At 49.6% G+C, this 143,302-nt stretch overlaps 1 protein-coding gene and 1 long non-coding RNA gene across 3 annotated transcripts; one reads left to right on the plus strand and one right to left on the minus strand.

Annotated features, from left to right (window-relative positions):
- Positions 1 to 5,855: 5,855 nt before the first annotated feature.
- On the minus strand, positions 5,856 to 9,984 carry GSC (goosecoid homeobox). Its single transcript, XM_014843187.3, has 3 exons — positions 9,467 to 9,984; positions 8,773 to 9,032; positions 5,856 to 8,454 (listed from the first exon to the last, which is right to left on the minus strand). The coding sequence occupies exons 1-3, from the start codon at positions 9,819 to 9,821 to the stop codon at positions 8,299 to 8,301; spliced, it is 771 nt and encodes a 256-aa protein (XP_014698673.1). The 5' UTR covers positions 9,822 to 9,984; the 3' UTR covers positions 5,856 to 8,298.
- A 220-nt stretch (positions 9,985 to 10,204) lies between these two features.
- Positions 10,205 to 65,413, plus strand: LOC139045726 (uncharacterized). Of its 2 annotated transcripts, none has more exons than XR_011504756.1 (4): positions 10,205 to 10,927; positions 44,301 to 44,380; positions 52,619 to 53,443; positions 55,807 to 65,413. It is a non-coding gene; the product is annotated as an uncharacterized lncRNA (long non-coding RNA). The 2 variants fall into 2 exon arrangements; XR_011504755.1 differs by having other exon boundaries at positions 10,818 to 11,314.
- Positions 65,414 to 143,302: the final 77,889 nt, after the last annotated feature.

Genomic DNA, 143,302 nt, shown 5'->3' on the forward strand with positions numbered 1-143,302 from the left:
TGGAGTGACAGCCAGGCAGCCTTCTCTCTGGTCTGACTAGGTGGTCTCCACAACTCAGCTCTGCCTGGCCCAAATCTTTTTTTTTTTTTTGCAGATAGTCTTTTTTTTCTTTTTTTTTTTGCCAGCCAAATTCTAATGGCCCTGCAACTCCCACCTCCTCCAGGAAGCCTGCTGGGGTTGCAGCTGTCTTCCCTCTTGGTCTCCTAGTCAATGCTACATAATTTAGCACTTGTTGACATTCTGTTTTCTATTGCGCTAAAATTGCTCCTTGTACATGCAGATGACATCGCCAAGAAAGGAGCTCCCGGGCATCAGGCGCCATATTGGGCTCTTCCATATCCAGCCCTATACCCACCCTCCACCCTCATCACAGGGGCCTTACACTGTGCTGAGACCACAGAGAAAGGAAACCAAGCATTCAGCAAACAGGAGTAAATCCTTGCCCCATCCCTTATTAGCAACAGCCTCCACTTGTGGTTTAAACTCTAAACTTCAGAGAGAGCAGGGGTCAGCAAAGTTTCTCTGAAAGACGGGACAGGAAATATTTTGAGTTTTGCGGGCCCTGCAGTCACCTCTGCAACTATTCAACTCTGCCTTCACAGGGGGGAAAGCAATCACAGTCAATACACAAATGAACGGCACGGCTGTGTTCCAATAAAACTTTATTGACAAAACAGGCAGTGGGCCAGACTGGCCCATGGGCTATAGTCCGCCCACCTCTGCTTTAGAGGATTATTTGAGACGGCATTTAAGCCCCTCTCCACACAGACCTCAGACCACACCGTGAAACATCCCAAATGCTGCCCCAGCCCCTAGCACCCTCATCTCTTCAGCAGACTTGGTTTCCTTCTCAGCACTCGCCAACGTCTGAAATTATAACCCGTCTCCTGGTGACTGTCTCCCCCACCAGAATGGAAAACTCCAGGAGGGCAGAGGCTGCATCTCCAGCACCTAGGACGGTACCTGGCCCAGACTGGGCACCCTTTAACATCTGTGGACTGAATAGAGGCCATTATTATTATTGTCGTTGTTGTTGAGGTCTTCAATAAATATGTTGTTTGATTATGTACTTATGACTATGGTTAATGTGTTGGTCCATTTACCGTGATTGATCATTTGCGTTTGCAAAGCCCCAGGTAACTGACATGTGATGCAGGATCATAATCCTCCCTTTTTGGGAAATGAGGGGGCTGAAGCTCAAAGGAGACACTGCCTGCTGGTGACCAGGCAGCGATTCGAACCCAGATCACCTGGCTGGTCCTGAAGGGAGGTGATCCGGCAGTGTGGAAAGAGCGCGGGACGTGGAGTTTACCCTTCAACCTCACTTGAATGGACACATCATTTCACTTTCTGAAACATGACGACGATAATGCCAACTTCACAGGGGCACGGATGAGATTAGATAAAATACAGACGATACAGCCCTCAGGGCAGTGCGGGGCACAGGGCTAAGGCTGTTGAGCTGGCTGTTATTATGTAACAAGACGACAGTAACTACATCCACCCTGCCCCACAAGGCTTAGAGGGGATTAGATAAGGACATGCCCAGGAAAATGATTATGAAACTGTCAATCCCCAAACTAATGTAAGACACATTTTTTTTTTTACAACACCCTCTGGGCATTGCAGAAATTATTTCCCCTCTTTTAAAAACAAAACAAAACTACACATGAACATCTTCCATAACGACAAAAATAAACCACAAAGACCTTTGATCTCTTCAGAGTCTTTTAATTGCAGTCAAGAAAAGGGTTAAGTTTTCATCCGCTCACATTTGTATCAGAGTCCAGTTACCAAACAGGACAAAATCGAAACAAAACCAAGAGGGTCTCATCAAACTGAGGACATGGGGACGGGGTCTCCGTTTCAGTCCATGCACGTCCGCTGTCTCCTCTGGCAGCGAAAACAGACACGAAAGAAAAACAGTGAGCCTAAAAAACCAGAGGAAGTGTTACCACGCTCCTGGCGTCCTGCGCCCATGGAGGGGGGACAATCTCTTGGAAGGTTCCGGGTGTGGCAGGAATCGTGCATGCTAGGGTTACATTGCGGGGAGCGGGACATGACATCAACACACACACACACACACACACACACAACTTTCCTTCCTGCCCACTTCAGTAGAAAGTGATTCGCTTGGTTTCAGATTTAAATATTTATTCCTCAAATACAAAACAACGTTGAACACGCGCATCCCCTAATGTCCCAGCCATCTGGCTGTGCTCGGATCATCTTCAGATGAAACAACCAGCTGGGATCCCGACTTCACAGAGTTCTGAGTCTTCCTCGCCTCGGAGGGTGACTTTCCAAATGCTCTGGGCCTCCCTGTCTCTTGGAAAAGGGCAGTTTTATTTTTCTGGTCCCATAGTTAGCACTTTGAGGATTTTCAAAGCAGGATTAGCCATACTCCATCTGGAAAGTTTCTCCTGGCTTTGCCTGGTGATATCGATAATTCGTTTGGGACACGATTAAAGTCCCCATGAGGCTGGCTGGTCATACACCACCCAGTGTGATTCAGACCACGCTGGTCCCTAGGCTGTCCCAGTAGTGAGCTGCTGCCTGGCTGTGCAGGGGGCCCCCAAGCCCGCAAACTCACTTCTCAGGAGGAACGCCCGCGCCAGCACGCCAATTCTCCGTGCGACCCTGCGGCCGCGGGGAACCGCTGCCCCTGTGCAGCCTGTTTGGGACACTGCACCTGTGGCCACACCATCTTTCTCACCACAGGCTGCTGAACAACATAGGTCTTTTCTCCGAAAAATTCTTATTTTTAAGATATTTCTGTCCTACCCCACCCTCCCCCCTAAAAATTTTAAACAAGTTACCATGTGTTAGTTCTGAGTACTGCGAGCGTGGGGAAAGAATGTTCATGCTGGAGAAACTCAGCCTTCCTCAGTTCAACAAGGAGAATTTGTCTCTTTAACCTGCGGTGGCCTTTTCTGGGGTCGGCCTTGCTGATAATGCAACAGGGTTGAAGCATTTCCTGGGCTGAGCGTTATACAACTAGTAAATCAGTGAGGAAACGAGATGGACGCTTTTAAACTCTGTCCATCACAGCTAAAATTACCTCACTAATTATAGCTTCTATAAATCAGCCCAGGTTAAGGGAGGGGGTGCCCGCGCTCCGTGAAATGCAATTCACTCCGCTCAACCCTGCTGCTTGATTTGGTCAACAGACTCCGGAGGACCTCCGAATTAAGAAAACAGAAGGTATAAATGGAACGAGCTCCTAGGGAGAGGAGGAGGGGCTGCGAGAGGAATTTTTAAGATCTCCCTCCTCTGATGCTTCCCAGGGCTGGACACTTGAGAACAAATGAGGTCTGCTGGAATCCAGAAATTATAGACTCACTTTAAAATGCCGCAACATGCCATAATTCATCCTGTTTGTTCCACGGGTCATTTGGACTGCAAAGACAACGGCTTTGTATATTTCCCGGATTTAAAACCAAGCCATGACCAGCAGAGGTCTTCCGTGTTGTCACGCGGCTCCAAGGATAGGCCTCGGGGATGTCCCAGGGCCCCCTAACACTTGTGAGAGGCCCCCATCAGCCAAAAGACTCAGCCAAATCCATTTCTTCCAGAACTTTCAAGGAGGCCTGCACTGGCTGTGACATTTTGTTTTCGTTTTACTTTTGAAAAACTTCAAGGTCATTTCACAAAACTTGGAAATCGAATCCAAATCCACTCCACATCCCCTCCTTCTTTGCTCTATATCTCCTCGGTTTAGCTTGGGGAGAATGCAACCTATTGTACCTTATCAGATGCTTCCTTGTCTTAAATCCACGGCAATCGCATTTAATTTTGTTAGAGTTTGTGTCCTGTGGTCATGCATAGACTCCTAAACCAACAACAATTAAAAACAAGGTACATTCCTTAATTCCAAATTCCACTCTACTTACACAAGGCATGATCAAGCTGGATCTGAGGGTGTCTTTCAAAGAACAATAATAAATATGTCAAGCCCTCCCTAATCCTCACCCAAGCCCACTTCGCAGGTAAGAAGGAACGGGACACACACAGACAACAAGGAACCTCTCCCAGCTCTCGGGGAGAGCACAGCCCCCCATCTGGATGGAGGCTTGGACCGGTGTGGCTTCAACGCCAGCCACCCAGCTGTCCACTCATCACGTCAGGCTGCCCTGCCCTCCCCTGGCTGGAACCCCATCTTCACGAAAGTGGAAGCTCACATTTACACTCCTCCTTTCACTTAAGGAGGTGACTGATGGGATGTGCAATGAAAAGGAGAGTGAATTTTGGGGACCTGAGAAATGGACCTCAGGCTCTTGGGTGGGGGTCTTGGTGCCTGAGCTATTTAACCTGACTCACTCTTAAAATCTCATGCACTTCAGAAAAAGGGCTCCCTGTCGCCTCTACTTCCCAGCCCCCAGTTGCCCTCCACACGCCAAGAAACAGAGAGGAGGAATCGGCCAGCTTCGACCTCACACACGCCCATTAAAACGACATCCTTCACACCAGGCTTACAACCTTAGCTCAAAGTTCAAGTCAGTAAAAGCCAACTTGATTAAAGAACTGTCATGGAGAGAGACTCTGTGAGTCTGGAAAGCAACTCTTTTCAAGCCTTTCCGCCTCACCATGCAGGGCTGACTGCTGAGACGGTGGGAAGGCCCCTCCACAGAGCACTCAAGAGGCCAGGAATCCCCATCTCTTCCCACACACGCCCAGCTTCTGTGAGCTCCTTCCAGCCAGGGCTCTCCTTGGCCCGGGGGACTTGGGGCACCCAGAAGCCATTACCCCATCCCGTGTCACTACCCCAGGAGGTGTGCAGGGAGAATCTGCTGAGGTCTGGGGGTTCAGGGTCTGCTCTGCCACTTACTATGTGTCTTGGGCAAAGCGTTTCTCTGATCTTCCATTTCCCATCTGCAAAATGGGCTGCGATTCCCACCTCCTTAGGGCCCGAGGCGTGTGTGTATGGAAGGGCTTTGCAGTGGAAAGTGCCAGACTGACAAAAGGGGTTATAATTGTCATTGATGCTCTTTGCCAGAGTCTGCCTGGCACTTAGCAGATTAATTCCTGTGTCCCTTGGGGTGGCTGCACTCACTCCTGTAGTCATTCGTTGTTGGGGAACTTTCATCCACAGCTTGTACCACCACCAAAAAGAACGGCCTGGGTTCTGTGAGGCAGCCTGATTTACGGAGATCACAAGAGCCTGACCCCTTGCAGGTGAGTTCTCATTTGGACCCTTTGTGTTAACTTTGTGCCTCAGTTTGCTCAACTGTGAAATGGGGAGAACACCATTAGTTGGGGGCGAGGTGTGGTCCAGACTGGAAACCACTTAGGCAGTCCCCTGGCTAATGCCTTGCCTGCTTGAACACGCACACTCGCCACTTTCCACCACCCTGATCCCAATTCCCACCACCCGCGATGACAAGGCCCAAAGATGACTCTTAAAGCCCCTCTGCCTTCTGCTCCGTGACGCCACTCGGCCTTCCCCGGCTCCAACAGCCAGGCTAAGACAGAGATGTGAGCCCCACGGCTGACTGGGGCCTGTGGGAGGCGGGTGGACCATAATTACACAGAACATCCTGACATTTCCCTCTTCACTCCAGACGTTTATTTCCTGTGAGCTGGGCGAGTACTGAAGCACTTCGCAGGGCCTCCCGCGTGGAGACGTGGAGAGTGGAAGGGAAGCAGCTTGCTCCTGCCACCTTGGGCCTGCCCAGGGCCAAGCTGGGAGCAGCTCTCTGGCTCTCGCCCCACCCCGTGCACACCCACTCATCGTGGCTTTCCACCAGGTGCTCATTTCTGAAAACCCTCCCCCCGCCCCTCAATCCCTCTCTCCCTGTCAGTTCCCGGTGACCCTTCTCCAGACTACACAAATGCTTTTTTTTTTTTTTTTTTTTAATGCAGGATCCTTTTTATAGGAAGTCTGAGAGTAGATCATGGACAAAGAGACACGCAGAAGTTTATAAAAAGAGTTCTGGAGATGTCAGATCTCTCAGGGTAGAATGCTGCTGCCTGCTTCTGTCCTGTGTTAGAATGTTCTAGAGTAATGGAGTACTGGAGGAGGAGTGGGAGTCAGGGCTCATCCTGGACTCCCCTACAGGCTCACCCTTTCCAATGGGACAGAGGGCAGCATCCAAAAACAGTGCTGAAGGGATAGGGGTGCAGGGCAGGCACCTGGAAGTCTGACGTCTAAGGGAGGGAGAAAATAACAGCCATTGCAAGATTCTCTTGAAATTAATGCAGCGGCTCCTTTGAGTACTTCTCAGCAGAACTGGTATTAGTGGCAACATTCCCAATTACGGTCTACGACTCACTTGGGCAAAGATGATGCCCCCTATTTCTTATGAACTGAATGTTTTAAAATGCTTAACCTTTCTGAATCTTCATTTCCTCATCCGCAAAACGGTGAAAACATTCCCCATCTCAGAGTTCCTGAAAGGTAAAACTGAGATGATGTACATAAATCTGGAAGTGCTGAGACTGACACAATATAAATCATAACGTTTTAAAAAAATAAGTAGCTGTGTTGAAGGATTCCCCTACACAGGTACCATTCTACACGAGTTTGCGCCTTTCATATTCCCAACGGCCCTGGGATGCAGATGCTCTTCCTGTGCCCATTTTACAGGCAGAAAAGGCAAGGAGCAGAGGGGTTAGTAACCTGCCCAAGGTCACAAATGACGGAGGCTGGATATGGGCCATCTTGCCCCTTGAGGCCAACCTGGCCTCCAAACGGCTGCCTCCTTCTTCCCCTTAGAGATGCTCCTCATGAAAAAGGCAGGATTGGGTGTCGCTCCAGATGTCCTAAATGTCATTTCACCTGCTCCAGGAGTCGCTTTGACCTTTTAAAAGTACAAGCAGTGGAAAAATACAACTTCTTGTAAAAAGCTATTATTTGGGGCACTATGTCCCACAGCAAGATTGCACAGCCTTCCCCGGCAGGGACCTTCCACCAAATACCAGAGGCAGCCCAGGGCACGAGCGAGGTCACCTGGGCCCCAGCAGCAGAAACTCTGAGCCCTAGCTTCCTTGTCTATGAAATGGATTTAATGCAAAATCAAAAGATGAACGCATTAAATAAAAGCCATTCCTACTGGCCCTTGGCCTCCAGCCCGTACCCCCTCCCCCACCATGGTCCGTGCAACCGTACAGAATGCAAGGTCTGGTCCCAAGAGCTCATCCCACACACGGGAGCTTCTCCAGGGCTTTGCAAGCTCCCGGGGTGCTCCTCTTCTGGCCCCAGCCAGTGAAGCAGGGAGACAGTCGCTGGAGAAAGAGGGAGGGTCAGCACTCCCACCTGGCCGTGATGCTGTCACCCCGCCTGCTCTTAGACCCCGCTGGCAAACAGAACGTCAGAACGCAGGGCTAGGCCCTGGCCACCCCAGACACCCAGGAGGAAGGACAACCCGCCCCAGCGCCGCTGGGTCCCTGGGCGGCCCAGGGGTGCGCAGCTGGGAGCCGACTGGCGGGAGAGGTGCCGAGCATGGTTGTGGGGCAGAAAGGCCCTGGAGAAGAGGGGTTACGGGAGTGACCATGACAGAGGCAGGAAAGCGTCCGGAGAGAGGGCGCCGCTTCCACCCTTGGATCCGCAGCCTTAAGTCTGGGGATTTCGCGGGAGCAGGGCCTGAGGATCGGCCTGAGCGGGCCCAGGAGAGAACCCCAGGTTCCCTCAACTCCGGTGGACCCTGCTTTCCCGCCACAGCTTCGGGTCAGTGGCGAGGAAGAAAAGAGTCCCGGTTATCCCGAAGGGAACAGGAACCCCCAGCTGCCGGCTGCCCCCTCTCACTGGTAATGCTGCCTTCCCAACGCCGGCAATGCCACTCTCCACCCCTTCCCGGAGACGAGAGACTAAGTTTACTTTAAAACTAGGACACCCATCTGTCCTGTGCCTGATTTATACCCAGAGTTTCTTCCTTTTTCTTTTCTTCCCCCCGCCCCCTCCTTTGGACAGGTCAGAGCTGCTCAACTTTTCTTCTGAAGCTACAGACTAAATAGATGTCTTTCCAGGCCTCAGATGGTACTGGTGGTGGGGTACGAAATACAGAATGTGGCCCGTCTACATCGCCATCATTTTATTGTATTGTCACCGTTAACTTAACTATAAATACTACGGTGGGGAGCGAGGCGCCCGCGCGCGGCCTCGGACTGCGGGGCTGCGGAGCCCCGGTGCGGCACGGCGACCCCAGGCGCGCACCCTCCCGGCTCTGTACACTATTTACAGATCTTCCTTCCTTCCTTTCTCGACCCCCTCCCGCAAGGCAGCGCGTGTGCAAGAAAGTAGCATCGTCTGTCTGTGCAAGTCCTTCGAGTTAGGCAAGCGCCACGGCCGGCCCGCAGCCGTCAGCTGTCCGAGTCCACATCGCTTTTACCTTCCTCTTCCCTCTTCTCGGGCGAGGCTTTCGACGATGTCTTGTTCCACTTCTCGGCGTTTTCCGACTCCTCCGACGAGGACCGCTTCTGCCGCCTCCATTTGGCGCGGCGGTTTTTAAACCAGACCTGTGGCGCAACGGAGGCCAGAACAACAGTTAAGATCCACGGCGCGGTCCCCCAAAGCCCGGGCACCCCCCGGACGCGGGGCGGCGGCAGGGCGACCTGCGCGTGGAATTGGACCCGGGGCACCCCGCGCGCGCCAACAAAAGGAGGGGAGACTCGCTCCCGCTTTCGCATTTTCATTCAACTTCCTGGGCCTAAAGCCCTCCAGCATCCTCCAGGCCGCCATTGGGATGTTTTTAAAGCACGGGGGGACCCAAGGAAAGCTAAGCAAACCCCGCCAGGGGCCCTCTGTCGCTGGGAAGGGCCGCCAGGCGCGCCTACCTCCACTTTCTCCTCGCGGAGGTGCACCTTCCGGGCCAGCTGCTCGCGCGTACCCACGTCTGGGTACTTGGTCTCCTGGAAGAGGTTCTCGAGCGCTTCCAGCTGCTCGTCGGTGAAGATGGTACGGTGCCGCCGCTTCCGCCGGCAGTGCAGCTGGTTGAGCAGCTGCAGCTCCGTCCGCGACAGCGTGCCCACGTTCATGTAGGGCAGCATCTGGTGTGGCACCGGGGACACCAGCACCGAGCCTGGGCCCTCGTAGCCTGCGACGGAGTGGGGCGCACGGTCAGCCGCCTCCCTTGCCACTGCGCACACGCCCGCCCGCCTGCGACCTACTCCAGACTTTCACATCGTCTGCCAAGGGGGTGCCGCGAATTGGGGTGCGCGGAAAACGAAGATGCAGGGAAGTGGGGGAATCATGCCAGAGCGTCCACCCGCACATTCCCAAAAGCCACTGAGGGAATTCTAAAAGCCGTGTCTCCCCATGCAGGCACTGAGTTACAGTTTCCGCTAACTCGCTTAAAGTTTGCAGCAAGGGTGGAAATCTCTGCGCCCGATGGGCAAGCGGGGGAGCCAGGTTTGCAAGAGAGGAAAAGTTTGTGCAAAGTGAAAAACAGGAGGCCCCCCCCGACCCCCCCTCCACGCCCAGGTGCTGAAGACCGCAGCGGGGGACGAGGCCCGCGCGAGCGGGACCTACCTGAGGGCGTCGGGACGCAGGAGCACTGCTGGGCGCCCAGCGGCGGCACGGCTCCGCAGCAGGCCGGGCCCACGGGCGCCGCCTGCACGTGCAGCTGCCCGTAGAAGTAGTTGTTGTAGCCGAGGCGGGAGCCGCCGACCGCGGCCGGGAGGCCTGCGCTGCCGGGGGCCACGGGGCCCGGGTAGAAGGCGCCATAGTCCGAGGAGGCGCCGCCGCCGGCGCCGTAGAGCGAGTCCCCGTGCAGGGCCGGGAAGACGACGGGAGCCGCGGCGCTGGGCGCCACCGGCAGCACCGAGTCCTTGCAGCGCGGCCGGGCGGCCAGGATGTTGTCGATGCTGAACATGCTGGCGGGCATCCCCGAGCCCCGCGCCGGGACCGAGGGGCGGCGGGGACGCGCCGAGGAAAAAGCTTCAAAGTGGGGGTGGAGGGGGGGATCCCCTCTCCTTCTGCCGCGGACCAAACCGAAAGAGAGCGCCGGCGAGCGCGCAGCCCCGCGCCCCTCCCCGCCCCCAGCGTCCGCTCTCCCTCCTCCCGCCCTCCCCTCGCCGCCGCGTTCGCTGAACTCAACCCGCGGGTAGGACGGAGTTTAGACCAGCTGAACCTCTTGTTGGTTTTATACTGAGTCGACGTCATCGTGGATTTAGTTCCTGGTAATATGCAGATGACAAACAGACCAGATTGGGCCCTTTCTGTGCCTTTGAGGGGGGGTGGGGGGCTTCAGGGAAGGGGGAGGGGAAGAGGTGCCGAAGGGAGGGGGTTACGGGGCCTGAAGAGAGATTGTGGATTGCGAATTAATGAAATTAACCTAATCTCTTCCATTCCGCCGCCCCGCCGCGGGCCGGCCGAGCTGGGCGGGCGTCCTAATTGCCCCGGTTAATCTCATTAATTCCATTGTGCGGCCGCAGTTAACAGCTCGCTCCGCCCGGCCTCTCCGCCCCGACCCATTTTTCTCAGATTGGGTCCTATTATTGGGTGCGATTTCCTCTGCCTGAAGCTCAAATTCATTGTGGCCGATTTTACTCTGGGGCTACTTTTTTTTTTCTTTCGGAATTTGTTTTGTTTTAGAAAATGTAAGGGGCTGCGTCCAGCAAGACGGAAAATTTCGCTCTTCCTCGCGGCCCCCGCGCGCTCACCGCCTAATTGCGCCTCTATTTTTTTTATCTTTAGGTTTTCTCCCGAATGGAACTGGTTAACCCCCCAAAACCCTTTTGTTTTTGCAAAGGCCAAAATCTGTAAACGCAAAAACGACGAAAGAGGTGCATCGTGGTTCCTAAATATATATATATATATATATATATATATATTTTTTTTTTTTTTTTTGCAGTCACTTTGGGTCTGAAAAGTACCGTAGCAGTCCCCGGCCCTTACACAGCGGAGACCAAAGTCAGCCGCTGTTTAAAATTCGCAACCTAGAGTAGCACTCGGAAGCGGGGCTCCCAGCTGCTCCCTGCGTGGGTGTTGGTAGGTTTTATGTTTTTTCTTTCTTTTCTTTGAGTATTGTTTTTGGAAACGGGGTGTCTTCTCCCTCAAACTGTTTTTGTTTTCAATCCAAAATCCAAAAATGGAGCTTTGGGGATTCCCTACCCCCTTCTCCAACAATTGAGTCGCCTTTTCACCTTCTGACTTGCTGGCGCCCTGACTGGGACAGGCCCCTTGGCTGTCCTTCACCCGGCAGGCCCAGGCTGGGCTCCCCGGGCCCCAGCGGCCCGGGCGAAGCCCGGCCCTGCTCGCGGCAGGCGGCCGCCGTGATTTGCGAGATCCTCGGCGCGGCACGACCGGCCCGCCGGAGCCGCGGGAGGCGCATCCAGCCCACGACGGCGCGCGGGCGGTCGAGCGCCCTGCGAGAAGGTAGGCGAAGGTGCTCGCGGAACGAAAGCAGCCGCCGAGACCTGCGGGCCCCGCGCAAGCCCGCATCTTGCAGAGCTGTCCTTTCTGGGCCCTTCGCTCAGGCAACTCTGGCCACTCCAGTAAGACGCTGGGGCAGTGCTGGGCCCAGGCGAGACCGCCCGCCTAGGGCAGAGGTGGGGGGCACTTCGGATTTCCCGAAGGAGGGCCGCCTTTAACTCACGCCCATTTTTCGCTATTTCTCTCTGGCTAATTAACAGGGTTCCCCGCAGGGGTGTCTGAAGTCCCCGCAATAAGGCTGCGTCTGTGGGCCGCCTCCTCGCGGGCGCCGTGGCAGAGGGGTAAAGGGCCCTTGCCAATCGCAGGTCCCGGGTCGGAGGAGCCGTGGCGCGGCGGTTTGGTCCTGCCCTGGCGCAGAACTCCGGCGGCGCGCAGGAGTGGCGGGGAGAAACTGGGCGGCGGCGCTTCTCCGCCTAGGCCTCCCGGCGCCGACCTCCGCGCCCTCACGCCCACCCGCTCGTGGCCTGGGAGACTTGCTTCTCTGAGTGCTGAGCAGACTAAGAAGTGGCTGTAGGGGGAGAGTCGGACGGGACGGAGATGGGTCTCAATTTGGGGAGGCGATGGATTTTTTTTTTTTTTTTTTTACAATATACACCTCTCCCAGAGAAAGGAGTGTGACCCTCCCCTTCAGAGAGGTCAGGTCTGGAGAAAGAAGTGTAGCGCCTTCTCTCTCCTACTAACTAGGGACAGAGGCTTTTTTTTTTTTTTTTTTTTGGTTCTCAGAGACTTAAAAAGCACCAGGTTCAGGCACACACATTCCCCGCCAGCCTTTCCCGGGTTTAATTCTACAAGGGCACTTCATGGAAGACAACTACAGGCTGCAACTTCTGCAGCGACTCCGGCCGCGTTTGTGATCCCGGCTGGGCGCGCGCGGCGCTGCGCGCGTTGCGTGGATCTTTTCAGACCTTTGCTGAGCCGGTCGAAGGCAGAAGCGCCGCAGGAAACCGGGGCGGATTCCTAGCCCGTTTCTGCAAAGGTGCCCTGACCAGGATGGCGCACCGACTTCAGCCGCAGCTCTGGAGTGCCTCCGAGTTTTTAAAAGTATAAGGCAACCTCCCCCCCCTACACGCCGTCTTACTTCGTCCACTCGGTACATTGTTCTTTTTAATAAGCAGATTTAGCAAATCCCTAGACCTCGCCCCTTGCCTTCCTTCAGTCCCCCCACCATGCCATTCCACTCCTGAAAGGAAGAGCACTTGACAGCGAGTCTGAGCGTCAGAGATCTAGACCGAATGTTGCCACCTTGCAATTCATCCCTCCTGTCTAGGCCTCAGGTTTTTTAGTTGTTTTAACCAACACCAACATTCATTGAGTCCCTGACAACCCTAATATTTAATGAGGCTGGGTAATTGTCGCCCGTTCGCTTAGGAGACCTGGGGGGGGGGTGCATTTTTTAGTCCTTTTCATTGGGACAAAGGAGTGTGCGGTCCCCACCCCCACCCGAAGGCAGGGTCTCTGTATCAGCCGGGACCAAGATAAGGGAAAGCCAGTCCGAAAGCTCTGTCCGCCTGGCGGAGGCTGTCTTTCCGGGAAGAGGTCACACGGACCCCGAGGCCACTGTATCCAGTTATTCAGCTAGCTCTCCTGGACTCACCGCCGCGGGGCCTCCGCCTCCAGGTTGCCCCTCCATCTGCGGGCGCTCCACTGTGTCCTCGGAGAGGCAGGAGCTGGGGAAGGCAGTCAGGGGCGCTGCGCCTCCTCCGCGGGCGGAAACCCACTAGTGTCCGCAAAGCGCTAAACAAACAATCAGCGGCCTCGCCTTGCCTGGTGCAATTGGAATAACAAATAGGACGCACGCAAATTGCCCGCCTTGTGTTGCTAAGCGATTGTTTGTCGGCCCCGCACGCACCGCTCAGCATGGGAGGACCAGGAGCGTCCACAGGCTGCCCGCCAGCGCTTAGGTCGGAAATGCAGTAAACACGCCACTGATTTTCCCTATTATCACCCAAACACGATTTCACACAAAGCAATCACCACGCAGAAGTCTATGAAATGTGTCTGTTGAGGAGTCAGTCGCCCCGGTAATAGCCCTCATTTTTAAGATGTTAAAGATTAGATCCGCGGATTCTGCATGCATAAGGTATATTTGCGGTTCCGCATCTACCAAGACGCTTTTGCGCCGCAGTCGCCGCTCAATTGATTCGCAGAGTGTAGATTAACTTGCTTCTCTGATTTAAAACACTGCCCAAGTTTGGAGTGTGCGTCTGGGTATCTCCTCCCAACCCAAGATATTTTCAGCATGGAGAAAACTGTGGCCCCACTATCCTTACACACACAGGCACACACACATACACACCCCTGGCTGTAAAAAAAAAAAAAAAAAATGCATATGCGGCCCCAACTTCTTACGGTTCGGGTTGGTTTCAGGAACTTTCTTTCCTTAATTCTTTCAGCCTCTTGCCCGGGCACAGAGCAGAGTTCATAATCGGATGCTTTAAAGTAGGATTTTTCGTGGCATGTGCAAAAAGCAGGCGTGTCCGTTTCAAAGGTACGGAGCTCCCCTCTCAGGGAGAATTAGCCCGGTCAGAGGAATTAGGAGCCGCGCGCAGCCCGGGCTGCAGCCAGTGCGCAGCGTCCAGACCCCGCACAGTCTTCAAAGCGCAAAGCGGGTTTATTGTTTGTATTTGGGCTTTAGGAAAAAAAATCCAGCGTCTCAAAACCCGCTCCACGGCCCTGATGCTCCCTTGAGGACACCTCTGGTGGCCGTAGGTGATTTTCCGTGTGAGGTTGGGTCGATGGAGTTGAGTTTAAGGAGCCACTGCCACCCCACTAAGGGGCAGCGGGCACCAGAGCGGGTCTCCCGCGTTCAGCGGGACGTAGGGATGCTTCCTAGCTGAGTTTTGCCCGCAGTTTTGCAACATTCCAAATAAACCCACCGAGCCCCCTGAGGACAAAATAATCAAGGTGTTAGGAAAACTCAACACAGCACTGGATGGGGGGGAGAAGAAGAGGGTGTCGGAGAATGACGTGTTCCTAAGGCATCCGAAAAAAACAGCTCCGGTTTTCCAGGGTTGCAGAAACCCGCTTTCAGCCAAACTATTTACCGAAGTTTGTTTCAAAGTGACTGCACCGTTGCTCTTGCAAATCACAGCATGCAAATGATGATAATTTGTTTTCGGTGGAACTTTCTCTTGAAATGATTAGCAAAGTCAGTCATTTGAAAATTAGAGCGAATGTTCAGACAGTTTGTGAAGCCCCTCGCTAACCGATATCAGCTTCTAAAGTTTTCATTCATGTAAACCTCATTAATGAAGATCTTTTATTTAAACGTCAAGGGGATTTGAAATTTAGAGTAAATTATGAAGCTTGTATGTCTAGCCAAGTCATGGGTCAAATGCATTTGTGAAAAACTGCTAAAAGAGCATATGGTTTTGAATTTTTCTACAATGACTAGTGTTTAAATAAATTGCTTGTACTGCTTAACTTCATGTGTAATTTTGACAGAAATTGGCCTATAGCCTTTTGATATGTAAACATTTCAGCCTTTTATGCGGTATAAAAAAGACACTTGCTTTTTAGGATCAACTCAGACAGTCACCCTGTAATTCAGAAAGCTGGCACCTACCATTACATTCTTGCTAGATTTCAACTTTCAAGTGGCAGCCTCAGGGAGAAAAAAGGGGAAAGAAAGAAAGAAAGAAAGAGGATATTTCAAAAGCAATGTCCATTTGGGATTAAAAGCTGTAAATGAGGTGAGAGCGTACCACTTACTATCTGAAAGAAATGGATAAACCATAGTTATTAAAGAACATTTTCTGTCATTTTTCTTTAAGCCAGCCCGTCTGAGGGGACACTTAAGCAGGGCTGGGACTGACTGGCATGTCATTAAATGCTTGTCTTAGGGCAGAGCTAATCAGTCCAACACACAAATAGGTGTTAAAAATCTGGGTATCACTTCAGGATGTTACCATCGAAATGGCTCCGTGTCACAGAACCCATTAAGATGCAAAAATCACTGTCTCCAAAGAGACTCAACCTGGGCACAGAATCACTGGACACAAATGGCATATCTGAGCCATGCACGGGGCTCTTTCTGGGTGGGTGGCTGTTGCTGGAAGATGCAAAGTTGGTGCGGGGCACAGTTCAGAGACTGCTCCGGGCTGCCAGAGTTTCTGAAACACATGTAAATCTGCATAAACCCATTTGTTGTTAATATATCCGTCTCCCATAAATAAGTGTTGGAATGTGGATTGGAAGGCCGGTCACCCAGGGGAGGATAGAGTGGCCCCTAGGGGTTGCCCAGAGTGCTAGACAGGGCTGCATTTTGACTTCGTGTGCGCTGTGCACTGTGGCAGGGCGAGCCCCCTGTCTCCCCTCCGTTCTCCCGGTCCTGCCCATATTTATGTTACATGTCAGCTTTGTCATATACAGTCTTTCCCAGAGACATTGCCCCTTCCGTGAGGTTCTGGAGGAATCGAGGGGGAGAGAGAACATTCAGGAAGCATCCTAGACCTGTTTCTTTGTTGAGTTGAACCTTCGGATCCTCTTTTTAAAGACCATGCTGAGGTGCAATGTAATTAAGAAAAGAGACTCTCGGAGAAAGACAAGAGGAGGTGTCTTATTTACATTCTTATGCATTCCAGCACATCATATTGTGGTCAGCAAACCGGAAAAGAAAGGATATATTCACGACAGAAAGAAGGCACCAGCATTTTTTTGTTTTTTCTAAGCGTTCTGCATTCCTATCTAACCTTTCTGTCCATTTTGAAATGAGTAAGGGTAACTTTTTTTTCGTTAGCTGTAGGTTTAAAGCTCTTGGAAAAACAATTGATTTGCTAATAAAATAGTTCTGTAGCTTTCAGCTGCTTAACTTTTGAGAAACTTACCCCAAAAATGTGTTTGTGATCAAAATTAGCAAAGCAAGATATGTGTTTTGGGTAAAAGAGGGACACAAGACTGAAAAGATCATTTGAGAGGTTGAGGATTTTGGTTTTTTGAAGGAAAGAATATTATAAAACACAACTGAAAATTATAGGGAAAAATAGTCAGCCTGGGTAGCCGTGTTACATGTCTAACACTTTGGGTCTAGAAAGGTTGGTATTGGTGGAGGTATGTGGAACATGGAACATGGAACTTCGTTAGTGTACTCATCTTTTTAAAGAGGACTTGATAAAAGGTCATTTGATGGAGTCATCTTGAGATCCAGATGTGAAATTTATACAGGTAGCATTGTTGATACTTTCTAAACATGGGAGTGAGGAAACGAACAACATATCCACAGATGTGTCGTCCTTCAAACTGGTCACCTAAGGAGACTCCGACTTGCTCCAACATCACTGTCAGTGGTGGTTTTAAATAGTTTCCCGAAGTCTTAGAAGGGTACTTCCTGGGCCCGTTCATTCCTGTCTGCCTTTTAAAGAAGCAGCCAGACTCTCTTGCCCACTGCTTCTGGGCTGCCATCAAGCCTTCTGAAGCCTAAAGAGTCAGGCAGAGTGATGGGAAATAGGAAAAAAAAATGCCACTTTAAAGGTCACAGGTTGTGTCATCCGCTCACTTCCCCCATCCACAGGATCTGAGGCTGTGACTCAGCTACAGCCTGGCCGTGCCATGGGCTGAGGAAGCTGAGCCCTCCCCAGCCCGTCGGGATCATTCAGTCCAGTTCTCTGCTTGTCCCCAATGAGAAAGAGGAGAATTCCCAGAATTCCTCAACTTTTAATTTGTTTGATTTGTGTTGGGGCTTTCTTGGCCTTTTCTTAGCCAGGAGATCAGGAATTTTGGAATATACCACCCTCTAAGCACGCACACACACACCCCCGCACCCCTCTTCTCCCAACCCCTCACTGCTCCATTTTGCTCACTTGATCATTTCTGGGCCGATCAATCCCAAGACTAGCTCCCTGCTCACCTCCTTTCTGGAGTTGTGTTGATTTTCTTGTTTGGGGTATCTCCCCACAGCCAGGGACGAAAATGGAATGATGCTTGATCCGCAAGGTGGATTTGGTTTCACTTAGCAGCGAAATTCTTTCTGCAGACCAGAAGGTCTTGGGTTTAAAATCACAAGAGTCCATCTCCCATGTCATTAGGTTGTTTGTAATTTATGTATTATGGGGAAAAGTAGTCTGTTCATAGTAATGATAGCTTGGGGAATTCAGTCTATGAGCCAAACGCAGGACAGTTGAACTGAAAAGAACCCCTCTTGTCTACATGATACCTCGCAGGGTTTTTTTAACTGGTCCCAAAAGAACATTTTATCCCCCTGTCATAAGGTTTGTGGATATAGCCATTTTCAGCTCAGCCTGGTAGGTCAACCCAGTATCTACAATGAAATGGTGACGTCAAAAGGCGTTCATGCCCAACTAGTGACAATACTCTCTCTGAAACTCTAGAATTCTGGAATTATTTGGATCTTACAGTCTCTCCAGTTGACTTTGAGACGGGAACATAAGTTTTTGATAATGCTATCCACATTCTGATTTAAGCCGTGGCCGTTCTTTTTTTTCCCAAAACCCTCAGAAAGTAGCTTTCCAAGTTAAACTAGACTGGGGTGATCAAGTGAATGTCTGACTTGAAATAATTTTTGAAATAACTTGTTCACCGTTCAAGTCCTTCAATAAAGGAGCAGCAGCAGAACGAGTTGCTTTTCAAAGCTCTGCTTGGCAGAGGAATTCTGGCACTTCCGACGAAAGATGGATATTGAATATGTGTGGCGAATGCACACCACTCCATATTTCAAGGAAATTCTTTATTGAATATTTCTCGCTCACAAAGCTGGAGTTACTGTGAAATCTCGCTCCTCGGATCTCTGTCGGGGCTGACCCGGTCTCCCAACCTGGTAACAAATTGCCTTTTTATGGGTTCGTGTTCTAAATGAGAGCACACATCTGTAGCCTTGGGCATAAAGCAATAGAAACTAGTATTGAGGGCCAGCTATGACCATGACTAAATTAGTGCAAATTCCTAGTCCAGTTGTTCTAGAAAATGGAGCAACTGAACCTGGCCTAAAATCCTGAAGGTCTGACCCAAAAGGGAGAGAGGAGAGGACCATCTGTGTGCTCAGTGGATGGTGACTGTACTCTTGGGAGGTGGGTTGTATTACTGTCTCCTGTTACAGATAAGACACCAAGACCAGATAGGGGTCCTTAGCTGCCCAAGGTCTCCCAGCTGAGGCCTGGATTTGAACTCACCTCTGTTCGGTCCAAAAGCCGCCCTCTTGCTCTCATGCTATGCCAGCTTTTGTAAGACGAGTGAAATGCCCCGCTCCTCAGCCTGGCAAGCAAGACCTTTTGTTCCCTGACACCAAGGTCCATCTCCTGCCTCCCCCACCATCATCGTCCATCAGGGCTCTAGCCATCTGAATGGCTCTGCGCTGTGTGCTGTCTCTGTTCTCTCCTCCTACATGGCTTTCCCCTGCCGGCTCTGTTTGTCCACACTGGCTCCCCTGTCCGGCTGTGTGGACGTGGCCTCTGCCACTCTGATGAGCTGGAGGTAATTGTTGGGGCCTTCCTGTGCTGCAGAACAAGTCTTGGAGTCAGAGGTGTCTGACCTGGGACCCCACGGGCCCTGATTCAGCTCCACAGCTCCTACCAGCTGGCCCCAGGCCTTGGCACAATGAGTGTGCTATGTGACTCTTTGTTTAAGGAAAGGATGTCTTTTCACCCTTGCCCCTGCCCCCACCTCCTTGCTTCTCGATCTCCCCAAATTCCAGGCCAAAGACCATTAGCAGGAGAGTGTTAATTAACCACAGTGGGTGCTCTCCTGAGATAGATAAAAGAGGAGGGGAGGGGGAAAGTCGTCCATCTGTCAGCCCAGGCAGAAGTTGGCTGGGGTCATCATACAGCTAGTGTGCGCATAGGAGCTGGTCAGCCTGCAGGGGACACCTGGGTCTCTCCAGCCACACCTGTGTACACAGGCAGCCCGACTGTCACCTTTGAACCTGAGGACTGACACATCCAGGTGGAGTGTCCCGTAGTTGTCGGGGTGGGTCCTGAATGAGGGAAAGCTGAAGACTCCCCAGAACTTCATGGGTTCTGTCCCCCTTGGAGCCTCCCTTTCCCCATCCGTGAAATGGGGGAGCAATCAGGAAAAGAACTCTAAGTTCCCTCTTAGCTCAGACACCTGCCACTATTCAGCATTCGTTTGAGTTCTGGCTGTGTTCAGGGAAGGCACATCTCTGATTCCGGGTGGTGCAGCCTGAGGGGCGGAAAGGGTGTGGACCGAGCTCAAGGCTATATGGGTGTGTATGAGCAGACTGCCTGGACACGAGTGGCTTGCATGATGCTTTCCTCCTGGCCTAGGATAGTTGAAAAAGACTGCCTCTTAGAGACCTACACGGTGACATATGTTGTTGGTGGGCTCTCCTCCCCATTTGGGGGACCTATTTTAAGATCATAGTTACCACTCCCTGCCCCTCCGCATCGACAAAGCAAGTCAAAAGATATTGGTTGGCCCAGCCAAAGGAGCGATTCCAGCAGTGGAACTCCAGCCACTGCAGTTCATCTAGTGAGAGAATAACGTTGAGGGCCGCCAAAGCTCAGCCGTCAGTGTCTGATTCCAGAGCTCCTAACCCCCACAGCGGCAGCCTGGGACAGTCATCTGGGCTGCTTCCCCTGTGGGTGGTATGGTGGCTTAAAGTCCACACTTTGTTGTTAGGCTGACTTCAATTCTGGTGCTTACAAGCTGTGTGAGCTAGCACAAGCCCTGTAACCTCTCTGAGTCTTAGTCTTCGACTCCGCAAAATGGGGATGGTGTGACCCCCTTCTCAGAGCCTGTAAGGGTGCACGCACAGTAAGCGCTCATCAAACAGCTGCAGGAATTTTTGCAGGTGTAAAGTCCTTAGCACATTAAGGGATTTTTACCATTAAGGCCCCTAGCTCTCCCACACAAACAGTTTAAGGAAGTTATTCATCAAGGAACAGAGAAGCCCAAATGTCTGGAGCAGTTTAGAAGGGGGCCTGGGCTTTGCTAGCTGCATAACAAAAGGCTCTAATCCTATCCCCGGGGAATTTCCAAGGAAAATGGTGCTTTGATTAGGAATTGCGATTCTCCACTCCATCATTTGATTCTCAGATTATAAAGCACTGTGGGGCCACAGGGCAGGAACCATAACTCAGCTTTCCTGATGAGGAAACCGAGGGCCAGAGAAGTCCAATGACTTGCTCCAGGTCTCAGACCTGGAAGTCATGGCACCATCACTCCTCGCTGGGCCTCCTGGTCGCCCTGGGGCGTCTGTCCACCGGACACCAGCTAGACTAGCGCAGCCTGGCTTTTTGCTCCTTCCAGCAATGAGCCACTCCAACTTGGTTTTGGTGAAAATCAAGGGGGCTCCCAGCTGTGTTGAGTCTGAGAAGCTGAGGGACCACTTGCTGGGAGGGTGGGGTCCTCCGGAAAAGCTGTGCACACGCCCCCAGGTGGAGGTCGTCCTCGCCCTTAGCCTATCTCTGCCTCCCAGAGAGGCTGATGTGGAAGGGACCAGTCTTTAGGTCAAAGTTGAATCGTAACCCTACACTCCATCCCTCCTCCTCCCCACCACAGATTTAACCACTCTGCCCCAAGCGTATATTATTCACAGATTAACCTACTACGGGTTAAGATGTAAGGTCCCCTAAGTAAATCTACCCTAGAAATCTCCTCCACTGTTACTGTACACGAGGTCTGTGGAAGGATGTTCATGGCATTGAAAGAACCTAAATGTTCACCAGTAGGGAATTCATGAAGCGAACCAGGGCACGCGTAATGGCTAACCAGGCAGTCATTGAAGAGAATGAGGCCATCTTGAATGGACTGATATGGAAAGATCTCCAAGATGTGTCATTGAGTGACAAAGGAAAGCTGTAGAACTCTGGCACTGTGTGCGTGTTCACGTATTCATGACACAGCACTAATTTCTATGGCTTCATAAATAGAAATAAGTTAGTATTCGGCAGGCAGAGCAACGCCTGGAACACGGTAAGCACTGTATCACATTTGAGAGAGAAACATAAATGGGGGAAAGAAAGATCTGGAGGGTCCACTATGGAATTAACAGTAGTGGTCACCTCTTCGTAGGAGGGGCCGGGATTGGGCTGATCATTAAAGGGACTGGAGCCTTATGGCTTACATTTTACTTTTGCACAAAGACATGACATTCATGTTTTATTTGTGAAATTGAAATTAAATACATCACCAAACCCAGCATCTCCAAAATAAGAACCGCCTCTGCTCCCCTGCACAGGCAGCCTGCGAGGGAAACAGCACCAAGTTCACGCTAATAATTCAGGACAAGAGACCCACCTGCCCCCACCCCATCCCCATTTCCTCAACTGACACCTCATCCCAGGCAAACAGGATCCTTGGAAATGAGTCCCCTTGCTAATGACTTACTCCCTTGGGTTCCTGGGCAGCAGCTGGGAGTGTGGGAAGGGTTCTGAGTGGACAAATTAGGGGTTTAAAATCTTAAAACTGGATTCTCATCCCAAAACTTGCCCCTTGTATGTGTAAGTCACTTCTTCTCGTCTCTGCCATGGGGACCCAAATCTTTACCCCTAATTCTTGAGAAATAGGCAGGGTGTGTGTGAGCATAATTATAATTATAATCATCTTTGTCCCTTGGTATCCTAGGTGGTCAGTGGCCATTTGTGAAACTTAGCTGAAAATAGTTAATAAGGAATTAAAATCATAACAAAGGAATTGCTATTATAAAGCCTGAAATTAACATTCTGATCTTTCAAATTCATAGTCACAGTGCACTCATTCAAGAGATGTTTGTCATTGACCTTCTGTGTGCTGGGAAAATGATGAACATGGGAAAGTCCCTGGCTTCATGGAGCTTACACTCAAAAGAGATTTCCAGCAATAAAAAGCGACCGCTAAGGAGGAAATAAAACAGGTGATCTCAGCTGCTTGGTGCAGTGAACAGGGACAGGCAATTATTGTCAAAGTGTTGCAATGGACAGCACAAATGTCCGAGTTACTGGGAGTCATGTAGACCCATCACTCAAATGTAGAAATCGTTTGATTTTTACGTATACATGTTCCTGTATCCTGCTCAAGCTTTTTCTAACAAGCCTGCTCCATCTTCAGATCTTCGTCTGACATTCTTGGGGAATGTAACTGTGATGCCATGACATTTTGGACCAACCATCATACTCAGACACACCTGAGCTCAAATCCCGTTTTCACCAACTCCCAGTTGGGTAATTGGGGAGACACAGCAAGTGGCCGGGGTCTCTGAGCCTCAGGGTTCATCTGTATAAGATTGCTTCTTAGGACTGCTCTCAGGGTGGCGGTGCACAGATGAGAGGCGCCGGTCACCAGCACACAGAAGGTGTTCAGCCCACAGAAGCATTCTGTCCTAGACAGGAGGGGCAGCAAGACACCTGTACCCCACAGAGGCTGGTCAGTAAGTGGTGGCCTGGGGAGGCCCCCTGGGTGTTCAGATTTAGCATTTTCCAAGGCCCTAAACACTTCTAAGACTCAAGTCATTGTATGTATACTCAATTAGGCTCAGAAAATTAACCTAGGTCCTCTTCAAGGGGAAAGATAAAGAGAATCCTGATAGTATTCCCTTATCTTTAATATAGTCCGAGCCCTTTTAACTTGCATTATTATCCTCATTTGCACATGAGGAAATGAGATCCTGGGAGATTAAGTGATCGCACAGCTTGTAAGAAAGTAGAAAAAGCATAATGCAAACCCGTACCTGCCCAAAGTCTGTATTCTTTTCACTCATTGCATAGCTAAACCAGGAGATGCAGTGGAGTGGAAATTGCCAGAAAGGGTTTGTGAGTCAGCAAGACTCTTGTCTGGGTTAGCTTGCTTGGCAAGTTTTTAAACCTCTCTGACCCTCGGTTTTTGCATCTATAAAATGGGGTTAATTGTAGTCCTGTCCACGTAAGTTATTGTGAAGACTAAAGGAGTGAAGTGGGAATGGCTGTAGCAGGCGTGTTGTCCCAGAGAGGATGCTGTGGAAACACATGGGCTAATTCACAGAAGTCGGACTCTGTCCTTAGAGGAAGTTGCTTGTGTTTCCTTTTATGTGTGCAGGAGAGTGATATGTGATAAAAATTGCTTTAGGGCTGCATAAGCCTAAAGAGCCCGTCACGGGCAAACGACGGTGCTGAGCGGCGCGTGTGCGCCCATGTGAGACTTGAGCGCTCCCCAGGTGCTAAGGCAGTCAATTAAGTGAGATGGTGAGCGGGTGAAGCTAGGATTTGAACCAGGAGCCTGACTCTTGAACAGACGTGGGTAGCTGCCCGGCTGCCTTCTAGAACATTCTGCTTCCCAGGTTGCTGCTGAGCCTAGTTGAGGAGAGAGATGTGGCAGGGCTTTGCAAATTGCCCCAGGCGATGCAACCTTGAGACTCGCTGTCCCCGCCCTTCCCCTCTACAGTATTTGGGACAATGGGACTGTTTAGGAGAAGGCTGACTGCAGGTGTGCATGTGGCCAAATCCCATTAGCTTCCCACCCTCCGGAAGAGGAAGAGAGCTGTGGGGGCACCTGGGCCTGGAGGGCTGGTGGGGCAGGCCCACTGTGCAGAGCTGGGAACCAGGCCCAGCAAGGCTGCTTCCAGCAATGGAAGAATGTGCTGGAAACTCACGCAACGCCTTGGGACATGGGCAGCCCTCTGTGGAGCAGCAGGCTCTGCTCCCTGAGATGTTGCTGACCACCGGCCTCCGGGGCTGGGAAATGATGGCTGGGTTCCCCCTGGCCTCCCCTGCACCTGTCTGAGGAGGGTCCTGCTGGAGGGTCCCCTCTTCCTGTGTTGGGTAACTTCGCTCTCTGATCCTGGCTCCAACATACTTTGCATAAGTAACAAGCACCCTGGAGCACCCTGCATAGTGTAAGTGGCATGCTCTGTTGGCCAAAGGAAGCACCTTCTGGGGTAAACCAGTTGTGTCCCCACCAGGGTCTGAGCAGGGTGTGACCCTAGGGCATACCCAGAGCCTGGGTAGCGGTTTGTGTTTCTTTCTCTCTTGTGGGCTCAGGTTCCCTAGAGAGCCGAAAACTGCAGACTTCGGAGGAGTTAGACTGCTTTGGGTTCAGATACCAGTTCTGCCGCTTTAAGCTGTAGGATTGTGGATGAATCCCTTGAAATCCATTTCAGACTCACTGTGCTCATCTTTGAAGTGGGAATAGAAACATTTCCGTGGGAGCTGGAGCTGAGTTATGACTGACGTCGGTGTTGGCATTACAGGTTCGACTCAGTGTCAGGCTTAGGGCTGGAGTGAGGTCAGAGTTAAGGGGCAGAGTTAGGGGCCACCATGGGGAGCTGATGAGTCTTAGAATTAGTTTGGCTTGATCTTAACGACTGGGCATCTCCCAGAATTGCTGTAGAGTTATAAATCACTCAGAATAAGTGCTTGGCATTTACAGTATTTCATCAATTCTGAGATGCACGTTTTTTGTTATCCCCATTTTAACCCCTCTGATGTTGGGTTTGACTTACACCTGATGGTGAGCCGTAATGAAATTGGCAGCACGTCTTCCTTTCTCTGTGTACATAAGATAACATGCATCTTACGTTGGCTGGCACCTTTGGTTGGAAGGAATACACTCCGTGGTTGCTTTTCTTGAGCCACCTGCCCTCTGCTGGCACGCCGTGTGCACCGTCAGTCTGCTGGGATGAGCCGCCGCGCCCGCCCCCTTCCGCTGTGCCTGGGGGCCCCCATCACAACTACAGTGTGTGTCACATGTCTCTGCTCTCTGAATCAGTATTTTTCTATCCTGCTCCTATGACATCTCCAGAGAAGGAACCGGTCTTCCCCATACCTCCGTCTCTACGCCGCCCCGCTCCCCAGCCCAGAGCCAGGGGGTCTGATCAGAACCGTGATGTCAGGAAAGCTGCTGTTTGTTGGGCGCTTACAATGAGCGAGGCCTTTGCCAGAGGCTTGGTCTTTATATTCTCATTTAATCCTCATAATAGTCCTCAGAGGGAGGTATTATTATTATTACCCCAGTTTATAGTGAGGAAACTGAGGCACAGAGAGCTTAAGGGGCCTATTCAAGGTCACATTTTTATAATATCCTTGGAGTGTCTTTAAAGACAATAAAAAAAAAACTTTATCAAGATATAATTCACATCCCATAACGTTTACCCTTTTGAAGTGTGCACTCCATGGATTTTTAGTGTATTCACAGGGTTGCCTAACCATCAGCGCTATGTAATTTCAGAACATTTTCATCTTCCCATAAAGAAACCCCATACCCGTCAGTGATCACGCCCATTCTCTCCTGCCGCCTGCCCCTTGCAAACACGAATCCACTTTCTATGTCTGTGGATTTGCCTATCTGGACATTTCGTATATATGCAATCGTATGATATGTGGCCTTTTCTGTCTGCCTTCTTTCATTTAGCATAATGCTTTCAAGTTCCGTCCATGTTGTAGCGTGTCAATTCTTCTTTCTTTTTTAAGGCTGAGTAATATTCCATTGTGTGGGTGTGCCGCATTTGGGTGGTTTCCATCTTTTGCCTATTTTGACTAATAATGCCATGAATATTTTTGTACAGATCTTGGTGTGGAGCTATGTTTTCATTTCTCTTGGGTGTTTATCTAGGGGTGGAATTGCTGGGTGATATGGTAACTCTAGATTTAACCATTTAAGGAAGTGCCAGACTGTTTCCAAATTAGCTGCACCATTTTACATTCTCACCAGCGGTATATGAGGGTTCCAATTTCTTGTTATTGTCTGTCTGTTAATTATAGCTATCCTGGTGGTGTGAAGTGGTATCTTATTGTAGTTTTGATTTGTATTTTCCCAATGACTAATAAGCATTAGTCATTAAATAGCATTAGTCATTAAAAGTGAGCATCTTTTTATGTGTTTATTGGCCATTTGTATATCTTCCTTAGAAAGATATCTGTTCAGGGGCCAGGCCAGTGGCTCAGCAGTTAATGTCGCACGTTCCACTTCTCGGCCGCCCAGGGTTCACTGGTTCAGATCCCAGGTGTGAACATGGCACCACTTGGCAAAAGCCATGCTGTGGTAGGCGTCCCACGTATAAAGTAGAGGAAGATGGGCACGGATGTTAGCTCAGGGCCAGTCTTCCTCAGCAAAAAGAGGAGGATTGGCAGTAGTTAGCTCAGGGCTAATCTTCCTCAAAAAAAAAAGAAAGAAAGAAAGAGAAAGAAATATCTGTTCGAATCTTTTGCCCAGTTTTTAATTGGGTTGTTTGTATTTTTATTTACTTACTGTTTTTGGTGAGGAAGATTGGCCCTAAGCTAACATCCATTGCCAGTCCTCCTCTTTTTGCTTGAGGCAGATTGTTGCTGAGCTAACATCTGTGCCAATCTTCCTTTGTTTTGTATGTGGGATGCTGCCACAGCATGGCTTGATGAACGATGTGCAGGTCTGCGCCCAGGATCCGACCCTGTGAACCCTGGGCCACCGAAGCAGAGCATGCAAACTTAACCACAACAGCCGGCCCGCTAGATTTTTATTTTTGAGTTGTAAGAATTCTTTGTATATTCTGGATACTGTCCCTTATCAGATATATAATTTGCAAATATTGTCTGTCATGCCGTGGGTTCTTTTTACTTTCTTGATAGTGTCAAAAATTATTGCCAAAGTGGCTGTACCATTTTGCATTCCCCTCAACAATGTATATTTATATATTTTTTCCTTACCTTTATTTACCAGTTTTCAAATGACTAAGTTGGTTCTCTAGTATACTCCAAAAGTGACCCAATGAGTTCTTTTTCTTTTTCTGAGTATCACGAGTTCACGGATTTAAATTTATTTTGTGTGTTTCAGTACACCAAAATTAATTTTCTACTGATGCTCACATTTTCCCATCTTTGATGAATGGGAGCCTTTCCAAATTTGCTCCTGAGTTCTGAGCTGACACGGCCCCAGTAGTCTTTCACAGCTGCCTTGCTTTCTTGTATCACAAGATGCTTCAAATTCATCCTATCCATTTCCTGCCCAAGACCTAGAATCAACCATTCCTGGTTTCTTTAGTGAGAAACGATATTTAGGGACCATAATCTGGATCCTGAGGATGCTCATTTATACTGGTTAGATACAGTTTCTAGGCCTTTTCAGTGGGTCTAGAGTTAGCCCAGTTAAAAAATACAAATTTCTTTAAAAGATAAAATATATCATGAGTTTGTACTGATAGTTCTAATCCTAATTCAGGCTATATTTAACCTTTTAAAACTTAGATTTCTATCTTCTTTTTCCTATCCCAAAAATCCTGGATCCCCATGACAAGTGGGGGAGATCAGATGAACTGATAAGTGAAGTGCTGACAAAAATAGCTGACATTTCTTGAGTGGTTATTATATGCCAGGCCCCATTCAATCCTCACAACCAACTTAGGATCAAGTCATTATCAAGCATGGGGAACCCAAGGCACAGAGAGGCTGAGGAAACTGCCTAAAGTCACACAGCTAGTTAAATGCAAAGCCAGGACTCAGACTCAGGCAGCTTGGCTCCAAGGCAAGCCCCTCCATAGTTCCCTCTTCTGCCGCCTCCCCTTGCTTGGGGGCAGTGGTCAGTGGAAGGTGACCAGGGCCTTCGGAGGGGAGCAGTTGTAGAGCTGAGAAATTGAGCGGAAGTAGAGATCATTTCCCCAGGGGCCTGGGGAGACCAGGAAGGCTTCTGTGATGTCCCGGGTTCAGGAGCTGCCATGGCAGTGACTGGCGAGGTCTGTTGTGCCTGGCGCACAGTGGACCACATTAAATCTTAGAAGGGTCAGTGAGTAAATAAACCCTGTCCTCTAGGGGTCTGCACCTGGCCATTTGGGGTAACTGACCCGTGTTGTCTTGTTCTGCCCACAGCAGCTGTCCTTGAGTGTGAAAGGGAGTAAAAATGCCCACCACACCCGGTGGAGTGAAGCCCTGGGAGGGGATCCCTGTGAAGGAGTCCTGCCACCAGCAGAGGGCTGGACCAGGTGATGTCCGCCTATCGCTGGGGCCACCTCGATGGACTGCAAGGCACCCCCACCGCAGGAGCTCCAAGGAGACATCCAGTGTCACTCCTGTTATTGAGAAATGGGGAAACTGAGGCTAGGGCGAAAGAGGCTTTCCTAAGCTTATGCAGCTACTAAATGGTAGAAGCAGGCCGTGACCCAGGGCTCTGACCCCTGCCTGGTCTAACCCCTTTCCCTTATGCTTTGCAGCCTGGGATCGTGTAGTCAGTCCACCAAGGATGGGTGTGTTAGTTTCCTAGCCTTACACAACAGAAGAATGTCGCCTCACAGCTCTGGGGGCCAGAAGTCCCAGATCAGGGTTCCCTCTGATCCAGCAGGACTGGTTCCCTCTGAGGGCCGTGAGGGAGGATCTCTGTTCCAGGACCCTCTCCTAGCTTCTGGCAGCCTCATGTGTCCCTTGGCTTGTCATGATGTTCCCCCTGCATCTTCACCTCATCTTCCCCCTGTGTGTGTGTCTGTGTCCAAACTTCCCCCTTTTATAAGGACACAGTCCTACTGGATTAAGGCCCACCCTAATGATGTCATCTTAGCTTGATTTCCTCCGTAAAGACCTTATCTTAAAATAAGGTCACGTTCTGAGGTGCTGGAGGATGGGGTAGCGTTTCAACATATGGATCTGCGGGGGATGCAGCAACCGTGATATTGGGGGTGGAGGAACCTTCCTCTACCCAGAAGTCAGGCTCCAGCAGGCACGTCCAGGCTGCTGAGTTCCCTGTAAAGCCACTCCTTTCCGGAGTGTGTGTGTGTCTGTGTGTGAGTGTCCGTGTCCTCTATGCTGTGTCTGCCTTGTCTCCCCCATCTGACCATGAGCTGCTCTGGTGGCAAGGACCACAGTTTGGTTATCTTTGTCCCCTCCTCCCAAACCATGCTTTGCAGATTCAAAGTTCTCAATACAATGTAGTAACATTTTCCAGATCTTCGTCTTAAGCAAACTCAATCCTTCACCTGTGTTTCTGCCTCTCTCTTTTATATCTTTAAAAAGAATTTGCAACCATTGTAATAAAAATTCATTCAGGGATGGGGCCGGCCCCGTGGCTGAATGGTTAAGTCCATGCGCTCCGCTGCGGCTGCCCAGGGTTTCGCTGGTTCAGATCCTGGGCTCGGACATGGCACCGCTCATCAGGCCTCATTGAGGCAGCACCCCACATGCCACAACTAGAAGGACGAGCAACTAAGATATACAACTATGTACCGGGGGGATTTGGGGAGATAAAGCAGGAAAAAAAAAATAAAGATTGGCAACAGTTGTTAGCTCAGGTGCCAATCTTTAAAAAAAAAAGAGCTAGTCATTAAAAAAAAATTGATTCAGGGCAAGAATCATCCGTGGATTTTACAATCTTTGGGTGAAAATTGTTGAGAAACATGATATTTATACAGACTCAAAACCTCACGCTATAGATTACTTATCAATTACAAAAGGGGATCACCAATTTCTTAATAATTAAAAGGAGAAATTCTGGCAGACACCACCTCATTCAGTGATCAGTTACCCTCACCAGGATGGGTCTGACTGACACCACGAGCCCCTCTGCGGGATGCGGTGGGAGGGACCCAGTATCATTTCTGTAGGATGTCTTTCTTAAGAACAAGTTCATTCTCTCACATAATAGTTACAAATGCTATATGTGACCCTGGTTTGCATCCTGGACCAGGGGAAAGTTGCTATAAAGCACGTTATCGGAGAAATTTGAATATGGAATGCATATTAGATAATAGTATTGTAAAAATATTAACTTTCCTGAATTTCATGGTTGTAACTATTATGTGAGAGAATGAACTTGTTCTTAAGAAATACATCCTCCTGAAATATTCAGGAGTAAAAAGTCATAATAGCTCAACTTACTCACAAATGGTTAATCACAATTATCACAATAGGCGAGAAAAGTATGTAGACATCCTTTTTGCTCTGTACTGTTGTCTGTTGTTGGGTGTATCACACACAGTTGTGTACATATTGCCATACACAACGCCAGGCGCACACTACTTCACACCAAGGTAAGGGGTTTTCAGGGGTATTTCACCTAGAACGATTTTTGCTTCCTGTTCTGACTTTAGAACCTCTCCTCACATAGGAGGCATCTCCAGGGTAAGTGTTGCCAACAACCTTCAGCCAAAAAGTGAGGCAACAGCCCTGGGGTTTGGGGCGTTTTGAGGCTGAATCATACCAGTGGGTGGAAGACAGAACCCGGAACAAGGTACCGAGCCTCGGGCTAACAGTCCTGTGTGTACCTTATTCAGGATGTTAATTAATGATGAAGGCATCTGCCCGAGAATCAGTAGAATATAGCTGCTAAGAGCTTAGATAGTGCTGTCCAATAGAAAGATAATGTTATAGTGTGAGTCACAATACAATTTTCATTTTTCAATTAGCAGCATTAAAAAAGTAAAAAGAAACAATGACATTAACTCTTTTCTCTCTCTCTCTCTTTTTTTTTTTTTGGTGAGGATGATTAGCCCTGAGCTAACATCTATTCCCAATATTCCTCTTTTTGCTTCAGGAAGATTATCCCTGAGCTAACATCTGTGACCATCTTCCTCTATTTTGTATGTGGGATGCCTCCACAGCATGGCTTGATGAATGATGTGTAGGTCCCCACCCAGGATCCCAACCTGTGAACCCCAGGCTGCTGAAGTAGAGCACATGAACTTAACCACTATGCCACCAGGCTGGCCCAGAGACTAACTTTGATAATATACTTTATTTACCCAATATATCTAAAATATTTTCATGTCAACATCTATTCAATATAAAAATCATTAGTGAGATATTTTTCATTCTCTTTTTCATACTACATCTTTGAAATCTGGGATGTGTTTTATCCTTGCAGCACATCTTAATTCGGACCAGCCACATTTTAAGTCCTCCGTAGTCACCTGTGGCTGGTGGCCACCACTTAGAAGAGCAGAGGATTAGACCATGAAAGAAGACAGTGGTGGGTTCACATCCCAGCCTCGCCACCTATTAGCTTTGCCAACTTTGGGCACGTCGTTTAATCACTTGAAGTCTTAAAGTTTCCTAAAGTGTAAAATAGGATCTGACTAGGGAACCTCTCTCTTAGGGTTGTTTTGAAGATTTAGGTAAGGATCTGTGTGAAGTGCTTTATGGAGTGTGCTCATTCATTCATTCATTCAACCATTAATTCGTCCATTCGCCCCATTCATTCCAGGTGGGGCAGCCGGCAGGCAGCAAGCACTCCAGGCATCGTTCTGTTTATACTAAGCAAGTGAAGATTAGGACCAAAGCTGACAATGCCGCACCGTTGATAAGTGTGTGTTAAAGATGCCAGGAAGGAGCAGCATTCTCGGAGATTGCCTGAAAATTGCGATGACTCCTAGCTCGAAGCTGGACCATTCTGAGCGCCTTAATGAGCCTAGGGACTTAATTATTTGACAGTCCTTCACCCTACAAGCATTTGCTGCACTGAGTAGTTCTGCCTAGAACTGTGGGAGGAAATAGCAGGTAGAAGAGATGACAAGACGAGGGTAGGGGAGCTTGAAGGTGGGCCAGGCAAGGAGCTTGGAGATGTGGGAGGCGGGGAAAGGCTCTGGGGATGGGTAAGACTTGGGAGAGAGGCAGGGAAATGGCATGAGGCCCTTGGTGAGGAGATGGGAGACAATACACACGAGGACCAAAGGACCAGGAAGGACGGAGGAAGCAGCTCCCTTCTTGGGTGAGTGGACATTTGAGTGCTGTCTTGCACAAGTAAGAGTAAAGGAGAGGTGGACGGCTTTTCTGGGAGAAAAAAAACCTACTCATGTGAAGGTCAAATATCGGAAAAGAGCCTGGGGAGTTTGGGGATTGGGCAAGGCTGAAAGGGTGGGTTGGGGGAAGGTAGGAGTGGTCAGAGCTGGAGGCTGGTTGGACTCTGAAGGGCCCAGTAAAGGTATTAAGGGAGTTTGGACTTTTATCAGATGGCATTAGAAAGGAGTTAAATGGTTCTGCCCTGCGGGAGCAAGAAGGAGGCCCTTCGCCAGAAGTGGGCCGCTGTCAGGGGGAGATAGCCGATGGATAAGGATCAAAGAGGAAGATGAACCAGAATTGCCCTGGGACTCAGCTGGGAGTGTAAGAACCAGAACCAGGCTCTGTCTTCTTGGAAACCAGATTCCTGGAAACCACCCCTGTGGGATGGACCAGTGGAGAAGGGGCTTGGCCCTCCATCTAAATTTAAGAGATAACAGAAGACCAAACTATTTGACATTGGGGTTAGGGAGGAGGGCTGCTTGGGTGGGTCCTCAAGGAGAGAATTAGCAAATTTCCTGAAGCAATCTAGATCATTCCATTCTTGTGCCTAGGCCTTCGCACTTGCTGTTCCTGTCTGTGACCTAGAAGGTAAGCTCAGTCTCCATGTTTGCACAGCTGCCCTTGCTCAGCAAGCAGGTCTTATGCAAACACCACCTGTGAAAGGCCTTTCCTGACCACACTTTGTAGCACTGTCACCTTCTCATCTCCTCTTTCCTCACAACTCCAACTTGTTATCCTGTTTCATCTTGATTTTAGGTAGCACCTCCCACCATCTAAAATCACGTCATTTGCTGGTAGTTGTCTATTTCCTCCCCTGGAATGTAATGTATTCCTTAAGGGTAGGGCTTAGTCTTGTTCCCTGTTCTCTCTCCACCATTTGGGACTGAATTTGACATCTAGTAGACGTCCAAAATATAGTTGTTGTCTGAGTGAATACATGGATGGATGGATGGATGGATGAATTTGACATCTAGTAGATGTCCAAAATATAGTTGTTGTCTGAGTGAATACATGGATGGATGGATGGATGGATGGGTGGATGAATGGATGGATGGGTGGATGGATGGATGGATGGCTGGATGAATAGGCAAATTTAGTGACTGTTTCAATGTGATTGAAACTAGGGGCCATGGAGAGGCTTCCCATAATCTGAACTGAAGATGGAAATATTCTTTGGTGTAGTCCTACTTCAGAAATATTTCAGAGCTGAATTTGATCTTAGTGACTGACTGTGCAATTTGCAAGTGGAAGTGAAAAAGATAAGGAGACGGAATCCTAAAACAGAGGCTATAAAGGGGCCACATGGGAGCCATATCCAGTCTACACAGATGGTTGCTTTGAACTGCCCCGTGTTTAATCATTTTTTTTGAAATTAGTTGCCAACATTTAAAAAATCTCTATAAAGATTTCAAATAACAGATTTAGATATCTATTTTCCCATAACCCAAAGATCTGGCAACGTCAGGCCTGCATTTTTACGGGCAAAAATTGGCTGGAGCTGACTCCTGTTTGCTCTCATTAGATCTGGCCTTTGCTATCCCATCGCTCTAAGCCCACCTGGCCCACTTCCTAACTTCCCGTCACAGGCCCTGCCCCGTCAGCCTTTGAATTTGCTTTTCTTGCTCTAGTGCTCTAAATAATCCTTCAAAACAGTGGTTCCCAACTCTTTGAAGTATGAGGACTCCTTTATAAAATAACTTTTTCCCTTTAATCATGAAACTAATACATGCTCACAGAGGCACTCAAGAAACACGGGAAAGCAAGAGAAGATAATAAAGATCACCCACACACCCGACATGTAGAGCGAAGCAATGTTCACATTAGTGGATGTGGGACTCCTAAAATTTTTCATGGTCCTCACACCTTAGGAGGTTTGTATATAGTAAATATTGATTGACCAAAATAGCGTGTGATACAAAATCACCATGATTTCAGAAACCCTGAGGAAGGAACGTGTACTTCCTTCAACACATTGTTTACCCACAACCGTTTGGAAAATAGTCCTACTTGTCCATGGGCCTGTGTCACATGCTCACCTGGTGGGCACCTGTTGGTACACACGTGGGGGCTCAGACATGTGCCTTAGCTCTGTGGACCCATAACTTCCACTTTAAGGAAATATGGTAAAGACTGCAAAATGTGCCAGTTTGGCACTATGGCACTCTAGATCCTCTGAGGGGCTCTTGATCACAGTTAGATCCTGGCTAAATTATAGCAAAGATACGTTTTAATGCATTGATGGGCTTCATGGAAGTAAGGGAACTCAAGGACCGTGATGAATAAACAAGCAAGTAAGTAAATAAATAAACAAAGATCAGAGAGCTGAAACCAAAGCAAGGAGTAGTAAATAGCAGGCAGTAAATTGAGCAACAACTATAAGACAGGTTGCCCTGAGGTCAGAGATCTCGAGCAGCATCACCAACAAGAAACCAAATTTCAGGCTGTTAGAAAGGCTGGGGAGGGCCCAGCCTGGTGGCGCAGTGGTTAAGTGCGCAGGTTGCACTTTAGCGGCCCAGGGTTGGCCAGTTCGGATCCCAGGTGCAGACATGGCACGGCTTGGCAAGCCATGCTGTGGTAGGCGTCCCACATATAAAGTAGAGGAAGATGGGCATGGATGTTAGCTCAGGGCCAGTCTTCCTCAGCAAAAAGAGGAGGATTGGCAGTAGTTAGCTCAGGGCTAATCTTCCTCAGAAAAGAAAAAGAAAGGTGGGGGAGCTAAACCTGAGACATCTGTATTGAGCCCTGGATTCTCTCAAAACAGGCAAGAAAAGAAAAAAGTAAGCAAAGAAACAGTACAAAGTGATGTAAACAAAGTCCCATTATTTCAATAATCACAATACATTTAACTGCACTAAAGTCCCAGATTTTTTTTTTAAACAAGAGATTTCAACTAAACTTTCAGCCTCATTTCAATCTTACACAAAAAATGCCTAACTCATTCAATGATGGTGCTATAACCCTGATATCAAAACCAGTCAGGGGCAGTATGAGAAAGGAATGTTATAGGTCAATCTCATTCATTACCGTGAATGCCAAAGTCCATTTGTAATAGCAAAAAAATAAAGGGTATGAGGCACCTACAGATTATTTTCTAATGTGGAAGGCTTTTATAGAGAAAAGTATATAATGTTAGAATTACTAAAGAGGTCATAAATAAATGGAGAAATAGTTTTAGTTCATGGCTACGAAGACTTACTATGTTGAGAGTCTGCAATATCCCCAAATTGAGCCGTAGGCTTAATACAATGCCACTCAAAATCCCAACTGGATTTTTTAAGGAACTGAACAAGCTGATTTTACAATTTATATGCAAGAACAAAGGTCCAAGAATGGCCAAGACATTCCTGAAGAAGCATGAAGCGGGGCGGTTTGCCCAGAAGATGTTGAGATTTATTAGAGAGCTTGAGGATTAACGGCAGTGTGTTATTGGCACTGAGAAACTGACCAGTGGAGCAGAATAAGAAGCTCAGAAACAAACCCAGCACAGTTGGTAACCTGATACATGACTGCAGCAGCGTTTCAGGCCACCAAAGAGAGAAAGAGCTAGTCTACAGACGATGCTCGCGCCACCAGTATCCTTAGGGGAAAAAAACCAAAATTGGGTCCTTCCCTGACTCTGTTGCTTACAAACACTAAATCCAGGTGAATTAAATATGTAAATAAGAAGGCACAGTCGAAAACCTTTTAGAAGAAAGTACAAGAGAATATACTTATGCCCTCCAAGTAAGGAAGTATTTTCTAAGCAACCCTCGAAAAAGACAGTCAGAAAAGATGGGTAAATGTGACTTTATTAAAATCAAGATCCCTTGCTCAGATTCACCTTCAACAAACAAACCGGAAACTGGGAGAAGACAATAGCAATACTTTAACAAAGGAGTGCCATCCAGGACGCAGAGACAATGCCTGTAATCCAATGAGAAAAAAGCAAACAACTTATAGAAACAATTTTGGTATTGCAAAGGGACCCTCCCATCTCCCAAGATATAAGCAGAGCGTGGCGTTGCTTCTCTTGCTTTTCCGTGGTCTCTGAGTTTTGGGCTAGGAGAAAGCGAAAAATGTTTTACACGAGTCCTCTGACTTGAGGAAATGGGTCACTCCTGCTTTTTGAGGAGTCCTTTGTAGCGGGGACAGCAAACTCGAATTCCCAGGAGGCTGCCAGTAACGTGACCGTGACCGAAGAGGACCATCAGTTGAGGAGAGAGTGTTGCTGAGTGGATTAGTGAGAAAAGCAAACTGTTTGGTAAACAGGAAAATAAAACTTCTCCTTTTATTACTGCCTTCTAGAATGATTAGATTAATGGGATTACCATATGGACAAGGATTTTGGAAACGAAGGGCGATGTTATCAATGGTGGGGTGGGGTCCCTTCCCCGGGGACGAGTTCTCGGCTTCTGTGACTTGGTCCTAATGTGAGCTAGACACCCTGGAGAAGCAGTGGTCATGGAGCCGTGAAGTGAGTGCTGGGGTGGAAGCATTGACCAGCTCGCAGCAGTCCAGCCTGCAAGCTGGGGTGGCGGGACCCAAGGGCATCAATGCCTGGGACCAGCAGGGTGACCTCGGGCAGTTGGGAACATTAAGCTTCAGCTTCCTCTTGTGTAAAAGTGAGGTGACAACACCATCCTCCCAGGCTGTGATGAGATGTGACCTGTGTCACTTGGGTAGCACACAGGAGGAGCTCCGCCGAGTTCCGAGTTCTGAGGGCTCCTTCTGTCTTGGGAGACCCAACAACACACCTCCTGCTGAGCTTTCAATTCCTTCCCCACCCCCCACTCTTTGCTTCTCCTCTGCTCCCCAGTTTTCCCCTTTCCACTTTCCATCAACATTTAAGCAGCAGTTTCCCCGTCTATGTTGATTTCCAGACCCCAAATGGGGGTGCGAGTGAACGTATGCCAGTGCACAGAGCCATTGCAGCTAGGAGAGAAAGAAGGGGCCGCTGTGGAATTACGGGCTACGGTCGTGATAAAAATGAAGATTAATAAAATAAATGATCACAGCGATGAAACTTGCTGCCATTTGTAATGAAACTGTGCCCAGGGGCTGGCTAAATACACTGCAGACTTTCTCCCATTTAATCCTCATTCTGTCCCTAGGACCCAGGCACTGTTGTCAAGCCCATTTTGCAGATGTGAAAACTGAGGCTAGAGAGAGGTTGCATATCTTGCCAAGGTCGTAAGGCTTGCAGGAGTGGAAATCGTTTCTTTCCTGTAGACCCTTTGGTCAGCGTAGCACAGTAGTTGTGCTCAGTGGTTGTGTGTGATTTGGTGGAGTGGTTGGGAGGCTGTCCCTCGGCTGACATTCCCAGCTCAAGCCTTACCCCCAACCAGCTTTGGAACCTCAGGCAAGTGACAGCTCTGAGACTCAGCTGTGCTTGCATGTATGATGAGGCTAACACCGGCTTCAGAGCATTTTTGCAAGAATTCTATCAGATAAAAAAACCTAAACTGCTTTGCACAGTGCCTGGCACGTGATTTGTGAGGATTAAATGAGTTAATACACATAAAGTCCTTGGAGCTGAGCCCGGCACAGAGTAACCGCTGTCTATGTGCTTGGTATTATTATTGTTGTTGTTGATGCTAGGACCATCCAGATTACAGACAAGCCCTCATCAAGGCCGCACAGTGTTGTTGGGGATCATATGAATCAATCTTGATCTGGGTCAGAGCTTCGGTGACACCCAGACCCCGTCCAGCCCATGGATGGGGGGGAAAAGAATCAGATTTTACACAAAAATCTGAATATGCCAGTTTCTCTTGAAAAGTTACGTCTGGCAGTCCTGGGCCGATATTCCTATAGGTGACAATTAGTCATCTCTTTCTAGCTGGCATATGTGGTCCTTCTTGCCAGCCTCAGTGGGGGACTGTCACTTGCCTGGTCCCTAGGGCGTTGGAATTTGTAAACCCTGGAGGAAGTGCCCCAGGAACAAGAAGGTGTGACTTGTATGGTCTGAGAAAGGTACGGAGGGCTTCAAGGAGAAGGTGACATTTCTACAGTTTTTTAAAAAAATTATAAGACATAGCATCTGTACTGAAGAGCATAAAATGAGTTACCTAGTTTAAAGAACAATAAGAAAACGCACACCGATTTACCTCCGACTCAGGCTGGGAAATTGAACATCACCCGTGACTCGGAGAGCTGGTACTCAGCATGGTGCCCCCACCAGCAGCATCAGCCTCACCTGGGGCCTTGCTGGAAATGCGGCATCTCCAGCCCGTCCCTCCCAGACCGATGGAACAAGGTGACTTGTGTGCACCTCAGAGCTGGAGAAGGCCTGCTTTTGAGTCCCACGTGCAAGTCTCAGTTGTGCCCACCTCCATCCCCCACACCAGAAGATTCTCTAACCAGCCTGTAGTCAGCTTTACCACCTGTGTCCGTACCTCCCCAAAATATTGTTTAGTTTTGAAAAACAGCATGAATCTGGCTGTGTACAGGAGGGCGGTGTGTTCGCTGCGGGCTGAGAGCTGACCCTGGTCTCTGGACAAGCTCAATACAGCTTCCCCGCGGGTCCCCTGGAAGGGAAGTTGGGATGAGGGCCCCTGTGGGGCATGTGGAGAGGCCGCCATGTGAACCAGGTAGGGGGTCAGCAAGCCTCTGACCTGTATCTTCTGCTCACAAACTCAGAAGTAGGTCAAAGCAGACTCTTCCAGGGGGTGGTGGGGGGGGGGGTTAGAATGAGTCTCTGCTGGATCTGGACCCTGCCGGGGAGGGCAGGAACTCTGTCTGCTCTTGGCCAAGAGCAAGCATAAGGTCAGCCAGGCTGGCCACACCAGGACCGAGAGGGCCGGGTCCCGGGATGACACCCTCAACAGCCTACTCTGGAGGCCCCAGGATGGAGCTCATGTGTCAGGTCAAAGGGACAGCCAGCCAGATTAGCACAGTGTGACTCGAACTTTCATGGTTTTCTCCTCTTTCCTCTCATCCTTGTGGAAACATCTTCTTTATAAATCCCTCTACTGTAATTGGTGGGATCTTTTAGGCGAGTGAAATTAGAAGTGTGTTCAGCTTGCCCTCTCAACCCAGAGCTCCTTGGCCAGGCCTTTGGACAATACAGAAGGTTCAGAAGGGCACTGGGCAACAGCGTTCCTGTAGGACCGGAGCTGTGCAAGGAGAGAAGGATGGCGTGTTGGTCACCTGGGGTGGCCGTAACAAAGAACCACAGCCAGTGGCTTAAAACAACAGAAATGCGTTCCCTCCCGGTTCTGGAGGCCGGAAGTCTGAAAGCAAGGTCTCAGCAGGCCCTGCTCTCTCGAAAGGCTCCAGGAGAGGATCCTGCTCTGTCTCTTCCTGGCTTCTGGCGGTGCTGGCAATCCTTGGGGTTTCTTTTTTTTTTTTTTAAAGATTTTCTTTTTCCTTTTTCTCCTCAAAGCCTCCCAGTACATAGTTGTATATTTTTAGTTGTGGGTCCTTCTAGTTGTGGCATATGGGATGCCACCCCAGCATGACCTGATGAGCGGTGCCGTGTCTGCGCCTAGGATCCGAACCAGTGAAACCCTGGGCTGCCGAAGCGGAGCGCATGAACTTAACCATTGGGCCACGGGGCCGGCCCCTCCTTGGGGTTTCTTGCCTTGTAGCTGCGTCACTCCAATCTCTGCCTCCATCGTCACATGGCTTTCTTCCTTGCCTCTCTGTGTGTCCTCTCCTCCTCTTATAGGGACACCAATCATTGGAGTTAGGGCCCACCCTACTCTAATATGACCTCATCTTCACTAATCACATCTGCAAAGATCCTATTTCTAAATAAGGTCACATTCTGACTAGACGCAAATTCTGCTGGGACACTATTTTTTCTTTTGCTGAGGAAGATCAGCCCTGACTAACATCTATGCCAGTCTTTCTCTATTTCGTGTGTGGGTGATTGGCACAGCATGGCTGCCACCGAGTGGTGTAGGTCCGCGCCCAGGAACTGGGCCTGGGCCACTACAGCAGACTGTGCCAAAATTAACCACTAGGCTATGGGGCCTGCCCCTGGGGGTACGCTATTAAGCTATAGACAATGTGCCTGGAACTCAGGGGTGACACAGAGAGGGTGGCAGAAGATGCTGGAAAGCAGGTGGAGAGCTGTGATCCCATGCCACACTATTTGGACTTTACTCTCCGCCTGTGGAGGGTTTGAAGCATGACAGCGATGCTGCCACCACTCCAACACGCCTTTATATCTCTACACTTCTCTTTGCCTGTGATGAACATCCCATCCTTCCAGGTTCACGTCAGTCCCTCTACAGAACCATGTGCGACCAGCCCTGAGGAGTTCATTGCCCGGTCCCTGCTCGGCCCCCAGGCCCTGAGCTTCCCAGTGCTCACCCAGCTCATGGCTCGTCATGACCTGTGGATACATCCATCTCTCTCTTGTACAGGACCTCTTTGGGGTTAGGACCATCCGTCCTTCATTTCTCCTGGCAAGGAGTGCACAGAGTGGATGGGGACAAGCGGTGGGCAGCCTGAGAAATCAATCTCAGAGCCAATGGGTGGAGCCGTCAGGGTTGTATTCCAAAGACGTGTTTTCTTTCCTGCCCTCATAAGAGTGCAATTTTTCTGGATCAGAGGTTCTTTACGATCCCTCTTAGAAGTTAAACTTCCTCCTAAATATGCCCCTAGCCCTCAGCAGCCGAAAGAAGGGCTGGCCATCTTCAGGACCCGCACGCTCCTGTGAATGAGGCCCCCACATCCCCACCGGCCTGGCCCTCCCGCCAGCAGCCCACATCCCCGCCGCCTGCTGCCTCCGTCTTTGATGACAGGCCCCGAGTTTCCAAGACAAGCCACCGTCATAAAATCAACTGTCCGCAGCCATTTAGGTCCAGGCATGGTTAATGCCAAAACTGGCCTCCAAATTGACAGTTAATGAGGGAAAATGACGAGGGGGCGTGTTAACAGACGCAGGCTCGAGGTAATAAACAGGCCATTAAAGCCGGGTAGTAAACAGCTTGCCAAGGACCATTTATGAATTTATTTTTTGGAAGGGGGAAAAAATTAACCAACAAGGCTTGTCTCCTATGGTGATTGGGTTCAGTTGGCAGTAGGAAGGAGTGAGACTTTCCTGGGAAGGCAGAGCTGGAGCCGGTGTTGAGAGGCCGTCCTAGGAGGTGCCGTCAGGTTGGGATGTGCAGGTGTGTGGGCGCGGCCCAGGGACCTGGGCAGTGGGCTAGCTGCCGACTCCCATGGACAGGACTTGGGTTCCAACTGCTCCGTGTACCGTTGGAGGCTGCATGTGGTGTCAGGAATCCTGGCACTGATCCTGCCTGGCTGTGCCCTCCATCTGATGCTGGGACCTGGAAGAAGTGACCTGATTTCCCAGGCCTCAGTTCCCTTCTGTAAAGATGAGGATGGACTCCATTATCTGTTCAAGGCCTTGTACTGAGTTAAAGGGTGGCCTGTCCCCCCGTGGCCCCCCCAAATTCATGTCCTTCCTGGAACCTGAGTGCAGCTTTATTTGGAAATAGGGTTGTTGCAGGTGTAAAAAGTTAAGAGGAGGTCATGCTGGAGTAGGAGGGACCCTAATCCAATAGGAGTGGTGTCCTTACAAGAAGAGGAAACACAGACACACAGGGGAGAAGGCCACACGACGATGGAGGCAGAGGCTGGAGTGATGCGGCTACAAGCCAAGGGTTGCTGGTAACACCCGAAGGATCCTCTTCCGGAGCCCTCAGGAGAGCAGGGCCTGGCCGACACCTTGACTTCAGACTCCCAGCCCCGAGAGCTGGAGAGAACATGTTCCTGTTGTTTTCAGCCCCCCAGATTGTGGTACTTTGTTAAGGAAGCTACTACAGGTCCCAGCTCTAAAACCCTCTACGCAGGGTGCTTGCACCTAAAGTCCTCCCAATTAAAGCGAATTTCTGGAGCATAGGCATAAAGCATTTGCACAGACCTGTGGTTCTGAACCACGGTGATTTTGCCCTCAGGGGACATTTGCAACATCTGGGGACATTTTTGGTTGTCACGACTGGGGGCAGGATGCAGTGTGCTTCTGGTGTCTAGAAGGTAGAGGTCAGGGATGCTGCTAAACATCCTATAACGCGTAGGACAGCCCCCGCGGGAAAGAATTACCCACGCCGAAATGCTAACAGAGGCCTGGCTGAGAGCCCCAGGCGTATGTGAATACTGGCTCTAGCCCTGTTAAAAGATAAACCGAGGCACGTTAAAATTTTCAAGAGTTTATTTGCACATACGTCGATTTGAATCGGGCAGCGCCAAACCGAAGGTGTTAAGGAGCTCTCCCCCGACAGGAGCTGGGGTGAGGTTTGTACGGAGGAGACGCTGAAGCAACGCAATTATTGGATTGGCAGTAGCTTGAGTGGCTGCCTTGTCTGGAAAAGGCTCGTTGGCGGTTGTGGTTAGTTGTTCTTCAGCTTCATTTTCTTGGGTTTGCATGCACCGACCCTGGCTTAGGTTTTGGCTGGCTTACAGAGACTACCAAGGGGTTAGAGCCACCCCAGCCTAATGGCTCCTTGTTTAAAACCTTTAATGCCCCAATCTGGCTCCAGGTTTTATCAGAGCCAACCCAGGAGGGCTGCCTGTGCCCAGTGTAGGCAACCAGAGGTACCAGAGCTACAGTTATTCCACTTAGCAATGTTCAATGATCTAATCTTTCTAGACTGAACCTTCCAGTTAATACATGCCCCCCCCCCACACACACACGCATCTTATTAGGATCAGCAAATAGGTTTGCCAAATTTGCGTAGATGTCCCCACAGGTCGACAGGTGGGGGTGGCAGTTAGTGTGGGCAGCAATCAGCCTGAGGACCAACACCTTAGACTTCCCTCAGTATGAAGATCCCCAGATTTAAGAGCTCAAAGACCCTTGCAGGGGTGCGTGCCTCTCCTCCTGGCGCTGCAAGGTGAGGCTGGCTGGAGGCTCTGGGTCCCTTGCCAGGACCCCCGTACCCAAAGGCACCTGATTGACCTTTGCTGAGACCCCCTAATGGTACCCCAAAAGAGCATGTGGGATAGGGGAGGGTGTGCATTAACTGGAAGGGTTTGTTCAGGTGTAGATAATTTTATATGGTGGAGCAGAATGATTCTGGAATGAATATAACTAAGCTGAGAGCATTGCTGCTGGTCGGTTTCCACAGTGTTACATCAAACAAGTGGCGTGGACATCATCACGCGGTTCATTCTAGTCTTTGACTCTGACACAGCTTTGCCAGTGGGATGGGGTGTCACCCACTGTTGCATGCCTGACCCAGTGCTGGCCCGGCACGGGAGTCCGCTTTGAGGAGGGGGCACAGAGGTGCCAGCTGGTGCCTCCCCTTTGGTGCATCTTCCTCCCCCTTCCGCTCCTCCTTCCTCACTCCTCGCACCCCCACATTTCAGGGAGCAGCAAGCAGACAGCTCAGCTCTGGGCTCCGGGTTCAGAGTGCTCCTTGGTTCAGCAGCTGCCCCCCGGCTTCTTCAACTTCCGGAAGCTGCTGAAGCCGCAGTCGCTGATTTGTAAAATGTGGATCATCATAATAGCACAAACCTCTCAGGGTCTCCTAAGGATAAATGAGATGATCTAGCGAAATAAATCACTTAGCACAATGCCTGGCACGAAGGGCAGGCATGGGAGCCCCAAAGGCTGACTTTCCACCAGTATCCTTGGCACAGCCAGATTTTTTTTTCTCCAAAAGCACGGGCTTTGAGAGGCAAGACAGCTGCCAGCCGGGTGGCTCCTGGTGAATGACTTGATCCCGCTGAGCCTCAGTTTGCACAGCTGTAAAATGGGAATACTTATCTTCAAAAACTGTTGGCAAAATTATATTAGATGAAAACTTCAGCGAGGTGCCTGCGGCTTCACACTCATTCCTTTCCTCTCTCCACATTCTGGTCAGGAGTTGTCTTTCCTCCTCTGAGGAAATCCAGGGTCTGGCGAGGAGAAAAGTCAGGCTGCCCAGGTGCCTGGTCACTGGCACCTGTAGGCCAGCAGGTCTATCTCCGGAAACACATCTGGGCCTAGAATTTGGAATGTCACCTAGAGGGAATGGCACCCAGCTTCGGAATGTTACAAAAGGAAGGCTGAGACCTTGATAGGACAGTGGCCCGCTACCCTAAGGCCACCCAACAGGGCAGAGCAGAAGCCCCAATTCACACCTCTTGTGCTTACACTTTGTTGCCAACTTCATTCAGTAAGTGCTTAGGATCCCTTAAGAGCCAGCGCCGCATGAGGGCCCTCCGGAGAGCAGGCCTCCACTCTGCCCTCCCAACGCTGGTGGGTGGAAGGCTGGTCCCCAGAAGGGTATGTCCAGATCTTTTGGACAGATCTTTGGTGAAAGAGTCTCGGTAAATGTAATTACATTAAGAATCTCGAGACGAGATTATCCTGGATTGTCCAGGTGGGCCCTAAATCTGATGACAAATGTCCTTTTCAGAGACAGAAGAGGAGAGAGAAGGCCATGTGAAGATGGAGGCAGAGACTGGAGACAAGGACCCTCGTCATCCTATTTTACAGGTAAGAAAACTGAGGCTCAGAGAGGCCAGGAGGAAGTGGAACTGGGATGTGACATAAGTTGGCTCTTGGCTTGTGCTCTTGACCTCAGTGCTGGGCTGTCAAACCCTGGGAGCCATTCAGCACGTTCTCTTTGGTCCTCTCATCAAGCCAAGCTTTTGTAGAGACCGTGCCCAGCTCGGCAGACCTGGGGAAGCCACGGCAGCTGAGGGATAAAAACAGTACTAGCAAGGAACGTTGACTGGGCATCTGCTCGGTGCCAGGGCTCGTGCAAAGCGAGTCCACGAAGTACCTCATTTCATCCTCATCACAGCTCTCTAAAGCAACGACTATTATTAGTATCCTATAAATTGGGGCTTTCAATGCAGCTGTGTCTGGCTAGAGTTCACTGTCTCAGGTGTCCTGTTCTGCTGCAAGAACCTCTGAGAGGGACACAGGCCGTGGGCTGCAGCTTCTGCACACGGCTCGAGTGGGATTGTCCAGCTGCGATGCTCTTCTTACGTCGTCATTCTCATCTCTCGGCGCACTGAGTAATGATCGGTTTTCACTTGCTTGTTTTTCCTCGCTGGAATGGAGCCTCCCTGAGGTCCGGGACCAGAGCCGGGTGTCGAGCGTTATGTCTCCGTACCTGGTGAGGACGAGCTCAGTACCATTAGGGTAACAGTCACATGGCTCTGTCTCCCCGATAGACTCTGAACCCTGTGCCATCAGGATTTGTCCCTGGCCCCCACGTGTAGCACAGAGAGACTGAGCGCCTGCACAGCTGATGCCCTTAAAGCAGCGGTTGGAAGGTAAATGTGGAGGAGACAGAAACCCAGGGCGGAAGTCCTCCTAAACCAAATACCCCCACTCCCAGGCCTGATGTATGTGAATGAAAATGGCATTTAATTGGGTAAAACCAGAGCTGTCATCACCTAATCAGAGAGCCTGCAAATAGATTTTCAGCACCTTCCGCTTCTGCTCCGGAACAGTGGTGCAGCCGCCCTGGGAGACGGGGCCTGGTGGAGACATCAGCAGGTGTCCGTCTGTCTGGGGAGCAGCTGGAGAGTTGGTTATTCCATCAGGGGCGTCCACAGCAGTGGAGAAAGCTCGGGGTGCTGAGGAAGCCTTCATTTCCGGGAAAGCCGACAACCCCATTTGTTTCTTTTGCCTAAATAATGGTCATCGTTGTTCCTTGGGGTCCGGCACTTTAGAGTTTGCAAAGCGCTTTCGTGTTCGCAAGTCTTCCCTGCGTGTCCGGGAGGCGTCAGGCAGGATTGTCACCCCAGTGGTGTGGATAAGGGAACCCAGGCTCACGCAAGGCAGCCTGGTGGTGACCTGCCACACATCTTCCCATCCCTTGAGGCCATCTTTAGAGTCGTTTTCCACTTGCAGGCGCTGCCTTCCTACTAGTGGGTGGGCTGTCAGAACTGGCCCTCCAGGGGTTTGGGAATTCTAATGAAGTCATCCTCAGGACCCCTTCCCAGTCACCCTGATCTTTCCTCCTCGTGCCCAGCCCTCTGGGACTCCTGAGGGTCTGCATTGCTTGTCAGGCCCTCCGCCTGGTAGAATGCCAGGCCCCTGGCCTGCTCCTCTTCCCCACTTGTCCCTGTGAGGCTCAGCTCACGAGTCACCCTGTCCAGGAAGCTCCCCTGACCCTATAGGCCAGGTGGGGCAACCTTCCTCTGCACTCCTTTCACAACCAGATTCCAGAACCTTCTCCCCGAGGCTGGAGGAGGAGGTGAACTACACTTTGAGAGAGATTGAGGGCTGCGCAGACAGGGATGGCACACACGGGGCTTCACTGAAGACTGCAGAGTGAAGGGATGGAGGAGGGAGGTGTGGGCGGGGGGAGCCTCCAAAGGGTGTTGGGGCACCCCAGGGCTAGCAATGGAGGGGAGCTGTTACGACTGCCAGGTCTCAGGGGACGGGGTGGGGGAGCAGCTCCAAGCGAGGGCTGCCCGCAGGAGCCGTGGCCTTGACCGGCTGCTGCCCAGCAGGGAGGGTGCATGAGCGGGAAACACCGCCCTCCACCGCTTCTGCCTCCTGGCCTCTCAGCCCTGCCTCTGGGCAGCCAAACCCACAGGGCGGGCACTGAGCCTGGGTGAGGTGCTCCACACAGGTCAGCCTCAGGGGTACCGAGAAGGATGGAGAAGGAGGGCTGGGGGCTTGGAGGCAAGTGGAGAAAGTCCAGCACTCGGGCTTCCAGTAGAGCAGAGGCCCACCCTGACCCCTCACACAAGTCACCCCCAGGGTGCCTCTGAGTTTCACAATTCAGATCCTCTGGCCCCTTCCCCACCACAGATGTTCTGAGTTAGGCCTGTGGTGTGTCTCCAGAATCTGCTTTTTGAAACTCAGTGCTCGGGGTGATTTTTAAGAGCGATGTCAGCACAGTTCCGGCATTCTTTGGGGCCGCCATTTTCTCCGGTTCCTGGGAGGTCTGAAACTGGTCCCTTCCCAGTTTCACCACGTGGCCTTGGGCTAGTCCCTTCCACATTCCAGGTGTCAGTTCCCCATCAGTAAACAGAAGGGTCGGGGGGCCTCCTGACCTGAGTGGACCGTGTGCAGTTGCTGGTCCAGCAGCCAGCCCGTTAACTCTTACCTGAACCCCGGGGGCGGTTGAGGGAGGATGGGTGTTGCTGTGGAGGTGACGGTCCAGGCCCTCAGCTCCTGAGAAACCTCAGCTCTTTGAAGCTGACAGAGGCCAAGAGAGATCAAGTAACCTGCCCGAAGGTGCCTGGCTGCCCTCTGTGTTGGTTGGTCTGTGAACTGTACCATCCTCCTGATGGAGGTCACTGATGTTGGGAACGCAAGACGAATGGCAGCGAAGCTGGAGGAAGGGATGAGTTTATATGGATTCATGATGCATCCACACCCCGCCCACCAGGACTCCGTGGCAAAGGGGGCAGGCAGGATAATGAGCCACAGCCTGTAATCCCTGGGGAGACTTGCCTGGCTCCTCTTGCTTTGGTTGGGGGGGCACCCAGGTATAACCTCCAGGAGGAAGGAGACTGTGTTCCCAAGAGGCCTCCAGGCCCCACGGCCCTTAGCAAGCCTCAAGAGCAGCAGGAGAGGAACGCTCCCTCTTCCACTGGAGCCCTGGGCCCCGGGATGTGAGCGCAGGGCTGGCCTCCTCTGTCCGCCATACACTGTCACTGGGTCTCATTTATCTTTTATCCTGAGAGCCCGACACAAGCCTGGAACCCAGTAGGGGATCAGGCTGTATTTGGCAAATAGACAAACACAAGGTCTGCTTGGACCTCACTTGTGTATTGCCAGCCCCTGAGAACAGCTACGTGTTATTTCCCTGACCTGAATCCAGCCCGCAACAGAGTCCACCCACCTGCCCAACCAGCCAATGGAAACCCAGCCACCATTTTGTAGCCAATTCTCAGGCATCCTCTAGTAGCTGAGAAGGGCAACAGCTGAGTTAAAAGACCTCCCCCACCCTCCAAACCAGGTCCAGGAGAAGGGATCCGCTGTCCTCAGGGTTTATTGTTCCTCCTGCTGTTACTATTACAACTATTAATAGTTATCACTTACGAAGGCTCAGAGAGGTTAGGGGACTTGCCCACGCTCACTCAGCTAATGAGAAGCCTCATTCTTTGTGGCGTCTCCAGCATCAGACACTGTTGACCACCACCCCCACCCTCCACTGACCAGCCCTGTTGTCCCTTGGTTCCTCTGTCATCTTTTTCTGAGAAGCCACCATCTCTCTCTGTCTTCAACTTTTCATAATATTCCTCCTCAGTCCTCTTTTCTGGCTCTGGGTTATCTTCCACCTCCAGCTGTGGGCCCTCTGAGGCAGGCTGCGAACCCTCCCATGGGCACCTCGCCATCTTGATGACCTGAGCCACCATTGCCTTCAGCCTGGTTAGCTGGTTGTTGGCCAAGCCCTGAACTCATAGCTGCTTCCCGGGCAACATCCTTGGAGGGATCCGTCATCCTTGGAAACTGTATCTGAAAGCTCCCTCGCTATCTTCCCACTGAAGTCTGTCCTCTTCTTCACCTTCCAGAAAGTGCTATTAGCTAAAAGCTTCCCTCCCTTTACTCACAGCAATGGGGATGGGGGACAGGCAGAGCCAGAACCAGAACCCAGGTTGGTCTGAGTCCAGAGCTCAAGGACTTAAGCTCTTAATCAATCCATGAGAGTGACAGATGCATCATTACGAGAGTGTTGGTTGTTTTTTTAAACAACAAATATATATATATTTGGAAGACTTTCCATCACTTGGCCACACATCACTTGGCTTCCCATACAATCAAGCCACAGGGTCTCTGTTGATTTTCTCAGAGGCCACTACAAAGAGAAGCCTCATGTTTGAAGCACAACATTGAGTCCACAGCACTTGCACCCTGGTATTAGGCTGAGTCACGCCAGGTTTTATGTTTCCAAAGCACTGAGAAGCTCTTGGTTGGCGTTTCCCACCCCCGGGACCCAGTCAGAGCCTCCAGCCTCCTAAGCTTGGGATTCTCCCTGCCTTGCGTTTATATATTCCCCAAATATTTGCTTAGCACCTCGATGCCGTTCTGGGCTCTGGGGGTAGAGCAGGGAACAAGACAGAGGAGGTCGTTGCCCTCGTGGGGCTGCCATACAAGTAGAGGAAACAAGACTGTAAGGAAAGCTCATTTCACAATGTGATAGCATTTGAAAAGAATATGGTGTATCTGATATAATGATGTGGGTGGGAGGCAACGTTAGCTGGAATGGGTGGGGAAGGCTTCCTTAAGGAGGTGACATTCAAAGGGTGAAAAGGACCAACCCACATGAAGAGATGGAGAAGAACAGGTGCAAAGGCCTTGAGGAGGCCAGTGTGGCTGGAGCAGAGTGAATGAGGGGAGTGGGGTGAGGAGGTGAGGTCAGAGGGGCAGGCAGAAGCCAGGTTGCTCTGGGCCTTGAAGGCCAAGTAAAGTAGTTTGAATTTCGGTCTAGGTGGGGGCCATCTTCTTACCGAGTATCCCATGAATGCAAGGCTCTGACCACTCTTTACTTGAGCCATTTCTCAAGGTTGTGTTTGCAGTGAGCAAGTTTGAGAGATGAAGTAATGTCCCCTCCGTAAGGAAGAGCAGATTTACTTCCTGCTTGCTATAAAATGGCAAGTCCCCCAAGCTCAGAGTCCCTCTCCTATAATGCAGACCCCCTGCGTGTACAGGCAGTCATCTAGGCCCACCCATGTCAGCCCTTGGGAACTGGGGCTAAGGAACCTTTGGTGAGCCTGCTGACACTCTGCCCACTGCTTTGCTGTGAGTGACAGTCTTTTGTCTCTGACCCAGGAGTCTCATGTCTTCTGCCAGCATCCATGAAACTGGCGTACTAATTTGTTAGCTTCCGAGTGGGGTGAAATCTCGGCCTGTTCACAGATCTTGACAGGACGCCTTTTGGCAGGTGGGCAGACACAGCACACATGGAAGGGCAGCAGGAAAACCAGTCAGGAGGCTCCTGCATTGGTCCAGATGAAAGGTGGTGGGGTGTCAGCCTCAGAGGCTGACTGTGGAAATGGAATAAAGTGGGCTGACTTGGGATTTATTTTGGAGGCAGAGTTGTTAGGTCTTGCTGAAGGATGTAGGGGATGATGGAAGGAGAGCAATTAAGGGTGACCTCGGGTGTGTGGCCTGAGCAGCTGTGTGGATGGCAGGGACTCCATGAGGAGGGAAGACTGCTGGAGGAGCATTTGATGAGCTGTAGCTTGGCCGTGTTAAGTCTGAGATCCCTGTGAGACAGCCACTGAGGGTCGAAGGGTCCAGAGCCTGGGGCGAGGCCTGGGCTAGAGGTGTGGACTTGGGAGTTATCAGCAGGCCCGTGATATGGAAAGCTGCAGAGGATGGGATGCGGGCCCCTCCCGGGCAGGAGCTGGATCCTGTCTGCATGCCCCCTGGAACTCCCCAAGCTACCCCAAGGGCGACCGATGGCTGGGCCGGAAGGGGCCCCTCTGGCTCCGTCCTCCTGAACTCCCAGCAGCTATCCAGGTTCTAAAGTCTACTCTCTCTGGACCTGCCCTGAGGGGTGTCACTTAGTGAACAAGAGAGAGGCTCCAGAGCCAAACAGCCAGCCTTCAGAATCCTTGAAATCCCGACTTCACCTGCTCTCCGTGTGCTGCTGGGTGAATGACTCGGCTTCATTAAGCCCCATTTCCTAACTCTGTAGGACAAAGATAGCAGTACCCACTTCTTGGGTCATCCTGTGGATTAAATGAGATACTTCACACGAAGCGTGTAGCACAGTATCCGACACATTGTAAGCGCTCAGTAACATTGGCTGCTGTTTTATCCAATCCTGCATTTCATTCCTCGAATGCTGGTTGTGCACGTACTCCGGGCCAGGCGCTGTTCTAGGCTGTGGACACAGCAGTGAACAAACAGGAGAGTGGAGCGTACGTTCCAGTGGAGGGGGAGACTCTGGGGAAATAGTCAAATGGAGAACAGCAGAGCAGGGCGCCGTGGGGCTCGTGCTGTGTCACCCAGATGCCCCTTCTTCAGCATGACCACCTGCATTCCCCCACCCGCTGGGGGCATCAGCTGCCAACAGCTCTCAGCAGAGCCTGTCTCTACCAATTGCCCTCACCTGAGAGAGCCACCTCATGCGAGGTCATGATCACTTCCCGGGGGAATCTGCATCCAATGACTGGTTGATGTGGGGGTAAAAAGGCCTTGGCTCAATTTGGGACAATTCTGAAGGATTATCCCAGCTCCAGAGCTCTTTGTGGGAAGGTATGAGGCCTTTGTTGTGTGGTGGAGTCCAAAAGTGTTGGATGAATGAATGGATGGATGGATGAATAGATGAATGGATGGGTGGATGAACAGGTGGTTGGATGGATGGTTCGGTGTATGAGTGGATGGATGGATGGATGGATGAGTGAGTGGGTCGGTGGGTGGGTGGATGGATGGATGGATGGATGGATGGATGGATGGATGGATGGGTGGGTGGATGGATGGATGGATGGGTGGGTGGGTGGATGGATGGATGGATAGGTGGGTGGGTGGATGGATGGATGGATAGGTGGGTGGGTGGATGGATGGATGGATGGATGGATGATGGATGGATGGATGATGGATGGATGGGTAGATGGATGGATGGATGGATGGATGAAGGAATGCCTTGGGCTTGCTATATTTAACCTGTTCATCTGAAGTCTACTCTCTTTGGTCCTCCCTGTTGACATCAGCCTAACCTGCTCTCTGCCCTTTAGTACATGGTACTGTTTTGTTCACAGGCATATTCTGTCCCTGGCCAGCCTTTTCCCCACTAGCTGCTTGAGGAGTAGCATGATAGTGTGGAGCCCGCACTAACCCTGGAATCAGAAAGACCTGGGTCCAAGCTCGACTCAGCCATTCTGCCTCAGAGCATCTGCTGTGCATCTTAAATTTTAAAAATTTAAGTGCTCACATAATGTAAGACAGATAGTCCATTCCTATTGAATGTCATTTTCCTCCTCTCCTTCCCTCCATCATGATTTTTTCTGTCAGTCCACGTTCTGTGCTTCTTCCATCCTGAGCTTCCATTCTTAGGGCAGCAGTCACTAAAAATAAAAACTATTTAAAAATATTATTTCTTTGCATCCTGCCTCTTTCTGAAGACATTGTGGGTAAGCGTATGTTAAAATTTAGTTTCAGTAAGGATAATCACAGGTGAAATCAGGAATTAGAAAAATAGAGGACTCAGAGGCACTAACCATAAGGCATAAGCGGTTGCTGGCACTGAGCTACCTGGCAGATAAAGTGAAAAGGGAAATGTGATCAGTTGCATACCTCTTCTTATCAGAAAAGAGCCTTCTACCTGTAACAGAAGAGATTAAATCCCATACCTTTCTGAATTTCTTAAATTTGGAAGAATTTTGGAATGCTGTGCCTGCCTGTTTCTAAATAGAATTTCTACATAAAACCTAGACTGAGGCAGGGGGAGGGGAAGGTTGGAAAGAAGGGAAGTAGATGCTGTGAAAAAATTATTATTATTACACATAGCAATGGGCTTAAACTAACAGCTCTGATCCGCTGTGCCTCTTGTGGAGAAATGAGACTCATATGCACACTGGTTGGAAAAATGCTTCCACCTAATTGCTTGTGGACGAAGCACTTTATTTATAGACAGCCCGAAGGAAATTTGGCTCCCCCACTCTACAATACGGTGGGGAACGGAGCCAGGTGGCTGCCGGCTCCAGGACACTCTGTGTTCCCTAAGGCGGGAATGTGGAACCACTTTCCATGTAAACACACTGGGTTCTTCTCTTTTTCTTTCTCATACTTTTTTTTTTTTTTTAATTTTAGCGCTCTTTGAAGAAGAACCCGTTTCACCATGAACATGAGGGGTTGGTCACCCCCTGTGTGGTTCAGCGGTGGGATCTGGGGGTGAGGGACTCTGCCAGACCCCACTGCTCTTCCTCATGCTCCGATTAACTCCAAGGAGATAAGAAGGATGGAGTCCACTCAGCTCCCAGATTCTAGAAACACCGCAGAAGGCAATGTGACTTTCTCACAAATTCTCTGGCATAAAGGGGATGAGAATTGGGGCATTGTAGAGAATGTAATTCCTGCCCCATCCACGGGACCTTCACAGCACCAAGGTCCCCTGGGAGATAACCTTTGCTCCACTGCACTCCAAGGTGGTCCGGGGAAGCCAGAGAGAACTGCTGGATGGGGGCCCGGGCCAGCTGGGCTCCAGGATGCAGTAGGATTTGGGATCTGGGCCACAACTGGGGTTTCCACACATGGTGCTTCGGCCCAAGGAGAGAGGCCAGGGCAGAGAAGGCCTAAGGGTGCTAACAGAGAACCTGTGGACAGTGCTTTACAGTTTGCTACTCGTTTTTTCGTACGTTCCGTGTCAGCACACGCTGACTGTGCACCTGCGGCGTGCCAGGTGCCACCCACACGGATTTGTTTCTGGGAGAACAGAAACAGTCAGCCTCTGCCAGTTCCACCTGCAGACGAGAGCCTGCGAGTGTGCAGCTTGCACGCCACCACCGGGACCCGGCCCCTGTCCTCTGCGGCGTCACGTGATGCCTGCAGCGCCCTCCTGGCCTGTCTCTCTGGTGGCAGCCAGCTGTGCCCTTACAGATGGTTTTCCACGAGGAAGCCAGGAGGATCCTTTTCAAAGTAAGTCAGAAACTACCCCAGGTAAGTAAACAGAGGATGTCCTCTTCCTAAAACCTTCCAAGAGCCTGGCAATAGTGAGTTTTATGTGCCAACTTGGCTGGGCTCCAGTACCCAGTTATTTAATCAAACACAAATCCAGGTGTTGCTGTGAAGGTATTTTATACAGGTGATTAACATCCACCATCAGCTGACTTTAAGTCAAGGAGATTACCCTGGATAATATGGGTGGGCCTCATCCAATCCGTTGAAGGCCTTAGGAGCCACACTGAGGTTTCTGAAGAAGAAGAAATTCTGCCTCAAGGCTGAAGCATTAGCTGCTGCCTAAGGGTCTAGTCTTACAGTCTGCCCTATGGAATCTGGACTTACCAGCCCCTGTAATCAGATGAACTCATTCCTTGAAACAAACCTCTTTACACACACACACACACACACACACATATCCTATTGGTCGTTTCTCTGGAGAACACTAACTGATGCAAGCCCCCTATCTTATTCAGAATAAAAGCCCAAGTCCTTACAATGGCCCCCAGGCCCTGTGCTCTCTGTCCCCCTCTCCACCACCACCAAGCTCCCTCTTCCTTGTTCATCCACTGCACCAAGTGTTTTCTCACGCAGGGCCTTGGCACATGCTGTTCCCTCTTCAGGGCACACCCTTCGTCCAGATATCTATACTATGGCTTCTTCTTATTTTACTTCTTCCTGTGGTCGCTACTAAAATGCCACCTCCCCTGACCACCTAAATGCTACACGCTGCCCCTCCTTACTCTGTACCCAGCTCTATTCTCCCCTCTTGAACTCAGTGCCATCTGCTGTGACACATGTTTACTGGCGTCCTTTTCTTTATTTCCTTTCCCCCCACTTGTGAATGGAAGTGAACCAAGGGCAGAGCCTTCAGTTTATTTCGATGATTGCTGAATCCCCAGCACCTACGTCTGTCTGGCACATAGTAGGTGCTTGTTATAGTCTGCTCGGTCTGCCATAACAAGACACCAGACTGCATGACGTAAATAACAGACATTTATTTCTACAGTTCTGGAGGCTGAAAGTCCAAGGGCAAGGTGCCAGCAGGGCTGTGTTTCTGGGGAGGGCCCTATTCCTGGCTTTCAGACACCCGCCTTCTCACTTAACTTTAATCACCTCCCTGAAGGCCCCATCTCCAAGTGCAGTCCCATTGTGGGGTTAAGGCTTCATCACATGAATTTTGGGGGACACAATTCGGTCCATAGTACTGCAAACAAATGCTTGTTGAACGCATGGAAGGGCAAAGTGTCAAGAGTCATATGATCAGGATTTGGAGGACCCAGCTTGGAGGGTGCAGGAAGCTTCCAGAAGCGAGGACTCCTGGGCTGAACGTAAGAAGCCACTCTGTGCTAATGGGCGTTCTGTTAAAATTCTTCCCACTTTAAAAATCAGAAAATTGAGTCTCAGTGATGCTCAGCAACTCACTGGAGGCTGGAACTGAGGAGCAGACAGCCTGGTGTGGGGGTGTCAGCGGGGGCCAGTCAGGGGACAGAAACCACACCAGGCAAAGGTGAGCAGAGAGAATTTGGTGTACAGGATGGCTAACCAGGTATGAAGTTGTTCCCTGGGAAACTGAAAGGGTAAAAGGAGAACTCGGAGACATTATGGAGGTAGCAGCTACCACCTCTCAGGTGGGGGAACACGGGAAAGAGTTTGGAATTATTACAGCCGAGAGGTTCACAGCGGGGTCCAGGCAGCCTGGGCCCCAGACCTCGGAGGAGGGCTCCTGCGGAGTCTGTGGGGAGGGCGAGGCACAATGAAGGGGTTCTGAGTGTGTTGGGAAAACTGCGGACTAGCTTCAGCAGATTCTGTAGAAGGACTGTGATGCTGGGCGATGCACTTGGGAGGATCCTCTAAGAAGGGAGATGCGAAAGAGCGGGGTGACCTTGTCCAGTCTCTTTAGGGAGAAGGCTTTGGGATAGGTAAACAGTAGTGTCTGCCACACCTCAATAAATCAGAAATCGTAAGAAAACTGTCTCCATTTTGAGAAAAATATCAAGTGTGAGTTATACGATCAAACTTAGCTCTATTTTCTATATTAAACATTGCATGAAAGTAGGACAACCAGTTTCATGAAATTCTAGGAAACACTTTCCGTGGTCTTCCAAATGGCATTTTTCTGTGGCAATGTGTCACATTGTCTACTGAACCGACAAAAACAATGCCTTTGCTGCTTCAGAGCACGTTATTAGCTAGACGAGCTCAGGTGCACTATCAACCTCCAAAGTCTTGCAAAGTGCAGTTTGATGTTTCCTCTGACAAATATAGGAAACCTGTTTAAAATATTGTTACTTTGGGGAAAAAATGTGTTTTTAACCCAATGTCCTTACACCCCCTCCCAGCAACTGAGAAAGAAGTAGAGATGAAGATCAACATGTAAGCCAGGGTTCATGGCAACACCCAGCCAAGGAAGACCCCACCTGGGCGCGAGGCGACAGAACCATGGGAACACCGGCAAGACAGGTGGGCAAGGTCTTTGCTTCTGCAGAGAGTAGCTTGTTGGCGGTCTTGCCACAGTAGATACCCTGATATATTGAGCACTTTCTTTGTGCCAGGTATTGTACATTAACCAACTCATTAATTCTCTCAACAGAATTAGAAAGTGGGCACATTATTGTCCCCATGTCATGGTAAGATGCATTGAGGCTTCGCGAGGTGGAGTAACCTGTCCAAGGTCACAAAACTGGCTAAGCTCAGATTTGAGCCCGCTCTTTGTAAGTGTCAGGACAGGAAAGTACCTCAAACGTTATGTATCTAATATAGGTAATCGAGCTCAAGGGAGACAAGCCAGTGTTCTTGGATACACACAGTGAATCCCTGGGACAGCTGGGAATGGACTGGATCTCGTGATTCTCGGCTGAGGGCTGTTGCTGCACCAGTCCTAAATTGCAAGCCAGAAATCTGAATTACATCCTGTGATTGCAATAAAGGGCAGGTAGGGATGGCACAAACAAAATAGAGAAGAGGCTCTGGGGAAAATGGACCAAGGGGACTGAATTTAAAAGACAAGAGTGGGCAGTATTTACTACAGCTAAATGGGCTCACCCTTTGACCTAGCAATTCCACCCCTGGGTATATACCCGAGAGAAACAAGCACACAGGAGCCTCAAAAGACGTGTGTGAGAATGTTCATAGGACCTTTATTCATAAGCTTCTCCCACTGGAGGCAACCCAAGCGTCCATCAAGCAGAGAATAGATGAATAAATTGTGGTGTATACACGTAATTAAATACTACATGCCAATAAAAAAGAACAAATTATTGATACATGGGTGAATTTCACCAATGTACTGATGATCCAAATAAGTTTTGCCGGAGTTTGAACTTATAGTGGCTAATTCCATTTACAGGAAGATCAAACACAGGCAAAACTAACTGATAGGGAAAGAAGTCAGAAATGGTTACCTTGGGTGGGGTAGAAGGATATTGACAGGGAGGGGGCCTGACCGAGCTTCCTGGAGAATTAAAAATCTTCTATATGTTGATCATAAGGGAGGTTCCTTGATACATATGTTAACATTTGTCAAGTTGTACACTTGTGTATGCATTTTACTGTATGTAGGTGATACCTACATCAAAATTTATTTTAAAAAACAAGTCAACAGCAGGGACCTCAAATACAGACAGGGACAAAGGCGGTCACCTCTCACCCAGGGACCCAGCACAATTGCTGGTACATAGAAGACCTCAGTAAATTATTGTGAGAGGAGTGAATGAGTGAATAGCATTGATAATCACATGAAAAAACCTACCAGCTCCTGAGAGAAGGGAAAGGAATGGAAAATGAAGCTAGACAAAGCATTCAGGTTAATAAACCTCAAATATCCATTTATCTATCCAATTTGGAGAACGTAAAACAGTGCTAGGTGGCCATGATTACAATGCCAGCCCTTGCTCTGGTTGAAAAATTAATCTGTCCAGGGTTTGGGAAGCGAGGGAGCATCTCGTTGTATCATCCTCGGGCCAGGCGGCCTCATCTGATTTCAGTGGAATAGAGGGAAGCTGCCTGATTTTCATGTATATTACTCAGAGCCGAATGTAAATTGATGTAAATCAGGGAAACAGATCGGCAGCCACGACACCTCATTCTCCGTGGTGGGGCCTCTCCTGTGTGTGGACTGGCCAGTGGCTCTCTGGGTACCTTCCCAAGCTGAGCCAGGCAGCCTTCTGGGGGTGGGATAGGGGGACCTAGGAAACCCAAGGGGAGGTCCTGTGGGCTCCGTGGAGCCCTTGAGGAAATAGCATTTCCCGGGAAAGCTGTCTATGACAACGCCAGCAGTGTAGCTCTCTGTGAGGGCGGCAGACACATCCCAGCTCTAATCGACACATCAAGCCTGCAAGAAGATGGTTATGGTTTTTATAAAGGCAATATATGTTCATTGTAGGAAGACTAGCACATTTAGATAAGCAAAAAGAAAAAATAAATAGCACTCGCTTCTCCATCAGTCACAAATAATCAGTTGAAATTTGGATGTGTTTCCTTTCGGATCTGTTCCAATATACATACAGACATGTATGTCTGTGTATGAAATTTAGGTTTTAATGGTTTGTCATTTTTAACTGTTTTATTCCTTTGGCTCCGTGTAATGAGTTTAGAAACTGAATTGGGTTTATAAAGTAAGGTTTATTCAGAGGTGGATTTTCCATGAAGCTAATGATGCTTAAGCTACAGGACCCCCCACTTGCTCACCCCCTTCCAGGGCCCTGTACCTAAACTGGTATTTATAATTTTGTGTTCTTTTCCCTAATGAGGGCCCCCAAAACTGTCTCTGTGTCCATAAAACCTGATTTCATGCCTGCATTTAACCATAAGCCAGTGCTGTGGGTTGAATTGTGTTCCCTAAAAAGATATGTTGCAGTCCTAACCCCCAGTACCCGTGAATGTGACCTTATTTGGAAGGGTTTTTGCAAATACCAATCCAGTTAAGATGAGATCCTACTGGATTAGGGTGGGCCCTAATCCCACGACTGATGGCTCTATAAGAAGAGAGAAATTGGGGGCGGGGGGAGTGACACACAAGGGAGAAGGCCATGTGAAGACAGAGGCAGAGACTGGAGTGAGGCAACGATAAACCATGGAATGCCAAGGATGGCCAACCACCACCGGAAACTAGAAGAAGCTCCTGGAAGGAAGCTCCCCTAAAGTCTTCTGAGAGAGCATGGTCCCGCGGACTCCTTGATTTCAGATTTCTAGACTTTGGAATCGTGAGACAATGAATTGCTGTTGTTTTAAACCACCCGGTGCGTGTCATTTTGTAACAGCACCCCTAGGAAACCAATACGGCCAGTGAACCCCAAAGCTTGCTGAGCACCGGAATTACTGGGGAGGCCAGGGTGGCCAGCAGGAGGCTGGTAGGTGAGTGAGGGCCCAGATCCATGGGAGAGAGCATGCTGTGGCATGTCCCTGGCCCACAACTGAGATGGCTCCTCAGTCTGCAAACATCCCCATCTGTTGGTCAGCGTCTGCCTTGGATAGTGCTGGATTACGAAAAAATACACATTCCTGTTATTTTGACATCCCTTTTTCTCCATTGACCCAAAGAGGGGAAAAGCCTTTTTATGGGGCATCTCCTAAGTGTTAGGCACCGAGCTAGGTCTTCATTTTTGTCACTTACCTACGTAAATCTCACAGTAACTCCCCAAGGTAAATAGTACTATCCCATTTTACTGACAAGAAAGCTGAGGCTCTGGAAGTTTAAACCACTTGCTCAACGTCACAGAGAGCAGGTGACAGAGCCAGGGTCTGAACCTAAAGGATTCTCACACCAAAATCTTGCTCTTTCCCCTCTTGCTTCTCTAAAAGGGGCTTGGAATTCTGTGTCTAAATTTCGGCTCTCCCTGTCGGCAGCTGGAGAGAGAAGCAGCTGAAGGGAAGCTCTGAGAGGCCAGGGTAGAGTTCAGAAGTTTCTTTCCGGGCCTGACTTTCCCAGGGTCCCACCAGGCGGAGCCCCTGGAGGGTGGGGTCGGGGCTGTCCGCTCACCCCGGTTCACAAGCCCGTGAGCCCACGGTGAGCACGCAGTCAGAGAAGAATGAGTCTTCACTTGAAAACAATTCAAATCCAAAAGAATGGAAAGTAACAACTGTTGACAGGGATGGAGAGAAATTGGAACCCTTGTACACAGCTGGTGGGAATGTATGATGGCAAAGGCGCTGTGGAAAACAGTTTGATGGTTCCTCAACAAGTTAAACGCAGAATTGCCACATGACCCAGCAATTCTGCTCCCAGGAATCTACCCGAAAGAACTGACAACAGGTGTTCAAGAAAATATTGGACGTGAATGTTCATAGCAGCACTAGCCACGTAGCTGAAAGGTGGAAGCCACCCAAATGTCCATCAAGGAATGAATGGATAAACAGAGTGTGTTACACCCATACGGTGGAGTATTATTCAGCCGTAAGAAGCAATAAGGTACCAACACATGCTACAACATGGATGAACCTTGAAAACATTGTGCTAAGTGAGAGAAGCCAGTCACAAAAGCCCACATATTGTATGATTCCATTTACTTGAAATAGCCAGAATAGGCAAATCCATAGCAACGTAAAGCAGACAGGTGGTTGCCAGGGGCTGGGGGCGGGAGGAACGGGGAGGGGCTGCTAGTGGGTATGGAGTCTCCTTCGGTGGTGATGAAAAAGTTCGGGAACTTCATCACAGTGATGGTTGCACGTCATTGTGAATGCATTAATGCCACTGAATTGTATGCATTAAAACGGCAAATTGTGTGTTATGTGTGTTTTACCACAACGAAAAATATATTTTTTTAAATCGTCAATGTATTTCTCAGGATGCTGCTTTTTCTACCCTCTCTCTCTCTCCACTCTGGCACAGCCGAACTTCTCACAAGAGCCGTCCGCATAGGCTCTCTCTGTGTCACTCAGCCACAACCTGAAGCCCCCAAAATTGCCCCACTCCGTCACCTTTTCACTTTGCATCCTACCTGGCCTGAAGGCATCATCAGACCAAACACACACACACACACACACACACAAACACACACACATCTTTTTGCATTTGGGATAAGCTGCCATCTTTGAAGACTCTTTTGTTCCTGATGCAGCTCACGTGGCATTGGAAACTTTCAGACTGACACCTCGCTGCTGACCTTGAGCAAGGTTTCACTCCCCAGCGGGGGAGACGGGCCTGAGCCCAGCAATTATGCGCTGATGCCCGTCAACCTGGCTTGTCCTGGGGACAGAGATTCTTGCCCAGGCGGGCATCAGATGCAAAATAGATATTCATGAGAGTCAAAAGGTAATTTGCACGTCTCAAATTGCATCCTACCTCTCCCCATCAATTTTCCTCTCCCGCGGAAGGTAAAATTAAAGGCTTCAGAATATTACACCTTTTAGTAGTTACCAGGTGACAGAGACTCAGGGTGTCAAAGTTATTGACAGGCTCACGGTTGAGCGTGGGCTTGGACTGTCCCTTTATCAGAGCTACAATCAGGGCTTTAACCATACACCAGAGACAATAGCAATTAATTTAGGGAAAACCCAACCACAGTGGAAACTCCTACGAATAGTTTTACCAGCACAACTTGCAAACGCCTTGAGCTCTCTGGAGTTCAACTTCTTTGAAAATTGGAGATGACATAGCACAGGGGTTCAGAATGCAGGCTTTTCCATCAAGACAACCTGGCACAAGCCCTGGCTCTGCCACTTATCAGCTGGGTGGCCTTGGACCAGTCACTTGTCTCTCCCGAGTTTGGTTTCCTCTTCTGTGGAATGGAGAGAATACCTGTTTCTACAGCGTGGGGCTTTTGTGACATTTCAAGGAGCACATTTCTCCACCTGACAAACCTTTCTTATATACTGGGCACTGAGGACAGGATGGAGATCAAGCCAGGCAAGCCCCTGCCTTCCCACCGCCTGCCTTGTAGAAATCCTACGGGCACAGAACTGGGGCGGGGTCTGGCTTCCTACAAGCCTTTAGTAAACACTCATTGATATTATTTTGAAGGAGAACACTTTTTCCTATTTTATTGAGATATGCTGTACAGTACATAAAATAAATTGCTCAATAATGGTTTTTAAAATAGACTTTATTTTTTAGAGCAGTTTTAGGTTCCCTACGTAATTGACTGGATGGTACAGAGATTTCCCATATACCCCCTGGCCCACACATGGACAGCCTCCCGCCCTATCATCCCACGTCAGAGGGGTCCATTTGTGCAGTCGATGAACCTGTTCTGACACATCGTCACCCCGAGTCCATACTTTACACTAGGGTTCACTCTCGATGTTGCACATTCTGTGGATTTGGATAATGACATATATTCACCATTATAGTGTCATCAAGAATAGTTTCGCTGCCCTAAAACTCTGTTCTCTGCCTGTTCATCTCTCTCCTCTCCCTCCATCCCTCGCAGCCACTCGTCTTTTTACTGTCTCCATAGTTTCGCCTCTTCCAGAAACATAGTTGGCATCCTACAGTACGCAGCCTTCTCAGGCTGGCTTCTTTCACTCAGTGATGGGCATTTAAGTTTCTTCCATGTTTTTTCATGGCTTGAGAGCTCATTTCTTTTTAATAAAAAAGAATAATATTCCACTGTCTAGATGTACCACAGCTTAAAGCTCAATTAATTTTTCGTGCGCACACATGTAACCATCACCCAAGTCAAGAGATAGGACAGCTCTGGTGCACACCAGGCTCCCTGGTCATACCCCCTGCAGGTGGCCACTCTTCTCTCCTCTATCATCAAGAATTAGTTTTGCCATGTTTGAACTTGATATAAATGGAATCTTACACCATTCTTCTTTTATGTCTGGCTTCTTTCGTTTGACCTTGTGTCTGAGAGGTCCATCCTTATTGCATATAGAAGAGTTCCTTCTTTCATTGCTGTGTTGCATGGACACCTGTCTCCTATGTGTTATATCTTAAAATATGAGTACGGCTTGTGGATCAGACCCTGTGCCAGGTCCCAGGGAATACAGCGATGTGCCCAGCGCAGGCTTTGTGCTCAGGGAGTGCGCAGTTTAAGAGCAGCTGTGAAACATCCTACGTTTCCCCAACCTAAAGCATCTCACCAAGTGTATCCCAAACAAGGAGTACATTATGCTTGATAGGAACACTGCCAGGGAGGAAATGTACTCATTTAAATACTCTCTGAGCTCTTCCAAGGCGCCAGGTCCTGGGCTAGGAGCTGCGAGGAGACTAAGGTGATAAAGCATACTTCCTGCTCTTGTGGAGCTAATATCTGGGGGCAGGGGGACAAGAGACAAGCTGAAAAGTGATAAAGTGCTATAATAGAGCAAGTGCAACAGCCTATGGAATCCAGAGGGGGAAGGACCCTTCCAGCCGGAGGGCTCAGGGAAGGTGCAGTAGACATTGTTGGTGGCCTGGCCGACACATGTTCCTCCCTCCCTCCCCTCAGCCAAGCCGTCCTGGGCAGTATTATTTTCAAAATGGTGGCCATGTGTGCTGGACGTTTGAGCCTCCCCCCAGCTCCAGAGGATGACTCCTGGTTGGTCCAAGCCAATCAAGAGGCTCCTGCTCCCCGAGAGTCATCGGTTTAGCCGTGGGTATGTGATCCATTCTGGCCACTTAGATGTGAAAGGAAGTCACCTGGGGTGAGTGGGGAGCAGAGCTCCTGGGGAACATTTTCCTCACTGGATTAAAAAAAAAAAAACTCTCTTGGGAAGAATCATCCAATTTTTGTGCCTCTGGTCTTCATTATGAGTAGGTGACATTGTGTCTTGTTGCTCATTCAACTGCTGGCAGAATTGACCCAGAACGACTTCCTCTCTGGCCTTCTGGTTGCGTGCCCTAATAAACCTTCAGTTACCTGCAGGCAAAGACATCTCAGTTTATATTCTCAAAGGACCAGATTCCCTAGCTGAGTCTTCAGGGATGCTGGAGAATTAACCCGGGAGGAAACTCTATGGAAGGGATGACCAGGCATTTAGCATCGAAACCAGGACACCATCAAGAGTGACAGTGGGCAGTGCTAATGATGACTGGGACAAAGCACCTAAAACAGCTCTGCCCCCTGGGCAAAATGGAACACAAGGACCCCTTTTCCACAGCAAGAGCTCAGGGTGAAAAAGGACTTGAAGCTCCCATTTTTATTTGTATTGTATTTTATTTAACAAACGCGGGATGCTTGCTCTGTCCCAGGCATTGTTGCCAGAGATTTAGAAATATTAACCCAGAAGTGATCACAAGCAAGTGGTAAGGAGGCAGGAGGACAAGAGAGAGGGGTGGCTCGTGAGACCATGATGACTTCACTGAGGCGGAGGCAATTAAGCAAGACCTGGAGGTGAGAAGCGTCCACCAGATGGGGACCCAGCCTGAGCTGGAGACGTTCACATCCTAAGACTGGAATGCTGTGTACAAGGACGGGAGGAGACAGCCAGCGAGGGGAGGGCCGTTGAAGCTGGCTTGTAGGAATCTGGACTTTGTCCTGAAGACCTCAAAGGGTCTGAACAGCAGGGTCAGACACAGGTTTTGTGGGGTCTGAAGTTTATGCAACTTGGAGGGACCCTCTTTAAGAAAAAAAAAATCCCATTTCATGAATCCCGGAAGGGTCCATTCAAGCCAGAATGAGTGTAAGCTTCACTAGCTTCGCGGGAAGTCACCTCCGCTGAGCAAAGAGGTGAGCTGGTCACAACCAGTCTTAGAGAAGCTCTTGTGGCCCCAGCACGAGCTCTCCATGTGAGGGAGAGAGATGGGAAATGGGATGATGACAAAGCATGGGGAAAGAAAATGGGAAACTGCATCTTGTGCTCCATCAGAAACTTCCACAGTCCGTGTGGTAATAAGAGAATTCCTTGGCCACTCAAGGAGGTCATGTGGGATGGAGGTGTCGGGGTATGGCCTGGGACAGTTACATCCGCCCTCTGGGTCCTAATCTCTTCCTCTAGAGAGAGGAAAGAAGACATGGTCTACTAAGTCCTTCCACCTCTGTCGTTTGGTGATTTAAGGAGGCAGAGAAAGCCAATTAAGGCCATTTTGGGTTCCAAGACTTTTGCACTGGAAGTGACCTCATGATAACATGACCTGCCTGGCAGTTGAGATGCCCCAGTGTTCCAAAATCCAGTTGGTCCTCAGAATGTCCCCAGAGAGTCTGAAAACAAAAACAAACAAACCAAGCAAGCTACTTCCAGACGACCTGTGTGCAGCCAGCGGGCCATGGTCAGCAAACTCAAGGCGGGGCTGGGGTGGGGTCGGGGTGGGCGTCCTACCCTGGGTCTGAGGTACCCTCAGTCTTCAGGGTTAGATGGAGGAAAGACAGACACATGGGACTGGGGCTGCCTCCCTGTTCAGCCACTGTGGCTTGCTCTCAGCCCATTTTGTACGCGGGGCTTTGAACAATGTTTCATTGGTGAACAAGAGAAAAGGTTGCCCTGCTTACAATTTTTATTTTCACTTTTCGAAAACCACTGCTCCAGAGCTAGAGTTCTTTACGCGGAATCCATGGGGTCCTTGGCTGGGCTTCCAAGAGCAGGAGGACGTTTCTAGAATCCTAAGCAGAAATTTGTGTGCATTTGCATATTTCTGTTTTGGGGGGAAGAAGACCCCATGGCTTTCGGCTATTGCAAAGGGCTCTTGCCGCTCTTCTTGCAAAAGTCTAAGAACTGGAGATCAGCATTTCTCAAACGAGTGTGTGCACGGATATCCTGGGGACCTTGTTAAAAGGCAGATTCTGACTCAGTAGGTCTTGGGTGGGGCTTGAGATTCTGCATCTGTCACCCGCTCCCAGGGGATGCTGATGCTCTGGTCCACAGACCACCCTTTGAATAACAAGCATCCAGAGCTAAGCTGCCTGGTATGGCAGATACTGGCCACATGTAGCCACTGAGCTCTTGAAATGTGCCTCATGCAAATTGAAATACGCTGTAACTATGAATTACATACCAGACTTCAAAGTCTCTGCACCAAAAAAATGTAAAATATCTTATTAATAAATTTTATATTGACTATATGTTGCAGTGATGATATTTTAGATGTATTGGGTTCAATAAAATATATTATTTAAATTAACTTCACCTGTTCCTATTGACTTCTTTAAAATGGGGCCAGTAACAAAGGACTGAATTACGTACGTGGGTCACGTTATATTTCTATCGGCTATTGACGTTTAAGTGGCAGCTGACTCAAGAACCAAGAGATGGTGTTGGGGCGTGGAATTTGGTCCCCAGGTCAAGTCCCAGTGTTGTCGCTGAACAGCCTAGAGACCTAAGACCAGTCTCTTCCCTGTCCAGACCTGAGTTAGTTCACCTAGATATCAGGGAGGTTGGGGGAGAGTGTCACCAAAGGCCTCTCTCAGGTCTCAAAGGACATGTGGCTCTGACATGACCTTGCCTCCTTCCCCAGTTAAAGCAGCATTATAAACCGTCTTCCAGAGAGGCAGTGAAGGGGTCAAGGCTGCACGGTCTGGGGTGGACTACCTGTGTTCACATCCTGACTTGCAAGTTATCACCTGTGTGTCCTGGGTCAAGATGCTGCACCTCCCTGCTGGGCCTTGGTTTCCCCATTTGTAAAATGAACGTAACAATAGTACCCATCTCACAATGTTGATGAGGAGAATAACAGAGTTAACACCTAAAAAGGCTTAGACCACGGGCTGGCACGCTACAAGCCCTCAATTAATAGCAACTATTATTTTTATTACACAATCCACATTCCACTCCTTCCATGTGAGGCAAGCCTGGCCTTTTACTTGTCAACCCTCTGGTCCCTGTTTTGTAAAATGAAGATATCGATTCTGACAAACAAATGAGACAATATTCGTAAAATGCCTAACACTATGTGTGGCACACAGCAGGCCCTGAATAAATGGCAAATTGTCCTCCTCTGCTGCTCCTTCCTGCTATTTCAGCATCTATTCCGGGGATCAAGAGATGTTGTGTTTCATCAAACGAAACATCCCCACTCTCCTGCATTGTTTCTCAGAGAGATCAAGACTCCAGTGAAGGCATCCTTTTCATCAATGTGGGGTCTGGTGATCGGCCCAGGCAAACTTCCAGCATGAAGCTTCTCTGGATCCATTCCATGCCCCATCCAGAATTTGATCAAAAATTAAAAAGAAAAAAGTCATTGTTGTGAACCAGCTCGCACAGCGGGGAATCTCATGGACGGCCCAGTGGGTCGTAGCACTGTTTACATCATTGGCAAGGCCTGGAAACTTTAAAACTGCACTTTGAGACTGTGTGTCTGCCTCCCCTCCTCTCCGTGTTGTGTGTTTGGGTCTTGCTCGTAATCTATGTTCAGTTTGCAGCTCCACATGACACTTCTGCTTTGCTTTGCCTGACTAATGGGGTCCAGAAGACGACGCATTCGCCCTGCATGGGACATTGCATTTCCAAAGTAGAGTTGCCTCGTGGAAAGGCCTGGAAAATGATTTATGGGTAGTGGGGAGTTGCCTTGCATGAAATAAAGGATGGGTTAATGAGCTGGTCCCCACTCAGGAAAGAGTGTACTTTTGTTCCAGGAAGCTGAGGACCACAACTATTTCAGACAAGCAGGCTTGGCAGCTCCTTTCTGCAGAGCTTCACAGAAGGGTGTAGGGCTCATCAACTTTTCCAGGCTTAGAAGCAAAAAGGCAGCTGTGGTGTGGTGCAAGGCCTGCCAGCATTGCAGCCTGGAAACCTGGCTTTGGGTCCCCGCTCTGCCTCTCGCTACCTGGCTTCTGTTTCCTGATAGGCGAAGTGCAGATAATAACACATTGACCCTGAGTTACTGTAAGGAGTCAAAGGATAACATGCGAGATGGTGTGCCTGCCTCAGAGGGGTGCTTCAGGGGTGTTTACTGAACTGGAAACCATCAGACAAGTACACACAGTCTTGGGGAAGAATTTGTGAGAGGAGCTTTTCCAGCTCTGTGAATGTGAGAAAAATGCAGAAAATCTCTGAATTCAAAATGGCTGCCACGGCCACTGGGAGGGCCTCCCATAGGCTCTCTGTGGTCAGTCTTGCAGCGGTTGTGAGGAGAGAAGATGACAGGCCCACGGTCTCCGGGCTGGCTGTGCCTGGAATCCTGAGGGAATGCCCCAAGTGGATGGATATTGTATATTTTATGCTCAGAAAAGACAGCCGAGTGTTCAGTGCTCATTGACTGGCTGTTTCCCTTACTTTGTTTAAATGGCTAATTACACCCTGACATCCATTCTCTCCTTCTTTTCTTTGGTAATTATAAGTACTACAACTCCCTCCCCTAGACACACACATGTGCTCACACACAAACACACACACACTCACCTATCCATCAGCACAGCTATTGCTACTCAACCAGACTCTATATTCCCAGACTCCCTTGCAGCTAGATGTGACTTTGTGATTACATTCTGGGCAATGTGATATGAGTGGAGGTATGCAACTTGCAGGCAGATCCTCAAAAAGGAAGGCGCTTGTCCTCCATGGCCTCTTTTCCTCCCTTCTACTGGCAACAAGTGGAGCAGCCACCGCCAATAGAGGGCAGGGAATCGTGTGTTGAGGACGGCAGAGCTGTCCTGCCAGCTGGTTACTGAAGACTTGGTGGAATACAACCAACTGCCAGCCTTGGACCACCCACTTACCTCTGCACCAATACCACAAAGAGAAATAAAATTCTCTCATTTAAGCCATCGTACTTTGGCGTCTCTTTGTTAGAGCAGCTTAGCACCACCCTAACTCATGCACAGGGACAGTGTAGCATTAGAGGCCAACCCAAGGGGACAGTTTTGCTCAGACCATCTCTGTAACAGGGGGGTTGGGAAGTGGTTTCCCCTCATGTGTCTCTTTAGAGCAACAGGAGTTTTTTCTCTTGGAACTAAAAGTTGTTTATTGTTTTATTCTAATTATAAGTGTAGTGCCTGGTTATAGTAGAAACTTTGCAAAGTAATAAAAGTAATTTACAGTCTCATCAGAGGTAGGTAATCTCCATTAAGCATTTGATGATATGTCCCTGTAGTAATCGTGTCTCTATGTTCCTTTTATGAAAGAGGACTATACTATATACTCGGTTTTGTATTTCATGAACTTTTTTTCACTTAAAATCACATTGTGAAACCTATCTTTTGAACAAAGGAAGCACAGATGCTATATGGTGTGTATGTTTTAAATGTCACCGTTAGTACACACATTTGGATGTAAAATAAATCCACGCAGTGCCTACCAAGTCTGAATGAGATTATAATAGGAAAAGATCTGGACCTACGATGGATGTGTCTTTCCTGAGAAATTTCAAGACCGTACAAATGAGTCTTCCGGACTCATGAATGATAATGTGTGCACGGCTACGTTGCTTTGAACTAAAAGTTTCTTATGTCATAAACTTTTACTATTTTAGCATTCCTATTTTTAATAGAAGGCAAAAAAAATCGTAACCTCCCCCCAAAATTACATTGTGAGCACTTTGCCATGCTGTTTCATTTTCCTTGGAAACATGATTTTTATCAGTAAATAATATTCCGTGATATGGATAGACCATTATTTACTTACCCAATCTACTGTTGGATATTTGATGATTTCATTTCTCCATTCTTATGCCATTAAAAATACACTTATGGGGCCGGCCCAGTGGCGCAGCAGTTAGCTTCACACATTCCATTTCAGCAGCCCGGGGTTCACTGGTTCAGATCCTGAGTGCGGACATGGCACCGCTTGGCACACCATGCTGTGGCAGGTGTCCCACACATAAAGTAGAAGAAGATGGGCACGGATGTTAGCTCAGGGCCAGTCCTCCTCAGCGAAAAAGAGGAGGATTGACAGCAGATGTTAACTCATGGCTAAACTTCCTCAAAAATAAAATAAAATAAAATAAAAATATGCTTATATGAGAAACTTACTATTAGGTCTTAGTGCATGTTTCTGGCCCTAAGTTTTGGGTAGATTCTTCAAAGTGGAGTTATTGGGTCAAAGGGTGTGACTATATTTAAAGCTCTTAATGCATGTTGCCCAGCTTCCTTCCAGGAAAGTTGCGACATGGTGCATCTCCACCAGCAACATGTGAGAGTAGGTCTTAGAATCACGACCTGGGTAGTGGGGACGTGGAACCCGCCAGACCAGACCCCTTCCCTGATGTCTCCCAAAGAGCTGGTTAACCTCCTCTAACGAAGACAACAACGTGATTGGCTGAGGATGGCGGGTCCCCACACTGCAGAGTGGGAATGGACACTTCCGGGTGCACTCTCGAGTGATCCATACCACACAGGAACCGCTGGGGCTGCCACATTTATGCTAGTTCCCTCTTTCCCAGGGAACCAGCGACTGCTCTCAGCCAGAGCTGACTGAGGGGCTAGCTGCGGGCCTGGCCCCATCTGGATGGTTCGCCTTTCAAAGTCTGCATTCTCCTTCCACACTGGGCTGCCTGGCACAGATACTTTCTTTGGTTAGCATCTTTGCTCACAGTTTCTGCCTAAGATCCCTTTAAACTCAGGCCCTATTAAGTGTATTACCAAGCAGGGTGTTCTCCTTGAATATTCTCTGAATAAAGTCTGCCACCAGGGACTTGAGACTTTCATTCATCTCTTCATTCATTCATTTTTCATTCAATGTATATATAATGACTACCTACTATATGCCAGGCGCAGTGGGAAGCACAGAGGTGGCCGAGACATACACGGTCCCTCTCCTCATGGAGCTTATTGGCTGGTGGTGGAGCTACATAATAGGCTATAGACAAACAAAATAATATATAATTACCAAAGTTTTGTATGCCCCATCAGGGACACAAATAGAACCCTGTGCTAGAAACCACCCGTGGACCTACTTCAGAGAAGTGGGCAAGGATACCTCTCGGAGGAGATGGTGTTTAATTTGAGACTGGAAGGATGAGAATGAGAGTGAGATGATTGAGGGAAAAGTATTCTTGGCAAAGGGAACAGCATGTCCTTGAGATGGGCGAGTTCTTTTTGTTTAGAAGGGACTGAAAAAATACCAGAAGGCTGAAGTAGAGGGCGACAGTGGCAGGAGCTGGGCTTGGAGCAGGAAACAGTGAGCTGTTTTCCTTTTGTTCTAAATCAAAGCCACTGAAGAGTTACAAGTCGAGGCAAATAGAGGGCACAGGGTCCCAGGAGCCCAGGAGCCCATTCTCATTTGTAAATGGATTCAAGACAGTGAGGCAGCGGAGCAGCATGATTGGACTCTTGCAGTAGTCCAGGAGAGAGGATGATGAGTGACACCGGGATAAGGGTGTAAAAGGAAGCCAGGAGGGATGTTCATGGCATCTTGTCCAAGCCACCCTATTGGACATCAGGTAACTCTGGGGCCACATCAGGCTGACCAAGGGGCCATGGGTGCTGTCAGCTTTTAACACAGGCCTAGTCAGCGGTCACCTACATAAAGTGCTAACAGAGCGCTAGACAGACCTGAGACCCTCCGTCGCCTGGGAAGGCCTCAACATCCATTCCTAGAAGCGGACTCCCTCCCCAAAGGCACATGTAAGTTTTGAAGGAAAAATCAACCCAAGAGAGGTCTCCTTTCAACCTGTTCTCAGTTCCTGACTCCTGCATGGGACAGAGTTTCTGAGACTAAAACTTAGGCAAGTTACGCTCTCCGAATTGGCCTGTTTCTGTAAAGTGGAAGGGTTTGTCTCCTCTTCCCCACCCTTTACTCTTTCATTCAACAACTCTGGGTGCCCACTGTGCCCGCCACGTGCTGGGGAGTGAGATGGGTGAGATACACCTTGTGCCCTAAGAAGCTGAAAATCCAGCAGGTCTCCAAGGTTCCCGTCAGTCTGTAAGAATAAGCTTCTCTGACTTCCCCGTTTTGCTGAGCATCCTCCTGACTTCCAGGGCATTCCACCCCTCTGCTCAGACCTCGCCTGATGGATCCTTTGCACGGGGTTGACGCCTCCGGGGGGCTTTCGTTCCAATGTCTGGGCTATGATGGAGGTTAGGGACTCACCTTGACTTAACCAGCTGGTGTGCCCCAGAAGCACTGTCACTCGGACAGGTGCCTGGAGTTTGTGACAAATGCTAGGAAATGTGACATTCCCGCCCCCGGGCCACCCTCACCCTCCTTCCTAAGGGTTGTTTCTCCCACCCGCTCTCATCAGATTCCCCCCTTATCCCAGCCTGGTCTCTGCCCAGGCCAGAAACTGGTCGTAAATGACTGTCAGAGTGAATTTCCACGGCCTGAAAACATCCAAACACAGCCACCAAGGCTAACGCCAAACCTCATTATTGCGGTTCTAACATGAATTCTTTCTAGAAGAGTCTTAGACAGGAGGCCAAAAACCTGTTTGGTTTTTTTTAAAGAGGTGGGGAAAAAGTAAAATGAGATCAAAGGACAGAAAAAAAAAAAGGAAAGCTTTAACAGACACTGAAGACCTACTGTGTGCCCGGAGATTTGACAACTGTTCACTTTCCAGTGGACCATTTTACAGAGGGGCCTTCTGAGGCTGAGGTCACGAAATTTGAATGTTCAGCCGGAAGGCTGGGAATCAAATCAAACTTGTTTGTCTGCAATATTTTTCCTCTTTGCTACCTGGGCACCCAGATGAAAACAGGACCAGAGTACAGATTGATGGAATTTGGGACTTGGCTTACACACCCCGTTATCGTGGCGGATCGAGTTTCCTTAATTCAGCCAACACATCCATGAGCTCACCACGTGCCTGGTGCCCGACGGCAGAGAGATCTCAAGATGTGCTCCCTGCCCTCACGGAGCTAAAAACCAGCAGGGAGATAAGACACACACACGCATAACAGGAAAAGCATAGGCAATGCACCAGAACAAGGCTGTAAGTTAAGGCAACAGACGTTCCTGGGAACAGGGCGGCCCCTTCCAGGTATATCACATCTCTGATCGTTTCTTTTCTTGGGAGCTTTTCTCTTTGATTGTAGGTAGTAAGCTGGCTTCACCATCGAAGGACACGAATGTGGCAAAAATGCCCTTGTGGGGGAAAAGTTGTCTTATGGCTATCTGAAAGAACCAAGTTCTGGGCTGAGCGTGCGCCTTCCATGTTGGACATGCTCCAAGGCCAGGCTAACAGTCCCCTCTGAGTGAAATTCCACCAACGCTCGTTTTACAGAGAACACAGACGATAATCTATTCTGGGACTTGTTTATGCATAATCCTTAATAACAGGGGAAGAGCTCCATGATATGTTTAAAAAGAAAGTGAAGAAGGAAGGACGAGAGGGAGGGAGGGTATGAGAAAAGTGGATTCGTTTTCTATTGTTGCGTAACAAATTACCACGAATTTAGCAACTTAAAACAACGTAATTTATTATCTCGCAGTTTCTGGGGTCCGGAGTCTGGGCATGGGTCAGCAAAAGGCCTCACGAGGCAGAAATCAAGGTGCTGGCCCGGGCTGTGGTCTCATCTGGAGCTCTTCCACGCTCATTCTGCTTGTTGGCAGGATTCGGTGCCTTGCATCCTTGATTCTGTGCTGGCTGTTGATGGGGAGCCATTCTCAGCTCCTGGAGGCCACCACGTTCCTTGCCACGTGGCCCCTCCACCTTCAAGCCAGCAACGGAGAACGTTCCCCTGTGCTTCCAGGCTCCAGCTTTCCTGTCTCTGACCTCTCAACCCAGGTTTAAGGGCCCCTGTGATTAGAGCACACCCACCGAGATCTCTCCCTAGCCAAAGGTCAGCTGACTTGGGACCCTCATTACATTTGCAAAAGCCCTTCACAGCAACACCAGGGCTCGTGTTTGACTGAATAACTGGGATAAGGCGTGTGTACACCAGGGGTCAGGAATTTAGGTGGGGAGGGGACACTTAGAATTCCGCCACCAGAGAGAGAGAGAGATTGAAAGGCCGCCAAATGGCTGTCATGGAGGATGGAGCAGAAGGTCCACAAATTCGATTGTCATTGAAAGCGGCGAGGGGGAGGGTTGTTACTGACCCTCCTGCATCCACGGATCCCTGCCATGGAGGCACTGATGGGTCCTGCACACCATGCAGGCTTCCGGGAGCCACAGCCGAAGTCCAGCACCCGGCACATGAAACTGGCCAAGTGGACACAGCTGACGAAGAGGCGTAGAAGCCGGTGTTGGGGAGAATCCCCACCCCAGCGGTGGCTGGACTTTGTTTAGCCACATTTGCTCAGTTGTGAGAACTTGAATTTGCTCAGCAAGGTCAAGGGGAGTCCATCTGCCAAGGGTGATTTTCTGCTTCATTGACTTTTCCAGTTACCTGAAGTTCTCTCGTTTAAGCAGACAACCTAATTCTTTTCTTTTTCAAGGCTTAAAGGTGACAACTTGAACTGTTTGACTCTTCCTTCAAAGGCAATATGTGTTCATTGTAGAAAGAGAAGAAGCCACAAGATAACAAAAAGACTAAATTCTCCTATTCATAATCCCTCTCTGGACATGAACTCTTTTAAGACTTTGCATATATTTTTGTCCAAAATGGGAAGATATTACACACAATGTTTTATAACCCATATTTTCACTACTACATCGAGAAGATCATTGCACGTCAATATTTTCCTCCTGCCGCACAGTACTCCATTATATGGATATCTCGTGGTTTATTGAGCCAATCTCCTATTATAAACTATGTTGCAATGAACACTGATAACTAAGTCAGAATCATTTGCCTTAGAATAAGTGCCCCGAGGTGGGATTAGTGGACAAGTTTCTTTCTGCATCTCAGTTTCGTCAGCTATGAAATGGGGTAATGGCAGTGCCCATGTCCTCGGATTGTGGGACAGTGACATGGGATGATACCAACAGGGTCCAGCACATGCTACATGTGCAATAAAAGTTGCTATTAAGCAGCCCTTCTTTGGAAACATGCCTTTTAATGGAAGTGTTTCTCGCATATATCACACACATGTACCCGTCTATCCAATGGCAGAACCTAGGCCTCCGCCAACCCACAGCAGTGAGAAATCCCGGGTCCCTCTGATCGCTTCCATCGGTTCTCGACACGCGACCACCATGGGTTCCCCCTCCCTGTACATACACGCTGCTCCTCACATCTGCTTCCCCACTGGTTGAGTTGGGTATGGCCTTGCCACTTGCTTTGACCAATAGGGGACAGAGAAAGTGATCCTGTGTGCCAGTTCCAGGACCAGCCTTTAAGAGGACTGGCAGTGTCTTCCCCCTTGGAAGGAAGCCACCATGTAACGCTACTTCGAGACCACGATGCTGTGAGGAGGCCCAAGCTGGCCATGTGGCGAGAAATGCTCAGCCGGCCACCTGTGGTTCCAGCCGCCCAGCTGAGGCCCCAAGAGTGGTGGCGCCATCTTGGACTCCCAGCCCCGGCAGAGAAGAAGAGCCACTGGGCTGAGCAGTCACTAAACTGCCGTTGAAACCAGTGAGTGTGGGTGTGGCTTGTTATTCAGCAATAGAGAACAGAGACACCTCCCGGAGCCCCTTCTCCTAATATGCCCAAGAATCTTCAGGCGAACTCCTTCATCTACCAAGAGCCAATCCCAGCCGCCCCTGCCAAGCCACAGATGCAAATCTGGACCAGAACCTCTGGGACCAGAGACTTCCACACCGCCCCCAGCTTGCGGTCGCTCTAGTCAGTGGTTCATGCCGGGGGTGGCGCCCATCCCTCTAAAGGACCCCTTTGGATTTCTGTGCAGTGGGGTTGGTTGTCACAACAGTTGAGGAGGGGGCATGACTGGCATTCTTGGGTGGATGGAGCCCCTGCCAAGGCACAGGCCAGTCTCACACAGCAAAGCATTTCCCCAGCAGACATTCATGTAAATGAATAAAAGTAAAAATCTTTATGCAGTTATCTGAGCTCAGAGGCGTGGTTCTCAACCAAGGGCGATTTTGCTCATTAGAGGACATTAGATGTGTCAGGGGACATTTCTGGTTGTCACACTGGGTGTGGGGGTACTCCTGGCATCTAATGGGTGGAATCCAGCTGAACATCGTATAACGCACAGGACAGCCCCATGACATAGAAGGGTTGTACCCCAAATGTCAACAGTGCTGACAAATCCTGATCTGAAGCCTTACTCTGTTTCATGAACAAACTCAGTCTTTTCTGCAAGGTTGTAATATGCCCTGAATTTTTCTGGAATGAAACTATCACCTAAATCAATGGAACTTGATTAAGAATTGTTCTCCTTTCAGAAAATCACCTACCTGGGGACCAAAGCTATTGCTCTGTGAGTTGCCAACCCAAAGCCGTGTGTCCGTGTGTCCTTCCGCTGAGGGCGGCTCTCACATCAACAGCCCAGGAGATGCCAGCACCCCCCACCTCATCCTGTCTTCCAGTGCAGTCAAGTCCATGCATTTACCTACTGGAGTGCACGCTCCTTCTGTCATAGATCACTATCTTCCCATTTCTTCTTCATCTAACATTTAGGGCATTATATTGATTTGTAGAATTATACGTGTAGTCGCGGTATGGGGTCTAGGAATTTTTATTTCAGGAAAAAGGCGAGATTAAACTGATTGTTGGCAGGGAGATTTGAGTCTGATGGGTGGAGAACTGGTTCTCCAGAACGTGCCATGGTGCTGTCCCTGAAGCCAGAGGCCGAGACTCACCGCTGGACGGATGCGACCTCCACCTCCCCAACACAGTCACCCCAGCAGGGCGAGGAGACTGATGCAGGCTGAGCGACCCCAGAGGTGTCATCACGAAGGGGGCCCCAACCATGAAGGGTTCCTTGACGCTCCAGAGAGGAACTTGCCATCCCTCTGTGCTCTGCTCAGCCCCACGTGCTCCACGCCAATGACAGGCCTGCACACCCAGCTTCACTTACACGGCTGGTTCCCAGAACCTCGCCTGCTATCAAGACTGTCGGGGCGGGCCCAGTCCCGGGGTCAGTGTCCTTGCAGGCCAGAACCACCACACCCCTTCCACCTTCATCCGTGAGGGGGAGCCTCCACTGGCCCCATCTCTTCCCACTCCCTCCCCCTGGGGCTGTACTACCCGGCCTTGGTCAGAGCCAGCCCTCCCTCTGCCTACAAAACCCCAGTGCAGGTGCAAGGTCCATTTTCCCCCACTTCTCTGTTTCTTCTATTGTCTATCAAAAAATAACCATACACCTGTCATCATTAGTCCAGGCACAGCACACTTTTATTTAGTTGATTCAAATAGTTATTTTTAATAGCATAATCAGCACCCATTGATCACTACCCTAAACATAGCTAAGATCTTAACAATAACCACCGTTTAACAGTTTGGTCCTTCCAACCAATCAGCCTCAGGCTTATATTCACTGTTACCTTGCCTTCCGTTTTATACAGTTTTCTTGTGTGTATACGATTTCTTAAAAAATATCTCTATTTGATTTGCATTTATTTGTATTCAAAGGTATCACACTGTATGCAATCTTTGGGACTATGTTTTTTTTTTTTTACTTAACATTATTTCTGGCACCTTTTTAAACTTCTTATTCTGTTGTTCAGACCCGTTCATGTTTTGCATTCGCTCATTTTCCTGGCTGCATCATATTCCACAGTGAGCGCGTCCTGCCGTTTGTTCACCCGAGCTTCCGTGCTCGGCTTTGGGCAGCTGTCAGCGTCCGCTCTGCTGAAGTCACTTGTCTAAGTCCGCTTGGGCTGCTTTCACAGAACACCACAGACTGGGCAGCTTATACACCACAGGCATTTATTTCTCATGGTTCTGGAGGCTGGAAGGCTAAGATCAAGGCTCCAGCAGATTTGGTGTCTGATGAGGGCCCGCTCCCGTTTCCTAGACAGCGTCGTCTCACTGTGTCCTCACATGGCAGAAGGCGCGAGGGAGCTCTCGGGGGTCCCTTTTGTAAGATTGCTAATCCCATTCCTGAGGTTTCCACCTGCATGACTAAACCCCTCCCAGAGCCCTCACCTGCGGACGCCATCACACTGGGGGTTAGAGTTTCAGCACATGGACTCAGGGACACAGACCATCAGTGCCGCTCTCAACAATCGCCTCCTTGGCCCCTGTCACCCACCAGCGGGGGCTTCTCTTGCGCGCATATCCAGAAGAGGAACAGTGCTTCCCTGCCTCTTCAGGCAGAGCAAACCGAACAGAACAAGCAGGTCCCTCTCTAGGTGGTCTGAGGTGGACACTACGGCGGAAGGGGCAAAGGTTCTGTGGCAGAAAGAACCAGCCGTGCCCCCTGCCCCACCGCTCGCCAGCTGTGACTCTAAGTGATTGACGGTCCTCTCAGAGCCTCCATCCCCTCACCTCTAAATGGGGACAAAGACACAGGCCTCTCAAGGACGGTGAGGATTGGGACTACTGGAGCTCCTCAAAGGGAAGGAAGGCCCTGGGGACAGGTGTGCGCTCCGGGAGGCAGGGAGCACAGCTTCCTACTACATCTGCTCCCCTTCCCATTGGGCCAGGCTGGTGGGGGTGAGGGGCGTGATATTTTTGTATGAAATCAAACACAGTCATGTTAGGCAGTAAAACAAAACACACATGGAGTCATAAGCCAAATGAGCCATAAACAGAAGAGGCAGCTTGTGGGCCATTGGCTTCCCCAAGACGCCAGTGGTTCCCATCTCCAGCTCTCGGCTCCGGACACACAGCCCATGACCACCTGCCCCCTGGGTCTCCATTCTGATGGACCGTGTCAGGCATCTCATACCCAACATGGGCAAAACGGAGCCAGCCTCACCCCCCACCCCCAAACTTTCCTCTCCTCCACGGGCCGCATTTGTAATCCTGAGATCCAGGCAGACCCCGAGGCCTCTCAAAATGTGTCTCTTTCTCAGATGTGTCTCTTCCATTTCATCCTTACTTCCGCTGGCTTAAAACGACAATAAACATAATAGTAAATAAACACATAGAATGCTCGGGACTGTGCTAAGCATTTTGCACACAGCAGCTCATTTAATCTTAATGACTCTATGATGGGCATATCATCGTTATCACCATTTTGCAGATGAGGGGATAAAACTCAGAAAGATTAAGCCAGCTTTCCCAAGGGCCACAGCTTGCAAGAGGCAGAGGTGGGATTTGAACCCAGGCAGGCTGGCCCCAGTGCCCAGGGGTATGACCACACCCAGCCAGCAGGAGGGCCTCAAGAGGCTGCAGCCCCCCCATCCTTTGAGGCACAGGCCAATTCAGTGCCAGGCTTGGGCAGGGCACAGAGAGTTTGTGCATCAGGGAGTTGTCAAGTACACGTGGCAGCTACTAGAGAAGAATTAGCCAGCTACACATCTCCCCAAATTAAACCCAGCCTGACATAGGCTCACAATTGGCTGGCACTCAGAGTCATCTTTGCTCCTCCCACACCTAATAGCATAATCCTGTCCACAGAGGGGCTTCACCTGAAAGGCCTGGAGAGGAGCTCGGAGATGCTGGTGAGGGTGGCCTGGACACCCTGGGCTGCCCAGTGGTCACAGAGAAGGGTCAAATGCTGAGCTGGACGCCTTACACATATGGCTCCTCCAGAGTCAGCCCCACCCCCGACCACATGCCCCCCAATACCCCTCCAAACTGGAAGGCCCTCCTGTGAACGCCCAGGCTGGCTTTCTCTTCCCTGCCTTTGCTTCCGCTCTTCCCTCTGCGAGGCACGCCCCGCCCTTTTGAGGAGCTAAAACACTGCCCTTCCTCTGGGAAGCCCAGCATCCACCCCTGTTAGCCTGCTGGCCCCTTGGCTTCCTGGGACAGTGCAGCGAGGGATGGTCGTGCTGAGAGCTCTCGTGCCTTACCGAAGCCACATCATTTACCATGCACAGAGCACAGAACGAACGGCTCTTCTAGTTCTCTGCTGGGATCTCGAGCTCATGGCCCCCTGGCTGAGCCTCACTCCCCAGGGGAAGATGGAAACAGTGACAACACTTGTCCAGAGGATGCTGTAGGGTAAAGGATCTAATTCCCGGGTCCACATCCCAGTCATGTCCCTTCTGGCTGGAGGAATGGAGGCGAGGACATTAACCTCGCTGTGCTTGAGTTTCCTTAACTGTGAAATGGAGATAATAATTGTCCCCACCTCGCAGAGCCATGGTGAGGATGAAATCAGTCAATGATGCCAAGCGCCTAGCCCAGAAGGGAAAGAAAGTGAACACCAGCAAGCCTCGGCTATTGTTGTCATGGAGTTGATTATTGCTGTGAATATCTCGTGGGACTGGTGTTTCCACTGTGGTTGTTTCTTCTTTTTCCTTTTGTCACTGATGCATCTGGTGCACACCTCACATCCCCTCTACCCACCTCTGATCTTCATCCCCGCCATGACTCAGACTCCCTTCCCTTCCAGGCGGCCCTCTAGGGTCACTGTGCATCGCCCCTCCTTCAGCCTCACAGAGGTGCAGGGGGAGCTGCCTGCCGGGAGTGATTGCCCTGGTCCAGCCCTCCACCCATGGGGATGGGGACGAGTGGATAAACACCCCCACCTCCTGTGTTCCACGTGGGTGATTCTGGAAGGCCTTCTTCACACTTCGCAGGACGTCGCAGTGGAACTGGGCCCCTAGTCTAAGCAGCAACCTGGGTGGGGCGTCCTTATGTTGGCTCCTCCCCCACCCTGTTTCACACTCCCTCCTCCCCAGCCCTGCTTCCTGGGGTCACCTCCCAAATAAGTCACCCAAGTGCGTGCCCCGGATCGATTTGAGGGGAGCTCAAATTAAAACACACTAAATTCAAGAAATTTGGAGTGAAAACAGTATTTAAAAATCTCCGTAATTTCACGGTGCTACAGCAAGCACAAGTTTCCCTTTTCTCTTTATTTCTTGTTTATTACCTTCTGCCGCAGGTGTAATTACCCACCTGCGGTAACAAGAGACATGCATTTTGTTACTGCCACTTGCACATGCTTTATATCAAGAGTGTTCCTGGGGCCGGCCTGTGGCTGAGTGGTTGAGTTCACGTGCTCCGCTTTGGCGGCCCAGGGTTTCGCTGGTTCGGATCCTGGGCGAGGACATGGCACGGCCCATCAGGCCATGCTGAGGGAGCATCCCACACAGCACAACCAGAAGGACCTACAGCTAGAATATACAACTGTGTACTGGGGGGCTTTGGGGAGAAAGAAAGCAAAAAAAGATTGGCAACAGATGTTAGCTCAGGTGTAATCTTTAAAAAAACCAACAACAAGAAAAAAGAGTGTTCCGTTCCTAATTTTCATAGTTTCCTAGTTTTCACAGTTACTTTTATGGCCATCTTCTTGGTGCACCATCATTTATTAAAGGAACTCTCTAATTTTGGGTGCTTAAGTAGTTTCCAAGATTTCTCTATCACAGAGAACGCTGTGATGGTATCTTTGTGCATGTCTCTTTTCAGTTCTAGGCTCTCTTTGCTACGTAGTGACTTATGGATTTGCAAAAACTTTAGAGTGATTTAGAAAGCTACCAGCAAATAAATGCACTTGCTGTCTTTGTTCCAACCACACCAGCAATGGATATAACCATTTTAAGAATGTTTGCCACTCTATTGGGAATTTGCACTACTTTTAATAATAGTAAACATACCTCTGGATATATTTGTTTGGTTCCCTTGTGTGTGACTTGTCTGTCCATGTCTTTTGTTGGTTATTTCTTCTTGATTGTGTTGCATCTATATTTGAATAAGAATATGACCAAATACTTGTTTCGAATAATGTGTCTGTTATGGGTTGAATTGTGTCCCCCCAAAAAGACGTATTGAAGTTCTATCCCCAGCATCTCAGAATGAGACCTTATTTGGAAATAGGGCCGTTAAGATGAGGTCATACAGAGTGGGTCCCTGATCCAATATGGCTGGTGTCTTTATGAGAGAGAAGAGACACAGAGACAGAGGCACAGAGAAGAAGGCCACGTGATGACAGAGGCAGAGACTGGAGGGATGCAGCCACAAGCCAAGGAGACCACAGATTGTCGGTGAACCCCAGAAGCTGAGATTCTCCTCCGGACCGCTCAGAGGGAGCACGGCCCTCTGACCCTCGAGGTCAGACCTCTAGCCGCCAGAGCTGTGAAACAATACTAGATGGTGGTACTTTGTGACATCAGTCCTTGGAAACTAATACGGTGGCCAATAAAAAAGCATCCCCATGGTCATGTCTAAAATCGAGTGGATGAGCCGAGCGGTGACTGTGAAGACACTGCCCGGTCCAGCTCCCTCGCTCACTAGCGCCGCCTTCTGAACAAGTCATTTACGTCTGACAGCCTCGGTCTCCTCAAGTACCGGATGGGTCCGCCACCCCCACCCTGGCTCCTTCTCAGGCCACTGGGTGCTTGAGGTATGTAAGAGCACTCCACCGACTTTAAGGTGCTATTAAAAAGTTGAGTTTTGGCATGAAATGAATAATTTACTCAATAAACATGATTGCTCTCCTACTGTGTGCTAGGTTTAGTGGTAGGAGATACAAAGATTGACTCAGGATCAAGTTTATCCTTCGAGGATCTTGGATAAAAGAGACCAGATGAATAGAAAGTAGGTTTGCACTGAATCTTCAGAAGAACTTTCTGAACTGGGTGCCTCCCTTAGTGGAGAGGATAGAGTATATTGGTTAAGAGCCAGGCCACCCGGGCTCAAGTTCCATTCCCGCATTTACTAGCTGTGTGACTTCAGGAAAGCTCAGAACCTCTCTGTGCCTCAGTGTCCTCACCTGTGAAGGAGGTTCCTAGTATGGTCTAGTGGGGGTGTCTAGCGTGAGATGGCCCTCCTTAAGCAGGGAACACTCTGCTCCTGGAAATGTGCGGACAGAGGGACAGGGGAAATGTGTGCCTGGGTGGCATGGACAGAGTCCGTGCACTGAGCAAGTGAATCCAGAGGCCCCTGAACCTCTGAGAGTTTACAATCCACGGCCTGGCCCTCCAGGAGTTGATAAGTAATTCTAGCTAGGGGACATTGACGAGTAATTCTAACACGGGTGAGAAACGGTCAATGCCACGAGAACTGCTCATAAGAGATGATGTCACATTGGAAAGGAGGGGTCAAGGATGGCTTTGAGCAAGAAGGCGTTTGTGAGGGCCTTGAAGGATGGTTTGGGTTTGGACCTTCCGGGATGCTAAGGAAGGACAGCCTTTGGAGATGGAAAAGTCTGGGCTCTGAACAGGGACAGGTGAGAGCAGCTCCATCTATGTGATGGGCACGTAGGGCAGGATGTCGGCTGGGGTGAGGCCTCAAAGAGCTTGAAGGCCAGGGGTTTGGACATTCCCTGGCTGCTGGGGAGTTCCAGGAGGGCCGGGCTGGTCCCACCTTCACTGCTTGAAGCAGAACCAAGCAGCCGATTGTTAAAACCTGCCTGCAAACTTTCAAGCTGCCCTTCCCCTTAGATCTGAAGACAGCTCTCTCCAACCTTGTGCCTACAGAATAGTGTCACTGTGCTGGGCCCTCTGCTCGGATCTTAACTAGCTTGCTACTTATCTGTTTCCAGACTTCTTCGAGGGACGAGGGTCACCCACAGGCCGGTATCTCTGGGTTGGCAAGAGGGAGGCTGGCCAAGGGGAAGGAAGACCACCGCCAACAAGAAGGGGCTCCTGCACCAGGACAGCCAAGCCCTGCATTCACTCAGGTTGCAGGAAAGTGCCGCTGAGATGCCAGAACAAAGATTTCCACTTGACTGACAGCTCCACGGAGGGTCTATACAGCAGTGTCAGCCTGTGGGTGGGACTACACCAAGCAGGGATCCTCATGAGATGCCCTTGTGGGACGTGATCAAATCCTACTACCTCTTTGCCCAAAACCCTCCAAGAGACCCCAGGGGTCAGGTAAGAGGCCAACTCTACCTTCCAACCCCCCAGTCTCCTCTCTCTGTCCTCCTGGGTGCCCGCCCTATGTTGTCCTGGGCACATCTCCAGTTTGGGAAATGCTGGCAGCGCTGTGCTTTCACTTTCCTTCAACTCAAGGGTCCATTTCTGAGGACCTCCCATGCTCCCAGCACCCAGCGAGGGGCAGTCTCTATTTCCTTCCATCCTTCCAACAAGCTCGAGAGGTAGAGATGATGGTTCTCTTTCCAGATGAGGAAGCTGAGGCTCGGAGACGGGGAGGAATGTCCCAAAGTAAGTACCGGAACCAGATTTTGAATCTCCCAAGCACACCCGCGCTCTTCCCTTCATTGGCTCAGGCTCCCTCACGTGGGCACCCCGATGTGGTTCTTGAAAGCATGGTGTTTGTAGCCGGACTGCCCGGCCCAGGGTCACAGCTCCATATCCCGTTAGTTCTGTGACTTTGGATAAGTTCTTAGTCCCTCTATGCCTCAGTTTTCTCATCCATAAAATGGGGATAAAAATATTAAACTACTTCCTAGGGCTGTTTCAACAATTGACAGATTAGTCCATGAAAAATGCTTCCAGCAGTGTCTGACGCACAGCAGATGCTCTGATCTTTATTGTTATTAAGTAAGGCATGGCCGCCAACTGGGAAGTCCTAACCTGACTTTGGGTTGTATGGTCCTGGGCACCCTGGCTCTGTCACTTTTCCGCTATGTGACTTTGGGGACGGTCACCCCCCTTCTCTCTGCCTCAGTTTCCTCATATATAAGATGAGGTTGAACTGGGTCCGTGATTCTGAACCCTAAGGAGTTGGGAGCCTTTGAGAATGCGAGGGAAGCCATGCACACTGTCCAGAAAGCTTCTTCATGTGGGCTGAGGCTTCATCAGCCCCAAAGCCCGCCCGTGAGCCTCAGTTTGAGGCTCCAGGGTCTGTGGTCTCCCGAGCTGCCAACCAGCTCTGGCAAGAAGTGGCGGGAGTGGTGGGAGCCAGGGCTGGCTCCCAGTGCCTCCTCGCTGCCTTTGTCTTGTCTCTTCCTCCCTTTCTTTATGTCCTGCTTCTGGAAGCTCTGTTGCAACCGTGAGGTTAGAAAAAGTCCCCATTTCAGGGCAGAGGGTGACCTAGGCTGGACCGCCCCCCGCACACCCACCCCCATTTCTGCTTGAGGTTTTCTCTGTCTTTTCCACCACTCAGAAGAAGCCTTCTTTGGCTGGGCGGGGGGAGAGCATGTTTACGAGAAAACAGCGTAATCCATACCAACAGAAGAGGCAGCACGAGAAACCCAAGATGTTGAGAAGGCGTCCGTCTTTATCTGTGGATTGGGGGCCAGCTGCCTGTGCAGCAGACCATCTCATTCACCGCTCGGTGGCAATCAGCGGGGATTTACTGAGGCCATCCCAGCAGGAGAGCGAAAACCAAGCCGCCCAAAGAAGAAAAGCGTCCAAAAGCCAGGCCTGCGTCACCGAGGTGTCGCCGCCCCATAAAGGAGAACAGCGAGGCCCCTGGGAGCCGACGCGTCCCCACCGTGGGGGCATGAGATGGAGCCATAAAGCCCTCTGGGTGTCTCCCTGTCCTCACACGTCCCACCTATAAATGGTCCAGCCGCTTGGCAGTCTGCTTTTGCCATTTTTATTTGGGGTCGTTCCCAAAGGCCACGTGGCAAGGGAACAGGGCTGGGGACACAATGGTGGCACAGTGACCGGCAGTCCGGCCCCCACCTAATCACTTGAAACACCTGGAGGAACTGGTCGAAGGAAACAAGAAACAAAATCCCTGTGATTAGGGTGGCAGGCTTCTGGTGGTCCCAGCTAATCTCTTTCAGGTGGAGGCCCGGTGGGGAGGCCGGGCTGCCTCCGTGACCCGGAGCTGTCACAGAGCCGGGGGCCTGGGGCCAGTGGCTGGAGCACGTCCAGCCGTGAGGCTTGCAAGGCTGGCCGGGACGTCTGTGGCAGCAGGTGCCCTACGAGTGCCAAGGGGCCGGTCGAGCCAAGCCGGGGTGTGTGCGGGAACCCCATAAAAAAGATCAAGCTATTTAACAGACCATGGAGCGTTCCTCCCTCCGCAACCCCGGTCTGCTCTGAAAACGAGTCCGCAGACAGAACGGCACAATGTGGAGGCTGAGATGAAGACCCACAGTGCCCGACTTCTCAAAGAAAATAAGCAAACGCTGATGGTTTTTGCTCATTACAAGGGTAATGCATGTTTACGGTGAAAAATTAAGAAAATATATAGATAACAAAAGGAGGGAAAAAATTACAAGCACAAAGTCCCCCCACCCAGAAATAACCATGTTTAATATTTGGGGCTTATTCTTTATGGTGATATATAGTGGAAATTTATAAATGTTAGGTAAATGTTTTGTTCCCCAAACAGAATTATGTCACGCACACCATTTCAAACCTATTTTGTACTCGTCCACGTATCCTCAGCATCTTTCTATGCCATTAATTGTTCTCCTCCATCAGTTACTGCCACCCCATAGCCGTGCGTTGTGGGGAAACCTGAATTCATTTGGCTGCTCCCAGAGTGATGGCTTCTCCAGGTTCCCACACTCGTATGCAGGATGACTTTGATGCATTTTTAATCTTGAAAATGTCATGAACTCCCACCTGGGGCACAAGCTGGGAAAAAAAAAAAAAACACAACAAAATAATAAAAAGCTTTAATGAATTTAGGGAGAATTTTACACGAATTGGTGTATTGATAACTGAATCAGTCTAGGACATACTTAGAGGAGGGGGGACACTTTGGGACAAAAGGTCAGGATCTAGTCCACCCACAGTGACCCTCCCAGCACCACCAATTCTGCACATGAGACAACCGAGCCTGGAGAAGGGAAGTATTTTGGCCAAGACTGTAGGCGAGGAAGTGCCTGAGGTGGGACTTGAACCCCGGACGCTGGCCAGCAGGGCAGCAGCTCATCTAGATGCCGGGGCAGGGTTCTGCCTCGGCCGCAGGCGGGCCTTGAAGAGAATGCCTATGGAGGTTGCATCTCTACATTACTTTTTCTTTAGCCAGCAAGCAGTTTTGTTCTCCCAAAGACTGAGGGCTAAAACTGCCTCTTGTCTTTTGAACTTTGGTTTTCGGAATGGCTCAGCCTACCCCGGAAGAGAGAAGAGGCAAAAGAGAATGCTGACCAGCTAAAACTCGAGTCTCTGCCTGCCACTGCAACGGGGCCGCCAGCGACCTCTTCCAAACCATGTCCTTGCAGGGCTGGACTCCCGGGTGATGCACAGAAAGACCCGGCTCTCGGCTTAAGGCTCAGCTGCCGCCATCTTGAAATTCTCAAGAATCTCTGCACAAGGGGTCCTGCGTTTTCACTCTCCCTGGGCCCCGTGAATGATGTAGCTGGTCCTGTCCTCAGGGTTTGGACACGTCTACTTCCCTGTTGGTTCCAGGTATCACTCAGAGAGTCTACATGTAAGCCTCCGTGGTACCGGGAAGCTGGTTCCGGCCCCCAGTGGGAAGACGACCCAACCAGGGTCATGTGGTCATTTGCGCTAGAGCAGGGACCCAAACCCGGACTTCCTGGTGTGCTGCAGACCGGCAACTTGACGTCAGACCTCCTTTGGACACACCCGTTTCATAAAGAGGGGGGTCGGGATGGAAGGCCACACAACGGAGGGGGTTTGAAGGTTCTGGCAAAGGTTTCTGCCTGCAGACACGGCTCCCGTGGGCCTGCATGGTGCCTGAGGTCTACCGTTAGAGAGAACGGGGGCTCAAGGCACCGTATCCTCAGGCCACATCTTTGGAAACTGCCATGGATTTATAAGCAGCCATATATTAGCTCTCTCTTGGCTTAGGGTGAGCTGCAACCCCAACGGCCATAGCTCCCCTTGGTTCAGCTGTGGGAAAATGGTGGTGAACAAGACAGACGCAGGCCCTGCCTTTGGGAAGCCATGCTCTCCCCGGCAGGCAGCTCCTTAGAAGTCCTCAGGCTTCGCGGGCTGAGGCTTTGCAGGCCTGTGTGAATTTGGATGCATCGCTGCACCACTCTGAGCCTCAGTGTCTTCTTCAGTGAGGCGGGGATAACACCCACCTTGCAGGGTCCTTGTGAAGATAAGTGGCTAGGACAGTGTGTGATGGATAAAATCGAGTATACGCACACACAGGTAGGCAAAGATGGACCTGTACTTTCTTATCGTTCAGGGCACACTTTCGCTGGCACCACCTCAGGGAAGACTCCCCTGACTGCTCAATCTAAATTTCACACTCAGTGAGGATGACAGCTCTGCTCCCAAAGCCTGGCAGGTGGTAGGTGCTCAACAAACATTCTCTGAATTGAGTTAAAAATGAAGCCAAGGCCCAGCTCCATGGCCTAGTGGTTAAGTTCAGTGCACTCTGCTTCAGTGGCCCAGGTTTGGTTCATGGGTGTGGACCTACACCACTTTGTCAGCAGCCATGCTGTGGCAGTGACCCACATATAAAGTGGAGGAGGATTGCCAACACATGTTAGCTGAAGGCAAATCTTCCTCAGCAAAGAAAAAAAAAAATTGAAGTGGATATAAAATTCTACCCCTTCTGTATTCATCGTGCCTTGAACAGGCCCCCAGAAAGAAACCCAAGTCCCTCAACCTGACATCCAGGCAGTTAACAATGACATGGCCTTAGCTGGCCCCTTCAGCCTCACTCCTGGGACATGCCCTGTGTTCCCAGGAATCCAGCTGGGCCAGGAGGAGGGCAAATTCCTGGGCACGGAGGAGCTTTTGGGATGGACACAGGGATGAAGGTGGGTGGACAGAACTTAGACTATGGGAGATGAGACAGGGAGGGGTGGAGGCAACTTCCTGGTCTGGCCTGGGTTGCTGGCAACAGCGATGCCCTCACCCCAGAAAGACCACATGTTGGGCCATCAAGCCTGGAGCGTTCCCCCAAACCCCAGGAAAACGGGGGCGGAGTGGAGGCCGGGGTGCCCCCTCCAGCCGTGCTCCACGAGCACCGATGTGTTTATTCAACGCACTAGTCATCATCTTGGAATTAATCCAGAGGAACTAAAGCACAGACCGCAGGGCGTCCCTGCCGATGGGGAGGAGAGGGGCCCCCGGAGGGAGGAAGCGCGGAAGGGAGGGGGCCGGGCAGAGACGCGCTCTCTGCTTTTCCAGGCCCCGGTTCTCTTACAGAGTCCCTGCATCTTGGCTCCAGAAATGGCATCTCCCCCCAGTTTTCTAGCTGAGGCCTGGACTGCCGAGCTGGCCTAGCTGAGGTCACAACACAAGCATGCGGCTGGGCCAGAACCAACAGCCCCAAGCTCAAGGTCAGACACCATGACTCTACCACGATGCCACCCACCTTCATGTGGGCGTGGCATCAAGGGCCAGCTGCCTGCAGCAAAGACCCCACAGCTCCACCCCCACCCAACACCCCAATCTAGTACCATTAGCACCGTGCACGCGCACACACCCCCCCCCACATGCCTGCACGCATACACACTTACCTGAGCATATGTGCACACACACCTACTCACCAGCACACACACACACAAGTACACACACACTTGCACACACAAATGCAAGCCCTTGTAGAGGACAGAGTACACTGAATCTCTTGTGAGAGTTGAAATGTAACGGTTAGATGCACAGGCTCCGGGTTCGAGTCCTGCTTTGTCACTAACTGGGTACTCTTGGACAAATCACTGCCACCCTGTCTCGGTTTCTTCATCTGTGAAATGGAGCCATCAGCAGCCCCTGTCTCAAAGCTTGTGTGAGGATTCCTCAGCACCGTGTATGGCACATGCGAAGTCCTTGACACACACCAGCTCTCAGAGGCGCAGTTCATCAGCCAGACCTCTGAGCCCTGGATGTGCAGGCCCCTTTCCAAATTCGCAATTACAGTATTTCCTCAAGATTCTGTGCAGTTTGTTTTTCACGTTTATGGGGACAAAATGATGGCATTTACACCGAGCCTTGAAACTCCCAGGGGAACAGGGAACTCAGGTGGCCGTTTAGCCAGAGTACGTCTCACTTCCGGGGGTGAGAGCACGTGGTCTTTCCGGTCCTCGCATCTCCCCCCTCCGGGGCGGCTGCTCGCCTGGCGATTTCACCGCTCATCGACCCAAGAACAGTCATTGCATTGTTTCATCGTCAGCCTGATTCGACTCCCTTTACGTTTTTACCACTAAATTGAATCTACTGCCAGTAATCTAATTTACATTTGAAGGCACACACAATGCCAACACGACCAAATGCCAATAAAATTTCTAGTAAAACCCATAAATGGCTCGGTGCTCGTGTTTATGGAAATCTTAGCCTGCTCCTGCCCCAAGAACCCTGCAACCCAGAGTCTTAAATCATTCCCATATGACGGAGAGACACTCTGGACGCCCCCGGCGATGGGGGCGAGGCCTCTCTCCAGGGCCTGCAGGGGGAGAGCCCGGAGGTTCTGCCCGGTCTAGGGAGGGTGGGGTGGGGCTGGCCCCGCGTCAGGTGCACACACCTGCCGAGTCAGGGCAGCACCTCCCACCCCACCCTCTGTCGCCGCATCTCCCTGCCTCCAGCCATGCAGCCGGGGCCTCTTTCAGAAGCACTGACCATCTCGCTCGGGTTTCTGGAATGACAGATGGGAGAAAATTTGCCCTGCTTGGGAATTCACTCTCTCCTGCTGAGTCACACTTTTAATATTCCATCTGTTGAGCATGTTACAAGCATTTCATAGGCTCTTGAAAGCATAGATTCTTGATTTTGGAAGAAACCCAAGGAGGACCCTTCTTTTAACAATGGGTTGAATAATAATAAAAATAAAAGCAAACACGGATTGGGGATTTAGTCTGTGGCAGACACTATTCTAAGTACTATGTATATCAACTCAGTTCATCCTCACATGGCCCCACGAGGCAGCCCTCTTGTCATTCCTGAGTAACTGATGATGACACTGAGGCACAGAAGGGTCAAGTAACCTGCCAAGTTCACACAGTAGCTAAGGCTCTGTTCAGTCCCAGAATCCACATGCTTGGTCACCCCCTCCGTGATACCCCGCCTCTTGTATCCATTGAAGAGGCACCTACTGTGTGTGCCAGGCTATGGACTAAGGCCTTCACATACCTTAACTTTGAGTCTTGTGACAGCCCTGCCGTGCAGTCCTGCCACCCCCAGAGAGATTAGCCACCTTGCCCGAGGACACACGCTTTGAGATTTGCAGGCCCAGCTTTGAATTGTCATGGGACCTCAGGTGCAGAGGGCCGAGTTCGTCACACTCCTCTGTCCACGGCTAAAGTCACTGTTGGCCCCTGCTGGCTTCCCATCTTGACTGATTGGTGGAGGAATCCATGTAACCCCTTCTTCCCATTCCCCACTCCCAACCTTGCCATTTATTGTAAAACATATTTTATTGCTTTAAGTGCATGTAATTTTAGCACATGTAAATATGGCAGTGCTATAGATGTGCTGGTTCTTCTTTCTAACTGCTCGTGGCATTGACATTGAACCTGAAGTGAGTTCGCTCACCCGTTGCACAGCAAGCCAATCTCTGACACTGGGTATAGTGGAAGAAAGTAGAAATTTTATTTTTGCACAGCGCTGAGCAAGGAGAGAGGGCAGCTAGCACTGAAATCCCGAACTCCCCGAAAAGCTAAAAGGAAGGGTTTTTATTTGGGGTTTTAGGTAGGGGAGGGGGAGCATATGGCCTTGCTGGTCAGAGCTTTCCCACCAGCCTGTCTTTGGCCTTGAGACTACTTGCAGAGAGAAGGGAGCCCATGACCTTGCTGGTCAGCACTTTCCCACCAGCCTGTTTCTCTTTGCGGGGAGGAGATAACGAATCCAGGTTGTTGTCCTTGGTGGTGTCTGCCTCCATGGAGGTTAGTGGATTCTGGAGCCAGGAAGGCAGGGAGCAAGCAGGGAACCAGTGTTTTGGTTTTAATTCCACATATGCTGGCTTTAATGTGGGGGAACCGATATCAGGGTCGGTATCAGTATTCCACAGTGTATGCATCCAGCATGTTTAAATTATCCATTTTCCCAGTGATGGGCATATAAGTTGCCTCCAAAGCCCCTAGACCTAACCAATGATGTGATGAACATCCTCATAAATATCCCATCGGGATATGTGAGAGCATTTCTCTAGACCAAACACTCAGGAGTCGAATTGCAGGGTCATAGGAGATGCACATCATTCGTTTGATTGAGTCCTGTTGGATGACCCTCCAAAGGTGACATCCACCTGCCCCCCCCCAACATCCTGCTGTCTAATTCAAAGACATAAAGTGATATCATATTGCTGATTTAATTTACAATTCTTTAGTAACTTCATATACTTTCTTCATATGCTTGTTAGAATTTGGGGCTCCTTTGGTTGTGAATTACTGGTTCATGTTCCTTGACCATTTTTCTATTGGGATTCTTGTATTATTTTTTGTTTTGATAGATTTATAGCAGTTTGCACATATTCTAGGATATTTGTCCCTAATTAATTTTAGATCTTGCACATAATTTCATGTCATTTATCTGTTAGCTTTGTTCCAGGTTGCCTTTCACTCAGCAGAAATCCCTAATGTTGATGTACTCAAAATCCATCCATTCTTTTCCCATCCTTCATTCAAACCATAGTTTGCATTCTAGGGGTCTTGTACAGGAAGTCCTTTTTTAACCACAAGTCACAAAGATAATCTCCTACAATTTCCTTTATTGTGTTCGTCTTTCACATCTGGGCCTTTAATCCACCTACAGTCTAACTTTGTTTATACCACTGGGTAGGGATATAATTTTATTTTTCTCCCTGTGGTGAACCAGTTTTCCCAACACCTAAACAGCTCTTCTTTTCCCCCTTGAAACGTGGGTCCCCTTTATTGTATGTTAAGTTCCACACACATGCATCTCTCTCTGAGCTCCCTCTGTGCCTCGCTGGTGTATCAGCCCTGTTTTGTTCATGGGACAATGGCTTTGTAGGATGTCAATACCTCATAGAGTGAGAAACCCATCTTCGTTTCTCTTTTATTCTGTTGACTTTGCTATTCACAGACCTTTCTTCTTCAAAAGAAATTCATTGAGTCCTTCAAAAAACCCATCTGGAATTTAAACTGAGATTGAGTTTGATTTATAGGTTAATGAGGAAAAATTTGACGTCTTTTTAATATTGTCACCCCATCCCAGAACATGACATAAATAGCTATTTATTTTGGGGAGGGTCTTCTTTTAATACAGCAAAAGAACATTTGTCATAGAGGTCGTGTGCTTTCTTTTAAGGTTACTTCCTAGATACTTTATGGTTTTGTTGCTCTTGTGTATGCTGTGTTTATTTTTTAAATTAAATTTTCTGTTTATTGTTCATGGAGAAAAATCTATTGATATTTTTTAAGTGGTTTTGTATTCAGTAACCCTGTTGAACTTTCTTATTAGTTCCAACAATTTGTTGGTTCTGTTAGGTATTTTTTTTATGGGTCTATAATGTTCTTTTCTTGAACTGTTTTTATCTGATTTAGGAATCAAGATTATACTGACAATCTGAAAGTTAAACGGTTTCTTTTGTTCTTTATCTTCTTTTGAAATAACTTGTATAAGATAAGAATTTTCCGTATCTTGAAAATTTGGTAGAACTCACCCGTAAAACCATCTGGGCCTGCAGCTTTTTGTTATGAGGGGAACTAGATTACCATTTCAATTATTTTTTAATGCGTATTGGTCTATTCAAGATCAATTTCTTCTTAAGTAAATTTTTGCCCGTTTTCAGTCTTCTAAAATTTTTCCATTTTTTTTCTTGATTTTAAAATGTATTAGCTTTTAGTTTCTCTAGTATTTTTAAAATGTTTTCTCTTGTAGCAGTAGTTATTTTTCTCAGTTTCACTTTGTATTTTATTATTTGCATTTTCTTGTCTATCTTAATTGATCTTTTTGAAGAAACCACTTTTGGTTTCATTAACCTTTTCTTTCTGATGCTCTTCTTTTTTTCTTCTCCCCAAAGCCCCCAGTACACAGTTGTATGTTCTAGCTGTGGGTCCTTCTAGTTGCGGCATGTGGGATGCTGCCTCAGCGTGGCCTGATGAACCCTGCTAGGTCCACACCCAGGACCCGAACCAGCGAAACCCTGGGCCACGGAAGCGGAGCACAAGACTTAACCACTCAGCCACGGGGCCGACCCTCTTTCTGTTGCTTTTGTTGCTCTCTCCATTTCACTGATTCTCAGTCATTATCTTTGTTGTTCTCTCACCAGAGCCAGCTCTAACCCAGCTCTTCTGAGCCTTAAGTTAACGCCCTCTCTGTTTCGCTGAATCTCCTCTGCGGTAGCTTCTTTAGGGGGCATTTGATTTCTGTCCTTCTGTGACCCTGAACCCACTGTCTTAGGAGATAGCTTCTCCCATCTTTGGATAACTTTGTGGCAAGAAATTTCTTCCTTAGATTGACTCTAAAAATGACTCTCTTGTAACATTTCTACCACCTTTTGGCTACACAAAGAATGCTTAGTTCAACCTTCCCAGGACTTCTCTTTGACTATTTCGAGGTATTATTTTTAGGGGCTCTAAGTTTTCTCTTCTCAAAATGAATCGTCCTCAGAAGTTCCTTCACCTGCCCTCATGTGGTTCTCTCTCAGGTCCCCAGCCTCCTCTTCTCAGGACTTTTCCAGTCTACCAGTGCTTCTCTTAAATAGCAGGGCTCAGAATGCAGGACAATTCTCCAAGGGTGGTAAAACACAGTTGAGTGAGAGAAAATCACCTCCTTCAATTTAAATGTTATACATCTATTAATACAACTTGAGCGAGCATTAATTTCACAAGCCAATGCTTCACAGTGGGCCTCACCTTAAATTCACTGCTGGCCAAAATCCTTTCTGTTTCCAAGTAGTTGAAATAACTGGCTCCTTCATTTCAGTTTGGAGATATTCTTTCCCCACAACTGTTTAGTTCTCTTCATTCATAAAGGCAACAAATATTTATTAAGTAACTACTGTGTACTGGAACTTGGGGCTGTAGCAGAGGACATAGCCCATCATAGCCCATTCCCCAGGGTGTCGTCCTCTGCAAGGATTCATGAATTTTGCTTCCAGAAAATTGAACAAACCTGAATCCATTCATTAATCCATCCATTTTATAAACATATATTTAACCTCTACTGTGTGTGTGCCAGATGCTTCCTCCACTCCCCTTTGCCCTCCCCATGCCCTTCGTGCCCCCCACCCTGCATGTGTGAGCAGCAGTATAGGAGAAGGAGGAGGGAGCCAGGCCCCGGCCCTTGGTGAAATCCTCATTCTCTCTGACCAGAACCCAGAGTCACACCCTTACCCCAGGGTCTCCCAGCAGGACACCCCCCATTCAGCCCCAGCAGCGTGACACCCAGCATCCTTCCTGGCCCTCCAGCCGCATCGAGGGCACTGCTGGGCCCTGGGACAGCAGGGCAAGTCTGGTCAGTGTCTGTTGGCACAGAGAGTGCCTGCAGTCAGAGACTGCTTCTCCGTGTGTCTGCCAGCCAGGCGCCGGGGTGGGAGCTGGAAGGGCCGCCCTCCCATTTCACAAAGGTGGAGACTGAGGCATCTGCAGGCCCCACAGTCACTCGAGGGCAGGGGCACCGAGCTGGCTTTACACCACACCCATAGCAGAGCTTCCGCACGGAGGCTGCGGCCAGGGCTGGACAGGGGTGGGGCTGTGGGCCTCCTTGCTGAGCTGGAGCATCTGACCCAGTGCTGAGGAGCCAGAGCAGGTACGGAAAGGGGGGTTCCCACAGTGAGGGGTGAGGGCCATCGGCGGGGAGAGGCCTGTAACACGAGGTTGCAGGGACCAGCAGAGGGACCAGAGTCTTCCGGCTCAGAGGCTCTGGGCCGACACAGGGGTGGTGTGAGGAGGTGGCCGGGCTGGGCTGAGAGGGAGCTACACTTGGGAGCCATTAAAGAGCAACGTGCTGCAATCAGCCAGTTGCCTCCTGTCTACAACAGCTTCTGCTCCAACCCGACTCCTCTACTCACCTCCCCGGCCCCTTTCTGGCCCAGGCGCCCTGGGTCTGGCTCTCCAAGAGGCCCTCTTCTCAGGACACAGCGTATCACCCTTATGGGAGGAAACGTAGGCGGAGTGCCTCTGGGAGTGTGTAAGTAATGCAGAATCTCAGGCCCCCCCAGACCTACTGAATCAGAACTGGCATTTTAATGAGGTCCCAGGTGCTCATTCAAAGTCTGAGAAGCTCTGCACCAGACTGTAGGTTCTGTGAGGGTTGGGAGCGTGTCTGCCTTACTCCCGGCGCAGACATTCAAGGTTGAGAAGCGCTGGTCTGGTAGCAATTCCACCTGTGGGACTCTGGGCCTGGTGTTTAAACTCTGTGCCTCTGGGGAGCCTGATGACAACAGCTCCTGCCTCACAAGAGCTGCGGGGACGATTAAATGAGATGCTAGAGGGAGAGCCGGCCTACGGTCATTGCTGTCTGAGCACTGAGATAGTACTTCCAGCCCGCCCGGAGCATTTCCTAAACCTTCCTGCTCAAAGAGGTAACAGGCTATGTTCTGGGTTTGTTTAGGTTGGTTTTTGGTATTCATCGCCTCTCCTTCTTTGCTGCCCAGATAGGGCAATGATAAAATATACATGCAGAAAAATTGTGGGGTGGATGCAGAGGACGGCACATCACCCCCGCCCCTTACAAACCAGCTCTTCTCCTCCATACGTGCCCAGACTGTCAAAGGAAAAAGCAAATTTGCCTGCTATTTTATCTCAACGTAAGTTTATTCCGGAACAGCCAAAAGAATGGCAATCAGGGATGGCAAACCATGGGTAAACCCAGAAAACAGAGGAGGGGAGCTGCCTTTATAGAGAAAAAGCGGGAGTGGAAGGGGCTGCTCCGAAGGAAAGCCCATTGGGCAAAAGTAACAGTTCAGGGCAGCAGCGGCTTCTCATTGGCTGGGCTGTTGCTAGGTGGGGAGAGAAATCTTCCTTTGCGGTAACAGAGTTTTACTTCCGGTGGAAGATGCAAGTCTCTCTCTCTTCCTGTTTGTAGTAATTGACCGTGTGGGATAGGGCCTGAGAGTTCCCACTACAGGCCTTGGCGACTCCAGTTTAGTTAAGGTTTCTTTAATTAATGTCCACAATATTCTTTATTAGTTAATAATCCGCCCAATATTTATGGATCATCTACCACGTGCCAGGCATTGTTCAAGGTGCTAGACTTACAGGAATGAACAAAACAGAATCCCTGCCTCCCCATCCTCACAAACCCAGCGGCTTGATAAAGGAAGACAGACATGAAGGTAAAGAAACAAACAAGCAAGATAATTCAGCGTAGGTCCAGGGTTGTATGCTTCCATTTCCACTTAGTATACATAGGATGCATTTTGCATGTTGTTAGAAAGCCATCTCCTCACCACCCTTTTAAATGTCTTTACGGACCAGTGCAAGAGAGGCGCACGGGATTCCGGCCACGCCAGTCAGCCCCAAGCAGAAGGCTTCCCCGTCTGTCTGGGTGCCTGGGAAGGGGCTTTCTCTCTTTCCCCCTGGACTTTGCCAGGAGGATGCCAGGCTGGATTTGGGGCAGCCATCTCACCACCACTAGAGGAGAGCTTGTGAGAACACGGGAAGAGCAGAAGAAAGAGCCTGGAGACAGGGAGAGAGACGCCCAGTCCTAGAAAGAGTGTGGGAGCCCATCAGTGGCCCCTTGACTTCTAAGTTTTCACTGAAGACAGTTTGGGCTGGTTTTCTGGTCCCTTCTCAAGGACACGTGAGGTTATATTTGTTCTCGCAGAAGAAAACAGAGGCCCCATGTTTGTAAAATGGAAACCAAATCTAATGAATGGAGCAGTCCCAGAATAGCACTCAACCAGTGACACTCAGGATTTGACCCATCCGTCCCCTCCCCTCCCGCCCCTCTGGTGGAAGAGTCCGGAATGCAGACTCTGCCCTTACTCCCAGTGTCCCAGTGGCCCCACGGTAACCAGCTTGCTAACTCCCGCCCTCATAGGCTGCCCTCCCTTCCCCACGTCCCTGCTGGGGTTTCCTGGGATCATCACCCAGATCAACACCACACACTCCACCCCTTGATTCAGGGTCTGCTTCCAAGAGAACCCAACTAGGACACCTCCCTCAGAGGCGATTGCGAGAGTCGAATGGAGGGGTGTCTGTCACAGCGCTGGGGTCTAGGTGGCCCTCAACAAACAGCAGCTTTTACTATTATTCGTCTGTTTGGTTTTGAAGCACATACTATGCTCCCTTCACCTTTTATCTTAAGGGACAAAGTGGCAAGCCAGGCAGCTTTGCAGGTAAGCATTTATCATAAATTTGACTCGTATGGAACATGTGTAGACACAGTTAACAAATAATAAAATATACAACATGCTTTACCTTGAAGTTGGCACAGCCGGATGGTTCTCAAAGAATCTGGCATTGACTGTCGTTGGGCTGCCACATTCACAGCCAACCTGTGGCTCAGCTGAAGAAGGAATCCACTCCCAACAAGAATGTGGTTGACGTTGCCATTTATGTTAAGAACCAGGACCAAAGTGAAACGATGAAGATGTAGCTCGTCCTTTAACAACACGAGCAATTCCTTGCCCGACTCAGATAATAGTTTTCAAAGGCTGGGAGAATAGGTCCTTAATTTGGGGGGCTATTTATAACGTAATGGCTACAGACATGACACATTTTAAGCTTATTCTGCATACTTTCTTAAGTCTAAACGATCTCACATCAATATAAAATAAGCCCTGATATGTGGCAGCTGCCCATTTCCATGGGGCAAATATTCCCACCACAGCGGATTTTGAGATATCGCTGTGATGTCGCTGGAACGAAGAGATGGGAAGTACCACGTCATTAGCCGGTATTTCCGCCATACAGATACGATACACATAAATAACCTCGAGAGCTTAGATAATAGGAAAAACCTAGTGAAACAATCAGGAAGCGATGCGTTTTGAGTGTTTATTACTTTTTTTAACATTAATAAACTTTATTTTTTAGAGCAGTTTTAGGTTCACAAGAACAGAGAGTTCCCATATACCTCTTGCCCCCCCCAGACACGGCCTCCCCCACTGTCAACATCCCACACCAGAGTGGGAAATTTATTACAATTGATGAACCTGCATTGACGCACCGTTATCACCCAAAGTCCAGAGTTCGCACTGGGGTTCACTCTTGGTGCTGTATGTTCTGTGGGTCTGGACAGATGTGTGATGATGTGCATTCGCCATGATAATCTCATACACAGTAGCTTCAGCTTTGTTTTTTTTTTATTTTGTGAGGAAGATTTGTCCTGCGCTAACATGTGTGGTCCATCTTCCTCTTTTTGCTTGAGGAAGATTGTCGTTGAGCTGACATCTGTGCCAGTCTTCCTCTGTTTCATGTGGGACGCTGCCACAGCGTGGCTTGATGAATAGCGCTAGGTCTGCGCGTGGGATCCGAACCTGTGAACCCCGGGCCGCTGAAGCGGAGCACATGAAATTAACCACTATACCACCAGGCTGGCCCTCATCCTTGTTTTTAATATGCTATTTAATTGGAGGTTTACATAATTAAATTTTTAATGATGGTTCTATTTAATGTTTTGGTCGTAAAATTCCTAAGGTTTTAACAGTTGGCTCTGCGAGGCCAGCGTGTGCCAGCTCCAGCACATCCCTGTCACTGGGCCTCCACAGAGAGCCTGCGGTCCCCGGGCCTCCCCTGTAAGGCCACCTAATGTTTTCCAGGCAGAGCCAGACATGCTCTGGGTAGCTCCAAACTCAAAAGGCCCACCGTGTAGCTAGGCGGGCTGGGTCCCACTCTTCCCTCTCTTGTCCCTCCCCAGGGCAGGCGGGGCCCTCTCCTCTATCACTCTTGGCCAGAGCTCTGAGCCATCAGGTGCCTGGTTTGGGTACAAGACCTGGGAGCCCCACACGGGCAGCTTCTGCAAACCCTTTCTTCCTCCAGGGTACAGCTGTTTGGGTAAGAGCAATCATGATTTTTGATGGCAGGCCCCGAGAAGTTTACCAAAAAAATCATAAACCATTTTACATTGAGGAGGAATCATTTAATTGGAGAGCCATGGGCTAAAGTGTCTCTGTTCACAGGCTTAACGAACAAGGCTGTTCTTTTTATTGTCCTCCAGAGAGACTGGCAGAGGGCATGAGGCCTTACAGAGCCGCTCAGAGCTGACCCTGGCTGGGCCCGTGAGGGAGTCTCCTGAGAGCTCTGATGTCCCGGGCCCCACAGTGGGGGACCAGGGGATACAAAAAACGGGAGATGCCACAGTCTACGGGGCCACACACTTCAGAGACAGGGGATTTGCTCCACCACAGGGGGAGCACAGAAGAGGCACCCACCCAATTATTTATTTAACAAACACTCATGTAGCACGGGCAAGGTGTCGTGCGCTGTTCCAAACACCTTAAAATAATGCATTTAAACCTCATAGCCCAGGTGCTATTAAACCCACTTGACAGATGTAAATTGTCATACAGGGTAAACGGAGGCCTCGGAAGGATAAGTGGCGGGATTTGAACTAACACCGTCTGGCTCCAGAGTCAGTGCAACTATCAGCGATGTCTCCCGTGAAGACAGCAAAGAGCATGGAGTAGCTGGGGACGCACCTGTCGTTCAGGTAGGCTGCCGTGGGAGGGGTAAGAGTGGGGAGGTGGGAGTGAGTGGGGACCACACTTTACACACATGCACACGCACACCCAATGCACACATGCACAATCAAGCATGCATGTGCACACCCACTTTGTCTTTACCCTGAGCGCTGTGGCAGGTCCTTGGAACAGGAGTGTCACCATCGGATTTGTGCTTTACAAAGCTCCCTCTAGCCAGGGGGCTTGTGGGAAGTCATTTCTCTGGGGGCCTGAGCTTCCTCCTCTGAAAAATGGGGGATCTGCTTTTCCTATAATGAACGAGAAAGTTCTTTGTAAACTGTAAAGCTAAAGGTGTGTGAGCCATGTTTGCAGAAGCCCATGTCCATGTCAAGAGAGTTCAATGTGACAATCACCAACATAGCTCCCAACGCCGTATGTCAGTGCGAGGCAGGTTGGTGAATGTGTGTGCATGTGTGCACGCGTGTGTGTGTGTGGCCAAAGAAGAAACCAGGACCCAAAAAGAGTAAGAAAACTGTGCAGGTCACCCAGCAAGTTTATGGCCGAGCTAGGATTTGAATCCGAGCCTGACTGAAATCCTCGTGGTTCCGGCCTCATGCCTCAAGGCTCCGGAAATACCCAGGGTCAAGGTTACGGAACATTTTTCCCAAGCCACTCACCTCCTCTACCCTTTGGACCTCCCTACCCCAGGGGGAGACTAGTGGACACTTCCAGCAGGCCTTGCAGGACAACGATCTAGAAGCCATTAGCCACAGGCGAGCCTGTCAACGTAAAACGCTGACGTGCGTTCTCCGCAGCTCGTTGGGGTGTAGGTGCCTTTGTCTGCCCTCTCCTCTCTCTCCCCTTTCTTATTCCTGTGAGCAGGAGCTCATTTCCCGCTGAGTTCGATTCCTGGCCTTGCCACTTCCCAGCTGTAAAACAGGCATGAAATGATAGTGACCGCAGGCACCCTCGGGCAAACACCGAGCCCCTTAAGTGCTGAGCAATACAAAGGGATGGGCTGGGGGCCGCGCCCTCTGGGGAGTGAAAAGTATAGGTGGGATCCTGTGCCAATGTGGGTGAGTGGTCCCTCATTCAGCTTCTGAGAACGGTGCCAGCTGTTACAGAGAGCTGCCACAGGAGGCAGTCACAGAGGTGACCTCTCCGTCCACAGGTCCCAATGCTCAGAGGGCGACAGAGGATGGACAGAACAGAGGCCAGAGGACTGGAAAGGTCAGTGGCGTTGGAAAGATAGGGGCTTGAGTCCCGGCTCTGGCACATAGTCGCTGGGCAGCCTCACCAAAACCATGCAGCCTCTCTGAGCCTCACTTTCCTCTTTTGTGAAACGGAGGTCACTGCCTCTACCTCTGAGCCATGTGACAGGCGTGGCGCAGATGTTCCGTAAACGGTGGTTCCTGGCGGGCTGCTGTGGTCTGGACATCCCCCCTCACGGAGGCAGGGATCCCACTCAGCGAGGCCTCAGGAAGACTCTGGACCGCCTGCAGGGAGGGAGAGCTTCCCGCCGGCCCTTGGGGCCTCACTTACCTCCCTGAAAATTAAATTAAAACTTAACAGTAGGACCATTGTGGCTTCTGCGCTGCGGCCCTGCCAGCGAAGAGCCCTTAATATCCACCGCTGACAGGATGGAATTAGCCGCCCTTTTTCTGTTTGGGGTTTTGTTTCTTGCTCCAGCTTTCATTCGCCCCCACGGGGTGTGAGCCGGTGTTTAATCCCCTCTGCGAGCACTGGGCGGCTCTTCGGCAGGACAGGCGGGAGGCCTTGGCCCCAAGCGGAGCAGGGTGAGCTCCCCGTGAGCAGCAGGCGGAGGGGGCCTTCTGTTATCTCCCCGTCATCGTCCGTGGAGTTGGCCAACACGGGTTCTGCAGGCACAAGAGAATCAATGAAGAATTATCGTTAAGCCTCCTGATCATTATCCTCATTAGAGGTAACCGGAGCTCGGCTGGCCCAAACGCCGCTCTAAACCCCGCTAAGACGGGACGCGCTCGGGAAGAATACGCTGTGTGTAATTTAATAATCCTGGAAACAAGTCCACATTCTTTTTTGCCTTTGGCCCAAAGGAGAGGTAATTCCTGATGCAGCCGGAGAGGTGGAACCGTGCCGGCTTGAGGGAAAGGCCTAGATGGGGTGGACCCGAGGGACATGGTAGGATTGGGAGGCTGCGCTCTGCTTCTCCTAGATGGAATCACCTCCCAGTCCATCCATCCCCCACTGAGGCCTCTGCTAGCCCTTCAGAACCTTCCAGAAACTTCATACGCATTAGAAAAAGGAGTCCCTTTCTCCAGGTCAGTGCAGCCCTGTGCTTGACATTGCATGGCAAGCAGAGAGGAGGCTGGATGTCAATCCCACTGGGCCCCCTTCAGTGCACCCCTATGTAGAGGGTGCCTCTGCCACCGCATTGCACATTGACAGCACCTTACAGTTTGTAAAGCACTTCTGCATCCTTCACCTCTTTGGATTCTCCCATAGTTCCATGAGAGAGGCAGCGTGGGCAGGGTTGTTACAGCCGTTTCACAGATGGGAAAATGGACGCTCAGAGATGTGAAATGGCTCACTCCAATGACAGGGCTTCCAGGGGCCACAGCTGGGTCTGAGACTCAGGCCTTCTGACTCCAAGTCCAGGCACCTTCTGAGCCCTCCAGGCTGAGACGGGCTGAACAGCGCGCCCCTCGAATTCATCTGTTGAAGTCGTGATCCCTGGTACATCAAGATGTGACCGTTATTTGGAGATAACTTCTTTAAAGAGGTGAGCGAGTTAAAATGAGGCCATTAGGGTGGGCCTGCATCAAATCTGACTCGTGTCCTTTTAAGAAGAGGGAATTAGAACACAGACTCACACAGAGGGAAGATCATGTGAGGACACCGGGAGAAGGCAGCCGTCTGCAAGCCAAGGAGGGAGGCCTCAGGAGAAACCAACCCTGCAGACACCTGGATCCCAGACTTCCAGCCTCCAGGACCGTGAGAAAACAAATTGCTGTTGTTCAAGCTGCCTGGTCCATGGTACGTAGTTATGGCAGCCTGAGCAGACTAGTACAGAGGCCCTGCCAGGCCTCCCCGCCTCCATGAAGCCTGCTCTGTTACCCGTGCCCTGTCCCTCTGCAGCTCCCAGCCACTCAGCAGGTGCTTGCCACCCACCTCTTGGGACCAAGACCCTGGATTGTGGTGGCACCAGTGTGTGCATGGGAGGCAATGGGCCCCAACCCCACAGTTATCCAATGAGGCCCTGCGATGGAGTTGAGGCTTCCTAAGCCAACTGGATTTTTAGGATATTCTTTCTTATTAACTTGTGCTTTCATTATAATTTACCCTACGATATCAGCTTCATGTGTTTCAAGAGTGCTAGAAATCTCTGTACCTGGGAACACAGGTCTTGGAAGAACTCTGTAAATTTCATCCTTGGAGCCCTATCTATGTCTGTGTCCATTATATGGACAAACCTGCCTGTGGCGTGTTTCACGGTTCGTTTTATGTGTAAGCCCATCTATTGAAAACATACACCAACACGTTTGCTTGTATTTTCATCATATGTTTATACAACTTCTGGTTTATCAGCCTATGTGTATCATCGGCAGATGAACATACCAGAAAAAGACATTTTTCTCCCTAGTTTTCTTTTCTAGAAACCTGTTGAGATGCCATTAAAAGAGGCTAAATTACTATATTTGTCACATTTTGACCTCGATATTTTCAACATTCTCTTACAAAATGTTTTGAGGCTTGTGTGTCGGACCTTTGAATTAGGCACAAATCTTCAAAACCAGCCCATTTCCACTTTCTCGCATCTGTGTCTTTGTCTGTCTTATGGGGTGTGTCCCCCCATGGCCCGAGTGCAGGGTGAAGAGTATCTGGCAGCTGCTTGACACAGGCTGATGATATTCCAGGCCCCCTTGGCGAGTCCGCTGGAGTCACTGAGCAGCAGCCCTACACGTGGAGTGGGGATGGCTCTGGCCTTCACCGCCCCATGCCCCTCACTCCAACATCCCATCCTCACCTGGGAAGATGGGCCCTCCTGCCGGGAAGGTCCGTGTTGAGGTCCGCAGAGCAGAAGCCTCTTGCACAGGCGAGTGTATGTGTGTTGCATGGCGGGAGCGGTCCCAGCCTGCCCCCACAGCAAGACCCAAAGTGCTCGCCTGGCTCCGGTCCAGATGGGGGCCAGCCTGGGCTACTCCTGGCTTCCCGGTATGTGGCCACTGAGACCGGCCACACAGGAACATGGCCCGTGGAGATGGGCAGCCTGAGTAGTATCCCATCCAAGAGAAGCAGACAGGGCCTCCCGTTGAGACATTTGTGACTTGGGGCTGGGATGGCAGAGCTGAAGCAGAGAGCGGGCACAGCCTGGGGCGCAGGGAAGGCTCTGCAGAGGAGCCACATTTGCCAATGGAACTTGAAGGCAAGGGAGTGCCCACCATCTAGGGAATTGGCTGTGTGCTTGGTGCTGGTTGTGCAGCCCCTGGGTCCATCCTCTGGGATCCTTGGACCTGACTCACCGTAGACCAGCAATACGACCTTGGCCAAGTCTCCTTCCATTTGGACTCTGGATCCCACTTGCGTGAGTGGGTTGGCAGGTCTTGGTGGGAGGCCGTGGATGGGGCGGGGCCTTCAGAGAGCCAGCGGGACTGCGACCCTTCGAAAGTGAAAGCAAGAGACAAGGAGAAAGTGGCTGTCCTGGGGGTGGGGGGAGAAGCTCGCCTTCCCACGCAGCCTGTCAGCAAAGTGCTGACAGGTATGAGCCTGTCCCAGCAGTGCCACGGCCCTTTCGCCCGGCTCTTTAATACCAGCAGCGTCTGTCCTGTAAGGCGGAGCGCCCCCCGTTCCTGCGTGGGCCCTCAGCAGTACCTGAGGTGTGTAAACTGTGCCGAAGCCTCAGACTATTGAATTAGGCCGCTTCTGGCGTTGCTATCATTGGCAGAGCGGCCGCCTGTGATTGTTATCAGCTATAATCAAATCTGGAGAGTGGCTGGAATGCTGATACCTTCCCGGCAGTGTGTCCTTCTGCGGACACAGGCCAGCGACTGCCACCCCCAGGTCATCAGCGTGGCCTTGGTGGCTGCAATCCATGACAGCCTTGTTTGTTTCAGAGAGGCGGCTCCCCAAATGCATGTTGTCAGTGGGCCAACCGGCCAAGCGAGGTCGTCTTGTGTTCCAGCAGAGACCCTCCTATCCTACCACGAGGCTCTGTGTCTGATGGCCAATGAGAAGGTGATGGTGATGGATTGTGGCCCCTGCCCCAGCCCCACTAGGAGGGTACACAGGTGAGCACGACGCACACTTGAAACGTGATCTGTTAGTGCCCCAACAGAATTTGTGCATTTATTCATTCTCTAACCAAAGGTGGATTGTCACCACAGGGCACGGCCAAGAACGAGAGGAGGCTCGTGCCCTCCAGGGGTTTGCAGGCCGGGGGAGCGGCTCTCCAGCTGACGGTAACTCATACATCACAGCATATGTGTTACAGACACCACAATGAGCACAGAATGGGGACCTGGGGGTACTCTGGAGGACTTCCTGGAAGAAGCTACATATCTGAGAGATCAGGGACAGAGCGGTGAGTGTTGGGTATTGTAGCAAGAGATTCTACTCAAGGACCTTCGGGACTCCCAGGAGAAGGGTTTGACTTGGGACCAGATGCCTGGGACAAATAGGAATCGGAAGTCACACCTTTGGTGCAGGGTGGAAGGGAGGAGGGGAATCTCGTGGTCCCTGCTTCCAGCTCTTGTAACGAGGAAAGTGGCTCCTCCTTGTGAGAAACGAGGGTGTGGGGAGGAGGCGGAGGTGAGGGGCAGAGGGCTGCAGCCTCGTGGGGCGGGAGGCAGATTGCTACCCGACTGGAAGGGGTGCACATCTGCAAGTGGCTGTGCTCTCCGCAGGGTGCTGATGGGGGAGTTCAGGCCAGCTTGTGCTTCACACCCAGGAGGCTCTGGAGACCTCCCCAAGCACGGGCCAGCGGTGTCCCAGGCCCGGGGCCTCAGCCTGAAGGAGGCAGATTGTTGGGGGTCCACGCACAGCCTACAGGACACATCGACCCCCAGGGGTGTACCCTGTAGAGGGAGGAGGCAGATGGGGACAGAGAAACGCAAAACCTAGTAAGTGTTTCAGTTTTCAGTGTTCCAAAGGCGATGAAGCAGGGTGAAACGGTCGATAGTGGACAGGGGTCCAAAGAGACGAGGGAAAGAACGTCATGAATTGAATCCGAGAATGACCAATACATTTCCACCGCTTGCTAACTCTGATGAGGCCACTGGTGAAGCGGTTAGGAGCCAAGGTCCTGAGCCTGTCGGCCTGTGTCCACGTCCCAGCCCCGTCACGTGCAAGTCACCCCACGTCCTTGTGCCTTGTCCTCACTCCTCGTCCGTGAAGTGGGGTGACCGTGGTACCCGTCTCTCAGGGGCGTGGATGTGGGTATATCCTGCTGCAATCGCTTAGAACGAGCTCTGGCGTGTGCCAAGTGACTCAGCGCTGCTGTGTTGTGCCTGTTGTTGGTGCCCTGGGTTAAGAAGGATTCTGAGGCCTTGTGGGGCTCACTGGGGCCACCGCTCAGGAGGAGCAGGGGGTGTGCTCTGTTCTGCCATCCTGTCTAATCTACCCGCAGTGCCTGGCTCCGCTGGGAGCTTCCTGCTGGAGAAACCCCTCCCCTCTCCTTGTCTTGGCTCTGACCGTGGTCTCCACCTGCCGAGCTCCCAGCCTCCCTCTGCTCTCTCGACCACATCCGTTCATTCTTGCCCTCGGCCACAATGGGTGCAGGATGATATCTGGACAAAGGTGACAGCCGTGGAGCGGAGGGGAGGGGACAGGGAGCCCCCGCCTGGCGTCTCCCTCTCATGTCCCCGAGGGGCACAGAGCAAGTCCACCCGAAGGAGCACTGGTCTGGGAGTCTCAGCTGGCCCTGCCTCACTGGGGGTCTGTGAGTAAGTCACTGCCACTCCCTGGGGCCATTTCTCTCACTGATCAGTGAGGGCAGACAATTTTTCACAGAAGAGACCCCAGTAGTAAGAAAGAAGTTGACCTTCTCCGGTTGGGGCTTGGGGTCTGGCCCCATCCTCCCTGACCCCTGAGGCCCCTCTAGTCAATGGGGGAGGGGAGACGGCCAGGGGTGTAAGGGGCAGTTCAGCTCTGTGGAGGGGGGTGACCCAGGCTCGGCCACCTTGGATCCACACGCAGAGCTGCCACCCACTGGCTGCAGTCTGGGGCCTGTATTTGGCATCTCAGAGCCTCAGCCTCCCCATCAATAAGAGGAGGTAACCATCATGGTGGTGGGGCGAGTGGAAGTGAGGGCTCCCGTGGGGACCCTGCGGGGAGGGCCAGGCCCATCCCTGCTCTCACTCTAGTGGGACCTGGAGACCCCCGAGAAGCTCCTTGGAGACCTCCCAGGCATGCCATTGTGCTGTCAGAATCTTCCAGTGGACCCCAGCTTCCTCTGCCTTGATCCCCTTCTGCAGCCCCCTCTCCCGTCCTTCCCCTGCTGAGGCCAGGCCCATCCTTGGCTCCTGGAGGACCTTCTCTGCCTTCCACCCAGAATCCTTCTCCTCTTTGGCCAAAGCCGGCCCACCTTTCTAAGTCCAGTGCAAGCCTCACCTCTTCCAGGCAGACTTCCCAACCACTCCAGCCGTGTGTCTTTCCAGGAACCTCCCCCTCGCCTTGCACCTGAAATAGCCTTCCCCATCTCTCTATGCAGTCGACTCCCTCCTCCTTTCGAGACCAGATTCAGAGCCCCTGAACTCAGGCCTCTTCCTGCCTCCGCTCTCGGCATCGGAGCCCTGCAGTTGTTCACCAGGAGTTGACGCTGCCCAGCCCAGGCACAGACATCAGAGTTCAAGCCCTGGCTTTGCTGCCTCCAAACCCATGTGACCTCTGAGCCTCAACTTCCTCATCTGTAAAATGGGGAGAGTAATACTGGTTCCTCCCTCACATGAGGGTTTGCTGCAGTGAAGGACACAGCCCACCGCCCGGCCTATAATAAACACTTAGTAGTAACGTTCAAGGTCACCACATTGTGTTATTTATCGTGTATTCACGTACAGCTCCCTGTCCCGGTCCCCACGGCTAGCGCAGCACTGCGGGCCACAGGAGGACCGCTAAGGAACTGAGCTCTCCATGTGCCTCGCGCAACAGAGTTTCAAAGTACTTTCACCTGCGTTGGTCCATTTTATTCCTCGGAGCTGACCCTGTGGCAGGCAGGGCAGCCAGCATATTTAGGCCCACTTTTCTTTTCTTTTTTCTTTTTTTTCCTTCGTATTCTCCCAAAGCCCCCCAGTACATAGTTGTATATTTTACTGGGTCCTTCTCGCTGTGGTGTGTGGGACGCCACCTCAACATGGCCTGATGAGCGGTGCCATGTCTGCGCCCAGGATCCAAACCGGTGAAACCCCAGGCTGCGGAAGCAGAGTGCGTGAACTTAACCACTCAGCCATGGGGCCGGCCTCCTAGGCCCACTTTCAAATGAGGAGAAAAACCCATGACTGTTCCCTGAGGCCCTGGGTCTTCTGCTCACCCCCAATGCTCCAGCTGCGGGATCTGTTCCTCTTAGCGCACGAGGCAGAACGGAAACCCGTCAAAGCAAGGCAGTGAGGATGCAAAAGGTCCTGGGGCCGCTACAGTCATAGTCCAGTTCCCCTCTCCAGAGCTGGGTCCCATGATGACAAATCATCAGGCGGGGTGGCAGCTTGGGTGGGCTCTGGGTGTGAGAGGCCAGGAGGAGGCTGGCGGGAACCCGGTCCAGTGGACAGACCAAACTGTTTGGCCCAGAGCTCCCGCCGGGGCCCCCGGGCTGAGCAGGTTCCTGCCGCAGGGAGGGATTTCCGAAGACCTTCCATGACCAGGGGGTGGTGCTCCTCACAGCGGTTCACGCCCCACCCGGAGGCCCGCATGATTATCAGCCCCAATTTACAGATGAGGAAACCAGGCTCGGGAGGACGAAACAGCCTGTCCAGGCCACACAGTCCATAACGGCAAACAGGGTTAAGCCTGCCCTTGTCTCTTTCTCCTCTTTTCTCTTCACTGTGCACCCTCGAGAAGGCTGTCCCGTGTCCACCGCTCTACTCTGTTTAGAATGGGATCTGGAACCATCCTGTATGAGGTGCTTTCTGCATTACAAAGCACGTTCACACGCAAGAAGCACACCTCCTCCACCCGTAACCTTTCCATCCGGGAATCTTTGTAAGGACGAGGCACGCCACCTGCCTTTACAATGGAGGCTTGAAAGCTCTGAGCATCTGTGAAGCTCCAAGGGTGCCCGTTCCAGATGGTCCAGAAGTACTGGACACGAATTTGCCATAAATGCTTCATGTCTCTATGATTGTGTCTCACCGGGTGGGTGACTACGACATGACTTCCGCAGGTCATAGTTTAAAATGGGTGTTCCTGTGCACACGTTTGCTCATTCATCAGATGATGAATGTCCCAGCCACAGGACCAGGTGCTGGGTACACAGCAGGGCACAGATGGAGTTCCCACCTTCCTGGAGCTCATAAGTGAGAGTAACGGAGAGGCAGTCAACAGACGGCAGCCAACAGTATATAATCAGAACTGTGTGAAGAAGCCAAAGAGAGTGCTGTGATTAAGAGAGAAAGGATGCTGGGTTGACCAGTAGACCATTCTGAGGCATGGCCACCAGACTGAACCCTAAAGGGCCATCGTGGATCCTCGCATCTCTCTCTGAGGCAAACAGACCAGGGATTATTTATTCTCATTTTCCAGAAGAGAAACCCCAGGCTCAGAGATGTTAAGTCACTTCCCCAAAGTCACACAGCAAGTAATCAACAGAGCCAGGACTCAAACATGGGCGCCCTGGACCCCACACCTAGGGCCGTTTCCCTTAACACCCTCACCGCCTTACATCTTTTCCCCCAAAAATTCCTCAGCAGAGTGAAAATACTGAATTGACATTTAAAAGCCTGATGCTGAAGAGGGTGCCTGTAACTGAAAAACTATTCTTTTTCCATTTGAAAGGGTCCCAGCCCATTCCACAAGTGAAGCAAGACACATCCGGGGAAGTTCTAACAGTCACATGAGGAAGGCCTGGCACGGAGCATCTGCAGAACTCACATCCACTCAATATGTTTTTAGGAATGTCATCACACTCAGGTTTTAAAAGCCACTGACAGTAAAAATAAGGCTCAGCAAAGGGTGAACAGGGCTGTGTGTGTGTGTGCGGCTCCACGCCTGCTGCTCGGTGCTTTCCTGCTCATGGTGACAGGGTCAGGGAAGAATTTTCTGTGACTAATTAGGTTTTAACTTGCCAGAGAGAGAGAGTGGACATTGGCAGCCTATTGCAGGAGAGTGAAACGAAGTTTGAACTAGAGTGAACTTAATTTCCTTTGCACTGAAAGGAAAGAAAGATTAATGAAATATCCCCAAATCCATCCTGTTAGTTTTTATTAAATCAGCAAATGAAATTTAACCTCCAATTCTGTTATAACGTCCTTTCCTGTAGATTGGGTTTCAACAAGCCTGAGTGAAATGGACTCCCTCCCTCTAGAACATTTCGATATGAAAATTGCATTATTGCAGTCAACATCGGGTTACCTGAGGAATGAGCCACTTGGAAAACAATTATTTCCACAAAGAGCAGAATGACACGTATCTTGCCTCAAATTTACAAGAGCCGCAATGTTCTGATTGCGGTATTTCTGCAAGGCCACGTCTCACCTCTTTGCTAAATACTAATAAAAAAATCCTCCAAGTTTTATGCCATAGCAGCTGCAAAACTTTTATCTTCAAACAGGGGTGAGAAAAGGGAGGGGACAGAGGACAGCCGGCGACAATCCACCGTGCACCTCTTTTGTGCCAGGCACCAGCTATTCCATTTGTTCTTCTCATAACGTTTCAAGGTCACAATTCTTACCCATTGTGAGGAGGACACTGAAGTCTTGGGAAGGCAAAGTGAATTCGCTGGGGTCCCAGAGCTGCTGTCCAAGCTCGTTTATCTAACCTGCAGTTGTTTCCTGGCTTTCCAGCAAGGAAGCATGTGCATCACCTTATTCATTCATTGCACAGACGTGGGCAAGCTCAGCATCACCACGCGCCGGGTACCCTGATGGTCTTGGGAACCCCAAGCATCCACGTACACGTGCTGATGGCAACAACTCTTACAACTTCCGTGCAACCCTGGGCCCTTCACGACTTCTTTCATTTGAGCATCGCCACAGCCCCACGAGAGGGGATCCTAGTGCCATTTTACAGAGTTCCAGAGATGGGAGGGAACCAGTGCAGGGTCGCGGAGAGCGAGTCGCAGGGCTGGAGCTAAGGGCCTGGGCTTCGGCCGCTAGGTCCAGAGCAAATCTCCTCAACGTAGAGCATCCACAGGGGGCCCCAGCCCTCTCTGCATCCTGCGGCCACTGCAGCAAGGAGGGAGAATGCACTTAGGATGACTTCAAAAATGGTTTTCAAGTGAGTTACACAGAAAAGCCTGTTTTCTTCTCAGCTTTCTGCTACTATTGGATTGAAGGAAAATTACAAAATAAGAAGAGGTGGCTGGGGAGGCTGGGGAGCCATCTTTTTTCTTTTTTTCCTGTTTTTTCTCCCCAAATCCCCCCAGTACATAGTTGTATATTTTAGGTCCCTCTGGTTGTGGCATGTGGGACGCCGTCTCAACGTGGCCTGACTAGCGGTGCCATGTCCACGCCTGGGATCCGAACCAGCGAAACCCTGGGCCACCAAAGTGGAGCGCGCCAACTTAACCACTCGGCCACGGGGCCGGCCCAGGGAGCTATCTTTTTATTCCTGCAGGACTGAGACAGACATGAGTCTCCGCGGGCCCGTGGAGCTGGGAGGGAGAGCCCCACTTCCTCCGAGGGGCTGGGAGACCCTACCAGACTCAGGCCCCAGCTCCGAAAGAGGTTCCCTCAGCCAGAGCCGCCCTCAGGCGGTCACCGGCCCCAGGGAGACATAAGATGCCCATCACGAGGGGAGAACAGGTGGACAAAAATTGACCTCTTGGCGGGGAGGCTGTGATGGGGATGCAGCTCATGCCTCTGTCATTCTGGAACTCTGTGTCTTAGGAAACATTGTGACCACGTGTCTGGAGCACGGCTCAGTGACCCTGAGGACGCCGACACCATGAGCACGAAGCACATTCAGGAGGCGCACCAATGGGGAGAGGATTCCTCTCACCAGCCATCCCCAGGGATGGAGCACAGGGCAGTGCCGCCCTGCCCCTTACTGCCTGTGGGCAAGCCCTTGACTTCCATGAGCTTTGACTGTGTCATCTGGGAAATGGGGATGACAATAGGTCCTTCCTCGCCGGGCTATCTGTCATCAGATTTGAATGAGAGTGAGTGCAAGCAGTTCACCCAGCACGAGGCACTCAGTATATGCTCAATGAATGCAGACTATGACCCTCAGCCCGTTCTCAAGACCTTTTCTTCCTTTGAGGCACAAAAATTCATGCAAAACTCCTGTCTTAGAAACCTGAACCTTGATGGTCTTCTCGAGGGCCTCAAAGAACTGCTCTCAGGGGGAGGGTGACAAACCTCAAAACCTAGATTCAAACGGGACCCTGTAGGTTTCAGTGTCCGCATGTTGGGCCCCATCACAAATCTATTAGCTGCATAAAATATCCGAAGCGATAGCCAAGAAGGAGGCCCCATTGCCAAGGTTCCCCCAGCCCGGCCTCTGGAATTGATTACTCGGAGCCTTTCAGACAGGCAGAAATAAAACGATGCCGGGGTGGATGGACGGGCTGGGGACCAGCTCATGTTTCTAATCCAGGGCCCCCTTCTTCCCCCCACCCCGGAACAAAGTCTTCTCCAGTTTTCAGTAAACTTAACTTGACAATCGTCAAAGGGAATCAAACAATGCAGAAACGAAGCCTTTAAAAGATGTCAGAAGAAGTCAGAATCGCTAGAAATCTACTACGCTTCCCACCCACCCCCCTCCCCTGAATTAGTATTTAAATCTTCTAGGAGCAGGCTCCAGGGGCTGGATTGTTTAACTCACTGGCAAGAACGCACTTAAGAAGGGCACTCGTGTTTATTTTGGGTATTCCACCCTCACCTCCTTCGTGCAATCCCCAGACTTAATCGGAGGGTTCTTGGGAAGACACCAATTAGCAGCACAGGCTGCTCCCCTCCCCACCCCAAATCCCCAGATGGAGAGGAGAATCCCCTGGAAGGTAGATAATTAGAGAAGGTGCCCGCTGTGTTCTCTGCAGGTCGGGGGTGGGAGCTGGCCGGGACCACCAACAGACTGAGGGGCTCTTAACGCGCTCCTTGCTTTATCAGAAGGGCCTCCATCCCCTAAGTGGCTGCCTCCCCGGCCCTGCTCATTAACAACTCCAGCTGGGGGCTTCTCTCCACACAATGCCTCTTTACAGCGCGAGGATTTAGCACGGAATAGGACAGGGTGCCCCAAACAGCTGGGCACCGCTGGCTCACGGGGGCAGCACCACACTCAGAGTCCCAGCTTCTCAGATCTCCCTCAACGTGACCAGATGCCTGGGTCCATTTCCCACTGGGGACCAAGGGGGAGCAATTCATACCTGTGGGTCATCCCCCATGGGCCGAGCCCTGGGCTGGGCAGTGTGTAAGTGCTTTTTAATTGAATTCCACGTAACGACCCCCTCCCACATCTCTGCACCTCTGGCCCAATCACCCCCTTTCTGCCTGGGTGCCCTGAGATCTCCTCAGCATGGCACCCCATGGGGGGAGCCACTCTAAACGAGGTCAGGGAAATGCGTGTGTGTATAGGTGTGGTATTTGCAGGTGAAGCTACTTCCTGACAGCGCCCGCCTGCCCACGCATCTCCGTGATGGGGATTCCTCATGGCCCGGAGCAGCAGATGGGCGTCGCTGGGTCCTCAGGCTGCCCATCTGGTCTGTCCCAAGAATGCCAAGACCTCCCCTTCCTGGGCTGCACTGCTACACTCAGAGGGGACCACCTGCAGACGATTCTACTGCTCTTTTCTCTCTAATAACAAAACAGAATGTCTCCAGACTACTTGGGTCAGGGGATCCACGATACTGAGGAACTGGTCTGATAGAAGTCAACACCACGAGCTGAGAAAGCTGGAGGTCAGCGCTGGGGCCCAAAGCCTCTGTCTCTGCCCAGGCCCTGCTGGGTGATGCAGCGGGGTCACTTACTGTCTCCACTCACTGTCCCCTCATCTGTGAGGCCAGGAATAATCTGCTCCCGGGGGACCAGAGAACCTCGTAGGGCTGAGCATGTCCAGAGCCTGGCACCTTCGCAGCACATGGGTGAAAGTCAGTGGATGAGTCTCCTCTCTTCTCCTGTGAGCTGAGGTCAATGAATGTTCTGGAAAGGCTTTGACCACAAAGGTGCAGGGATGGCAATGTTCTGGCGCCAATGGAGACATAGTCCACCTTCCAAACAGCTTTCTGACCTTGTGAAAAATAACAGGCCCAATATTACCGGTGCATTCTGGCTCCTAGCGAGGGAGACCTTAAACGTTTTAACAGGAAATCTTCCTGGAGCTAAAGGTGAGTCTGGGGGCCTGCCTGGAAGCCACTGCCCTGTGACCTCTGGGAAGCTCTGACCTCTGCAAAGCCCTGGCGAATGCCACCCACTTCCAGCGGGCCCGGTGGAGATCACACACACAGAGCGAACCACGAGGGCAGCCATCATCCACAGCAGCAGAATGTAACGGGGAGGTCGGTCCAGAGGAGAGAGGAGCTCCTGGGGTTTGATGAGCAGTGGGATGCTGCACCAGTAAGGGGAGCAAGTGTCAGACATCCTGAGTGACAGACCTGGCCCTGCCACTGAGCCGTCCTTTGACCTCCTCAGCCATGTCACCCTCTCTAGGCTTCCATGTTCTCATCCCCTAATAAGAATATGGGACAGGGCGGTTGACTTCTAAGAATCTGTCTTGCAGGGGCCCACACTGTGTCCTGGGGACCCTGGGGTGGTCCTCCTTGGACCAGCATTGTCCAGTCCGTTGAATGACTCGTAGGTCTCCAGTGGGGCTCTCTGTCAGATAGTTCTCTCTCAGGCTTCAGTCCTGGGCTTTCTGTTTAGAATGTGTGGCACAAACATATTCATAGGCAATTTCTCTAGAAATTCCAGCCATGGCCTGGTGAGATGAGCTCCAGGAGCCATGTGGAGCAGGTCATGTCACAATACGACACGATTGTCAGGCCAGCCCCCCATCCCCCTGCGTGAAGGGACCAGTCATTTCTCAGGAAGGGCTCGGCCCCTTGTCTGCAGGGAGGCAGCGTGGGACAGTGAGAAAGGCAGGACTTGCAGACTGACGGCCCAGGTTAGATCCCGGCTGCATCCCTGCTTGCTGTGTGTGGCCTTGGGCCTGGCTCCTGGACTCTCTGAGCCTCAGTTTTCTCATCTGTGTGCTGGGGGTAATGGCACCTACTCCTTGGGCTGTCGGGAGGATAGCTGGCAGACAGTGCACAGTGAGGCGTACCCGCAGAGTGGAAGAACGGGCTCCATCCTTAAACCTCCTCCTCTAACCTGCAGCTGCTCGCTCCGGCCGGCCTGACATCCTCAGGAGAGCTGTTTGGTCTTGGGTGCAGCGGGTGCTGGCCTATCACTTCGCTCATTCTCTCTTCCATTCACTGAGTGGCGATTACTGAGCACCTGGTACGTACTCTGTCTAGTGCCAGATCCTAGGGGCAGAGAGATGGAGATCTTCCCTCCTTGCTGTCAAATGCTCGCTATCTACAGGAGAGACATGAAAGCAATTATCCCAGGGTGCATGTGGCGATGGAGACACATACAAGAGGCCACGGAAGCCTGAGGACCACCCAAGCTTTCCTTTCTATAGGAAATGGATGCCACGATCCCAAGGAACCTCTCTACCTGCTCAAGGGAGAGGAGGGCCCAAGAGGAACTCTCTCTGAGTGCTGTGTTTTGGGGCCTTTGTCTAAGTTAACGCTCTGCACAAGTGGGAGCACCTTCCCCACACCACCCCCGCCACTCTGATGCAGAGCACCCCAGCTTCCCACAGGGTTCTTCCTCCCGAGAGCTCCTAGCCATGACCCCGCACTACAGGACACGCGGTAATACCCCAAAGATGCCCAAACAACACTCATCCTTCTTAAGGCTGTCCCCCTCCCCTGGCTTCCAATCATAGTGCCTTCAGCGAATCCTTGGTGAGACCCCCAAACAGAACCCACAACCTACAGACCCCAAAGGAAGGCACCCCTAAAGAAGGCACCGCCTCGTGATCTCCTGCAGATCTCCCCTCTCCTGCTGCTTTCTGGCTTTTCTGTTCCCCTGACCCCCAACACGGAGGAGCATATGCCTCCTCTTTTAGCAGTTTTCCTTCACACAACAGTGTGAGATTTCACAGAAAAAGGGGAATTCTGGAATAACTGGCTAAGATTGGTGCCTGATTTCTGCGTAACTCCTGGTGAGTCACTGGGCCTCAGAAAGATCTCAGCGTGAAGAGGCTCACCAGACGGTGGTGAAGCAGCCCTGAGAGGCTCACACGCTCCCTGCCCCCCTCCTCTGTAGCGAAATATCAGGGAAACGGGGGGTGGAGTGAATTATGTGAATAGATGCGGTATTTTATGAAATACAAGAAGAAAAATGCTCTAAAACCCATAATCATAAACACAGCATATGGAAAAAGGATAGAGCTAGTTTTGAGTAAGAAGTGTCTTTTATCTACTCCCATCCCCTCCCCTTTCTGGTCAATATTAGATACATAATCAGAGAAATGCTTAAATTTCACCCAAGGCTTGCTTGAGTTGGAAGCTTGATTTTTTTTTTAAAGAAATTCTCTACCATGCATTCTATTCCAAGAAGGATTTTCTTTCTCAAATGCTTTCACCTGTCAAAAGCCCTCTGTCCAGAAACTTAACAGATCACTCTACTCTTCGCTCGACAAAGAGCGAGGAAGGGAGTCCGTGTCAGATGTCTCCCGGGAGCTGGGCACAGACGCAGACATCTGGCATCTCTTGCCGGCCCTGCAGAGGGTCTGCGAGGGCAGGGGGCTGCCCAGAGGCTCATGAGCTCAGAGAGACCGTGCGCCTTGCTGGGGAGCACCAGCCAGGGAACTGCAGAGCCGGGATTCAGCATAACCCCAGAGCCTGGTGCACCCCGCCTCCCAGCATGGAGCTCCCCACTGGACTAGGTTCCCTGTGAAAAAGCAGAGGAATTGGGGTGGAGGGCCATCTTCCCCTAAATCAACCCACGTTAATGTTCCAGTTTCCTTCACTCTTCCATATTGCTATTCCTCTTCTAGAAACGGGCACGAACGGAGACTGCTCAGTCACTTTTTCCCATTTGATATGTTTCCTCTCTTGTTTCCTTCCTTCCTTCTTCCTCTCTGCATTTTTTTTCTTTCTTGGTTAATACGCTTTTCTTATTCCTTGAGATCTGACATATATCATTAACAGACACACATCTGTCAGCCAGCGCTGACTGTGTCTATCCATACATCCACAGAACCACCACTCAGTACCTTCCTCCTCCTCCCCTCCCCTGACAAGCTAGGGAAGGACTGGCTCGACTTTAGCACCAGAGATTTCTTTCACTGGTTCTTGAGTTTCACTGTTGCATACATCAGAGATTTGTTCTTTTTCCTTGTTGCATAATATTCCACTGGATGACTATACCACTAATTATTTCTCCATTCCGCTGGTAATGGACATTTGTTTTTTTACATTTTTAGGTTATGTGTATAACACTCCTTTGAGCATTTCTGTACCTGTCTTTCGAGGGCTATAAACACTTACTTCACTTATGTATACAGCCAAGAGGAGAATTATTGGGTCAGAATGTAGAGGATACTTTTCTTGACTGTTGCTATTACTTTTATTTCAGCAGTGATAGGCATTATTATAAAAAGTTAAATAAAGAAAAAGTTAAACTCCTCCTCATGACCCGCCCCCCCGGGTCTATTCTAGCACACTTTCCACTCATTCCTGCAATGTGCCAGGACACAAGCACCATGCGTGTGTATAGTGTTCTGCTTTTCTTTCTTTTTATTTTTTCCTTTTTAGACAAAAATAAGACCATTCTATAACACTACTTGTGACTTGTCTTTTTTTTTTCTTTGCTTAAACTTTGTGTATCTTGGCCAGTGCCCCAGACAGGTGCATATGCATTGCCCTTCTGTTGACTAGCTGTATAATATCCCAGAATATGGATGTGAAGTGATTTATTCAACCTGTGTTCTCTTTGATGGAGGTGATTTCCAGTTTCTCACCTTGACACATATCACTGCTATGAAAAGCCCGTGCCATATGTCACTTAGCACTGCTGCTTTTGGTTTTCTTGCAAAGCAGATTCCCTGAATTGTGATTTCTCAGTCAAATGACATGTGCATTTTCAAATTTAATACATCCAAGCCAGGCACAGAAGGGCAAATATTGTATGAATCCATTTATATGAGATACATAGAAGAGTCAAGTTTTTTGAGACAGAAAGTAGAGTGGAAGTTACCATGCGGAGGGGAGCGGGAAGTGGGGCGGGAGTGTTTAATGGGGACCGAGCTTCTGTTTGGGACGAAGGATGGTGGTGATGACTACACAGCAATGTGAATGCACCCCATGCCACTGAACTGTACACTTAAGAACGCTTAAAATAGTAAATTGTGTGTTATGTATATTTTATCACAAGAAAAAATCTAAAAAGAAAAATCTAATATATTCAGGGATGACTTTCTAAAATCGTTTATTTACCAAGTGTGGCAGACACTGATGGCCCACCCACATCTCTTCAGAACTCTCGGTTCCAGGCTATTCCAGCTGCATCCTACTGCAAGCACCCGGGACTCCCCACCTGGGGACTTTCTCATAGCCCGAACGGTGGAGCAGGTGGAAGTGCTGGGGAAGCAGTGCTCCCTGGAGAGCCCTCAGCCAGTGATGGATGGGAGGTGGAAGAAAGAGGCCCCAGCTCCTTGCCTCTCAGATGGGGCAACTCTGAGCCACGGTCTTCACTCTCCAAAGGTTCCTACTCCATGATCTCCATGATGCATCTGCTGTTGGCTTCCTTCCCTCCCCTCCTCTCTCGCTTCCCCGCTGCCTTCGCTATGCTTCCTGGGATCACCTCCCCTGTAGCTGCGACCCCCACACCCTTGTCTCAGGGTCAGTCTCAGGGGACCCAACCAAGACACCAGCTATCTGTTGAATGGCTGCCCTAAGCCGACACTGCATTGGGCCTTGCAGAGGAGACAAGGGCGAGCGGGCAGGCGGCACAGGCAGGCGCAGAAACAAGGCTCCACAGTGTAGGAAGCCTCTCCATCGTATCAGGCAGTGAGTCCAGGCCGATAGAGTCCAGAGAAGAGCACAGCCTGTGTGGGACGGTGGATATGATGGGGTGGAGGGAGGGAGGCGATGGGTGTAACTGACAAGAGGACTGGCGCGTGTGGGGGGCCGGAAGCTGGAGTCTGCAAGCCCCACGCAGTGCAGGGGTGCCCTGGCTTCTGCCTGTGTTCGTGACTCACCTCTGCCCTTCAGGAGCTGGGGGAGCTGGGGCAAATCCTTCAGATGCACAGAGCCTTTGTGCTGTCCTCTATAAAGCACAGCCGCTGCCGGAGTGTCTGGGAGGACCAAGTGAGTCAGCCCACACGGACGTGCTTTGCAAACTGTGGTGCAGATGGTAGTCATTTGGGTGCGTGCTCCCTCAAGAGGATGGCCATCCGTGCCTGAGGGTTTAAGAGACTGCCATCCCCTCCCCACCCCGCAGCACACACTGCTCAGAGCTGTCGGGAGCAGCTGGATTCTTGAAATAGAAAGGACGGGAAAAGGCTGCCAGTGGTCTTGATGCCGTGATCAATAGTAACGATGTGTTTTCAACGACCTTACCAACGTGGTCAGGGTGCTCTCTAGCAACACAGAAAGGATTTCTTGCCACTTTCATTCTCCTCATATTTATCAACGGCCTGCAAAGTGCCCGGCACCATGCCAGGGCTTCAGAGGCCCTAGAGACACCTGATCTCAGAGCAGCTCACGCTCTGGTTGGCAATGCAGACCCGTAAATAGCCAGGGGACTGAGGAGGTCATTGCTTCTCTATAAGCCTCAGTTTTCTCATGTGTGAAATGGGGAGAACACCACTAACCTCATACAGCTATTTGTGGAACTGATAGATGTGAAGGCCCCTCTCAGGCCCTTGTCTGGGAGCCTGGGAACTATGGATTGTAGTTGCCCCCTCTGTACTCACAGTCACCCCAGGCACGTGAAACACACAGTTTCACTCGAATGCACTCGGCAACCAATGTGGCCTAAGAAATCCGGGCATCCAAAGTGTGGGGGATAAACCACATTCCGTTATCCACTCACCAGTTGATGGACATCTGAATTGTTTCCAAACTGGGGCCACTACGAAGCCTGCTGCTATGAACATTTTTATGTGCATCTTTGGTGGACACACGTACACATTTCTGTTGAGTGAACACTAGGAGAGGAATGTTGGGACATAAATCCTGTGTGTATTGAACTTCAGTAGATACAGCCTCACAGTTTTGCAAAGCAAATGGTACCAATTTCTGCCCCTACCAGCAGTAGATGAGAGTTCTTGAGCTCTACGTCCTGACCAACACTTGGTATTGTCATTCTTAAATTTTGGCCATTCTTGTGGGGGTGAAGTAGGATCACATTGTGGCTTTATTTTGCATTTCCCTGATAACTAGTTAAGTAAAACCTCTTTTCACATGTTTATTGGCCATTTGAGTGCCTCCTTCATGAAATACCTGTTCAAATCTCTTGCCTATTTTCCTATCTGATTGTCTGTCATTTTCCTATTGATTTGTAAGTGTTCTTTATATATGATGGCTACCAATCCTGTGTCAATTATATGTACTGCAAATCCCTTCTCCAGCTCTGTGAGAATATTTCAGAGGGATTAAATGTAACATTAAGTGACACACAGCTAGTAAGGTCTCAGTCATTCTTTTCCAAGGACAGATGGTACACGTCCACTTAGTCTGCCTGCATGTTATGCTAACACCACCAAACCTCCAGATTTAACACATCTTTGGACAAACACAGAGCACTGATGTCAGCAATCATGGGCCACGATGGGTGAGACAATTAGCCATTGCTAATTAGAAATGGCGTGTTGGAATGGGGCTGAGAACTCTGAGTGTCTGCATCATTACACAATGTCCTAGTTGGTTAAAATGTGCCTCCTGTAGAAACCCTCAGGGAATCACCTGTTTGTTTATGTTCTGAACACAGAATGATGCTCTTGGTGAATCCCTGAGATGCTGGTTCTCAAAGTGTGGCCCTTGGACCAGCAGCATTAGCAGTAACTGGAAACTCGTTAGAAATGCAATTTCTCAGGCCCCACCCCAGATCTACCAAATCGGGAAACTCAGTGGGGGGCCCAGCCATCTGTGGTCGCACAAGCCCTCCAGGTGACTCTGATACACCGTTAATGTCTGACAGCCATATTTATCAAGACGCAAAGGGTCACATTGGGCCCAGAGCTCCAGCTCTCTGGGGCCAACATTTATTGCTCATCTTCCAGGCCGTCCCCTGAGTAGACACTTTGCAGATATGATCCCATTAAATCCTCAGAGCAACAAGGTGTGGTATAACCACTTCCATGTCACTGCTAAGGAAGCTGGGGCCCAGAAAGGTTGAGTGACTTACCCACGGCCACACAGCCCACAAGGCGATGGAGCCATGGTTGCCACCCACGCCTGTTTGACTCCGGGGTGCACCGCTGTTCCTCATGCTGCCCTCGAAATCTCCCGTGTGCAGGTGGAGTCACCCCAGAGGGAAGTCAGTCGGGCCTTGCCTTCTGCCCTCGTCACATACTCTGGATTGAGATCTGGGGGCTCAGCAAACACTAAATTCTAGGATATTGGAGTTAGAAGATCCCTCAGCATCTAAATAAACCAATCCACCATTTATTAGATCTACCACGTGCTGGGCATTCCTCCCCACACCGCAGGGGCCACAGATGCCGTCAGTCCCAGACCAGGCCCTGAAGCAGCTCATGAGGCACTTGGAGGCAGCAAGCTCGTGAGGGCTCTGGAGATCACCAAGGAGTTTTGCAAGAAGGAAGAAAAGAAGAGCAAGGAAGGAGGCATCCTGCCTGGGATGCTCGGGGCTGGCTTTGGCAGGTCACTGAGGGATGGGCAGACAGGACCTCAGCAGGCTGCCAGGACCCAGGGCAGCGCAAGAACAGGGTCTCAGGACACAGAGGAAGGGCTGGGAGACCGTGTTTGTCATGGAAAGAGAGGGCTGACGGAGTGAAGCAGAGGAAGAAAGCTGAAAGAAGAGGTCAAGAGCGGTTGGCGAAGGAGTTAGGACCTCATTCTGTTGAGTCCGGGGGAGCTCCTGAAGTTGCGGAGCTGGGGCAGGAGGGTGTGACTGGCCCTGGGGACAGGGAGATCAGCGAGGACCATTCCTCTCCATCCCCTCTGGCCCAGCCAGTCCCAGGAGCATACAGCACGCTCGGGGGCAGAGAGGGCGATGTGGCCAGAGTGGTTCACAGCGGGAGTCAAGTTCAAAATGCTTACCAGCCAGAATGGCATGGGCTCTGACAGACCAACCAGAATGGACGTCAGCCATACACAACCGGCACAGATGTACTGATGTGAACGGACAGGTCGCCAGCCCTGGTTTACACTGGAGGCTGGCATTAGCTTTGAATGCCAGAATGTTCCCCAGAGTCTTAACACTCCTTCTCCAACGCAACTAATCTAGGGGAGCCCCGCTGTCTTAGAAACTTTCACTCTGTCCCGAGCAGACAGTGCCCACTTTGTAACAGCTATTGGGGGCCTCCCTGACTGTATCCTGCCCGAGAAGGAGCCCGAAGTCTGGGGGCACCCCTGTCCTTACCTGCACCAGCATCGCTTTAAAAAGCCAGGAGCTGACCAGCCCAGGGGACCCCCAAAGACAACCCCAAAGCACGTTGGGTGAGCAGGCTTTGTTAGTATCGGAGAATCCGTCAAAGGTTTTTAATTAAAGTTAAGAGGATCTTTGAGGAACCCAGGGCTTTCCAGTCTGTGTGACTGTGAGATTAGTTCTGGCTGATTGACGGGTGGTGGTGGATATGAGCCTCCTTCAGAAGACTGTCTTTGAACCCAACACGTGGACTTTTAGCACATCCAGTTTCCATGAGGATACGAACCCCCAGCAGGCTTAATCTTCCTATTTGCTTTGCTGTGAAAATCCAGTCCCTAATTCCAGTTCTTTTTACTTTTCCTTAGGACCCCTGTCTCCTAACGTCTATTCCAGGAGTCTTCCGCATTCCCCCCATGGCCTCCTCTTAGTTGTTTTTAAGGAAAATGACCAATGATCTTTGGAACGGCTGATATTTTTCTAATGTTTGCTAACATTTCTGACATATTCTTACTCTGGCCTTATTTCCTAGCTCCAAAAAGGGGCTGAATTCTTCTGGTCCTATCATATTGGCCTGGCAGCAATACCCAATTTAAGAGATAGGCCCAATTTTAGAAAACTCGAGGTAAAGAAATGAAGAAATCGGGATTTAGAAAAAGGAATCCTCGAGCATGGAGAGAGGATGGCTCCTCACATGTAAAAGATCCTCTGCTTCAGCAAAGTTCTTCTCCTGGTCTGGCAGGCCTGCTCTCCTGCAGCTGAAGGATGGACTTGGCGCCAACTGTGTGTTGAGTCCTGGATGCGGAGATAGAAAGGGTGAAATGATGACGATATGGTGTGAAATCGGCTATCATAGGAGCAAGGCCATGTGGAGAGCAGACAACAGAACGGTTCATCGCCTTCTGCTTTGGAGTACTTCATTCCCCGATCAGCCTCCTGCTCTTCATCCTACAGGCCCCGGGTTCCTGTTGCACCGACCTGACCACTGCTGTTTTTTGTGAGAATTGGTTGAGCAGAGGCATCTCAAGGACAGTGGTCAGCACATTTCCCTCTGGTCTCCTGGTCCTTAGCTCAGTGAGTGCACACAGTAGGTGTTCAACAGATGTCTGCTGATTCAACAAATCAATACATGAAGGAGAAGACGAGGGCAGATGAAGGAACCAGCATCTAAGACCTCTGCCAGTTGGGTCTCCGAGGAGACTATTACAGCATGAGCCAGCTGGAAAATAGAATTCAATTTCTTAAAAATTCAAATTACATGCAACATTGTCAGGCGCTGAGCTCTCTACAATTGGAAATACTGGCATTAGGTGGAGGGACAATGGTGACGATTGGTTGCAGTGTGGCCTGGGGACAGGAAAGTAGGATGAAGGATGGCTCCAAAAATGACTGAGGGCTTAGCTGACTCAATCAGCAGTTTGTTGGAGGAGCTCTGGATTTCTTGCCCGCTGGGGGAGGTAGCCTAGCGGGAACGGGGTTCGGCGGCAATTGAAGGTGGCATCTGAAACCCTATTTGGGTTTTGCTTTTGCTCTGAGGTTTGAAAACCATAAGCACACGCTCATTGGTTTCCAGTGCTCTCCCAGGACAACTTCCCGAATTCCACACTGTTCCAGAACCACAGAGCATTCAGGCTGGATGGATCTGGAGCGGGGTGACCAACCATCCCAGTTTGCCTGGACTGACCTGGTACTGAGCGTCCTGTGTCCTGGGGACCTCCTCAGTCCTGGGCAAACAGGGGTGGTCACCTGAGTCTTTGGAGACCATTAAGGACCAAGACAGACCCAGGTTCAGGTCCTAGCACATCCACATCTTGGTAAGGTGACCTCAGGCTAGGCGCCTTGCCCTCTAAACGCCTTTTTCCTTATCTCTAAAACAGGGAGACTAGCTGAGTCTTGTTCCAAGGTGGTTGTGAGGATTCAGTGAGCTAATGCACATGGGCACTTGGCAGAGTGTGGCCCCTGCAAAGCAGGCGATCATTATAGGTGCTATGGTTATTATAGTCCAAACGCCTCACCTTACAGATGAAGCCCAGACAGAAAGCCACTATCAGTCTCCCAGTGGGCACAGTGGGAAAGCCAGGGGACAAAGCAACACCCCTGACTCTTAATCCAGTGCTCTTCCTCGAATCAGAAAAATGGAGGCCTGGGCTCCCCCTGGGAGGTGCCCAGATGTCTGCCGGCCACTCTGCAGCACACACGTTTGTCCTGGGTTCAGGGCAAAAGCCATTGCAACAGTTGGAGCTCTCTGGTAACAAACAACAAGAGAGGGCCTGGCTAACCAAGAGGAGGGGGAGTGTATGGGAAGCAAGTGGGGGCTCCCAGGACCACACGGAAAGCCGGGGAGCCAGCTTGGAACACACAGGTCACACGGGTCAGGCGGTCCCTGAGGATGCTGCTGACAGCAGAGACTGCACAGCAATGGCACCGAGTTGCTGCCATGAGGATGAGTGTATTCCAAATAGTTTTTCCACCCTTGGGCCTACCCAAAAATCCGGGGCCCAGGAGAGGGAGCCCACTTGGCCAAGCTCAGTCCTCGGCAGGGATGGGCAGGGAGAGAAAGGATGGGATGGAGGGGCCTCTGGAAGTCATTCGCTTCTGCAGCACCAGGGCCCAGTATACCCACAAGACTGCATTCCAAGGGGGGCCCCAAAAGGAAATCAGGGTACCATTAGGAAGGGGAAATGATGCAAGGGTAGGTGGCCCCAAACTATAACTGTCCACTCCAGCCATGAGCTCAGGGAAGGCTGTTCTGCCACTGGGTCTAGAACCACCTTCCATGGACCCACCTCTCCTTTCTCTGCCTTCTCCTCCTCAGAATCTGGCCTGAACTCAGCCCAGTTTCCAGAAGATGGTACCCAGGGGTGCAGCATGTTTGTGTCACATGTGTTCACGTCGAATAAGCCCCTGGCCAGTTTTCTTCCTATGCCACCACCTTCCCTCTCCAACGTGACACTTTTTCTCCCAGCAGACACTTCCTCTGCTCGGCCGACCTGACTTGACTTCCTCAAACCAAGACCCCCTTGGCCTGGAAACCCATTTTTGGCTAGACTAAAATCACAGCCGGTTACAACCTTTGAATCCACGTGAAACTCAAGTCAAACATTCTTCTTGGAGCAAAGTTGCTGCAATTTTGGGGGAAACCACTGTAATGAAACAGTAGTAAATGTTCCAGAAACTCAATGTGAACCGGGCCCAGAAGCCTGTTTTCCCCCAAATGGGTCTATTTTTCACTTTCTACTTTTCCAAAACGTTCAGAATAATGACTTGCTGAAAACCTGGAATATACCACGTTGTTTTGAAGTCCAGGCTGCCTTCAAGGTTTTTACCTCCGATTTAACTCACTGGGCGCCTCTGGAGTCTGGTATTAATAATAAATATTATTGCCGTGCATCCTTATTTTTCCCTTAATTTAATTAGAGAAAATGTAATAGCCCTTATGAAAACAATATATGAGTTTTCAAACCTAATTAACATGATACAAAGTGCGCAGGTCACTAAAATTGTTGTTTTCTCTGGAAAGCTTCCACGCAAATAGATAAAAACAAAACTGCATTTAATTCCACAGCCTTGGCTCAAAGGCAAATCAGAGAGACGACGGGCTCTCGCCTGAGGGCTCTGTCCGCCTGGTAATAAATACTTTCCTTTTGTCACGATTCAAGGGAGAGCAAGAGTGATATGCGAACCCTATCGAATATTCTGAGGGGGAGTCAAGTCAGCCTTGACCGGGATTCAACCTCGACCGTTCACCATCCTTAAGCCGCAAAGCAGCCCAGATGTGAGGGAGTCCGGCTCTCCCGTGTGGCCTTTTGTGTTCTGAATGTGGTACCCTGCTTCTTCGTTCCTGGGCAAGGCTGGCCTGTCCCGGGTGCCGAGCATGCTTCATCCTTCTCCAGTGGGTCTCCCTGGGCACTGAGGTCTGGCTCATCACCAGGCAGAGCCCCTCGCTCCAAGCCTGACTCTTCAGGGTTTTCTCCAAGGCCAAGCAGGAGGCGCTGTGGTTACTCCTTGGTGGGGAAGACAGCCTCTGCTATGCGCCGGGGCCCGAGCTCTGCCAGGAACCTCCCCAGTTTTCCCTAGGCGCGCAGTTGGGCTCCCTTCTCAGGACACTCCTCTCCTTCCTTCCTTCCTTCCTTCCTTCCTTTTGCAGCAGCTTCCACGTACCAGGAGCTTGCCCCGCTTTCCTCTCCTAGGTTTGAATCCAGGCTCCCCCCACATGGAGACCCAGGTGAGTCTCCCACCTCTGTGAGGCTGGTCTGTAAAATGGACATAGTAGAGTATCTACCCCTTTGTGTTGGGGGGAGGCTTAAAGTACCTACTGTGTGCTTAGCACAGAGTAGGTGCTTTGTAAATGTCACTTCCATTTCTCTTCCCTAAAGCTGACAACTCCCAGTCATTTTTTCCAAGGTCTGTGCATGGAGTCAGACAGGTCGCCACCCGAATCTTCCTTTCCTGCAGTCTCATAAGACAGCAGCCCACAGGCCCCTTTCCTCACACAGGCTTTTGGAGTCATGCTTCTGAGAAGTAGCTGGATCTTTGCGTCCAGGTTGTATCCAGGTCAGGAAGCTGGGGGTCCAGAGGGAGAATAGGGACATGGGAAGTAGTGTCCAGCCCCAGGGACAGAGGCTTCAGGACCTAGGGAAGAACCAGGGTTCCCAGCACATATGACTGTATTCTGAGTTCTGGTCAGTTCTCCCCAGGGAGCTGGAGCAGGGACCTAGAACATCAAACCAGCGCAGGCCAGGGGACCCCCACCTCCCGAAAGAGAGTGCAGCTCTGCGGGGTTGAAGCAATTGGTCAAGATGGTGGGCTCCCAGGTAGCCAAGATCAGAGGGTCCCAAGCCTGCTGGTTCCAAGCACAGTGTTCCTTCCATTCCTCAGACAAATGATGGGCCAACTAATTCTAAGACATCAAATCAGAAAAGAGCTTCATTAAGGGTCAAGTGTGGTTATGTTGTCGTGGTAGTTATTATGTAAATAGTAGTTATCATTACTTGCAATTATTATTATTAATTAAAGCTTGCTTCCTAAATGCATGCGTTACAAACGCTTTAACGCACGATGCAGACACCAGGTGTTGCTCATGGGGGCTGATCCCAATTTTCACTAACTCGCATGGGTGTGTCATCTCTGTTGGCCAAGTTTGAAGCTTCCTTTAACTGAATTGTGGATGTTTGTGTGTAAGTGTGTTTGGTTGTGGGCAGTCCAGAGAAAAGAACACTCATGAGCTAAAGAAAAAAGGACACCTATGAACTGACTTTTAATCAACCTGGAGGATTAGTGTACATGTTTATTTCCTCTCTCTCCCTCTAACACCTTCTGAAGTGACAGCAAAGGAATAATGAAGGTGTGGACCCACCAATAAACAAGAGAATTGACGGGGGAGGGGTAGGCCCAGAAGACAAGAATTGACCAAAAATTATTACATGGACGATAGTGACTGACTCAGCAGAGCAGTATCTGTGGGTGGGGTGGGGGTGGCGTCCAAAATCAAGCTGATTCAGGAACCAGACCCCCAAAGACTCAGGAATTGGAGGCTACAGGTACTTCAAAGGGTTGGGAGCAAGGTGTGTCTTGAAACAAGAAGATTGGTCCAGAAACCGTGTAAAGAGCAGTTAAAAGCCCAGCTTCTCTTCCCCACATGCTCTGCTATGTGGTATTTGCCTCACATGCTGGCAGAAGGCAAAGGGTAATCTCTGAAGAAACTGAGCCAGGGAGGGTCAGAACCCAGAGATGCACAGCTAAGGGAAGGGAGGGCGCCATATTGAAAACAAGGGATTGAGTGAGAGTTGGCGTGGGACCCTGACCTTTCCCCTCTAGGCTCCCAGCGTGCGGGCAGCACCTTCCACAAGCGTGAGCCTGGCGGGGATTCTAAGGAGGCCCACCAGTCAACAATCCCCACCTCTGCATCCCAAGTTTCCAGTCGACTTTGTAGTGCTTTGCTCTTCAATATGAGTAGATAGCCAAGAATCACCAGACGTTTGCAGAAAGCTCTAAAACCAGGGAACAGAACAGAGAAACACGTAGGAGACAGAGACTTCAAAAACACTAATTAACATCCTTGGAGAGATAAGAGAATGTATTGCATCCAAGAACAGGATGTCGTTTATAGAGCTCTTAGAAACTAAAACCCACTTCAAATCAAAATTCAGTGAAAGGTTGTAAGATATCATTGAAGTAATCGTTCAGGAAATGTAACAGAAAGACAAAGAGCTGGAAAAAAGAAAAGACAGAGAAATGGGAGGATCAATGCGGGAGGTTTAATGTCAAAAGATTAGGATTTCCAGAAAATGAGAGAATTGAGAAAAGAGAAAAAGAAAAATTATCAAATAATGCAGTCAGGTTTTGCAGAATGCAGTCAAATGAGTTTCCAGATTGAAATGGCCCACTGAAGACTTAGACCGAGGTAGAAATAAAAAGTCCTTGCCAAGGAACGTCATCAAGAAATTGTAGAAATCCAGAAATAGAGGGATCTGAAACCCTTCTGGGCTGTGGGGAAGGGCAGCAGTCATATACAAAGAATCATAAATCACAGTAGCAGCGAATTTCTCACTCATTGGAGGGTAAAAGGTATGGAACAATGCCTTCAACGTTCCAAGGGAAATGATTTCCGGTCAAAAATTATATACTCAGACAAAGTATCAATTGAATGTGAGAAGAAACTAAGAACGATTTTAGATCCAGAAGGTATAAAAAATTTACTTCCATTAACTATGTCTGAAGAAGCTACTATAGGATGTGCTCCACCAAAATAAGGGAGTAAGCCATGAAAGAGGAAAACGTGTCTTAATCTGCTTGGACTGCCATAACAAGATAGTGCAGACTGGCGGGTTCAAACAACAGAAGTTTATTTTCTCACAGTTCTGGAGGCTGGAAGTCTAAAATAAGGGTGCTGGCAAATTTGGGTTCTGATGAGAGCTCTCAACCTGGCCTGCAGATGGCTGCCTTCTTGCTGTGTCCTCGCATGGCCTTCCCTCGATGCGTGCACATGGAAGAAGAAAGAGCTCTTCCTCTTCTTCAATATTATCAGATTAGAACCTCCCCTTTCTGACTTCATTTAACCTTAATTGCCTCCTAAAACTCCATCTCCAAATACAGGCACACAGGGGCTAGAGCTTCAACCTACGAATTGGCAGGGGGTGGGGTTGGGGGTGCAAATCAGTGCATAGCAACATGGAACCCATGAAATAGGACACTTATCACAGGACTAAGGAAATTTCCAGGCTGACAGCTGAGCAACAGGTCTAGAGAACAACCAGAGCCAGGGCAGAGGATGGGAATGTCCAGGAGTTAATGAGGAAACTGACCAATTACCCAACGTATTTGAATGTATCAAGAGAAAGCTCACAACTCCAGCAAAAGATCTGGGATAAAGAGAAAAAGATATGTTTTTAAAAAGGCAATATTTAGCTACTTGATATACAGGAATTAATGAAGGGAAAGAAGTTCAATCACAGTGTACCATATGGCAGAGCAGAAAACATTTACACCGTCCGAACATTGTGAATATTGAGTACTGGTTTTTTAAAAATTGTGATAACTATATTGAACCTAAACGCATTATGCTTTTCACCTGTGATTATAAAATGTGGGAGCATCAAGGTTTGCTCTATGTAAAGCCTCGCCCCTTTCACTCCAAGGCAGGGCTTTCCCCCTCCTCTGAGCTCCCACCACTCGGTACCCATCTCTCCCAGCTCTTAACATCCTGCACTGTCATTGTGTTTTTAGCTTCAGCCTCCCTGCAAGACGGCCCTCCCGGAGAGCACATTTACTCACAGAGACAAAGACTAAACATGGCAAATGAGTGCATTGTAGCACGTCAGAGGCATAAGAGCCATGAAACAAAGAGCAATTGGGACCGGGTAAAGGAGGCTGGGAATGCTGGCAGACGGATCATTCTGCAGTATGGAACGGGAAATGGGGAGCCATTGAAAGTTTTTGAGCAGAGGAAGGACCTGACCGGATCTGATTCCTGTCTGCAGAGGGACGAGTTAGGAGCGATTACAGCAACCCAGATAAGAGATGGTGGGAACTCAGCCAAGATGGCAGCAGTTGGGGTGGAAATAAAGGATTGGATTCTGGATGTATTTTGAAAGAACGAATGAACAAAACCAACGCATAGGAGACTCTCCTTGATGTCAGATTTTCTTGGAAAATCTGGAGAGCAAATACCTTGGTTTAGAATGTTGGTTTGGAGACATGTTTCCTTTGCCATCCAGTTTCTGTTGTCTGAGAGCCTCAGAGTGTGAAGGTCCCTCCAATCCACTTAATCTGGTCCAACATCTTCTGGAGGAACCGGGACCCCGGGAGTGCAGGAGACACCAAGCCGAGTCGGTACCTCCGGTTCCTCTGTGACCACCTCGCACCCGCATCTCCTAAGGCTGTTTGCGGCTCTGAAGCCAGGGTCCGCCGAGGCCCTCCAGAGTCCCAGCCAGGGGAAGAGGCCTGGGCACAGGGCCTTTGACCCTGGGGGTCCTGAGCATTGGAGGGATATAAAACCACGCTGCAGAGCAAATGAAAGTAGGGAGGGGAGCTGCCATTCACGGGGTGCGCCAGCTCCACGTCGGGCTCAGAATCAGACACGAGACACCTTGCCTCCACCATCGCCTTGAATCCAAGCAACCGCCCCATTTGCCAGATCAAGAAACGCAGGCCTACAGAGAGGAAGCGACTTGCTTGAGGCCGCCCACAAGTGGAAAGCGTTAGAGCTGGATAAACCCCAAATGTGCCAATCGAAAGCTTTGTGCTCCCCAGAGGGCTGAGGGGGGTCTGCCGTCGGGTGGAGCCATCCGGGTTCAACCCCAGCCTGCCGCAGAGGCAGCCAAACTCAGGCCTCCAACCTGAAACATGGCCTTGGCCTGCGTGGCGTAGAGAAAACCTAATGGTCCATGGAAACTGCCACATATTCCCCAGAGCAGCCTGTCACTCAGGCCTGCCGTGCCTTGTCCTCTGCAGCCTTCAAAACTGGGGCCCTGGGAGCCCAAGGGGACTTTCAGAGCCCCTCCGGAGCGAGGGATGCTCATCCTGCTTGTCTCTGCTTCCCTGCACGCCCCCTTTGCTCTCAGACACCCCCACATTTCATAAGCCCCCTCCCTCGCCACAGCTCAAAGGCAGTGCACATTTCTGCAAACCCCAATATGGCTTCTGCAAAGACGGTCATGTGGGCAGCAGCTGGGACTCACAAGTTCCTTTCTATCGCATCTGAGAAGGAGCAAGAATCACCCCTGTCCCGCTTCTCCTGGGGGCCTTGAGTGGGAAGTGGAGGAGAAACAGCAGATCCAAACTGAATTTCTCTTTTCAAGATAAAACACAGAAGGTTCAGAGCTGGATGCCCCAAAACTCGAGGCACAGTTCCTGTGCCTTCCTACGCTTCAGCTTCCTCGCTTTTGTAAAAGCGGGGCCTGCGAGGCTGTCGTGAAGATTCCCAACAGTGTGTGCGAAGTCGCCAGCATGGGGCCAGGCACACGGATGGTCCCCATAGGGCTGGGTGAGAAAATCTCACCACAGAAGGACAAGAGTCTTCCAGTTTCTTGCCACCTGGACCAAACTTTTCTACGTCCTTTGCAAAGGGAAAATATTCTTTAATCAACATGTATTTTATCTTATTTAACCCTCCCTGTCGTCCTATGAATTAGGCATCGTTATTTTTATCGGAAAGAAGAGGAAACTATGGCACAGAGAGGTTTAAGGTCACACAGCAAGTAGATGGCAGAGATGGAAACTTCAAACCCAAAGGGTGGGGCTGCCTGCCTGTGAGACCCGCCTGTGTGAGCCGAGTGAGGACTCTCAGCCGGGCCGGGATAAGGATGATACGATGAGACAGAGGAGGCGAAAGGCCAGGCAGTAATAATAGCTACAACTTATTAGCAGTCAACATGCACTGAGCCTTTTCATGCATCTCCTCGTTCGGTGCTCCGGGCCTCCCGACTCAGCAGGTAGCACCGGCAGGAGCAGGGGCTCAGGAGCACTGTGCCCGTAGCTGCATCCTGGCTCTCTGCTCTCTAGGTCTGCTGCATGACCCAGGGCCAACGGCTCGCCTCTCCAACACATCGGTTTCCTGACCTTGAAAACGGCTAATTGTTGTACCTACCTCCTAGGGCTGGGAGGGGTACCTGAGATGACACACAGAAAGTGCTAGAACAGTGCCTGACAGGTAGTGAGTGCTCAGTGCACTTAAGCAAGCATTGATTCCATTTGACAGATCACTTGCCCAAGGCCACCCTGCTCATTGGTGGCAACTTTTTTTTTTAGTTCAAAATAGTTTACACCAATGTGAGATTTCAGTTGCACATTATTTCTTAGCCATCACCACATACGTGCTCCCCTTCACCCCCTGTGCCCACCCCCGACTCTTCTTCCCCTGGTAACCACTGAACTGTTTTCTTTGTTCATGTGTTTGTTCATATTCCACATATGACTGAAATCATCTGATGTTTGTCTTTCACAGCTTGTTTCTAGCTTGTTTCGACTAGTATAATTCCCTCCAGGTCCTTCCATGTTGTTGCAAATGGGACAATTTTGTCTTTCTTTCTGGCTGAGTAGTATTCCATTGTATATATATACCACTTCTTCTTTATCCAATCATCAGTCATGGGCACCTGGGTTGCTTCCACGTCTTGGCTGTTGTGAATAGTGCTGCAAAGAACATATGGGTGCATATGTTACTTTGGGTTGTTGATTTCAAGTTGCTTGGGTAGATACCCAGTAGTGGGATGGCTGGGTCATATGGTAGTTCTAGTTTTAGTTTTTTGAGGAATCTCTGTACTGTTTTCCATAGTGGCTGCACCAGTTTGCATTCCCACCAGCAGTGTATGAGGGCTCCCTTTTCTCCACACCCTCTCCAGCATTTGTTATTTTCAGTCTTTGTGATCATAGCCATTTGAACAGGCATGAGGTGGTACCTTAGTGTAGTTTTGATTTGCATTTCCCTGATGATTAGTGATGTTGAACACCTTTTCATGTGTTTATTGGCCATCTGTGTATCTTCTTTGGAAAAATGTTTGTCCATATCCTCTGCCCATTTTTTGATCGGGCTGTTTGTTTTTTTATTGTACAGTTGTGTGAGTTCCTTATATATTATGGAGATTAACCCCTTTTTGGATATATGATTTGCAAATATTTTCTCCCAGTTGGTGGATTGTCTGTTTGTTTTGATCCTAGTTTCTTTTGCCTTGCAGAAGCTCTTTAGTCTGATGAACTCCTACTTGTTTACTTTTTCTTTCTTTTGTTTCCCTTGTCTGAGAAGACATGGTATTTGAAAAGATCCTTTTAAGTTCAGTGTCAAAGAGTGGACTACCTATATTATCTTCCAGGAGTTTTATGGTTTCAGGGCTTATCTTCAAGTCTTTGATCCATTTTGAGTTTATCCTTGTGTATGGCTTGAGATAATGGTCTACTTTCATTCTTTTGCATGAGGCTGTCCAGTTTTCCCAACACCATATATTGAAGAGACTGTCTTTTCTCCATTGTATGTTCTTGTCACCTTTGTCGAAGATTAGCTATCCGTAGATGTGTGGTTTTATTTCTGGGCTTTCAGTTCTGTTCCATTGATCTGTGTGCCTGTTTTGTACCAGCACCATGCTGTTTTGATCACTATGGCTTTGTAGTACATTTTGAAGTCAGGGGTTGTGATACCTCCAGCTTTGTTCTTTTTTCTCAGGATTGCCTTAGCAATTCAGGGTCTTAGGTTGCCCCATATGAATTTTAGGATTCTTTGCTCTATTTCCCTGAGGAATGTCATTAGGATTCTGATTGGGATTGCATTGAATCTGTAGATTGCTTTGGGTAGTATGGACATTTTAACTGTGTTTATTCTTCCAATCCCTGAGCACGGAATCTCTTTCCACCTCTTCGTGTCATTATCAATTTCTCTTAGTGATGTCTTACAGTTTTCATTGTATAAGTCCTTCACCTCCTTGGTTAAATTTATTCCTAGGTACTTTATTCTTTTAGTTGCAATTGTATATGGAATTGTATTCTTGAGTTCTCTTTCTGCAAGTTCGTTGTTAGAGTACAGAAAAGCAACTGATTTTTGTAAGTTGATTTTGTACCCTGCAACTTTACTATAGTCGTTAATTATTTCTATTAGTTTTCCGATGGATTCCATAGGGTTTTCTGTATATAAGATCATGTTGTCTGCAAGCAGAGAGAGTTTCACTTCTTCGCTCCCTATTTGGATTCCTTTTATTCCTTTCTCTTGCCTAATTGCTCTGGCCAAAACCTCCAGTACTATGTTGAATAAGAGTGGTGAGAGTGGGCATCCTTGTCTTGTTCCTGTTCTCAGGGGGATGGTTTTCAGTTTTTGCCCATTGAGTATGATGTTGGCTGTGGATTTGTCACATATGGCCTTTATTATGTTGAGGTAATTTCCTTCTATCCCCATGTTGTTAAGAGTTTTTATCATAAATGGCTCTTGGATCTTGTCAAATGCTTTCTTTGCATCTATTGAGATGATCATGTGGTTTTTATTCCTCAGTTTGTTGATGTGGTGTATCACACTCATTGATTCGCGGATGTTGAACCTTCCCGGTGTCCCTGGTATGAATCCCACTTGATCATGATGTATGATCCTTTTGATGTATTGCTGAGTTCAGGTTGCTAATATTTTGTTGAGGATTTTTGCCTCTATGTTCATCAGCGATATTGGCCTGTAGTTCTCCTGTTTTGTGCTGTCCTTGTCAGGCTTTGCTATCAGAGTGAGGTTTGCCTTGTAGAATATGTTAGGAAGTGTTCCATCTTCCCTAATTTTTTTGGAATAGCATGAGAAGGATAGGTATTAAATCCTCTCTGAAAGTTTGGTAGAATTCCCTAGGGAAGCCGTCTGGGTCTGGGGTTTTGTTCTTTGGGATGCTTTTGATTACTGTTTCAATCTCTTTCCTTATGATTAGTCTGTTCAGATTGTCTGTTTTCTCTTGATTCAGCTTTAGGAGGTTGTAAGAGTCTAAGAATTTATCCATTTCCTCTAGATTATCCATTTTGTTGGCATATAGTTTTTCGTAGTATTCTCTTATAATCCATTGCATTTCTGTGGTGTCTGTTGTTATTTCTCCTCTTTCATTTCTGATTTTGTTTATCTGAGCTTTCTCTCTTTTTTTCTTTGTTAGTCTGGCTAGGGGTTTGTCAATTTTATTTATCTTCTCAAAGAACCAGCTCTTTGTTTCATTGATCCTTTCTATTGCTTTTTTTGTTTCAATAGCATTTATTTCTCCTCTGACTTTTATTATTTCTCTCCTTCTGCTGACTTTGGGCTTTGTTTGTTCTTTTTCTAATTCAGTTAGGTGTAGTTTGAGATTTCTTATTGGGATTTTTCTTGTTTGGTAAGGTGTGCCTGTAGTGTAATGAATTTCCCTGGTAATACAGCTTCTGCTGCATCCCATATGAGTTGATATGGTATATTATCACTTTCATTTGTCTCTAGATATTTTTTGATTTCTCCTTTAATTTCTTCAGTGATCCATTGCTTGTTCAATAGCATGTTGTTGAGTCTCCACATCTTTGTCCCTTTCTCAGCTTTTTTCTTGTAATTAATTTCTAGCTTTACAGCATTGTAATTGGAAAAGATGCTTGTTACTATTTCAATTTTCTTAAATTTATTGAGATTTGCCTTGTTTCCCAACATATGGTCTATCCTTGAGAATGTTCCATGCACACTTAAGAAGAATGTGCATTCTGCTGTTTTTGGATAGGGTGTTCTATATATGTCTACTAAGTCCAACTGGTCTAACTTTTCATTTAATTCCACTGTTTCCTTGTTGATTTTCTGTCTGGATGATCTACCCATTGATGTGAATGGAGTTTTGAGGTTCCTTAGTATTATTGTGTTATTATTAATATCTTCTTTTGGGTTTGTTAATAGTTGTCTTATGAACTTTGGTGCTCCTGTGTTGGACGCATAGATATTATAAGTGTTATGTCTTCTTGGTGGAGTGTCCCTTTGATCATTACGTACTGTCCCTCTTTGTTTCTCTTTACCTGTCTTATCTTGAAATCTACTTTGTCTGATATAAGTATAGCAACACCTGCTTTCTTTTGTTTGCCATTAGCTTGGAGTATCGTCTTCCACCCCTTCACTCTGAGCCTGTTTTTATCATTGGAGCTGAGATGTGTTTCCTGGAGGCAGCATATTTTTGGGTCTTATTCTTTAATCCATCTCACCACTCTGTGTCTTTCTATTGGAGAATTCAATCCATTTACGCTCAGGGTGATTATTGATGTATGAGGGCTTAATGCTGTCATTTTATCACTCATTTTCCAGTTCTCCTGCATTTTCTTTGTTTCTTGTCTTGTGTGTTTTGGTCTACCGATTGAATTATGTAGTTTTTTATGATATGTTTCTTTGTTTTCTCCTTATTTATTATTTGTGTCTCTGTTCCACTTTTTTGTTTAGTGGTTATTTGGTGGCAACTTTTGCTAAATAAATAATAAACCTCACAAACCATTTACTGAGCACTTGTTGGAGAACAGGCAGTGGAACAGGGAGGGGTGTGAGATGCAAAGAGGAATACTTTCCAGGGGCATCCACTCACCACCCCAAAAGCTACGGACTGAATTGTGTCCCCTCTAAATTCGTATGTTGAAACCCTAACCCCCAAGGCTTTGGAAAAAAGTTTTAAGAGGTAATTGCACTTAGATGAGGCCATAGCATGGGGTCCTAATCCAACAGGATGGAGGCCTTAAGGAAGAGGAAGCGAGATCTCTCTCTGTCTGCCTCCCTTGTTCCCTCTCTCTCTCTCTCCCCTCCCCAACACTCTTTCCCCCTTGCTCCCCTCCACCATGGGCACACAAAGAAGTGGTTGTATGGACCAGAGAGAGAAGTCAGCCATCTACAAACCAGGATGGGAGCTCTCACCAGAAACCAAACTTGCTGGCACCTTGACTTGGACTTCCAGCCCCCAGAACGAGGAGAAAACACATTTCTGATGCTTAAGCCACCCAGTCTGTGGCATTTTCTTATGGCAGCCTGACTAAGACACCAACACAATCAGGTTCTTTTAGCAAAGTATTTATTGGATGGGCAAGAACAGCGTGTGCCAGTGGAACCCTGTTACATTACCAATGGTTACGTGTGCCCAGTGACAACTGAAAAGATGAGGCCCATCTCTAAGGCTGGTGTGGAAATACACTCAAGACAAAACGGTCAGTGAAAAGGCAAGTTGTAGAATACTTCACAAAGTACAGTCATTTTATGAAACACAAGCAAAATACTAAACACACACACTCACACACACACAAATATAAAAGAATGCTATGTAATTCTGTGGGCTCTTATTGAAGTGTCTAATATATAGCAAAAGGTCAGCAAGATTAGACTCATCAAGCTCATTTCCTTGATCACTTCCAAGGAGGAGACTAGGATGGGAAGGGTCTAGAAGGCCTTTATCTGCAATTTTTAACTTTTGACACTGAAAATATATTCATGCATTGTGTTTCTTGAGGACTAAGAAAGCTGTAAAACTTACAGAAAGAAGAAAAGAAGCAGAAGGAGCGTCAGCTCTGAGGTGATCTATGCTTCCATCACACACATAAAAGCCGCTGCTACGCTTCTCTGATGCCTCCTCACCCCACACCCCATCACCTGTCTTAAATGAAAGACTTTGTGAGAAGGGAAGGACTGGGAGAAGATGGGAGGGTGGCGAAATCCATTAGATGGAGGAGAGGGAGGGGGGCTGCCCACCCGAGCGTGAGAGATAAGGAAGAGAGGAAATCCATCAAAGGATACAACGGAAAGGGCACCAATATTTGACGCACGTGTTCTCATTGAATTTTCGGGGCAGCCCCGCTGAGTGTTAACCGCGGTCTTGCAGAGATTTGGCCCACGGCACTGCCTCCTGCACGCTGCTGCCTCCAACAGCTCTTTCTGCAGAGCAGAGCTGACGGTAACTCAGCCCTGCCTGCAAGATGCAGGCTGTGCGCTCTCTGTGCTGGATGCACAGTGACGCTCTTCCTGGTGCCTCACCTTTTCCTGAGTCACCTGGCGCTCCCTGCCCTCAGGTGCAGCACTACAGGAGCCTGTGGCAGCCCTCAACCCCACCCATTGTTTCATGCTCTGGGTTGCTGAGTGCCTTCTGTGTCCCTGGAAGGCCAGCCACCCTCCCTCTGCTGGCACAACACCAAAGAGTGGCTGCCACCTTCGGGCAGGGCCAGAATCATTGACCCAAGTGTGTCATCTCCCCAGGAGATTGTTTTGCAGAGCCAGAGCTTCCTGGGGTGTGGGGCTCACAGCCTAAAGGCTGGAACACCAAAAAGATCATCTCTTCAAAGGGCGTTTAAAACCTTTTGGGTTCACACCAAATTCCTTTTAAAAGGAATCGGGAAAACCCAGACCACATCATTCATAGCCTCCTTCACAGAAGACGTGGCTGAGAATTGCTTTTTTTTTAATGACAGAAAGGAATGGTGAGTACAAGAAAGAGCAAAGAGAGATTTTGTGGATGTCTCTGTTTGTTTCACATCCGTTGGTTTTTCAAGTCTAAAATAATGGGTGCACGTGCTAGAAAAAAGGTAAGCCATGCAAGAACAATCAGCAGAATTAAGTCTCCTTTCCACCCCGGAAGTGAATGCTATTACCAGTTTCTTGTGTCTCCTTACGCTCACACACATGTACACGCACGGACATCTGCTTTCTCGTACATCCGGAAGTAGACTATACATACCATCTAGCGTTTTGTTTGTTTTTCAATTGATGATACACAAAGGAACTATGGATGAAGAGGATTCCCACCCCTAAGTCTTCTCAAGACCTAGCCAGACCTCAGTCTTGGATGCATAATCCGACGTTGCTTGAAATGCAGTATAAAGGCGGTTTAAGAAAGTCTGTGCGTCTGTCCACAGAGGCTGCCAGGGAGGTGGGACAAGCACGTGGCAGGGGGGCTTGGGTGAACTGTTATAATCACGGGGCTTGATTGACGCGAAGTTCTGTTACAAAGGTAGACGTAGAATGCATGGAAGATGGAGGGACCGGCTCTGAACAGAAGGATCCGGAAAGCTGGGCCACGATGCGTCACCCTCTCAGGCTGCAGGACACGGGCAGGAGGCCCATTTATGTTCACACAGGTGTGGAATTACGCTTTCACAGCACAGCAGACTGAGCTGGCATGGAAGGCAGCCTAGAATTTTTCACATTTTGGAAACATATCACAATGCAGTACAGTCTGGGGCAGCTGCCTCTTCCAGCCAAATACATTAATATTTCTATAGAAAAAGTTTTAAATTATTTTTGATTATCAAAGCTTTCTGAATATCAGGAATGCACATAAGAGATTGTGGACGTCAATAAAGAAGCTACCTCACAAAGAAAAATATTAAATCCAATAAAAAGGAGTGGGATTCAAGAAGCAATGGTAAGAAATGAAATTAGTAAATATGTTGCTAAATCTACACAAACATTGTTAGTATAAAATGAAAAAATCATGGTTTGGAGTAATTTTAAACACAAGAAGAAACTAAAATACTTGACAAAAAGTAGATGAAAAGTGGAAGGGAGAAGATCAGAGTTAAAACATTCTAAAATCATTGCATTGTCCTGGAGGGTGATATAAACATTTTTTAACATAGAAATTAAGCAATCAAGTTGAAACACGCAAGGTCAAACACTAAAATTATAAAAGAATTATAAAATTATAAAAGAATAATTCCTAAATAATTAAAAGGGGCCAAGAAACTAATGAAGACTTGATTTCATGTGGTGAAGCAGAAAAAGAGACAAGAGAGAAGCTGTGGAAAGCCGTAATAAGTAGAAACACAGAGCCAGATGGCAGAAGTCAGCCCAAGCACACACAGCAAACATAAAGGGATCAAACTTGTCTATTAAAAGACTGAGACTCCTCAGAGTGAATTTTTTAAACCCTAATCCTACGACGTTTAAGAGACATATCTAAAATATGATGCCACCGAAATACTGAAAGTAAAGATAAAAAGATACACAGGGAGAAGAAATACTAACCAAAAGAAACCTTGTGTCACAGTGTATCAGATAAGCAGTTGTGAACACGTTTTTTAACTGTGTGTCAGATGATAACAAAAAGCCCAATCAGTTGTATGAAAAACCCAAACGTATAAAATGGACAAAGGCCAGTATGTTCGTCCCAGACTTCTCATGACAAGGGAAATTGTCTGCTAATATATCTGTATTGGCCGCTAGTCTCTAAGCTCCTGGGAGGAAACAAGCTGTGTCTTATTAGTAGTCACTTAGTCCAGGTCTGACTTAGAGAGTTCTTAATAAATGTTTATTGAATGCACCAGTGGTTCTCGAACCTCACTGCACATCAGAATCTTCAGGGAGTTTTTAAAAATACTGAGGCCTCAGCCCCACCCCAGACCAATTAAAAGGAAATCTCTAGGGGTGGGGCCTCAGTATGGTATATTTTTTAAAAGCTCCCCAGATGATTCCAATGTTCAGCCAGGGCTGAGAATTGCTGGGATAAAAAAATGACTGAATGACCAAATGAATGAGTGTCTCTTTGATTTACAAAAGAATTCATTGCAGGATTCCTTTTAAAAGCACATTCCCATGGTGCATTTTCAATGTAATTTGATTTTAAGAAATTTGATTTACACCCAATATTGCCGGGACAACCTATTTTGTAAAGCAAGGAACATCTGTATTATCTATCAATTTTTTTGTGTGTGGATTTGGGAATATTCTGTTTCTCCATTTAGAAGTGAGCTGGAGGCTTGAGCAAAAACTGTATCATTTCCTGTACTCTGAAAAATGCTTTCTCCCGCTCTGGCATTTAGAGACCATTTCCCGGCAATATTAAGCAAGTGATTACTTAACGAGACGCTTAAAGCGGTTTTGAGAAGTATAAAAACGTCATTGTCTGGGCTTTCTGCTCCTGATGTTACGGGAGTGACAGATGAAGAACCAAACTCCATCCAGCCAAGGCGATCAGGGTCCTCCTGTGTGCCCGGCACTGTGTCAGATGCTGGGAGAGAGCGGGAGATGAAGTCGGCTCAGAGAGGAAGGCCGGCAAATGGGCATCCAGCTGTCCGGTGAGCCGGACAGAGATGACACTTTGCAGAAGTAGCATCCATCCTGTGCTGGGCAGTGAGGGGCCAGATCAAGAACTTCTGATTAAGGCTCAGAGAGGCTGGAAGGAGGAAACGTCCACAGAGGAGAAAGCTTGGGGCTCTGTCTTAATGGACGGGGAGGATTTCTCCCATGGTAATGTTGGGGGGAGCACATTCTGGCAGAGGGAACAGTGTGAGGAGCTTAGGGAACTGCAGCAAACAGAGAATGATGCTGTTGGAATATTTCCTGGTGCTTTTCTTCCAAAGCTCGAGACCCCCTCATGGCCACCTTACTCCCAGGGCCCACTGGCTGGCCACGCTGGGCATTTACTCTGCCTTCCCATCACTGCTATGTTAGTGTTCTAGGGTGGCCATAACAAAGTGCCACAAAATGAGCAGCTTAAAATGAAAGAGATTTATTCTGTCACAGTTCCGGAGGCCGGAAGTCTGAGATGAAGGTGCTGGCAGGGCCACCGAGACTCTGAAACCTGTAGGGGAATCCTACCTTGCCTCCTCCTAGCTGTTGGTGCTGCTGGCGATCTGCAGTGTCCTTGGCTTGCAGATGTCACTCCAGTCCTGCCTCTTCACGTGGTCTCCTCCCTGTGTATCTTCACACCGTCTTCCCTCTGTGTGCGTCTCTGCATCCAAAGTTCCCCTTTTTATAAGGACACAGTCATACTGGATTATGGTGCATGCTAATGACCTCATCTAAACTCGATATCCTCTGTAAAGACTCCATCTCCACACAACAGCCAAGACGCAGAATCAACCAAGTGTCCATTGAAGGATGAATGGATAAAGAAAATGTGGTCTATACACAGATGGAATATTATTCAGCCACAAAAAAGGAGGAAGTCCTGCCATTTGCAACAACATGGATGGACCTTGAGGACATTATGCTAAGTGAAATAAGACAGAGAAAGAAAAATATTGTGTGATCTCATTTATATGTGGAACCTAAAAGACACAAGCAAATTCATAGATAAAGAGAACAGATTTGTGGTTAGCAGAGATGAGGGTGGGAGGTGGGGGAATTGAGTGAAAGTGGTCAAAAGGTACAAACTTCCAGTGAGAAGATAAGTAAGTCCTGGAGGTATAATGCAGTTAACCATACGGTGACTGTAGTTAACAATACTGTATTATATATTTGAAAGTCGCTAGGAGAGTAAACATTAAAAGTTCTCATCACAAGAAAAAACATCATAACTATGTGTGGTGATAAACGTTAACTAGATTTATTGTGGTGATCATTTCACAATATACGCATACATCAAATCATTATATTGTATACCTAAAACTAACACAATGTTATATGTCAACTATATCTCAATTTTTTAAAAAACCCTATTTCCAAATAAGGTCGCATTCTGAGGTACCAGGGGTTAAGACTCCAACATATCTTTTATGAGGACACAACTCAACCCGTAATAACTCTAAGGGTTGAAAAATGGCTTGTTTTCATTGTCATTTTTTTTCTTTTCCCTACTTTCTTTTCTTTCCTGCCTCTAAGCAATTAGAATTTCTCCTTCTTTTCCCCCAAATTCTGAGTCTTGGCATCATTCCCCTCTCCCCCCCAACCCTCGCTGCCCACATGATCCCCTGCAGCCACCCTAGACAGCTGGAGCACTTCAGGGGCCGTCTGCTGCCTGGGTTGCACGTGGAGGACCATCCGTCTTGCCCTCTGCACTCCCTGGGCCCCACAGCTCAGTGGTCAGAGCCCACCTGTCAGCCCTTTTCCCACCGACTGGGACTGAGAGCAGCTACTCCCGTGTCCTCAGTCTGTTCACTCAAGGCAGCCCCCAGCGATGCGCTCTAGGTCCATCCTTTCATGCAGCGCTTTGCTGCCCCCACCTCCGGGACAATTCCACAGGGCCCCAAATCCTCCATTTCCCCCACTGTCAATAGCAGCATCTCAGAGGTAATCCCAGAGCACCCCCATGACCCTTATCCTCTTCTTTCCTCTCCAAGATAATCCGAGCAAAGTCCAGTCTTAACTTGTCTGACCATCCTTCAACAGGATTTCGGCTCCGCCTTCATCGGTCTCCTGGTACATTCTTTAGTGTCTGCAGCCAAAGCTGTATTTTTTCCCTGCTTCCCTTTTCCTTTCCTTTCTTTTCTTGGCTTGCTCCCTGCCCTCTTCCTTTGTTCTTCTGTCTGTTATTTATATGAAGTTCCTTTCCAGGATCTTCATCCCATGGAGGTTCCCTCCCGAGGCTCAGAAG

This window comes from Equus asinus, chromosome 7 (assembly GCF_041296235.1).
Source record: "Equus asinus isolate D_3611 breed Donkey chromosome 7, EquAss-T2T_v2, whole genome shotgun sequence".
Lineage (NCBI taxonomy): Eukaryota > Metazoa > Chordata > Mammalia > Perissodactyla > Equidae > Equus > Equus asinus.

Bases quoted from the DNA above. Each gene is read 5' to 3' on its own strand.
- GSC (XM_014843187.3), bottom strand. From the start codon at position 9,821: ATGCCCGCCAGCATGTTCAGCATCGACAACATCCTGGCCGCCCGGCCG. The intron at 9,033-9,466 runs GTAGGTCCCGCT...ACTCCGTCGCAG, and splicing joins CTGCGTCCCGACGCCCTCAG to GCTACGAGGGCCCAGGCTCG. The intron at 8,455-8,772 runs GTAGGCGCGCCT...GTTGCGCCACAG, and splicing joins TCCGCGAGGAGAAAGTGGAG to GTCTGGTTTAAAAACCGCCG.